The sequence below is a fragment of the Furipterus horrens genome, unplaced genomic scaffold (genome assembly GCF_987537825.1).
Source record: "Furipterus horrens unplaced genomic scaffold, mFurHor1.1.pri manual_scaffold_10, whole genome shotgun sequence".
Lineage (NCBI taxonomy): Eukaryota > Metazoa > Chordata > Mammalia > Chiroptera > Furipteridae > Furipterus > Furipterus horrens.
Window position 1 is genome coordinate 46,123,159 of NW_028327180.1, and position 131,434 is coordinate 46,254,592.

At 48.9% G+C, this 131,434-nt stretch overlaps 5 protein-coding genes across 22 annotated transcripts; all 5 read right to left on the reverse strand.

Moving 5' to 3' along the window:
* Positions 1-15,991: 15,991 nt before the first annotated feature.
* AKAP8 (A-kinase anchoring protein 8) lies at positions 15,992-33,591 on the reverse strand. 2 transcript variants are annotated; one of them, XM_090289820.1, is made up of 14 exons: positions 33,461-33,591; positions 31,017-31,055; positions 29,275-29,307; positions 28,519-28,792; positions 27,606-28,086; positions 27,011-27,140; positions 26,715-26,761; positions 25,063-25,096; positions 23,046-23,133; positions 21,231-21,372; positions 20,771-20,864; positions 20,205-20,335; positions 18,427-18,522; positions 15,992-16,711 (listed from the first exon to the last, which is right to left on the reverse strand). In XM_090289820.1, the coding sequence occupies exons 1-14, from the start codon at positions 33,477-33,479 to the stop codon at positions 16,268-16,270; spliced, it is 2,052 nt and encodes a 683-aa protein (XP_090145946.1). In that variant the 5' UTR covers positions 33,480-33,591; the 3' UTR covers positions 15,992-16,267. The 2 variants fall into 2 exon arrangements, with proteins under 2 accessions (XP_090145946.1, XP_090145945.1); XM_090289819.1 differs by lacking the exon at positions 33,461-33,591 and adding an exon at positions 32,806-33,047.
* Positions 33,592-33,841: 250 nt separating this feature from the next.
* On the reverse strand, positions 33,842-69,251 carry AKAP8L (A-kinase anchoring protein 8 like). Of its 3 annotated transcripts, none has more exons than XM_090289824.1 (14): positions 69,134-69,251; positions 61,508-61,582; positions 55,402-55,434; positions 55,084-55,141; positions 52,574-53,027; positions 52,382-52,478; positions 52,236-52,306; positions 51,844-51,907; positions 50,854-50,962; positions 49,272-49,413; positions 49,067-49,172; positions 48,740-48,870; positions 34,328-34,423; positions 33,842-34,225 (listed from the first exon to the last, which is right to left on the reverse strand). In XM_090289824.1, exons 1-14 carry the CDS (start codon positions 69,144-69,146, stop codon positions 33,917-33,919), a joined length of 1,758 nt encoding a protein of 585 aa, XP_090145950.1. In that variant the 5' UTR covers positions 69,147-69,251; the 3' UTR covers positions 33,842-33,916. The 3 variants fall into 3 exon arrangements, with proteins under 3 accessions (XP_090145950.1, XP_090145949.1, XP_090145951.1); XM_090289823.1 differs by having other exon boundaries at positions 54,901-55,141; XM_090289825.1 differs by lacking the exons at positions 55,402-55,434; positions 61,508-61,582; positions 69,134-69,251 and having other exon boundaries at positions 54,901-55,385.
* A 2,498-nt stretch (positions 69,252-71,749) lies between these two features.
* On the reverse strand, positions 71,750-94,797 carry WIZ (WIZ zinc finger). 14 transcript variants are annotated; one of them, XM_090289830.1, is made up of 12 exons: positions 94,578-94,797; positions 89,668-89,740; positions 85,922-88,050; positions 84,613-84,936; positions 80,530-80,700; positions 79,102-79,605; positions 77,680-78,075; positions 76,537-77,085; positions 74,972-75,499; positions 74,356-74,775; positions 73,868-74,063; positions 71,750-72,852 (listed from the first exon to the last, which is right to left on the reverse strand). In XM_090289830.1, exons 1-12 carry the CDS (start codon positions 94,780-94,782, stop codon positions 72,693-72,695), a joined length of 5,655 nt encoding a protein of 1,884 aa, XP_090145956.1. In that variant the 5' UTR covers positions 94,783-94,797; the 3' UTR covers positions 71,750-72,692. The 14 variants fall into 14 exon arrangements, with proteins under 14 accessions (XP_090145956.1, XP_090145952.1, XP_090145955.1 ...); XM_090289827.1 differs by having other exon boundaries at positions 72,785-72,852; positions 73,975-74,063; positions 94,578-94,782; XM_090289826.1 differs by lacking the exon at positions 80,530-80,700 and having other exon boundaries at positions 94,578-94,782.
* Positions 94,798-97,801: 3,004 nt separating this feature from the next.
* Positions 97,802-108,370, reverse strand: RASAL3 (RAS protein activator like 3). 2 transcript variants are annotated; one of them, XM_090289841.1, is made up of 18 exons: positions 108,304-108,370; positions 107,847-108,181; positions 105,956-106,086; positions 105,746-105,824; positions 105,574-105,635; positions 105,119-105,189; positions 104,371-104,497; positions 104,190-104,288; positions 103,211-103,753; positions 102,748-102,892; positions 102,332-102,476; positions 101,303-101,539; positions 101,015-101,216; positions 100,790-100,908; positions 99,495-99,885; positions 99,070-99,227; positions 98,478-98,541; positions 97,802-98,369 (listed from the first exon to the last, which is right to left on the reverse strand). In XM_090289841.1, exons 1-18 carry the CDS (start codon positions 108,312-108,314, stop codon positions 98,226-98,228), a joined length of 3,063 nt encoding a protein of 1,020 aa, XP_090145967.1. In that variant the 5' UTR covers positions 108,315-108,370; the 3' UTR covers positions 97,802-98,225. The 2 variants fall into 2 exon arrangements, with proteins under 2 accessions (XP_090145967.1, XP_090145966.1); XM_090289840.1 differs by lacking the exons at positions 97,802-98,369; positions 98,478-98,541; positions 99,070-99,227; ... (4 more) ...; positions 105,746-105,824; positions 105,956-106,086 and having other exon boundaries at positions 102,328-102,476.
* A 2,262-nt stretch (positions 108,371-110,632) lies between these two features.
* Positions 110,633-115,591, reverse strand: PGLYRP2 (peptidoglycan recognition protein 2). The gene is made up of 5 exons (XM_090289842.1): positions 115,423-115,591; positions 113,261-114,367; positions 112,290-112,500; positions 111,544-111,841; positions 110,633-110,740 (listed from the first exon to the last, which is right to left on the reverse strand). Exons 1-5 carry the CDS (start codon positions 115,511-115,513, stop codon positions 110,651-110,653), a joined length of 1,797 nt encoding a protein of 598 aa, XP_090145968.1. The 5' UTR covers positions 115,514-115,591; the 3' UTR covers positions 110,633-110,650.
* Between the last annotated feature and the right edge of the window lie 15,843 nt (positions 115,592-131,434).

Here is a 131,434-nt window from a genome sequence, read left to right on the forward strand (position 1 = left end):
TAGCACTGCCATTGCAGCACAAAAGCAGCCATAGTTAATATGTAGACAAATGGTGTGGCTGTATTCCAGTAAAACTTTATGGGTACTAAAGTTTAGATTTCATGTAAATTTCAGGAATCACAAAATACTATTCTTTTGATTTTTTTTCAAAAACCATTCTTAGCTGTACAAAAACAGACAGCAGTTCAGTCTGGGTAGTGGTTTGATGGTCCCTGCTCTAGACTCTGAAGTCTAGAGAAACGAAAATTTCTTTAACATTATACAGAAGCTATTCTTGCAGGGTTTTTTTTTTTTTAATTAATAGATTTTTAAAGCAGTTCTAAACATATTAAAATTGAGTAGAAAGTACAGTTTCCATATACCCCCTCACTTCCCCTCTCCAACTTGCCTCATCATTAACATCTTGTATAGTGTTACAGTTGATGAGCCAATGTTGATACGTTATTATTAACTAAGGTCCAGAGTGTGAGAAACGCTCACAATAAAACACTGGGACACAGGACTTCTGCAGCAAAGCGAGGCGTTTTTTCACAAGTTTGCAGAGTCGGGCACAGCCAGCCAGGGGCATGCACACTCGAGGTAGACAAAGAAAACTGATTTTATACTAACGCAAATAGCTCCCCTTCCCTAACGCCATTAGCTCCCCCTCCCCTCTCCTTCTCCCCTGTTTTCCCCATTACTGGTTAATCCCGGTTCACAATCTAACAAGATTAACTACTTAACTCAGGGTGTGATTAAATAAGGGTAATCTAGTTATAGGTCTATCTCCAAATTATTTGCAAAGTTATCTAGCTACATCTTCCCATTTCTCTGGTGATGACAATCTTCCTCCTTTTGATCCCACAGGTATGTGTGAGGAGCTAAGGAATGTCATTTCCTCGCTCCTTTTCCATTTTTCATCTGTTAATTATCTTCTACTGGCTTCTTTATCCCTTACAATAGTTTACTTTAGGGTTCATTCTTTGTGTTATATATATATTCTACAGTTAGAGCAACCCGTAGATGTTTCTCTCTCTCATCAATAAACATACCCTCAGGTGAGGTGTCTTCTTTTTTTTTTTTTTTTAATAGCATTGTTCCTAAGAGCCTACACTGAAAACAACCCGAATGTCCATTCATGGTAGAACGAATATATGAAAATGAAAATGAAGAAACCACAGCCACACACAATACAGATGAATCTAAAATCATAATGGGAAACCAGAGAAGCAAGATATACTATACATATGTGACCATCTCTTTTTTATTTAGATTTCTAAAACAGACAAAAATAGGATGAAGTTTTAAGAAAGTAAAACAAGAAAAACAAGCATGTAATTACACCACTGGTTACCTGCAGGCGATCAGGAAGGGAGGAGGAGATTTGGTGGAGTGGTCAGTTTCAGGTTCTGTGGGTTTTTTTAGTTTTTTTTTTTTTTTTTTTTTTTTTTAGAGAAAAGGGAAGGGAGGAAGAAAGAGGGAGAGAAACATTGAGGTGAGAGAGAAACATTCTTCAGCTGCCTTTCCTACACACTCCAACAGAGGACTGAACTCGCAATGTAGACATGTGCCCTGACTGGGAATAGAACCGCAACCTTTTGTTTTGCGGGATGATATCCAACCAACTGAGCCACATCAGCCAATGTTCAAATTTAGTTTTTTAGTTTTTTTGTTTTTCTTTGTTTGTTTTAAATCAATGTGTGGTTGCCTCTCACGCGGCCCCAACTGGGGACCTAGCCCGCAACCCAGGCATGTGTCCTGAATGGGAATCAAACTGGTGACCCTTTGGTTCCCAGGCCAGCGCTCAATCCACTGATCCACACCAGCCAGGGCTCAAAATTTAGTTTTTAAGTGTGCAGTATTGTTAACTATAAGCACATGTTGTACGGTACGTCTCTAAAACTTTATAATCTTACATGAGTGAAAAGTGTTCTGCTTCTTGACTAAGCATTAGCTTTGTAATTATTCACTCTACTATACATATTTTATGTATATTTTTGAAACATTTCAATTTTTAAGGAGAAGAAATGATTCTTACATGTAAGGAAAACTGTATCTAAGACAAGTGAATAGAAAAGCTTAGTGAAGAACTTGAAATGGACAAACTGCTGAATGTTTCAATATACGTACTAGGAAATGTGTGGCACTGCAAGATACCTTCTAGTTTAAGACTCACAGAAAAGACTGAATATTTGAAAGACTAGAGGTTACACATGAGAAGTGTTACTGGTAAAATTTTTATCATAAGCCACTGATCATTTCATAGTTCCAGGCCTTGTGGGATTATCAAGCATCAGAATGAGTGGCAGTTGGCCGAGTGAGGCTGCTCTGGCTGCTAAAAAGTTCTGTGGCATTGACTGAGTTGGGCAAGGGTTTCTTGCCTTGACAGATTTTTCATTATATTTGAAACAAGCCTATTTTGGGGAAGGATACCTGATAGAACTTATTTCAGCAAGGACTGATGAAGCAGGCTCTTGGCATTTATATCTAGATTTATACTAGCATTGTGTGGTAGGCACCTTTCAAAGATGGCCTCCAAAGATCCCCGCCTCATAGAATTTACACTTTTGTAATATGTCTTGAGTGTGGGCTAGACCTAGAGACTTGCTGCTAATAAAAAAAGTGATTAACACTTTCCTGATTGGGTTTAAATAGACTAACTTTAATCTAGCTGGACTCTTTCCTTTTCAGCTTGCACATTTTGATAAAGCAAGCTACCATATAGGAGAGAACCATATGACAAGGAACTTAGGGTGGCTTCTGGTCAATGCCAGCAAGGAGCTGAAGCCCTTAAAACAACACCTGCAAGGAAGTCCGTTCTGCCAAGAACCACCTGAGCAACATTAAAAGTAGATTCTTCCATAGTCATGCCTTCAGTTGAGACCACAGGCTGGGCCAACACTTTGATTATAGCCTTGCAATTCTAATTAAAGACCCAGCTAAGCTGCATCTGGATTCCTGACTCACAGAAATTGTGAAATAATGTTTTTATTTTAAGCCACTAACTTTTGGAGTAATTTGTTAAGCAGCAGTAGATAACTATTAACATACATGCTGGGACCAAATATTCCCTTTCTCTAGGTAAGACATATTTCAGCCTTGTTGAGGTGGGTGAATAGCAACAAGGAAGTTCTTTCCTCTCAGAGAATATTCCCTTAGCTTTTTTTGGTTTTGTCATTACCGAGCTAGACAAAATGTATTTCAAACACTGAGGGAAATTGTGATCTTAGTGCATTTGAGACCATCAGAATTGTCATTCTCACTGTCCTCCAATGGGAAGGAATGAGGGACTTACATCTCTCTAAGGAAGCTACAGTTTTCCTTATGGGAACCATTGTAGTAGACAATTTACACATTAAGTTACCTGAAATTAGTCATGGGCCCTTGGGGGTTATCTCTAAAGAGGAATTCTTTCAGAGAGAACTTTATGGCAGCAAATAAAGAAAATTTGTGATGCATTTGTGAGCTCTCTATCTTCACTCCTATTTAGAGAAATTTTCCCAAATTTTTAAAAGCATCTGAGAAGCCAAAAGCCCCAGGCATTTCCCATGGGGCAGGTTGAGGATTCATCCTGAGTGGGTATCTTTGGGCAGGTTACTAAGCAAAGATGTGATACTGCACCCACAGTGCCTGAGCCCTACAGGCACTAAATACCCAACTGTTGACCTGTGATTCATAAATTTGGGTTACAAAAGGAGGTTTTATCTACTTTATGTTCTTTGTCCATGGAATCCAGCTTAACTGGATTGGCTGGAATTAGAATATTTGCAAGAACATAGATAAATGGACTTCCACATAAAATTAATGGAATTTACAGTTAGGAGAAAGATTACTGAGAACATAAAGAACTTTAAAAAGAGATATTATGGAGGCAGGAGGCAATTCCTCTGGGCGCTTCTAGGTGACTGGGAGTCTCCACTCCCCCTTTCCCCCTTTCCCTTTTCCCCCTCCCTGCTTCTCTTTCCTCCCCTTCCCTTCCCCCCTCCTTTGTTCTCTTCTTCTTCCCTTGCTCCTATGGGCTCCTGATGTGGACCAAGAGTTTACCTCTAATCTCTAACCCTTTTCCCTCCTTTCCCTTAATAAAGAAAAACAAGAAAAGAAAAAAGGAACATCGTCTTATACATCAATTCCTGGTTAGGCAGGGCACATGCCTAGGTTTCAGGTTCGATCCCTGGTCAGGTATGTACAGGAGGCAACTAATCAATGTTTCTCTCTTTCTCCCTTCCTCTCTCCCTAAAAATCAATAAAAACATATCCTCAGGTGAGGATTTAAAAAAGAAAGAAAGAAATGTTACAAGAATGCCAGCATTGTACTGGAAGTTCTCGCCAGAGCAATCAGGCAAGAAAAAGATAATGAAAAACATCCATATAGGAAAGGAAAAAGTAAAACAATCACTATTCACAGATGACATGACCTGATATATGGTACAGTAGTCCCTCTCTATGTCATGGTTCACTTATCGCGGCCTCACTGTATCACAGGATTTTTAAAAATATTATATTTATTTATTGCGGATTTTTTGATATATCATGAGATTTTGTGGTACTGTTGTTAAAATTACGTAGGTTTAAGAGTGTAGAATAAATGTAAGGTTCCTACTTCACGGGGGCGGTGGTCTAGAACGTAATACCCGCCATAAGTGAGGGAATACTGTAAAAAATTTTTCTTTAAGGAAGGGAGGGAAAGGGGTTAGAGGTAAGAGAAAACTGCCAGACGAACTCAAGGGCCTGTAGGAGCAAGGGAAGGGGAAGGGGAAAGGGGAAAGGAAGAAGGGAGGGGGAGTGGAGATTCCTGGTCACTCACACAGGCCCACAGGAATCACCTGATATATGGTAAATCTTAAAGGACCCACTGAAAAACTATCAGAGCTATTTTTAAAAATTCAGCAAAGTCGCAGTATACAAGATCACACAAAAATCAGCTGTATTTCTATACACTAGTGTTAGGCATAAAAAAGCAAGCCAGTGACTCTCAAACCAGTAGGAGATAATTAACAGATGAATCATGGAAAAGGGATGAGGAAATGACATTTCGCAGCTCCTCACACATACCTGTGGGATCAAAAGAAGGAAGGTTGTTATCACCAAACACAGAGAAATGGGAAGATGTAGCTAGATAACTTTGCAAATAATTTGGAGATAGACCTATAACTAGATTACCCTTATTTAATCACACCCTGAGTTAAGTAGTTAATCTTGATAGATTGTGAACCCAGATTAACCGGTAATGGAGAAAGAGGGGAGGAGAGGGGAAGGGGAGCTAATCGCATTACTATAAAACCAGTTTTCTTTGTCTTCTTCATGTGTACATGCTCCTGACTGGGAGTGTGCCCGACTGCAGACTGGTGAGTAAACGCCTCACTTTGATGCTCAAGTCCTGTGTCCCGATGATTTATTCTGAGCGTTTCTCATAATATCCATTAAAATGGCCAAAATCACAAACACACACACACACACACACACACACACACAAAGGAAAATAGCCCTGACTGGTGTGGTTTAGTGGTTTGGGCATCGTCCCACAAATCAAATATCACTGGTTCAATACATGGTCAGGGCACATGCCTAGGTTGTGGGCCAGGTTCCCGGTTGGGTGCATGCGAGAGGCAACCAGTGGATGTTTCTATAGCACATGGATGTTTCTCTCCCTCTTTTTCCTTCCCTTCCTTTCTCTTTAAAAATAAATAAAATCTTATTAAAAAATGGATGTTGGGGATCCCCAGTCCACAGAGACCCCCTGGTGTGGTGGATGAAATGAAGACTTCCCAGGCAGCTTGTGCTAGGGGAGAGAAGGCTGGCAAATGTCTCAGAGACAAATGCCTCGATTGCCTTCCTCCAAGGTCTTTTATTGAGTGCAGTAAGCTTAAGGACATAGAGCAAGCACATAAAGCTCATCAATCAATGTTAAACAGTGCTGGTTACAGAAAACAGATATTGTTCAGGGATAACAATTGAAGGAACTTCAGACCTCCCTCAGGTCAGGGTGTGTTGGACACAAAGACTTCAGATGGCCATAAAATAGGGAGGGTAAGTTCATTTTGAGTTAAAAGTTAAAACCTCTGCTGCTGGTACAAAAAAGTGATCAAGCGAGATAAAAGAACAGGGCAAGCTTCAAAGGACATAAAGCATTTTCTCATGGCCCGATTCCTACCGGGGCCCACTGGCTATAGCATCGAGGCACATATGCACCCAGCTTTCCCGGTTTTCCGGTCAGGTCTTACAGGCTTTGTTTCTTTTGCGTGGCCTGTGCAGGGCTCAAAGTCTCGATACTTTCCCAGGAGGACCCTGACAAATGGAAAATAACTGTCAGTAAAGAAGTGGAGAAATTGGAACCCTTGTACATAGCTGATTGGAATGTAAAATGGACAGCTGTTGTGGAAAAGTTTAGTGGTTCCTCAAAAATTTAAACAAAATTACCATGTGACCCAATAATTCCACTCCTTAGTATATACCAAAAAGAACTGAAAAGTTACTCAGATACTTGTTCAAGAATGTTCCTAGTGGCACTGTTCATGACAGTCAAAAGGTGGAAACACAAATGTCCATTATTGGATGACTGGATAAATGAATGTAGTATATACCTACAATAAGATATTATTCAGCCATAAAAAGAAATGAAATACTGATACGGGATACAACATGGAGGAACCTCAAAAAACTATGCTTCGTGAACAAAGCCAGACTGAGAAGGTCATGTATTATATGGATCCCTTTATATAAAGTATCCACAATAAATCCAGGGACAGAAAGTAGATTAGTGGTTGTTAGGGGACAGGAGGAGGAGGATAGGGCATGACTACTGTGAGAACTGCTCACAATAAAAGCCAGGACACAAGCCCTGGCTGCTGTGGCTCAGTGGATTGAGCATCGGCCTGTGAGCCAAGGGTCACTGGTTCGATTCCCAGTCAGGGCACATGATTAGGTTGTACGTCAGGTCCCCAGTTAGGGGCGTGAGTGAGAGGCAACCACACAGTGATGTTTCTCTCCTTCTCTTTCTCCTTTCCCCTCTCTCTAAAAAATAAAATAAAACAAACAAATACTTAATTAAAAAAACAAAAAACAAAAAAAACCGGGACACAGGACTTGAGCAGCAAAGTGAGGCGTTTATTCACGAGTTTGCAGAGTCGGGCGCACCCTCAGCCAGGAGAATGTGCATGCAAAGTAGACAAAGAAAACTGGTTTTATACTAACACAATTAGCTCCCCCACCCTTCTCCTTCTCCCCATTTCTCCATTACTGGTTACTCCTGAGTTACAATCTAATGCAATTATCTAAATGTTCCTATTGTGAGTTGTAAATATGTTACTACTGTCAATTCCCTTCTCCCATTTTCCCTTTGTCTGGTGATGACTATCTTTCCCCCTTCAGGATGTCTCTTAAGACCCTCTAGTTACATTTGCCCTTTGTTACTAATGATTTTCTACTGGTTTGGGAGTCACCATGTCTTCATTTCTTACAATTCTCCCTGTCTTCTCTTGGGAAATGGACTACTCAAACCATTCTATTTATCCCTTCAAATCTAAGGAGGATTTCTCGACTTTCTTCCTCGTGGTTAGGATTCCCTTTGGCCTCTAGGAGGAGGAGATTATGAAAACTTGCTGGCATTTGTTTAGTTAATGCACTCTCAATTAGTCTCTGAACTACACCTCTGATGCATGGAATACAGCAACCTAAAGCTGTGAGGACGCCTGCTACCACTACGAGGGATACAAGAACTGATCAGATCATTCCTTTCCAGTTGCCAAACCAATTTTCTAACCATCCTTTTATGGAATTGTCAATACCTGAGTTTTCCGCTAGTTCATTTGCTAAGGTAGTTAGTCCCTGCAGGGCCTTAGTGATAGATCCATCAGGGGCTGTATTATTAGGGATAAAGGGGCAACACTGACCCTCGAGCATTGCACATACACCTCCCTTTTCTGCCAACATCATATCCAGTGCCATCCTGTTCTCCCAAGCCACTCAACTGGTGGCATCTAATTGTTGAGCAATTCCTTCTATAGCATTCCTAGTATAATTGATAAACCTCTGCTGGTTATAATAAATACAATTTATCCAATCAACATTTTTTTATTAATGGTCGACCACCAGAAGAGCATTGACTCAAACCCTGCTGCTATCTGATTTCTAGCTTTAAACTCATCTGGAACTCCTCTAGGGACCCCAACGGCGTCAATATAGATATGAGAATCGAAGAATCCACCAGGCGCCATTGACCTCTTTTTCGTAACAGGGGCAGTCTGGACCGGTTTGGGAAATGCTAAGGTAAATGGGATAGCCAATTGAACCAGGGCACAGGTTCCACTCCACCTGTCAGGTGGGATTTTCCAGAGACTCCTCTGCCCACAATACCACCAGACATCTGTTCTGGGGATTCGGGGGGGAATATTGTTGCCTGCCCCACTGTGAAGGTGGCTCGCGTTTCTGGTATGAGTGCATGTTAGGAGTTCTCCCACAGGGGTACCGGAATTCGCTTCCCACCTAGAAAGGCAAGAAGAGTAATTCATGGGCCCCACTGAGAATGAAGGGAGGGATTGAGTCCCATTACTCCTTATAGAGGGAAAGAGGAGAGACAAGCTTCTGCAAGTCTCATTTCCCCATGCATTCTCATCCTGGTAGACGGTGAGCATACAGGCCATTCCTGAGGGGTCAGAGTTCCAGCCTAGTGGAAATGGTACAACCTGTGCCTGGGGTCTTCCTGTGGTACAAGCATAACAGTTGCTTTTATTCATGGATTTAATGGTAAATTTGACCCGTTCTATCCAAGCATTTGTGTTCCCGTACCCAGTCTCTATCTCTTAAGGTCTGTCTGAGATTCAATACCTCAAAAACTTTTACCTTGGCTGTGTGAGAAACGCTCACAATAAAAACTGGAACACAGGACTTGAGCAGTAAAGCGAGGCCTTTATTCACGAGTCTGCAGAGCCAGGTGCACCCTCACAGCCAGGAGAATGTGCGCCCCAAGTAGACAAAGATGGCTGGTTTTATAGTCTTAGCTTCCCCACCCTAAAATTGCCCTGAAGTGATTAGCTTCCCCACCCTAAAGTGAGAGGATCAGCTCCCCCGCCCTAACGCAATTAGCTCCCCCTCCCCTCTCCTTCTTCCCCTTTTCTCCATTACTGGTTACTGAGAGTTACAATCTAACACGGTTATCTAAATGCCCCTACTGTGATTTGTAGATATGCCAGTGCTGTCAACTCCCCTCTCAGAGACCCTTTAATTACATTTGCCCTTTGTTATTGCTGATTTTGTACTGGTTTGGGAGGCACTATGTCCTTGTTTCCTACAGCTGGATTTCCGGGGTCTTTTCTGAGGTGTTTCTGAGGTCCGGCTGGGAGAAGTTAGATTTTCTAGGGAAAAAGGAGTTGTCACTAAGTGAAGACCTAGCCACCCTATTGGATCTATGCCAGATACATCAGCTCCTAGGCTATAAACTCTGGTAGCAAAATGGGGTTCCTGACTTAAGGCCTGTGGCTGGTTAAGTGTTAGAAGAAGAGGGTTGCACTGGAGAGGCTAGCAGTTTGGGGCAGAAGCTCCTTTGCTTAAAGTTATTTTAGGCAAAAAAAAAAAAAAAAAAAACCCCACCAGTTTCAAAGTGAGCCCACTGACCAACCCATACACCACCAACCCAACCACTTAGTTCAGCCAAACCATTGAGTCTCAGGAGGCAGCAATGCAGATGGGCTTCTTAAGTGAGGCCTATATGTACAGACAATCACTCAGGTAATGAGATTATAGGCTTATGTCCTATGAAAACAGGAAGAACACACATGTTAATTCACACAACACAATTCACAAACCAGTCTCTAAATTTGCAAGACTGTCTTATTGGGAAGATATCCAGTTGCAAGGCATTTGACATTCTTCTTGTCTGTAAATTAAGCATCTTTGATAATGCCACAGACCTGGTTTAACTTTCCAATGAAAACAAACTTTTAATTAAAATAAACTTTATAGACACAGTTAGCTCCACTAGTTTATAGTCTACCACTGAGCATTGTGATTTTCCTCAAATCATGATTTTTCTCCTTAAGGTTACCCTCCTTGTTATTAAAAGGACTGCATTAAGTCCAGCTTTAATTTAGCCTGTTCATTTGCATAAACACAATAAGAGCAGCAATTAATCGCATAAATCTTTTAAGTCTGCCTTGCTGGAACTCACACAAAGAACTTTCAGGTTGACCTTCAGTCTGACCTCTGGGCACATAAGCTGAGCCACACACCTGCCACCTGGCCTTGCCTGTAAAACCCATGCTTTTTACAAGTCCTTCAAGTTTTCCATTGTGCCTTAAGTTTCCTCCTAGCCATTTATCAGGGAAGTGACCATTGTTCCTTCCCTGGAAAGATTGCCATGAACCGCACAACCAACCAAGGTGTTAGGCCTTTTTCTCATGGGCTTTCATTAGCCTAGGCATGCCTCCTTCAGGCATGACATACCAGTTAAAGCCTCGGCTGAGAAAACCACCATTAGCAAGTGGTCTTATTAGTTTTATGCAAAGAAACCTAATGTCATTACTTACTCCTTCAAATAGCCAAATTCTGGAGGGATTAGGTAGGGAGAAAAATATACAGTGTGAAGGAAAATCCTTGTCCTTTTAATATTCACTAAAATTGCATTTCCATGTCTTATGCTTTCTTCTGTTCACTCTCTTACATGTGAAGTTTTAAATTTCCCCGGGAAACTTCAATTTTTTTCTTTCTTTCTTTCAGAGCATAAACAGAGCAATAATTCAAAACACAGATAGCTAGGCCCTCTGTCTCCAGTATGTCCACTGTCCTCCTAGAGAGACATGCCCTTGGCAGAGACATGCTCACTTGCCCAGGCTGGAGCACTCAGCAGCCCTGAATGACCCTTCCTGGATCCTGATTGGCAAAAGGAATTTTTGCCAACTGGTTTACAGACAACCTTTCCTAGGTCTTATTGGTCAAAAAACAGATACAGAGAATTCCACAGCAGAACAGACGAAGGTACGCTTTTATAAAATCGGAACACAAGCAGCTGAGGTTTCCTTTTCCCAGGTTTAAAACTTCTGTAACTTTCCCTTTTATTATTACAACTTTTCTTTCTTAGACCTTCTGCAACATTTACAAACTTTCTAAATACTCTTTACTTCTTTAGATTTAACCATAACATGTTTCCAATCCTTGTTCTTTTCCACACGGTGAAGGCCTAGATTTGCAGAGATATTCTGCAGCTTTTTGAAGTTCCTGCTTCTCCTCCTCTCTTCTAACGTACACTTTCTGAGCTTTCCTGAGGAGTTTTTCAATTGCTCTACCTATCTGGCCCATTCATCTACCTTCTGCAATGTCTTACAAATATCTGGTCAGTTTCTGTTACAACAGTGACTTTTAAGAGTCCCTGTCCTACTGCATTCTCTGGATTTAGACCAGAATACTTCCTCTTATGGTCCTTGAGCTTCTGTAGGAATCTGATGGAGCTGTATCTCAAATGCCTTGGAGACATTCTGTGCTTGGGGAACAGACTCCTTGATTCCCCTGATGACAAGGCTCCTAAGGTCTCTCATCTGAGCCCTATCCTCCAGCCTGTTATCCCATTCAGGGTGTACACTGGGAAGCCTTTGTTAGGCCGGGACAATTCCCTGACCAGGAGGATGTTCCACTTCCCATATCCTCATAGCAGCCTGTCTGATCACTCCCTTCTCTTCCCCACTGAAGATGTCTAGTATAGACATTAATTCCGTCCACATGTATATGCTGGGTCCAGGGAACTGATCTAATTGTTCTGTCAATCCAAAGGGGTCCTCTACCAAGCGCTTCATATTGTGCTTGAAGTTTCTAACTTCAGTGCTTGTTAAAGGAGCATTTGACATATCTAATATGTCCTGGACCCATGGAGACCTGCCTAAGGGGAAACATCAGCTGCTCTGAGAGAATGGGGAAGTTCTTTGGGTCTTGCTTACATTGTTCTAATTCCTTTCTTACTCTAGAATAAGTTCCCACCGGCGCCGTAGGTGTCATGGGGGCGGATACTGGTGGGGTATATGCTAGATGTTCCTGGCCTGTCCCATCTGTACCGTCTGTCCTGGTGCCTCTGCCCAGTTGGCCGCCAGCTAGCCAGGGCTATAAGGCAGTGGGAGACAGGACAGGGGGTCCCAGGCTTTATCTTCTTTTTCTTTTACAGGGAAGAGACCTGTGGATCTGCTGGTAGGTGGTGATCAGCAGAGAGCATATTCCCTCTCTTCCTTGAAAGCTGATGCCTGGCCCTGGCTGCTGTGGCCCAGTGGACTGAGCGTCAGCCTGGGAACCAAGTGTCGCTGGTTCGATTCCCAGTCAGGGCACACGACCAGGCTGCATGCCAGGTGCCCAACTGGGGGCACGAGAGGCAACCACACAGTGATGCTTCTCTCCCTTTCTCCCTTCCCCTCTCTCCAAAAAGAAACAAACAAACCAACAGTTAAAAAAAAAAGCTGATGCCTGACCACTCACACATAAGACCAGGGTTTGACAAACCCAACAATCATCAGACCCAAATTGAGGCCAGAAGACAGATTTCCCCTAAATGGGTTCCTTTGGCCAAAGGAGACAACAATATTTTACCATTGTCTGTTTTTCCTTACTTTTGGTCTGGGGATCCTCTCCCCAGTGCTCTAACTAATTCTCCCTAATGGACTATTGGGTGGAATGTTTGCGGGGCCTTCCTTGGCCCCACCCTTTTTAAATTCCCTAGGCCTAGAATTTCTATTTCCCATCCTCAGCTGATTCCTGTGGCTGAATCTGGTTGTGTTCTCAACCTCCTCTACCAGAGTTTTATTGAACACAGACCCCATAAGCTCAATCCCCCTATACTGGAGAATTTCTACCCACACCCTGTATACTCAACCTCCCTTACTGGAAGTTTCTTGTATACAGTCCTGTGTGCTCAACCCTCTTACAGAGACTTTGCACACAGCCCGAGACGCTTCGTCCATCTCCGGCCATTTCCCTCATGGGAGAACGGACCCAGTGGAGGGGCACTCCACACTCGCTTCATGTCTTGAGACACATCCTAGCCACACACACAATCAGCTTCCCGAGGAGGTCCAACCACCAAGGTAGTACTTAAGTCCAATTTTCTTCCCTTTGCCTGTGCACGAGGTTGCCTGGTTGCCGCGGTGTTTGCTTTTGTTTCCCCCCTGCGTCGATCTACTGCTGTCCCAACTAGAAGTCTCGGGTCCGTTTCCAGACACTGTGAGGTGGGTGGGCCCTGGGTCAAGGGAGCCACCCAAAAGTGGGCAGGACGTGTCTCCCCACCTTGGCTCAGAGCCCCTTCCCGCATACAGGCGGAAGATCCTGAGCAAGCCCCCAAATTGTGAGAAACGCTCACAATAAAAACCGGGACACAGGACTTGAGCAGCAAAGCGAGGCGTTTATTCACGAGTCTGCAGAGTCGGCGCACCCTCAGCCAGGATAATGTGAGCGCCAAGTAGACTAAGAAAACTGGTTTATAGTAATGCGATTAGCTCCTCCTCCCTAACGCGATTAGCTCCCCTTCCCCTCTCCTTCTCCGTTTCTCCATTACTGGTTACTCCGGAGTTACAACCTAACACGACTATCTAAATGCCCCTATTGTGAGTTGTAAATATGTTACTACTGTCAACTCCCTTCTCCCATTTTCCCTTTGTCTGGTGATGACTATCTTTCCCCCTTCAGGATGTCCCTTACGACCCTCTAATCACATTTGCCCTTTGTTACTAATGATTTTCTACTGGTTTGGGAGTTACTATGTTCTTGTTTCTTACACCCCCAAACTAAATTCTAATTTACCTGTATGAAGTATATGCTCACCAGATAGTGTTTTAGAGGAGGTATAGACTGTTTGACTGCAAGAAACCAATTATAGTACCTTGTTAGGCTTCAGTGTCCTTATGTAAGATGAAGGGAAAGTGGACCGATACTTTCTCAATTACCAGAGCTGTGTTAAATTAGTGCAAAGCGACACCCATGGTTTTCTTCTTCTCCCATACCTATCGAGCCCAAGGAAGCTCCTGTAAAAAATTAAAATGCTAAAAGGCTCTTTTACTCTACTTCCATTAATTCTAAAGTTCTACTTGAACCCTACAGTGCCAGAACTCTACTTCTGGTGAGCAGGGACCACTTTCAGCCAGGTTATCAGGCAGTGGAAATGATTTTTTTATAGCCCCCCAAAATCTAGTTTTGGAGTTAATACTAATGACATGTGCTCTTGAATGGGCACTTTGCTACTTACATTTAAAATATTTTATGTATTTATTTTCGAAGAGAGGGAGAAACATTCATTGGTTGACTCTCGCATGCCTCCAACAGGGGACCTGGCCCGCAACCCAGACATGTGCCCAGACTGGGAATCGAACGGTGACCTTTAGGTTCACAGGCCAGCCCTCAATCCACTGAGCCATGCTAGCCAGGGCTGCTCGTTATGTTTTCCCTTTAGTAACTGTATTAATTTCATAAAAACCAAATGAAATCACACAGGCCAGCAACATGATTAAATTGTAATTAGGCTGCCATTCCTAAAATATATTTTGCTTTGATAGCAGGGATTCCCATGTTCACTAAACCTGCTTTTAAATGAAGGTACTCTATGGAAAGTTCATGGCCATTGGTATTTCATAGATCTGTCCTAATTTGAGTATCCCCACATTGTCGATGTGTGATCCTAAAGTTCCTTAACTTCCACCTCAGGAGTCTGCAATTGGGAAACAAATTGATAAATATCAGTTCCCAATGAGGAAGCCTATTTGTCCTGGTCATCTCAGGAAATATAAGGGCATTCCTTTGTGCACCCAAGTAGTTATTCCCCATTTTGGGGAATGATGGCCTGGTTCAACCTATCTTTAGGAATAAAAGGATTGGCATCATTTCACACTGGGGGGTGGGGCAGGATGAAAGAACCTCACTGAAATTTAGATAGCTTTAATGACAACTCTCGGATTATTGTTACAAGAAAAACAAAACAAAGCAATTTCATCATTTTGTTATCACTTTTTAGACATCTTTATCTCAAGAAAATAAGCTTCAAAGGGCAGGTTGAACCTGCAACTAAGCCATGTCTATGCAGTTTTAAAGAATGATGAGCAGAAACAATTCAGAGGCACCATATTCTTACTTATTGAGTTTATTTTTTAGCTCTAATATTGAATTTTTTCATAAATATTCACATCTCCAATAAGGCTCCTTAAGAGCAGTGCCCATATCTTATTTTTATCATGAAGTAGCACCTGATATACAGTAGATGCTCATCAACTATTTTTACTACTTCTTTTAAAATAATTTCCTCCCAGCCAAATGCTTCCTTAAATGTGACAGTTCAAATTTACAGGAAAACAGCCCCAGAAATATCATTTCAAAAAGGTCTCTTCCATTTCTTCTGATTATATGAACATGTAACTGGTGCTAGCCAGACTTGAACACATGCTTTCCTTTCTCACAGACTCAGAAACCTCCAAAGAGTAGTTATCTAAAATAAAATGTTTATTCCATTATATTAACTTTTTACAGATAGCATCTTATCCGTAGCAACTTATATTGGTTTTCCCATTCATGGAAGTGACATCAAGTTTTTTAAAAAATATATATTTTAGAGAAAGTAATTCAATTTAAAGAAAAAAACCTGAAGTAACGCAGAGGTGGAACACATGAGAGAAGTTCTGAAGGTGCTCCACTAAGGTTTAAAGATTGGAAAACAACTCCCTAGGTAGTGTCTTCGTTCTTGGGGGACAACTGGGTTTCCAGTGGTGAAGTTGTGTCAGATTCACCAGGCCTTTGAGAGTTCACTGATGTGACAGAACCAGCATCACTTGTTAACAAGGTTCTGCTATATCTTGTGAGGATCACACCCTTCAGTGTACTACAAAAGCAGAAATCAAAAACTGATGCCAAAGCAAATTCTTGAAAGTTAAAAACAAACAAAAAACCACTTCATAAAGATATATCCTAGTAATGAGCTGCTCCTAGTTGTTGTCATCATCATCATCATCATTAAGGAAAGGCATTCAACCAGTGGCTGTATTTAACAAGCAAAGCATCATCAAAATCTAATTAACCAAATTTTATTATTCCAACTGCAGTGTAGAGAGGGCACAGCTGCTTGGGGGAATGTACAATACTTCTGCAACCTTCAAACCGAGGCAGAAAGCCACACAACTCTATAAAACAAGACTGTGAGGTACATTTTCTGAAGGAAATGGCTGGGTCTCTTCACCAAAACAAGTTTTCAGCATATTCCAGTACACACACCCTAGTACTGCTTATAAACCAAAGGGGAAAGAGAAATGCATCATATAACACATCCCCTGAAACCAGGAGAGGATCATTCTGTGGAAGTAACATCTTTGGCCTCTGCATCAGGTTGTTCCACTTCAGCTTCTGTGGCAGCTGGGGCAGGAACAGTGACTGCTCCAGTGCTTTTTGCCTCTGCTTCATCCTCAGCCTCAGCAGCCTGGGCAGCTTCCCCTCTGGCCTCTGCTTCAGCGTTCTCCTTCTCAGATGCCATTTCACAGTGTGTGTCTGCTTCCAGTGGCTGTTCGCTAATGGTTTCTGCCGTGTCCATGGGGCCTCCCACTCCAGCCAGCACTTCAATACTTTTTGGAGGGGGCACTCCTTCTCCCTCTACTGCACTCACTGCTGCTGTAATCACCTCAGCTAACACTTCTGCGGCCACCTCCTCAGGTGTCTCTTCCTTATCCTCACCTCCTAAATTGTCATCTCCTTCGATTTCTGGATCAACAGCTTCACTGGTGAAAGGGTCTTCACCCTGGCCAAGAAGAATCACAGGTCAGTGCAGTCTAAGGAATTGTTAAAATGAGACATGGAAGGAGGCCCAGGTTGCTGGGAACTTGTGTTTTCATGATGGGCAGAGTCAACAAGAAAAATATGTTAAACGATGCCAGGTGAGTTAATCCTACAGGTTCTCAGAGCCTACAGATTCAGAAAGGACATCTCTGAAAAGCTTCACCAGAACGATTTTGTACTTTCTATTCAAGTATACGCCATGTAGAAAAGGTCAAAAAGACCTAGGATCTAAACCAAATTAAAAAAATAATAATAAAATAAAAAATTCTCCTAACAGGAAGTTAAGACTATTAATTTTTAAAAAATCCTCACCCAATATTTTTTCATTACCTCTAGAGAGAGAGGAAGGAAGAGAAACACTGAAGTGAGAGAGGAACATCAACTGGATGCCTCCCACAGTGCCCTGACCGGGAATCGAACCCACCACCTTTTGGTTATGGGCAACGTTCCAACCAACTGAGTCACACTGACCAGGGCAAGACTATTTTAAATTTTAGTTTGTTTAGGGTCAGAGAACTGGCATGAGGATTATCCCCATTTTACCGATAAATGAAATGAGACTCAAAGATCAATAACTTGCCAGAGGTTACACAGCTATTAAACATCAGTCAGTAGTCAAATCCAAGTGTGACTCTCTCAGAAGTCAAACTTCTCACAAGCATATTGTCTCTAGTTTAGAATAAGGAAACTAAATTATTATTACTACCAGATCAAGAAATGTATTTTTAAAATATGGTGATTAGCAGCTTAAGTCTACACCTGACTCCAGAGACTACATCAGTTTAGGCCAAAGGTAAAACACTGACCAGCCAATGGTTATTAAATTGGTTACTCTTAAGTCCTCACTTAATGTAGTCAACAGGTTCGTGGACCTGTGGATAGACAATGTATAACTAAACCGAGTTTAACGTAGGCTAATTGATGTAAGCAAGAGTTAAGTTCCTGTAGTATCTCATCAACATTATAATGAAATAACACTGAACAAAGACATTATGTGAGGACTTGCTGTATTTAGATTCTGTGCCTTTAATGGACATAATGAATTGTCAAATGCTGAAGCACTTAATACATGAGCGGAAGGCAAAACGGTCCTACCTAGCCAGGCTATGCTGGAGCTTAGCTAACCAGGCTCAAATGTTATGTCGTGGGGCTGAGCATTTGGCAAAATGGGTTTCCCAAGGAGGAACTCAGGATTCTTCCAACTTCTGTCCTAAGCACCCCTTCGGGAGTTTTTTATTACTCTGCTCCTGTCACAATGGCTCAGTGATTGTGGCAACTCTGGCTCTTCCCTTTGCCTTGAACCTCCATTTCATTGTCAGTTGGATCCGTCAGCAAAACCTCTTTTCAGCTTCTTTCTGGGACAGTTACCTACCTTCGTTTTTTTTTTTAAAGCATCTCACCATCATTTGCTCAGTATTTTATGGATAGTCAAGGTTTCTCATGGTAAGAGTCAGCATTGTTGTACAGATTAACCAAGGAGAGTCACATCCCAGAGTTCCCAGGCAAGTACTGTGTCTCAGGAAATCCACAGTGGCGAAATTCCCAAGACTGATATCTTCCAGCATCCCTCATCTCTTCAAAAAACTCAGAATGCTAAATACTGCACTTGAGATACAGTTCCATACTCATAGTTCATTCTCCATTTCAAAAGCTTTTTCCACCCACTGGTCTCCTAACCTTGAGGTATTTTTCCAGCATCTTCACTATATGTCTGTTGTTCAAAACGCTCTTAGCCACATGGAGACTTGTTTTCTTGAACTGTTCAGCAGCCAACTGCAAAGAGAACCAAACATGGGCTTTTTAAAAAATGGCACACCAGCCAGGCTACTGTGAGTTGCCCTGGGATCAGCAAGCCATATGCAGAGACGACCAACATCTTTTCTCCCTGAGGCAAATCCCAAAGTGCCAGACTCCAACAGTGAGAGAAAGAAAGCACCAGAGACTTCAGAACTGACACCATGAAACTGTGGAAGTCTGATAATCTTAAAAGATAAAAGCAGGGACACAACTTTGATGTAAAGGTCGTCGTCGGCAGCCGTCCGTCTCGAGAGACGATGGTGTAGCTTCCTAAGAGTCTATCTGCACCGCCGAGAATGGCTGTGCAGTCCGACTCGGGAGTGACATCGTATCTGTCTCTTCCCGTGTTGAATCGACATCTTGCGATGACGCTGAAGCTACAGAGCCTGGGCAGGGTAATAATTTGGAGGGTCTGCTGTTGCCCATGCAGCAGACCCCCCCTCTCTTCGCAGCTGAAGGGTCCAAGGGAAAGACGGAGTCAATACAGCTTGGCTTCAGGTGCGCCGCAGGAGTTGCCGGTGTTGACTACAACGTCAAACCGCCTTAGGAACTCCGGCTCCGGATTTTCTGTCGGGGTTTACTCCCTTAGCCTTTCCCCTGAAGAGGTATGCCGCAAGGCAGTGGAGGTTTTTTGGAGTCAGAGTTTTCCTTCTCTGATTGATGTAAAGGTACCACGTGCATAAGCCAAGATGAAATGAGCATTTACAGATTAGAAGCTTTGTGAACTAAGTAGGGAAAGGAACGAACTTTTTCTTTTCAGTTTTGAGTTATATTAACTTTATAGTAAGTTTAATAGCAAAAGTATGAATGCTCCAAAACAGAGTTAGTCACAAGTAATCTCTTGTTTATACAGTGCTTTTGGATGCTCTTTAATAAAACTGGGAGATGGGCAGGTTGGTATCTATTTCTCCATTTCATAGGTGGGTAAACTAAGCACAGAGATGTCAGATCAAGGGTCAACACCAACTCCTTCACTTAGTATGTGTGGCTGCTTTTACCCACCAATGGCAGACTTGTTGGACAGAAACCCTATGGCCTGCAAAACTGAAAATATTTACAATTTGACCCTTTACAGACAAATTTGCTGACCCTGAACAAAACGTTCCGCCTCAGGTCCCAACAGCCAGTAAGGACGAAGTGAGTCCCCCAGGACACTGCTCTGAATGGTCCTTGGCCTTAAGTTTATAGAAAATCCAATTTTTCAGCAATTAGGGAAATTGATTTATGTGGTTTACAGGGAATATTCTCAAACCAGGACAATTTCAGCAACATATTTAACCCTTTGAGTGCCATGTGTAATTCGACATTTGGATCAACATGAGAAAAAGTTACATCAATATACAACCTGAGGTACAAAGAAAGAGAACAAAACATAAAATACAAATTATTCCATTGTTATGTGCATTTATAGCCATCAAAAAAAGTCAATGAGAGCGATGCTGGTACTCAAAGGGTTAATCAATTCTAAGCAACATATTTTCTCACATTTTAACAGAAATTGGAATGCATTGTAAAAGTAACTGATGAAGTGACAGACTTGATGGAATATAGCAAGAGCCCCTAAACATGTTAGCATTCCCCATAAGACACAGATGGTTCTGAACCCAGATGGCAGCCCCTGAAGGCTCGCCCTTAGTCAGCTTCTGGATGGGACTCACCCGGCGGTTATGATTGTGATCAGCAGAGTGCAGGTGCCGCTGGAGGAGCTGGTGCTGTGCAGGAATCAGCATGTCACAAGCCAGGCAGTGAGCAGCCTCAATCTTCTTGAAGAAGTGCTCCTGGCCAATCCCTGTTGATGAAATCCAAGTCATGTGGGATCTGGGACAGCCATGCATGTGATGCTTTCCTCCCAGTCTCCAAAACAAGGCCCACCTTTTCTCCCTGCAGCTCTCTCAGGAATTCAGTTAGGACAGAATCTGAGACAGGCGTCATTTGCCTCCCAGCAGAAGTACAGGGTCAGAACGACCAGCCTCTACACTGGGTCATTTATTATTTCCAACTCTTCTCATCCTTTGGTCCCAAAAGGAAATAACTGCAGAGTGCTATGCATCACTCTGATAAGTTGCTTGTGGAGCTGAGATCTATCTACTCAAGGGCCTTTTTCCGCTAAGTGCCCCTCCCATGGTCTTCATATCACATCCTCAGCAGCCCTGTGTTAGCTTTACACTGAGCCATATGCCTTAGTGCCGTGTGCAACAGCACGCCGCCCAGGATCACAACTCACCTTTGAAAGGATCTGGTTTTGGTTTCATGCTTTCCTTCTCCATCAGTTCCTGACGCCGCTTCTCAATCTTTTTATTCCTATTTACAATGTATTCCTAGAGGGGTTGGGAGATGGCACCAAATGACATCACGTGAGGGTACCACGTGTGGATATTTCTCAAATGCACCAGAGGCAGCTCACAATGGGTGGCTGCCAAGCCCCTATTGGATGACAACCTTGTCTCAGCTGCCCCAAGGGTGGGAAGATGGCTATCACAGCAGCTCTGTGGGCAGAACTAAAGGGAACTACAATGGCTGGAGTTCTCAGCTGTCCCTCTGACAAGGGGACTGGAACAGTTGTTATTCTGGAAACAGAAACCTTGACCAAGTTTAGACCTCTTATTTCCCTTCCCTTCCCCTGTGAGGCATCTGACACCTGTAGGGTCATTGGGAAACACTGGCGGAGGTCAAGTGTGCTTCACCTGGAGGAACTCCACAGTCTTGTCAGGCAGCTTGGTACTTATAAACTGCAGTGTCTCTTTGTGAAATTTGCTTTGCAGATGCTTTTGGATTTCTTCATCTTCAAAGCTACGAAACTTGCACACTGAACAGGCAAACTGAATCCTGGAAAAGGAAGACAAAAACAAGAGCAGTAATATAGGGATGAGCGCTGATATGAGGATAACCAGTTCATCTCCGGTTAGAACTAAGAAAAAACAGAAAAGCAATTTTTGAACCTACACTTCTGACTTCTAGCAGTTACCTGTTTCCTCATCCTTAGGATGGGAGTACAATTCACAAAATTATTTGGGATATGACTCATGTGGTAATTTACTACTGTAACAGTCTTTTTGGTGCAAAGACCCTTAAGGGAACACCTTAAGGTGGGGAGTATTCAGAAGTGTGGACTCCCTAAGCTTCCAACCCACTGCTCTGGGGACGCAGTATCTAACACCATAGCTTCTCAGATGTGGCTCTTTCTGCTGTCACAGGAATGATACAAGGCAACCCTATTTTTTATGTGGTGGAGGAATTCCCAAAGACCTTGCACAATTCAAAATTCACATGACCTAAGATAAATTCTCCAATAGGGACGACTCAATGTAAAGGCATGTTATGTCAAATTCATGGATAAAAACTGAGATTTCTCTGTCATGTGCTTCCAAAGTCTCACAAATGCAATTGTGCTGTAAGCTGAGGGGAGAGTGGCCGCAGACCTCCACATCCCCACAGCGGAGTGCTGCTTCTCTTGGCTCTGCCCAGGAGCCTGTGGATCTTTGGGAATAAGAGCACAGCCCTGTGGCACTCAGGACTGAGCTCTGCCGGTCTCCAGCACCTGGCTTTGGACCTCTAGATAAGCACCACCGCTTTTGTAGGTAACCCTGACGGAGGAGGGAAGAGGAAAAAGTCATCCAGGCCCTACGTGCAGAACTGTCAGAAAGAAATATGCTTCTTGGCTGCATCTTTACCTCCCCTGTGAGAATTGCTCCAAGAATTGGTAATTGCCTTGAGAACCCTCAGTCACTAGGGCATAATCTAAATATTCTTAAAAAAAAAAAAAAAATAAAAAAAAAAAAGTCATCTCAGTTCTCATGTGGCATGAAAATATCAAATCTAGCCATTGCTTATTCATCTGTTTAACAAGGGTTTTGATGAATTTTTTGAACACCTGCAAGCTCCCCTTTTTTGGTTCCTGGCTTCCCCATCTGTTAGTCCCTTTGAGAGCCTGTGCACAGAGAAGCAGCCATGTGTGCTTAAGGCCTCAGCAGCCAAGGGCTCCCATGGCTACCAGTGGATTACGTTTCTAGTCAGCAGCTACTTCAGTACTGAGCAGGGATAGAAGTGCATGGTTTAGTCACACCAACACCCTTTGGGATTTGCCCTTTTGTGCTTCTTTTTTCTATTCAAAGACAATCTTGAAGGTAACATCCAGATATGCAGAACTGCTAAGTCAAACTCCAGAGGCGGTCTGGATTTGGACAAGGCAACAGAGTACCTTCTTAGCAGCTCTGCTGAATGAAGATCACTTGTCTGAGATGACAGACACAAGCCAGGGGACAAGGTAATTCCCCACAGGTATGGAGGAGGGCAAAAGAGCCCTTTGCTGGCACAGGAGGGCCACAGGGAGCCCCTGGCAAGGATATGATTCCATACACGTTTCCCAAGTTTTGTCTCCCACCGTCTTGACTAGGATTTCCCCACAGACAGCACCCCCTCTGCCCCCATGTCACGAAGTGAAGACAAATGAGCTCAGCAGAGCGTCGACAGTGCCCAGGTCCAGCTGACCTCCCACTCACCTATCAGCTGCTCGGTCTCGCATCCTGTCTCTTCTCCTTTGCTTTTCCCTTCTCTTCTTCACTTCATCATCCTCGTCATCCTTCTCTCCTACAACAGAAAAATCCCTTCAAGACCCTCTGCTGAACCTGCAGAGGAGCTGAGCACAAGGGCCTTGATGGGGCTGCAGCTTGGTCACTGCACCCTGTGCCCTGCTGCTGCCTCCACACACGGCAGGGTCAGGACACCCTGAGGCACCAAGGGGCTGTCAAAGGCTCCCAACAAGGATGGGCTTTGATGAGAACCCTTGGGAGTTCCCAGGGGAGTCACTTCACTTCCCTCATAGCCTAGTAAGGCTGGAATGGGCCAGGGACATGGCCCACCTGCTCTGTTCTTCCCTATCTCTTTCCAATTCAGCACCCTACAAGTGGGTCTTCTCCCAACATCAGTTAAGAGAGAAGCAGTTCTAGGTAAAGAGGCAGCAGCTGGAAGGCCTCGGAAAATAAAGCAAGCTGTTCTACCTCCCTCCGCCCACCTCTCGGTGGACCATGACAACCGTCCCGTAGGCTTCCTCTGAACTAGGGCCTCAGCAGGTGTGTCAGTCCTTGCTGGCCCGAACTCTATCTTCCACTCACAAAAAACTGTCACTCTGGAGCTTTCTCACGGCTATGTGGAAAGCAATCCTAGAAAGAAAAGTGGGAAGAGACCTGTCGGTCCTCCATCCATCCCCTGGGGCCAGTGCAGGAGCTCCTTGGAGAGCTGTGCAGCCCAGCGTCCCAGCGTGAGGCGAGGCCAGGCCAGGCCAGGCCAGGCCAGGCCAGGCTACCATGGCTCAGGGCCAAGGCCAGACACTGAAAAAAGGTTGGATAAGCATCTGAACTGTAACCCCTACCCCTGATGCCAGTCACGAGACTGTCCCACGAAGATGGCGACCGGCGTGCGCTGCTCAGAAGCCTCTCAAAAGGGCGTGTGGGATTTTTGGCAAGAGGTCACTGCCTGAAACTATTACTGCTGTTTAATAGCAAAGTCATCCCGGGTAGGTAGCAGGACCTGTGCGCAATAAACATGTCACCTTTGCTTTAGCATTTTCCCCGCTGTATGAGCTGCTCAATGCTGTGTGGTCCCATGCTACAAACATAACTGCTTCTATAATCAGGGTGAGAGGACCTCAGAGAATTGACTAAGCCTGAACACTTAAGGGAAGGAGCATCTAAGCCAGGGCCCTTCAGAATTTATGGGAGCAGAGTTAGCCTGTGATTCATGGGGGAAATAGCTATGGACCATGGGAACAGGAAAAGTGGCTTTTGGGTAAGCTCAAGGCCACGATGTCTCAAAGACTGCTTCTCCACGCCCCACTAAGAGGTTTTACTAGTGCTGCTTTGGACTTTCCGATTTCTGGCACTGGAACTAATGGGACCTGCTGAGCAATGGCTGCCTCAGGAGTAACAGGACCTGGGTGTACCTGACAGGTGTCCCCCCCTGCCCTGAGCTGCCAATTAGGCAGGTACCCAAACTCTGGCCCATGCAGCAATGTGTACTGCAGTTGCCAGTGCTCCCACCATAAAGGCTGAGGGCACGGCCCTGGGCTGGCAACTGAGGGAAATTGTGGAAAGAATGAAACCCAGGAGAATACAGTACGAGGACCCGCATTGGTGAAGGGGAACTGAGAAGACAGGCTGCGGGGCGGCTTTTCTTTCTCTTTTCTGTTTCTGAGACTCCCTTCACTACCACCAAGAGCTGTTGCAGACACCCACAAATGAGTCCCCCCCGCCCCACTAATAGCCTGCATTGAGTGAGGCCAACACATCAGTTTGTAGCAAGTGCTGTTCTAAACAATGGAGCAAAGCCTTGGGGTGAGTGCCATAGCCAAGGCCCACCCAGCAACCACGGCCCCTCTTCTGCCCTGAGCTGTCAGCAAGCACTTCACGCAGGCCCCAGGCTTGCTTCTCAAGAGGCCTGGCTCAATTGGGAGATGGGCAGTGAGTGCGGGACAGCCCGGCAGACACAGGAAAGCTCAAAGGGACAATGGGTGATGCCTACCTCTCTGCCTCCCGGAGTAGAAGAATTCGTCCTCCTGAAAAAGGACACACACGAAGTCGGGCAGTGAGGTGGAATTTTCAGAACTCTCCACACCTGCCCAGTTCCCTGCCACCACCTGGTGGTAGCTGTGCCACCACGAACCCAGTCACAATGTGTTAGGAAAAGGCCCAGGGCCATGCAATAGAGCCACAGTGTCCTGTCACTGCAGATTATCTTCTGAGATTCTGTGATGACTAACTTGCTTTTCTATTAAAGACACGGATCTTCTTGCAGTTCTCTGCAAAGCTAAAGAATGGCCTCTGTCAATGTATACCTATACAACTCTGCACACAGGAATACCAGGAGCTCACTCATCAATTGTATGCCAAGGAACCTCAATTTGTAGGATGCTACTACAGGCACTCTTGACTGGAAATGGGCTTTACCAAGTTTCCCAGACATTTGTTTGTATTTACCAAAGCTTGTAAAAAAAATCAAGTGTAGAGAAAAATGATCACCTAGCTCTGGCCAAATGGCTCAGCTGGCTGGAGCATCGTCCCATACACCAACTTGCGGATTCAATTCCCTGTCAGAGCACATACCCAGGTTGCCTATTTGATCTCCATACGGGAGGCGACCGATCGACGTTTCTTTCTCACATTGGTGTTTCCTCTCACTCTTCCCCTTCCTCTCTCTCTCTCAAATCAACAAAAACATATCCTCAGGTGAGGATTTAAAAAAAAAAAAAAAGGAATGGGCTCCCTTTCCATTTAGGTTTTTCTTTTCTTTTTTTTTTTTTTCTCAATCTTCACTCGAGGATGTTTTTATTGATTTGAGAGAGAGGAAGGGTGAGAAAGGAAACACCAACGTGAGAAACATTGACTGGTTGCCTCCCACACACACCCCAACCAGAGATAGAATCCACGACCTTTTGGTATATGGGACAATGCTCCAACCAACTAACTTAGCCACCCAGCCAGGGCAGGGAAGTCCACTCCTTAGGCATTGAGCCAAAGATTAAATTACCAATCAGCTGGTTACAGAGATTCCTAGCCTTAAGACTGAAGCAAGATAGACAGGGGGCAAGCAAGACCGTCAGAAAAGCTGTAAATTTATTGTATCCCACCCCTCCCACCTACCCTCAACCCACCTGACCATTAGAAGCATCTGGACAAAGCCTTCATATACCCATCTCTGGGCCCTAGCCCAGACTTGGATCAGCATTTGCAGGGGGTGACAAAGCTTGCTCCCCAGGTCCTTGTGTGTGGTCCTGGCTAATAGTCAGTCATAAACATGTGTCAGCCATGACTGGTTGGAAGGACTGAATGACATGGATGCACCTCAGCACCAGCATGAAGCTGGCAGTCTTCAGCACATGTTTGGAAGTCTCAGCCTGCAGAGCCACTGCACTTACCACGTGTGCAGCTAGGCGCATCAATTCAAGGACACAGGAGCGGCTGGGGAGGGGCTATAAATTTTTTCCAGAATCAAAGGATTGTTACAAGTTGAATACTCTTAGAAAGCTAGCTGTAAGTCAGGGTATTAAATCCACTCATGAGATGGAGATGAGTCTACCACAGTGGCAGTTCCCGCCTCTGAGAGAAGAAGGCTAAAATAAAAGAAGAAATCCTGCACTAGAGACAAATGAGGCTGACCAGTGAAGATGGACTTACACCCCTGAATTCTTCATCTCCCGACCGGAAGTCACCAACTCCATCATCTACCGGACACAAAAGGAATAGGGAAAGTTAGCCCCTCAGCAGTTGGCCACTGTTTTCACCCTCCCAAGCTCACTGTCCAGTGACCGAGCTTATCCTTGCTACAGTGAAGGCTATGGGAGTTGAGTGACACATGGCACCCTTGAGTTCCTGTGTATCCACTGTACGAACAGGCAGGAAGAGCACTAAGCATGCCACTGTTTCCTCTTATACCAACTGAGAACTCACTGTATCCCACCCCCAGGGCATACCATTTTCAGAAAAATCTCCTTCGCTGTCAGCCCGGGCCTGTTTGGCATCTGGCTCATTGTAGATTTGCAACAGCTTCCGTTTCCTGCTCATGCCGTCTGGGCCACAGCGGTCAAACCCTCTCCACCTGGGCTACAGATACAAGCATATCCTGATGTACCGCTTACCTGGACCATTACGACACTCCAGAGAAACGAATGAAGAGGTTGTAAGAGCAGAGAACAGAAGTAGACATGGTCTTTTCAGAAAGCAAAGACAACATAGTTTATCCCTCCACAAAAAAGTTATGCTGAATGTGAGAAGCCAAACACAAAAGGACACAAAACTGTATTCATATGAAATGTTCAGAACAGGCAAATTCATAGGGACAGGAAGTACATTAGTGGTTGCCAGAGGCTGGGGAAGACAATAGGGAATGACTGATAAAGACATTAGTTTCTGGCCTGACAGAAATGCTCTAAAATTAGATGGTGGTGAAGGTTGCACAATTCTGCACATTTTTATTAAAGTCGTATTATACACTTAAAAATGAGTGGATCTTACAATCTATAAATTTTATCTCGATAAAGCTGTTTAAAAAGAAAAGCAAGGGCTTACCCGATCCTTTATCCGGGCCTGTGACTGGCCACATCGGTAGGGCACAGGGCTGTCATAACCTCCTGTCCCCTGCATGCCCATCACCCCGTAGCTGGGAGCCATGGACTGGGAGAAGAGGGAAGGTGGAGGCCTGCTGGGGGAGGGGCCTCCCAGACTCCGCCCACCCACATAATTCAGCTCAGTCCAGGGAGCAGACAGGGGATCAGAGGAAGCTGATGACATGAAGGGGTCACTGCGTATGAAGGTGCTGGGGTTGCTCCGGTCCTGGAAGCGGCCCTGGCTCCGGCTCCGTATGAAGCCATCAAGTGAGCCCCGCTCACGGGTGGGGTCCCTGCAGTCGCTGTACTGACCACCAAAGCCACCATTGCGGTCAGGCCCCAGGTCAAAATCATAGTTGTAGTTATAGCTGGGGCGGTAGGGATTGTGTTCAGGCAGACAAGGCCTGGAGTCGTAGGAATCGAAAGACTGGAAGCGGAAGGAACTGCAAAGAAAGCACAGCCATCACTATACATTCTGGGTGTGACCACAACACGTCCCGCAAAGCTGGCCTCCCTATACTCAGAACGGCAAAGCAAAGCAAACCAAACCACCATTCACCCCTCTTAAATGCTCAGAGGCAAAACAGAACACTGATGAATGAGGGTACAAGTCGTTGGCTCTGCTAAGCTTCTGGTCCAGAAATAAGAAGTCTGGCACAGTTTAGCCATAGTCATGCCCTAAACCCCACCACTCAGTAAACCCATAACAACAAGCAAATCCTATTACAATGTTTCTGTCCCAACAAAGGCCCAACTCCTCTACCCACACTCAGGAGGGTGCCAGGGAAGAGCCTTCCTAGAAGAGCGGTGCCCACTCCCTTCCCCACAAAGCCTAGTGTTTGGATCCCCCAGGAAGGGCTCAAGGCCATAATTACCTCTCCCGGTCTTGCATGCCCTCCCCACAGGTGCTGCTCCCACCCCTGCTTCCTTCTTTGGACAGCATGTCTAAACGCTGGTTGATCTTGGCAATGAGTGAGTCAGAATTGTCAGGGCAGGGCTCTGTGCCATAAGAAGCCAAATGCAAGGCAGGGCCCCCCGCCGCTAGGCCATCATTGGCCTTGGCCTCCCAGGAGGCTGGGCCATAGCTGTAGGTTGCTGCTGTGGTGACACTGGTGTTCTGGGCACCATAATAATTGTAGTTTTCATAACCTGCCAGAGGGAAGAAGAGCCAAGTCAGATCTCAGTAGCCACAACATCAGTCCCTGGTGACACATCTGGGGAGGAACACCCACAGCCCTAAAAGAAGGTCATAGGACCAAGTGTTGCTGGTATCACCCACAATGTCTTGGTATAGGAGGGCAGGGGCAAGACCTCAACTCTGAGCAGTGGATTTTCTGTGCCAGATCCCAAGACTTGCTTCCCATCAAAAGCCAGAGGTGGCTGTGAACCCAGGAGTGGAAGCTGGAGTTGCTGACAGATCCACCACGGAGATATTGCTCCCAGAACACAACCACAACCCCCTCAGCTCCTGCAAGTTCCCCTTGAGGCATCCTCAGCTCCTCAGGCCCAATCTCCCAAGTATTCATGAGAGTTGTGAGCACACAGCTGGGGTGGGGAGATGGGGGTCCCTGCATCCCAGCTCCTCTGGGTGGTTATTCAGAGGCCCCCTCACCCACCCCAGAAGGGCTTACCTTGCCAGCTCGCCACACCAGTTCCATAGGCACCTTGGAGGAAACAAGAACACAACCGGGGCTTTATTTGCAGAACAAAGGCACAGGAGACAACCCACCCCCAGATGTTGAAGGACAGCTGTTACCTCACTCCACTATCCAGAGCCAGGACTACAGGTGTCTGTGGCAGCACTCTGGGACGTACCCTTGCTTGCCTATTATGGCCAGGAAAGGCTGGGCCCACAAGCATTTAACACTCATTTCTTCCAGAGCACTCAGCTAAGCATAACCAGGGATTCCCTCTTAGGCAAGTCTGGTCTTCCCCATCAAAACCATGGAAAGGACACTGTAGCCTTCCCAGGAAGCTCATCCAATGTAGGCCACCAGCCAAGAGGCCAACAAGCCAGGTCCCCAGACAGAGCTCTTTTAAAGTGCCAGCACTCACCAAGAGCCAGAGCTCAGGCACCACCAAAAACATGGAGAATGCACCAATGGAAAATCATGTTCCCACCTCAACTGGGCAAGGGGACATTATATGTCTGAGTGACATGGAAGGCCTCCATGTGCCCTGATCAGGAACTGAATAGGCGACCTTTTGATTCATAGGCCAACACTCAATCCACTGAGCCACACTAGCCAGGGCAGGTTTTACATTTTTAAATGGTTGAGGAAGAAAAGAAAAATGAAAATATTTAATGACATCAAACACATCATTTATATACTTGTCAAAGCCCACAAAACTGTTGTATAATGCAGAGTAAATACATATATTTTTTAATCTTCATCCGAGCACATAGCTATTGATTTTTAATTTTTTTAGTATATTTTAGTGATTATATTGTTATAATAGTTCCAGTTTTTCCCCCTTTGCTCCCCTCTGCCCAGCACCTCCCCCCCCAAGCCCCCCCCCCGTCCATGCCCATGGGTCGTACATACAAGTTCTCTAGCTTCACACTTTCCTATATTATTCTCTCTCTCTTTTTTCATAGCTACTGATTCTTAGCAAGAGGGGAAGGGAGGAGAGAGAGTAACATTGATTGACTGCCTCGTGCATGTGCCCCAACTGGAGACCGAACCTATAACCCAGGCCTGTGCCCTAAGAATCGAACCCCGAGACCTTTCAGTTTACAAGACAACACCTCAACCAACTGAGCCACATTGGCCAGGGCCAGAGTAAATAACTATAGATTATAGTTAAAATCAGTGTATCGCCACTGGCTTGTTAATTGTAATAAGTATATCCTGCTAATGCAAGATATTAATAATAGAGAAAACTGTGTAGAGGTGAAAATAGAGCGAGTATATGGAACTCTATACACTATCTGCTCTATCTTCTAAGTCTATACCTACTAAGAAATAGTCTATTAATTTAAAAAGCTTTCGATTATATACTCAACTATTTACTTAGAATAACAGAAAGTGCTGAAATAAACTATTTTGTAACACATGAAAAATTATATGGCACACAAATGTCAGTGTCCTTTAGTAAACATTATTAGAATACAGCTATGTCTATTTGTTTATAAATTATCTATGGTGGTTTCTACACTACAAAAATCATGTAGCCTGCAAAGAAGAAAAATTTACTATCTGGCTCTTTACAGAAGGTTTCCTGGTCTCTGGGCTTCCCCCACCCCCACCCAATGCCTCACCAAGCTACATGCCACTGCCCCCCCACAACAGCTCCAGGATTGCTGTCAGTCCGATGCCTTGGGTCAGAGGTCCCGGGAGCCCATGCCTCCCTGTAAGCAGGTCCAACCTACCCTGGGTGTTGGTGGGTCCAGCACTCCATGCCCCATAGCCTGTGAAGAGAAGACCTGTGAGTTAGGATCCTGTGTGCCAGACTAGAGAACAGATGCCTTGGAGGTGCTCTGAAAAGCCTAAAGGGATATCCTCAGGAGCTCAGGGCCAGCATTACAAGAATGCAGCAGAACCACAATACTGCCTTCCTAAAGGTCATCCCAGTTAGTTGACTGCATCATCACATTCCACCTACCTGAGGTCAAAGCAGAAAAAAGAAGGGAGCGGAATGGGCCTTGATCTATCTCTGGTCATTTGCTGAGGATGACACAGGAGAGCCACCAGGTAGCCCAGCATAAGGACACAGTCCCATTCCTCACATTGCCTCACCAACTAAGTGGCCATAATGCCCCATAACTGTGAAGAAACTTTGGAATTTGGAGACAACTGTTCCTCTCTAGGCTTCGCTTTCGTGTGGCTCTGAACTCTCCAGTGCTTCTGTGGGCCCTCAAGTCCCAGGGCTTTGTCTGGCCCTAAGGCATGATGCTCTGTTGTGGCTTCCTTGCCCCTCCAGACCCCAATAACAGCATCTGTCTGTCCCCTCTTCACCTCTGTGACCCCTGATGTGGTACAGAGCTGGGCACAGGCAGCCATCCACACCTCAAATGACTTCACCTTAGTGAAGCAAGAACACATCTGGTCTCCCCTACTTGAACAATTCAAACCACCAGCTGACTGCCTACTGTGGGTGTATACGCAAGCACTGAGCACATGTTAGCCTGCGTCAGGGAGTACTGTTCAGAGACCAGGGAGCTAACGCTCAGCTTAGGGGACTTGATCCAAAGCTACACTTAAGTTTGCCCTCTGCCAGGTACACCCTCCCCGTGCCACACAGCTTCCCCATTTGCTGAGAAAGGCAGAGTGGCGGTTCTAATAGCAAGTGATCAACTGCAGGGTACTAAATGCTTCACCGTGGAACTTTGGTCTAACAAAATGGCATATGCTACTCACAGAATTTCACAATACCCCTTGAGACAGGTTACTATTTTTCCTGTTGTAAAACGCTTGAGAGGCTAAGTCATTTGCCCACCAATATGGAGCTGGGAAATATGCCAAGGAACAACTGTCAAGAATCAGCGAGTTCTAGGAAATAACTCCAGGTGGAAAAGCAACAAAAGGATTCAGGGAAGCTGCAGCCTCTAAGCTGAGTCTGAATGGTTTTCAGCAGCTAGGAAGTGTTGGGATAAACCTCCCCAAACTAAGGCCATGAATGAGGCAGGATTACTAGCTGAAAGATGTGGTGGGAAGGCAAGCAAATGATGAGACCCAGTCAGGATGCAGAAAAGACCAGGAGAACCAAGCTGAGCCACTCCATGACCCCGGACACACCCATGCACAGCAGAACCTCTGCTTTTGCAATTCCTGTGGCCTGAATCCTGCTAACGCTGGGGGCTACCTTTCAAAATAGACGCTTTCTCTAGCTGCTGCTTCCAAGATTACATCTCCTGCTTCTCAACCCTCATATATTCGGACAAGAATCTGCCCTGGTCAAGCCCAACTGTTCCCAATGGACAAACTCGGCTCCCAGCATAGAGAGCAAAGGATTCCCAGAAGCCTGATCCTAGAGACAAATTGTAGGTCCCTAGGAAGGTCCTATCTGCCGCAGGCCCTACAACCCGAGTGGCCAAAGGGCACATTTCCCTTTTACACAACCCTCTAGCACCTCCACGCCCTGAAAGAGCCATCAATCTGTCAGCACCCTGAGGCACATCACGTTTCCAACTTTGCACAAGTAAATACCCAGCATCTGACCCTCAAGGTCTTGTCCTAGGCCAGCACGAATCAGGTCCACGGCTGAGACCCGAGGCTGAGCCCCACAGAGGCTGCACCCGGCCCGGTCGCGCTGGTGGGGAGACTCCGATACCGCACTGCCCGGACGCATTCCAGAACGGGAACCCGGGAACCCCTCGCCACGTACGACACGCGGTCCCCACTGAGGTCCGCGGTTTCCAGTTCCGGGCACAGGCCCAGCCGCCCAGCGAAAAGACCCAGCGGCCCACGAGCTTCGACAATGGCTCCGCCCCCCCAGGGCCGCCATTTTGTGGCGCCTACCAAAGAAGGAGGCGGGCTTAAGCTACCGGCGCGTTTGGCAGGGAACTGAGCCCCGCCGGGGGTGAAGGGTAGAAACTGCCCAGATGGTACAAGGCGCCCCAGCAGCCCGCCGCAGCGTCGGGACGCCGAGTTCCGCCCGCCTCCTCAAGTGCCGCAGGCCAATCGCACGCAGCGCCGCCGGAGCGACGGCGCCGCAGTCCAATGAGCAGCACGCGCGCGCCCTGTCTGCCTCTCCGCACAGCCAGGCTGCGGTAACTGCATTCGGGCGTAGGCCTAGGCCCTTCGGCCCCCTGTGCAGTAGCGTATCCGGACAGAGTCTGACCAACCCATACTGCACCGGACTGACCGTACCAACCTCCGTAGCCCTGCTCCATATCTTAAGCTCGGTCTGCCGGCAGCCTCTTTTTCTAAGCTGCCACCAGACGACTGAGCTCAAAGCACCTCCCGCCGTCCGCTACTGGAAGACCAGGCGCATACGTAACTGCGCGTAGTACTATTGCTTGGCTTTCACGGTAGGCCCGCCTCCATCGCCCCAACTGGCCTTTTGGTTGGTCGGCTCGGCACTCATAGCATCATGGGAATTTGGGTTGGGCCACTGTGCCTCACTGTGCGCAGGCGCACTCCTGGTCCTACTCGCCCCCCCTTCCCCCAATCCCGCATGCAGGCGCCCCCAGCCCCTCAGCGAGGTTCCGACTTCCACCTGCCGCGGGGCCACCCACAGAAACAAGCCTGGAGATGGAATGGGAGTAACTTTATTTAAAGTTCGTCCTCCAGCCTCTATCGAGCACTCCCTCTCCGCCTCTGACCCTGGTCACGGGGCGCCCCCGCTGCCCTCTTCCTCGTCCTCGTCGTCCACGTCGAGTCCCGGGATGCCACGGATCTGGCGCTGCAGTGCTCCACCTAGCAAGGGAACGGCCTCCTCGTCTTCCTCGGGGGGCGGCGGCGGGGGGGACGCAGCACCAGGGGCCGGCACCGGGGGCACCGGGGGCTGCACCGGCGTGCATTCTGTACCCTCAGTGCCACCTGCCGTTTCGACCACTGCCCCTTCATCCAGGATGCTGCCCTCGGCCTCCTCCTGTTCCTTCTCTTCCTCAGGACTGTCGGTGAAAGGGTTCTCACCCTGTGGAAAGGGCATGGATGTTAAAGGGAGAAAGAACCCGCGGGACCAGGGACCAGGGGCTGGGGATGCACCCGGGGCCTGCGCCAGGCACCCGCACCTCACCTTCAGGTATTGCTCCAGCTTCTTGCTGATGAGCTTGTTGTTAAGAATGCTGCGGGCCACCATGAGCGAGGACTTCTTCGATTGCTCCATCATGAGCTATGGGTAGGGCAGGCAGGGAGGGGTTGGAGGCGCTGATTTGGGCGGCGAGAAACCCCCCTGTCAGATAGTGGGGTCCTCCCGTACCGCACTTCACCTCACTGGTCACCTCCAAGTGACTCCAACCAGATTTCCTAGGTTTGTAAGTGTACCTTGCTTGGGTACAAGCGTGCAGCAGGCCACCCTCCAAGCATGGAGCCACGACCTGATTGTATCATTGCTGAACTGTTCCGTTTTTCCACCCCATACATTGTATGTAACTGATTAAAGACATGTCTTTACAGCTGTATTGCAGAAATCTGATTTACTTACATAAAAAACTATAAGCCGTGAACATATTTAAAAACCTACTACTAAAAGCCAAATGTGCATCTGTAACCAAGAGCCGTCTGTTCTAATAAGCACGGAATTCTTTAGGATTCATAAAAACAAGAATGCAAAGCTCTAACAGTATATTTAAGTGGTACACATCCTTTTAATCAACAGGGTTCCCAGGATAAAGAATTATACCTTAATGGCAAGGCTGAAAAAAGGCAAGAGGCTCAACTGTTTACTTATATTCTCTAGAAAGCAGTTTGACAGAAAGTATCAAAAGTAAAAATTTTGAGTCCTATAATTCCTTCCCAGAATCTATCCTATCCTAAGAATAGGAATGATGCGTGCAGTGGTTGCAGTAGTGAGATACTAGAAAGCACCTAGATGTTCCTCAGTGGAGAAGTGGTTAAACAGAGCATACATTCAAAAGAGCACCATGCAGTCCTTTAAAATAGGACTCATCTCTCTCCCCCCAGCATGGTAATCAAGATCTGTGATGGACTGTGTATAGCTCTGTCAGAGCCTTTTGCCTGGGAGGATTTACACTAAACTGCTAGGTGATTTACTCAGTGGAAGATAACAGGCAAATTGCACTTCGATCATTACAAAGGTAATACATGTATAAAACCATAAGCAGAAAGGAACTGATAAAGCCATTTTTGTTGGGGGGGAACTCCACCGCCTGGACCCCTAATGGACCCCTAATGAAGCGCAGCCAACTCTACAACACATTTCACTTGCTGTTTCTACTCCCTTTACCTGCCTTTGCCTTTTTTTTTTTTTGTACACATTTTCTCTGCCACTTGGGGAAAACATTAACAGAATTCACGTATGCTCAAAATGAAAAAAGTGAGAGATGCCCAATTAGGATATAACAATAGACCAGTTTCTCCCCAACTTTCTCACATGCAAACACATTATCCTCCAGGACAATGTCTCCCAAATGAGGCACATCTACATTCTTTGCAGATTTCTGCTACAATAACCAAACACCACCAGAATAAATACTTCTATGCTGGTGCTTTCAATCCTACCAAAAAGGCTCACCGAAGGCAGGTACTTTGCAAAAAAGTTGTAAGCCACATTTTCTCCAGCTGCACTGAAACAATGTACTTGTCATCCCTGCCTCCCAGTCACCATCAGATGTTATTATCATTGGGATATTTTTGCTGCTTCCCATGGCATCTCCCTGTCCAACAGGGAATCTGAGTGCTCTGTGATACACACTTGGCCACCTGCCCAGCATTTTTATGTGGCCTGAGTTTCCTGACTTGCTCTAAAATATCAAAGTAAACAAATAATCTATGTTGTTCTCTTGTTTTTTACATTTAAGATTTCTGGAATTTAACTATATAGTATGAGGTAGGAGCCAACTTATCCTTCAAGAAATGTGTAAGATAAACCAGTTTCCTTGAAACCCAAAACTTGCCCCCTAAAACTCATTTGGTGGCAAAACATGAGCTGACATTATGTTTTTGTACCATTTTTATCCCACTTATACTGATGTAGCTGTTCTGAAATCCAAAACTTAATTCAAAAAGATCTGGTTCCAGGGTTTCAGGTAAGGAACCTAAATTGACTTTTACTAACACTAAGTTCTAAAACACACTGGGATCTTTCACAAGACCAATGCTATTCTGTTTCTAGTTTTATTACTGTGCCATTATCACTTTTTTCTTATGAATTGCAATGGCTTTGCAGTTAGTTGTATCTGCTTAAGCAAGGCCCTGAACTCACTACTACTTTCTGTAGAAACTAACCTCTACAAAAAAACCTTTAAAATATTTTCGGTCAGCCTCCCTCCCCAAACTTAGGAATTTTACTGTCTGTGTTAATGTGGGGAAAACTGGTTTTCCTTGTTTTTCTATTAAATCTTCCACTTAAGACCAGAGTCTGTTACTCCATGCATTGAGGTCTTGCTTGTCTAAAATTTAAGATTCCATAACTTTCTTCTTAAATCTACATTCCCAGTTATTGCACACATTTTGTGTAGACCGCCCCCATGCCTCATTTACATTTCTAACTGGTTATTTACAAGAGTGGAGAAAAACTAATACTTTTCATATGTTATCTTAAATCCTGACCCAGTTACCAAATTCAATGAATTAAGAATATTTTGTTGGAATTATTCAACTTTTCTGAGATTCATATTTATTTGCAAATTAAAGTTTTCATTTCCAGTATCTTTATCCTGATAATGTTGCTTATTTCTTACCGAAAGATCCTTTTTTTTAAGATTGTATTTATTTTTAGAGGGGAAAGGAGGGAGAAAGAGAGGCAGAGAAACATCAATGTGTGGTTGCCTCTTGCATGCCCCCACTGGGGACCTGGCCTACAACCCAGGCATGTGCCCTGACTGGGAATTGAACCTGTGACCCTTTGGTTCTCAGGCTGGCGGTCAATCCACTGAGGCACACCAGCCAGGGCTGAAACATTCTTGTATTCCAGAAATAAACTTACAGTGTATCACACATTTGGATCACTACTCAATTGATAATTACTAATACTTTATTTAGCACTTAAAAAAAAAAATCCTCACCTGATGATTAATTAATTGCCTTTAGCAAGAGAGGAAGGGAAGGAGAGAAGGGGCGGGGTGGGGAGAGGAGGGGGAAGGAGAGGGAAAGAGGGAGAGAGGGAGAGGGAGAGAGAAACGTCAATTGGTTGCCCTTCAATAGGTGCCCTGACTGGAAATCAGACCCACCACCATTTGATTTACAGGATGATGCTCCAACCAACTGTGTCACACCAGCCAGAGTACTTTATTCTTTAATAAAAAACTAATTTACCAAGTGTCGCTGGTTCGATTCCCAGTCAGGGCACATGACTAGGTTGCATGCCAGGTCCCCAATTAGGGGCGTGTGAGAGGCGATCGCACATTGATGCTTCTCTCCCTCTCTTTTCCTTTCCCCTCTCTCTAAAAACAGATAAATAAAATAAAGTAACCTTGTTAAAAAATTAATTAAAAAACAACTAATTTACAATTTCAACTTGGTATTACCTTTATTAAATTTTTGGAATTAAGGTTAAAAAGGGTTCCTAAAAATGAATTTGAGAGTAGACTTCCAGCATGGCAGCCTCAGAAGTTCTGCAGACCTGTTCTCTAGTGAAACTGATGAAATCTACTTAAAAAACAAAACAACAAATGGCTGGCTTTTTAAAGCCTCTGGAATTGGTCCTGAGTACATAGAGCTAATGAAGAAACATTTAGTGAGGAAAAGCTACTGAAACTCAGTAACAAAAATGAGTTGTGGTGGTTTATTTTTATTTATTTCTTAATTCTCACCTGAGGATATGCTTTACTGATTTTAGAGAACAGGGAAGGTAGGGAGAGAAACATCAATGTGAGAAAGAATCATCGATCAGGTGCTTCTTGCATGCACTCTGACAGGGGACCAAACCCACAACATAGACATGTACCCTGACCGGGAATTGAACCTGTGACCTTTCAGTTTACGGGGCAACACTCCAACGGACAGAACCACACTGGCCAAGGCAAGTTGTGGTGGTTTAAAATAAACATGACCTGTAGCTTCCCTGCCTCACAGCTCAGCTTGATAGAAACTCCAGTATAGGTGGCGCCACCAAGAACACAGGCCTTTTCTACCCAGCTCATTACAGTTAAGGGCTATATCTTCCTGGGAGGGATAGGATGTCAATATCTACCTACCTGCTGCTGAGGCTAAGTTCTGGGCAAGTTCAGTGGAGAGATGGGGGCTCCCTTCTATCCAGCCCTCCATGGAATGGAGGCTTGACCTTGGTTGGACATGGCATGCTAAGAACACTGACTTGTTCATAAAAGCAGAGGTCTCATGCTGAGAGGCAAGCCAAACCAAGAAGACCAGAAGCTACACCTGCCCCCACCCCCACCAAATCTTTTCTAAAGTAGCAGAGTCACCCAAAGAGAAGCGCTTCACTGTTCCCAACCCCAGCTCTGGAGTCTAGACTCAATGATTTTGCCCAGGGAGAAAGGAAGGCCTTAGAACAACCGCTCTCAAATCTATTCCCAAAGGAACTTATTTCATTTGCAGGAGTGTGGGGAAGTGCAAGACTAAGAGTACTCTCAAAACAATGGAGTGTGTGGAGAAAAGTAACTAAAGGAGACAGGTATATTTGATGGCAATATAAACTCAACCACTGGCTGGCTTGGTTACCAGAGAGAACAAGTAAAACAGACAGCTAAGAAGAACTTCCCTGGGTTCAGAATAAAGCTCAAATAATGACCTTAAAAAAATCCTTGTAAAGTAGCCCAAATTTAATTAGATCAGATTGGGGAGTAATTTAATAACTGAAGGCTTTGCTGGAAACAATAGAGAAATCAGCCAACAATTTGTGGAACTTAACACTAAGGGTAGTCTGGGTAAGAAACAGTCAAAGAGAGCCCTGTCAAATCCATTGTTATCCCCAGGTGGCTGTACACTTGCCTATGGCTTCCTCCTCCAAGGCACAATTAGAGGCTTCACTGAAATAACTTGACTAGGAAATTTAACAAATAGACAAGCAAACACAGTAACAAGACTTCGGGAGACAGGAAGAAGGTAAAGGCATGATGACACTGTCTCATCAAATATGTATCAATAAAAAGATATTAAAAATAAATAAATATAAATCTTGGAGCTGAAAAATACAACAATGGAAATGAAAAATTCCCTAGAGGGGCTCAACAGATTCAAACTGGCAAAAGAATTAGCGAATGTGTAGATAGGTATAGATCATACAATCTGAAAAAGAGAAAAAAGAATAAAAGTGAATAGTCAGTTTCAGACAACCTCTGATACCATGAAGTGACCCAATTATGCATAATGGGAGCACCAGCAGAAAAGGGAAAGGAGAAGAATAATTATCTGAATAATGGCTAAGAACTTCACAAATCTGATGAAAAACTTTACACATCCAAGAAGCTCAACAAAACTCCAAACAGAAAAACACAAAGAGACCCACAAAGACACATCATAATAAAAATGTTGAAAGGCAAAAAGACAAGGGTAAAATCTTGAAAGCAGCAAGAGAAAAATGAATCATCACTTTTTAAAAAGGGAACCCCAATAAGGTGACTTCTCATCAGAAATGGGACCAGAAGGCAGTGGAATAACATCTAAAATGGTAGAGAAAAAAATTGTCAACCAACAACCCTATGCTCGACCAAGCTTTGTCAAAAATGAAGGTGAAACAGACATTCTGTAATAAAGAACTGAGAGAATTTCCTGCTAGTAGACTGTACAAAGAAATACCAAATGAACTTCTTCAAGCTGAAAGAAAGTGATCCAGAGGAATGTGAAGTCACATGAAAAAACAACAAAGGTAATTATATAACCATAAAAGACAATATAAATGTATATTTCTCACCCTGGCTGGTGTGGATCAGTGGATTGAGTGCCAACCTGTGGATCAAAGGGTTGCCAGTTTGATTCCCAGTCAGGACACATGCCTGGGTTGCAGGCCAGGTCCCCAGTTGGGGTCATGCAAAAAGAAAAAGAGGCAACCACACACTGATTTTTCTCTCCCTCTCTTCCTTCCTTCCTTCTCCTCTTTCTAATAATAGATAAACAAAATAAAATAAACAACAAATAAATAAATGTATAGTTCTTTTCCAGTCTTCTCAACTTATTTAAAAAGCTTCAGGGGGACACAACAATTAAAGATGCATCTAAGAAAGCACTACAATACATAAAATAAAAATTGATAGAAATGAAGGGAGAAACAGACAATTCAACAATAATAGTTGGGAGAGGCTAATAAGTGTAACAGATCTGCAAACATTCCATCCAAGAACAGAATATACACTTTTCCTCAGGTGCACAAGAAACATTCGCCAGGATAGACCATATGCTAGGACATAAAACAAGACTCAGTATATTAAAAGACTGAACTAACATTTTCTGATCACATAGAATAAAATTAGAAATCACTAGTAGAAAGAAATTTGGGGAATTCACAAATATGTGGAAATTAAATGACACACTCAAACAATCAATGGGTCTAAAAAGAAATCAGAGGGAAATTAGAAAGTAACTTGAAGTGAATGAAAATGAGGATATGACATACCAAAAATTATGGGATGTAGTGAAAAAAATAGTCAGAGACCTAACTTTCCACCTTAAGAAACTAGTAAAATAAACAACACACTAAAGCCAAAAGGCAAGAAGGAAGAAAATAATAAAGATTAGGGTGAAAATTAATGAAGTCAAGAAGAGAAAAACGTGCAGGTGGGAGGAATCAATGAAACCAAAAATGTGTATTTTTAAAGATCAACAAAATTATCAAAGCTTTAGCACTTAATCAAGACTGACCAAGGAAAAAAGAAGACACAAATTACTAGAATCAGAAATGAAAGAAGGGGACCACTGTACCTTACAGATATAGAAAGGTTTATAAAGGAATACTATAAACAAATGTACACTAATAAATTAGGTAAGTTAAGATAAAATGGACACACTGCTAGAAAAACGAAAACTACTAAAACTGAGTAAAAAATAAAAAATATAAAGAGACCAGTTACAAGTAATTGAATTAGTAATATTGGGTTGGTCAAAATCCAATTATTAGTTTTCTTCTGTACAATGACTCTAGTGATCTTTTAACTTCATTTGAAACAACCCTGTTAGATTGTATTGTGACTGTGACAGCTGTGATATCAGTGTGCATTAAAAAACACTTAACAAAATTACTGAATTTTTTTAAAAAAAGTTTTTAATATTTTATTTATTCTTTTAAGAAAGCCCTAGGGGAAGGGAGGGAGAAAGGGAGAGAAACATCATTGATAGCACGTGTCTCTCGTGCACTTCCAACCGGGTACCTGGTCTGCAACCCAGGCATGTGCCCTGACCAGGAATCAAACCAGTGACCTTTTGGTTCACAGGCCATTTTAATATTGAACATGGAAGAAAATACACATTTTTGGCTTATTATGCTTTATTATTTCAAGAAAGGTAAAAATGCAATTGAAACACAAAAATACCATTTGTGCAGTATATGGAGAAGTTGCTGCGACTGATCAAATGTGTCAAAGGTGGTTTGCGAAGTTTCGTGGTACTAGTGACATTTTGTCCAAATAAAACTTTGCTGTGGGGCATCTTACACATTGGAAGATGTTTAGTAGCACCCCTGGCCTCTACCCATGAGAGGCCAATAGCGGCAGACAGCTGATGTACTCAAAATAACCAAATCAATAAAGTTATTGGTAAAAAAGAAAAACGTGTCTTTATTTCACGGACAAAACTAAACGGACTTTTTGGCCAACCCAACAGAAAGACTACTCACAAAGAAAAGCTCAGGTCCAGATGGCTTCACAGGCAAATTCTACCAAACTCTTAAAGAATTAATACCAATTCATGGAATTGCTTTTTGATCTAGTGATTCTACTGCTGGGATTATACTCTAAGAATCCTGAAACACCAATTCAAAAGAACCTATGCACTCCTCTGTTCATAGCAGCATTATTTACATAGCCAAGTGTTGGAAACAGCCTAAGTGCCCATCAGTAAATGAGCGGATCAAAATACTATGGTACATTTACACAATGGAATACTATGCAGTAGAAAGAAAGAAGGAACTCATACCTTTCGCAACAGCATGGATGCAACTAGAGTATTATGCTAAGAGAAATAAGCCAAGCAGAGAAAGACAAATATCATATGATCTCACCTATAAGAGGAACCTAATGAACAAAACAAATGAGCAAAATAGAAACAGAGGCATGGAAACAAGGACTAAGACTGACAGTGACTGGAGGGGAGAGGTGAGGCAGACAAGGGAGAAAATTAGGGGGGAAAGGGGAAGGGCCTCGTCAAGGAACATGTATAAATGACCCATGGACTTGGACAACAGAGTGGGGATTGACTGTGGGGTGGGGGTGGGGGGGGCAGTGGATAGCAAGGGGAAAAATTGAGACAACAGTAATAGAACAACAATAAAAAAATAAATTAAAAAAGAATTTTCAATATCTTAGGACACTGCCACAAAATATATAATTAATTTCAAAGATTAATAATAGTACTTTGTACAATCTGAATTTGGGGAAAACATACATAAAAAATTAACTGGTTTAAAATTTGAAAAAAAAAAAAAAGATAAAAATTAATACCAATCCTTCACAAACTCTTCTAAAAACAGAAGAGGGATGACTTTCCAATTCATTATTTGAGGCCAGTATAGCCTTCATACCAAAACCAAAGACATCAACACAAACCACAGAGCAGTACCTCTTATGAATACTGATGCAAAAATTCTCAAACAAAATACTAGCAAATCCAATCCAACAACATATAAAAAGAATTATATACTATGACCAATAGCCCTGGCTGGTTTGGCTCAGTGGATTGAGCGTCGGCCTGCGAGCTACGTGTCGCTGGTTCGATCTTCCAGTCAGGGCACATCAGAGAAGGAAAACTCTGACTCCAAAAAACCTCCGCTGCCTTGCGGCATACCTCTTCAGGGGAAAGGCTAAGGGAGTAAACCCCGACAGAAAATCCGGAGCCGGAGTCCCTAAGGCGGTTTGACGTTGTAGTCAACACCGGCAACTCCTGCGGCGCACCTGAAGCCAAGCTGTATTGACTCCGTCTTTCCCTTGGACCCTTCAGCTGTGAAGAGAGGGGGGGTCTGCTGCATGGGCAGCAGACCCTCCATATCACCCTGCCCAGGCTCTGTAGATTCAGCTTCACTGGAGAGGACACTCCAGCGTCATCGCAAGATGTCGATTCAACACGGGAGGAGACAGATACCGTGTCACTCCCGAGTCGGACTGCACAGCCATTCTCGGCGGTGCAGATAGACTCTTAAGAAGCTACACCATCGTCTCTCGAGACGGACGGCTGCTGACGACGACTATGACCAAGCAGGATTTATCCCAAGTATGCAAGGGTGGTTTAATACCCAAAATAAATTAATTGTAATATACCATTACAACAGAATAAAAAACAAAATCACATAATCATCTCAACAAGATGCAGAAAAAAAAATTTGGCAAAATCCAACACGCTTTCAGAATAAAAACACTCAACAAAATAGAAACAGAAGGGAATTCATCAACCAGATAAAGAGAACCTCTGAAAAATCCGTAACATACTTAATGGTAAAACTGGTGCTTTACCCTCCTCCAAATCAGGACCAAGACAAGGATGTGCACTCTCACGTCTTTTTCAACATTGTGCTGGATGGTCTAGCCAGAGCAATTAGGCAAAAAAAGAAAAAGGCATCCAGATCGGAAAGGCAATAAACTATCTCTATTTGCAGATCACTGATCATGTACACAAAAAAGTCCTATGAAATCCACTAAAAACTATTAGAATTAATGAAAAGTTCAGTAAGGTTATGGAATATGAAATAAATATACAAAAATAAATTGTCCTTTAAAAAAAAAAACTTATCTATCTTTAGAGAAAGGGGAAATGCGGGAGAAAGAGAGGGGCAGAAACATCAATGGGATACCTCTCATACTTGCCCCAACAGGGGACAGAACTGTAATCCAGGCATGTGCCCTGACTGGGAACTGAACCAGCAACCTTTCACTAGGCGGGACGATGCCCAACCAACTGAATCACACCGGTCAGGGCAATCAATATAGTTCTTTTTAAAAAAATGTATTTATTAATTAGAAAGACAGAGGCAGAGAAACACTGACTTATTGTTCCACATAGTCATGCATTCATTGGTTGCTGTTTGTATGTGCCCTGATTGGAGATCAAACCTGCAATCTTGGAATATGGGGACGGAGCTCTAAGCAACTGAGATACCTGGCCAGGACTCAAGTGCATTTTAAAATTTTTTAAATTTTATCTTAGAGAGAAAGCAAAGGAGGGAGAAATAGAGGGAAAGAAACACTGATGTGAGAGAGAAATACTGACTGGCTGCCTTCCATAGGCGCCCTGACTGGGAACCAAACTTGCAACCCAGGCATGTGCCCTGATCAGGAATCGAACCAGCAACCTTTCAGTTTATAGGACAATGCCCAACTGAGCCACACCAAAGCTCAATTGTATTTTTTTTTCTTTTCTTTTTTTAGAAAGGGGGGAGGGGAGGAAGAGAGGGAGAGAAACAGGTATCAGTTGCCTCTCATACACCCCCAAACCACGCATGTGCCTCAATCGGGAATCGAACCGACAACCTGTTAGTCTGCAGGACAGTGCTCAATCCACTGAGTCATAGGGCTCAACTGTATTTTTATACACATGCAAAGAACCTGAAAACAATTAAAGAAAACAATTCCATTTACAATGGTATCAAAAGAATAAAGTACTTAGGAATAAATTTAACAACAACAAAAGAAAGTGCAAAACTTACACTTTGAAAACTATGGATCTAAATACATGGAAAGACATCCCTTATTTATGGATTAAGACAATACTGCCCTAGCTGGTGTGGCTCAGTGGATTGAGCACCGGCCTGTGAACCAAAGGGTCCCCAGTTCAATTACCAGTCAGGGCATATGCCTGGGTTACGGGCCAGGTCCCCAGTTGGGGGCGCACAAAAGGCAACCACATATTGATGTTTCTCCCTCCCTTCCCCTCTCTCTAAAAGTAAAATCTTAAAAAAAAAAAAAAAAAAAGACAATAATGCTGAGATGGCAATACTCCCCAACTTGATCTGGAAATGGAACACAATCTTATCACAATACCAAGCTGACTTCTTTGTAGAAACTGACAAGTTCATCCTAAAACTCATGGGATCTCAAGGATCTAGCCAAAATAATCTTAATAAAGAGGAACAAATTTGGAGGATTCACACTTCCTGATTCCAAATCATCTTACTACATTGTAGCTACAATGTAGTACTAGCATAACAACAGATATATAGAACAATAGAATAGAAATGAGGGTCCAGGAAGCCCATGTATCATGGTCAACTGACTTTTGTTGACAAAGGTGCACAACCATTCACAATGGGTAAAGAACAGTTTCTTCAACAAATGGTGCTGGAGCAACTGGATCTCCACCTGTAACAGAATGAAACTGGACTCTTACCTCACACCATGTACATAAATTAACTCAAATGGATATAAGATTGAAATTATAGGAGCTAAAACTGTAAAGCCCATGTAAGTCTTTGTGACCTTGGATTCAGCAATGGATTCTTAGATATGATACCCAAGCACAAGCAGCAAAAGAAAAAGATACATTGAATTTGTCAAAATTAAACTTTTGTGCTGCAAGATACATCAAGAAGGTGAAAAAATAACCTGCAGAATAGGAGAATATATCTGCAAATCCTATGTCTGATACGAGATTTTTATCTAGAATATAATGAAAACTTAATTCAAAAGGATCACATAATTAAAAAATGAACAAAGGATCTGAACAAATATTTCCAACTCCAAGAAGACAGACAAATGGCTAAAATTTAAAAAGCCTATGAAAAGATTCTCAATATCATTAGTTATCAGGGAAACGCAAATAGAAAAACACAACAGACATCACTTCCTACCCACTAGCATAGCTATAATCAAAAAGTCAAATAACAAGTGTTGATGAGATATGTGTAACTCAGAATCTTCAAACATTGCTGATGGAAATATGAAGTGATACAGCCATTTAAAAAAACAGTCCAGCAGTTCCTCAAGGTGTTAAAGAGTATTTGACCTGAACTCTCCACTTTGAGATACGTACCCCAAAGAAATAAAAACATATGTCCACACAAAAACTTGCACACAAATTAGCAATATTCGCTATTATTTATAACAGCCCCAAAAGGCTGGAACAACCCAAATGCCCAAACTCATGAATGAATAAACCAAATGCGGTATATCCATACAAGAGAGTATTTTTAGGCTATACAAAGGAATGACATTCAGATACATGCTCCAATGTGGATGAACGCTGAAAACATGCTAAGTAGAAGAAGGTAACCACATAAGACAATATGTACATTATGTAACTTCAATTATATGAAATGTCCAGACTAAGCGAATATACATAGACAGACAATAGATTAGTGGTTGCCTAACGTGGGGGAGCACTGAGGGTTGGGGAGTAATGGAAAAAGGGTCTGGGTCTCTTCATGAGGTGATAAAAATGCTCTATGATTGATTGTGGTGATAAGTGCACAACTGTAAATATATTAAAAACTACTGAATTGTAAGGGATTTAAAAAATAAAAATTGGTATTTGCAAAGTAGTCATGGGAATATAAAGTAGAGATAGAAAATTAAAGTCAATAATATTGTAGTAGCTACATATATAGTACGTATGAGTACTGGAAATATCAGGGTGAATATCTTGTAAAGTATGTGATTATCTAACCACTATATTGTTTACCTAAAAGTAGTATTTACAAAATAATATTCAATGTGAACTGTAATTGGGGAAAAAAATTATTGAACTGTACACAGTAAATGGCTGAACTGTATGGTATGTGAATTACAACTCAATAAAGCTGGTATCAAAAATAATAATTAGAAACTTTCCCATTTATTTCTACAGTCTGGAATTTAAAAATATAGAGCATTTATTTATTTTTAGGAGAGGGGGAAGGGAGGGAGAAAGAGAGAGAGTGAAACATTGACATGAGAGACATTGATCAGCCTAGGAGCGCGTTCCCTGACCGGAAACTGAACAGGCAAACCTTTCACTTTGAGGGACGATGCCCAATCAAGCCACACAGGTCAGGACAAAAATATACAGTATTTAAATTGCATTAATTTCTCTCTGTAAACCAACTACTTCTGGTACCTTGTTAAGTTTCTTTTTATCACCCTTCCAAACCCCTCTATGGTTTCTAGTTGTTAAGGCCATTTTTCTTTTTTCTTTACCTTTCTCAACTTCTTAGGGTTGATTTTGAGTTTATATTTTGCTAGCTATCACTTACTTCACCTAGATTTTCCAGAAGCTAATGCCATGAACCGTCCATACTCTGCAATCTGCTCTGTTCTCTTTCTACCTCTTATTAACTCCCAACCCAAGAATCTGACCTTGGCAGGATCCCTACAGCTTCTCTGTTGCCAAAGCCAACAGGCATTTTCCCTATCTTTCCAGCTAAATGCCCAGCCTGAATCTCCTCAACCACCCAAGCCCGACCCTTAATCCCATCTCACTGTGGAGAATCACTGCACCGAGAAAGACCAGAGATGAATTTAATGGGCATGAAAAAGGCTGATAAATGCTATGTCCTATGCTTCCCTTGACTCCTAACGCCTGCTCATACATCTCTTTGGCCTCTTTCAGAGTGATGGCAGCCAAGCCTCTCTCTATCCAGACCCAGTCCTCTCAGTTCTCTCCCTACTGTATAGCCTCCTCCAATCCCACCCAATCTCTAATGTCTTTCTCCAACCCAGTATGTCACCACCCATTAAACAAACAAACAAACAAAAAAACAAAACAGCTCTGGCTTCTGCACTAGGCACTGAGGATCCACCGAAAAAATAAGACTGAATTTGTTCAATTTTTTGCCAAGCTTGTTCCATTACCTGTACCACACACTGCCCTCCCATCATGGCAGCACCATTGTCCACTAGGCACTCAGACCAGAAACCTGAGACATTCCAGACTCCTGGTTACTTCCTCATGTTGACCTCCTGTTTGCTCCTGTAAAAATCTCTTATACCCTGCTCTTCTTTTCATCCCCAAGGTATAAGCAAACCTCTGTGTAGCAGCCCGTCATTGGCTCCAGCTTCCCTCCCACACTAGGTGCCCAAAGGCTTCATTAGTTCAACACCAACTCTAATCCGGTTAGTCCCTCACTGACAAACTTTGCTGCCTATAGGAACTAGCCCAGACCCTGCAGCCCACCCATCGTGAACCTTTTGAGTCCAACCCCTCCTCCAGCAACTCCTGTATGTTTGGCTTCTGAACCTAATCTGGCCATTGGTCCTTATGCACGTGGAGTTCCCCGTATCTGATAGTCTACTTGCTCCTTAAGATCCAGCTCTGATGCCACCTTCTCTGGCAGAGTCCCCATTTCCCACCCTTGTCTGTGACTGCACTGGGCCACAAATGTCCGTATCTACCTGTCCTCTGCATTCCCTCACTGGAAGGAGGGACCCCAGCCCCTCCCCACAGGATGGCCACTAACCCTGCGATTCCGGTTGTGATCCATGGTCTTGAGGTGCTTCTGAATGATCCCAAACTGCATGGGAATGAAGAGGTCACAGGCTGCACAGTGGGCTGCCTCTACCTTCTTCACAAAATGCTCCATGGCAATTTCTGTAACGGAAAACGGAGAGTCGCCACTGGTACCGGGTGCCTAAGATAGATCCAGGATTTTGGGAAAAACACCACACTAGCTCCTCACTTCATCCTGCAAGTTTCATGCAAGACAGAGGCTGTTCTCCCAAACCCTCTCTGAGGAAGAGGGGAGTGATGACCAGAGGGCAACTGGCATGGGACAGAACCTTCTCACCTTGAGTCAGATCCTGGTCTCTGTAAATCTGCTGGATTAGACCGTCAAGATCCTCTACAGTTTTTCGGAGCTCCTCCGTCTTCTTGGTCTTATTGGTGACGTACTCCTGCCAGAGACACCAAGGAGAGACCACGGTTTGTGTAGGCAGCTCTATGTCCCAAGGAGACTACGTCCTGAGGAGTAGCTGTGCTGCTTCAAGGCTCACCTGCAGAAAGTCAGCCGTCTGCTTGGGGAGCTTGGTGCCTACGTACTTAAAGTGCTCCTTGTGGAACTTGCTGTCGAGGTGGCTGGCCATCTCATCCTCATAGAAGGTTCGGTACTTGCAGAGAGAACACACAAACTGGATCCTGCCACAGGAGGAAAATGAGGGGCTGAGGCCTTGAGGGTCCCATGAACAGTGCTGTCACCTCACCCAACCCAGCTGTGAGCCCTGAACAGGCTCTGCTCATGGGCGTCTGAAGTGCAGTCCCAGCAGGGGGACAGGCTAGGACCAGTGGGGTCGGGAGTAAAAAGGGACAGAAAGTCTATAGGCTGCAGTTACTGCAATGGAGGGGACAGGGGAGGAGCTCTTCCTTCCCATAGGCAGGAGGCTGAAGCCTGAGGCAGCAGCTGCTGCAACAGGCAAGGAGTTGCTGGAAGGTAGCCAGAGGGCTTCTCTACCAAGGTTGGGCACTTGGCCCACCTGGGGACCAGAAAAAAGGATGCCCTGGCATGAGCCAGGTGGCCCTGAGGTGCAGAGTGGAGTACGCAGTCCCGCAGCAGGGCCCGAAAAGGTGCCGCATCTTCCTCCTGGGGCCTGGGGGACTGAAAGGCCCAGCCCATCCTCTGCTCAGAGTGCTTGGGGGTGATGTCAGGAGGGATGGGAGGCAAGCAGGCCTGGGCACCTGCTGCCTCATCTTCCTCTTCCAAGAAGAGACCAGTCTGAGCTAGAAGGAGGACGCCTGCCCAGCCTGCCAGAGGGCAGCCTGGAGTCACCTGAGCGAGGTGCTCTGTCTGGGCCTGGTGTCCACAGCAGAAGCCTGGGGTCTGGGGCCTGGGCTGGAGCAGGCCGCCGTGGCAAGGGGCAGAGGAGGCCAGCCGCCACCGAGGCCTCGGGGCAGGTCCCTACCTCTGCCGGACGTCCTTATCTGGGCCACAGGGTCAGCTTTTTCTGGAGAGCCCAGGGGGCCGGGCGCCGGCGAGGCTGAGGAAGGTCCAGCAAGAGCAAGAGTCTGAGGCGGAGGAGGAGGAGGCAAGCGCCAGTACGGGAGCCCTGAGGGCAGACAGACCCGACCAAGGGGCGTGAAGGGCTCAGCCGCAGATAGGCCCGGCCTGATGGGGCCGGCGGACAGGGCAGAGGGCAGGCCCGAGGCTGCCACAGCCCACAGGTGCTGCCATCTCTCCTGGGCACAGTGGTGGCCTCCTGGCAGCTAGCTGGGGTGGCACAGGCGCCTTGGACCTCGAGTCTCTGATGAGCTGGCCCCCTCCCGCAGGGGCATCAGGCCCCCAGTGCACCTCAGGACTCCTGCGCCAAGTGATTGAGCGCTGGAGCTTCTGGGCAACAGTGCTGAGCAGCGTCGGGTCCCAGGCCAAAGACACCAGTGGTCGCCAGGCGGCCACAGAGAAACAGGGGTGAGCCAGGCCGTGGAAGCTGGGCCAGGTGGGAAGCAGGGTCCATGCACGGCCGAGCGGGTGGCAGCTCCCAAGGGAGGCCAAAGGGCGATCAAGCGGCAGAGCTATGGCCCTGCTCTCCTGGCAGCAGCCCCACTGTGAGGCAGAGGCAAAGGGGTAGAGGGGTGACTGGTTACCTCTCCACCATGCGGTCTCGCTGTCGCTTCTTCTGCTTGTCTTGGCTTTTCTTGCCTGCCTGTAACTTGTGCTTGGTCTGGTCATTCTCATCCCGGGTGCTCAAGGACCCTATGGGAACAAAGGGGCACAGCTATCAGCTTGGCTCCAACAGATCAGGACAGGCCCTGTGGCCTCTGGCTGCATCACCTGCCGTCTGCTCCAAAGGGTCCATTCTGAGAGCAGCTGTTTGAGCAAGGCCTCTGGCCTCAAGCAGGTGGGTACCCTGGGCTGGACAGGGAGCAGTTTCAGCCTAGGTCTTGACCTTAAAAGGGGAGGATACACACTGACCCCACCACTTTTCAGGACATCCACACTTTGCAGAGTGGGCCACAGGGAGGCTGGAAAGCAAAGAGAGGCTGCCTTAGTGGGGAGGGCCTAAGAAGTGGGATGCAGTGAGGCTGCGGTTGGTGCCTGTGCAGCCCCCGGGAGCAAAGACCCCAAAGATTACATGGCCCTGCCCACTGCCCACTGGACACCGCGGCAGTTAATGGTCTGAGGCTGGATTTCTTGTTATGTACTTGCTGGCACTCATCACTCGACTGGGGGGACACGGACTGGAGAGACACTAATGGAGAGGACATGCAAACCAGAGCCGTAAAAACTGCACCAAAGGTCCCAGCTCAGACACCAGCCACTGAGGACTTGGATTTCACATTACTGAGGAACTGAGGGCACGGGGTATGCCTGGGGTTCACCCATACTTTTGCTTGCTGACCCCACCTGAAGTCAAAACCAACGTGCTAGGCCAGAGCCATCACCATCCATAGTCTCTGTCTGAGAAGATCGGGGAGAGTGGAAAGGGGTCAGAGGAAGAGGAGCCTCCTGCCAGCCCAACAGGGGAAGGCCCAAGCTGGGCATGTTTCTGCCACAACCCTGCCCTCAGCTGGAAGTCTCCTACCACGAGCGCCCGGAAGAGCCACCCCAACACACAGACTACTCAGGAGACTCACCCTTGTCTGTATCCTCTTTGCCGTCTTCCTTCCCCTCCTCTTTTCCCTCTTCATCTTCTCCTTCCTAGGACACAATTTCAAAAATCCAGTGTCAAGCACGTGCAGTTGTTTACAATGGCTCTAAAGGACAAGGCCCTGCTATGTGCCAGGCACTGGGCTGGGTGCCTCATATCATCCCCAAAGATCTTGCAATGAGGGCTCATTTCATCCCTGGCTGGGTAGCCTCCCTACAGCCTGCTCCCTCTACCAGGGCTCCCTGCCTCCCTCTGCTGATCATGCACGGGTGCAGAGCTGCCTGAGGCTGGCCTGCAAAAGCCCTACTCCAGGGCTCAGGCAGCCCACTCTTCACTGGCACCCCTGCAGAGAGAGCGCACAGGGCCAGAGCCACTTACCGCTCTGGAGCCCCTTTCCACAGCGTCCGCACCTTCAGTGCCATCTGCAGCTTCCCCTTCAGTGCCCTCATCTGGAAGAGGCGACACGCTCAGCCCAGGAGCCCCAGAAGCACAGGGTAGGGGCAGCAGCCAGTGCCCTGGCTCACCATTGTCAGAGTCGCTGTTGTCTGAGCAGTCGGTCCGGGAGGCTTTGCCGTCTGGCTCATCGGGGCTGCCGCTCTGCTTCCTCTTCTTCTTCTTGGTCTAGGTCGGAAAGGGGGAGCTGGGTCACGGCAGGTGGCTCTGAGTTCCTTGCTCCGCCCAGTTAGAAACCAGGAAGGAAGGCCTCCTCCACTCACCCGGAAGTCAGCTGTGGTCCAGGTCTTCCAAGTCCGCCTCATCTGCTTCATGCCATTGCCAAACCCGAAGCCAAAGCGAGAGCTGCCTGGAAAGGCGCTCCCACCACGCATGCCCTGGAACATGCCATACTCCGGGATGATGTTCTGGGAGAAGAGGGAGGGCAGCCTGGAGGCACCAGGCATGCACTGGCCCCGAGCCCCCATGGGGTCTTCCCACATGCGCCCATAGCCTGAGGCCATTGGCCGGCTATTCCGGGAGTCCCGGGCCCAGCCCTGAGCCCGTGGGCCAAAGGTGTCGTTGCCACGCATGCGAAACTGGTCTCGGTAGGCATCATACTGGCCCTCGTAGGCCATTTCCATCTCAGGGTCAAGTTCGCCATAGTCGTAGCCCGACCGGTAAAGGTCACGCTCACTCAGGACAGTCCTTGAGTCACAGGCCTCGTAGGAATCATATCTGCAGAGGCAGGTGGCAAGCATCAGGGTGGGCCTCAGGTCCTGTTGCCTTTGCTTTCCCCCAAGCCCCCTACCCTGGGGACAGGAAGCACTGCTCCAGTCCCACTCACCCTACTGGAGTGGCTTAATGTTCAGAAATGCCAGGTAAAAGGCCTCTCAGGAACAGAGTTCTAATAGTAGGACAGGCCCCCTTAGCTGATGTCCCCAAGCCTGCGTGTGGACAATCACCAGCCTGGGGACCCCAAGAAGGACTGAGGACTGGGGTGGAGTAGGCCTCAGGGGCAGAGACACCCCATAGCCCTTAACCCTTTGGAAGGACACGAACTTATCTGTGGTAGCCACTACACCCAAGGTTGCTCCTTTGCAGTGCAGGGACAGAGCTGAGTACCCCAACATCCTCCAGCACATGAAATGCCTGTCCAATGGGTTGGTAATGTCCATGCACAACCTATGCTGATCTCATCCCTCATGGCTAGGGGAACCTCCAAACTCTCCAAAGCCCCTCATTACCCAAAAGAAGGGGAACAAAAATAGGAAATGTTTCCCAGGAAAAACACTTTGAGCTTGCTCAAGGACTAGAAAAAATGCTCCATTACATCAACCTGGAGGCCTGGGGGGGAGGGGAGGAGGAGGAAGGCACTGAACCCTACATAGCAATGAGGAAGGTAGGCCAAACCTCCCATGGCGGGAGACAGGGCACTACAGAGAGCCATTTTAACCACTGCTGTAGCCTAGACTCCACTTGTCTCATAGGCACAGTAAGTGACCAGTGCTACCCAGTTGCCACTTCATTCCTCACCCCTGCTCTCTGGCTCCAGGCTGTGGCAAGGTGGTACACAAGGAGCAACACAGGGGCCACATGCCCACCAAGACAAGAGCCAAGCCCCTCCCTGCTTTTGTCAGCCTCAGTTCCAAGCACTGTGACTGCCAGGCATGAGGGCAGGGAGTGTGTTTGGGGTTTCCCCCACATTTTTTGCTTGCTACAAAACTCATGCAAACAAGTCCCTCTGCCTCCCAGTGGCCCTGAGGTTGGGGGGGGGGGGTGTCCTCACTTGACCTCATCAGTACACAGCCAGGCCCCTCTTTACTTTCTGTCCTCTCCATCTGTCAGCTGGAGCCACTGGACCACTCCACTCCACCTTATGCTAGAAATCTGTGTGTCCCCCTCACTGCAGCTTCCTGCTAGAACACAAGAACTCCTGGGTCAGCACCAGACAGTTCAGACAGCGACAAATGCCCACAGTGAGGCTGTGGAGTAGGACAGGTCTGGGTGCCAGGCCCAGCTTCACCATTTACTCCTGGGTGCCTTGGGGCACAGGTGTGACATGCCTGTGCCTCATGTTGCCCATTTGCAGAATGAGGACGGGACAGTTCTTCACAGGGTATTTATGAGGCTCAAGAGGCCCACATCTGTCAGGCACTGAAGGGCAGCCAGGAAGTGTTCACATCTGCCCTGCCCCTTATGTAAGGATGGCTCAGCTCACTCTTCAATCCAACCTTATCTGTCTTGCCCTGACAGCGAGAGGATGCAAAGTCCTATGTGAACTCCAAATGGCTGTCTCCAGAGGGAAGGGCTACTTAACACTCTGCTCCTAAGAGCCATTCATTCAGAGGGTACAGTAAAACCAGCCTGGTCTGAAGTTGTTCTTTCACCTACAAGCTCAGGGAGAGGCTGGCCACCAGGCAGTGGGGCTGGGGGCCGGAGGCCCAGAGAAGGACAGTGTACTGGACCCCGGCAGAGTCTCTGGGAGCCCCAGCAAGAGAGCAAGGAGGGAGGAGGCAGACACATAGGTGGCTGAGAGAGGGGGAAGCCAGAGGGAGCAGGCAGGAGGCGCCCCTGCAGAGCCTCAGCCCTTAGGCAGGTGCCCACTCACCTTTCTCCACCTGAGCCGTACATGCCTCCTTGTATCATGTCTGTCTCCAAGTGTGGCACCATATCTAAGCGCTGGTTAACTCTGGACAAAACGGAATCGGCACTGGCGCTACCCACAGCACTAGAGTTTGCATTTGTGTCAGAGCTAGGCATTTCCCAAGAGTTTGAAGTGCCCATACCGTACCCATAGTTGGTGGTGTTATCCTGGCCATAGCCATAGCCATAGCCATAATTCTCATAACCTGCAATGAGGGAGACAGAAAGAGATGGCGGCGGCAGGGAGAAGAGAGGCAGAGACAGAGTAACGAACACAGACACAAGGACATTTTCTGTTAGAGACAATTTGGGGACCCTAGCCACCTGAGGGGTCCTCCTGTGAAGGAGTAGCTAGCCCAGAGCCCCCAAAGGCACTCATCACACCTGGCTAAGCTGGGCAATGGCAGAAATACAAAAGTAGTTCAAGCCTAAGGGAAAGGAAAGCAAACATGGAAATGATACTTGCCTCTGTTTGTCCCAGAGTTCCAAGTTCCATATCCTACAAAAGTAAAAGGGTAGTTACATCTTACAATGCAATGACAATTTAATTCAGAAACAAAGGAAGACAATGACACCTACTATCTGGCTGTGAGAGACTGAACCTGCCCTTAATTGAGAAGCCTGAAGCTTGAGAGCACCACATAAATGATCCAGGTCACTTGCTGCCCTGGTGCTCCACTTCCTATGGCTCTGTCCATCTGCTACTCAAGGAGCCGCCCTTCAAAACACTCTCAGCTACAGAATTTGGCACCTATACTCTCTTAAGGACCCAAAATTAGAAGATTACACCCACTCCTGGCTAAGCACCAATAAGAGGAAAAAGGGAGTGGTTCCCAATGCCTCACATAGACTCTGCTGTACAAGAAGCTAAGCACTGAGTCCACATCCACTCTGAAGTCACTGTCACTCAAATTGTCCAACAAAGTCATGTGAAGTAGAGAAACTGACCACCCTAGTCCCTTCAAATGTCTGCCTTAACAAGAAGGGCCACCAAGCAACCAAAGCATGTGAGTGGAACACATCAACAGAGGGGAAGACAAGACACAACTCCAATGCTGGTTTATAAGTTAAATATGCTCTGTCGTTTATCACAGCACATGAGAAAAATTCATTCCTTCAAGAACATAAAGCCACTCAGAACTGACAAAGTATGAAGCCAAGTGGGAACTCTGAGTCCAGCAGACATGCTTCTTCCCCAGGGAAATCCAAGAGAACAGGCAAACACCTTCCTAGTGCCTGGTGAGAGCCCAGAGTCATCTCTTATTCCTGGTTCCCTTTGCCCTGCAGAGGTCATGCTCACTCCAGGGCAGGACCAAAGTTCAGCGAGACGGCAGCACAATGGGTGGCAGAATCCAGCCACAGCAGAGCAGGAACACACATGCAGAAAAGAAGAACTACAGAGAACATGGAACAGGTCAAGATCCTCCTTAATCCAATGTACAAATAGAATGGGGAGGTGTCAAAAACCAGCAAGGGACTTGAAATGACCACTACATTTAATGAATGTAAGTACAAAAGAGCCCACAAAACAAAAAAGCTCTTTGGAGAAACCAAAGCAGAAGCTTCTCATTCATTCGTTCATTCGACTATCATCCTGAGCATACAAAGCGGAGTCTGGCATCTGGGCCCTGCTCAGGCCCGGAGGACTGCATGTTAAAGGAGAGGATACAACACAGGAGACTTTCGGCCAAGATGGAGGCCTAGACTGACATGCTCCGTCTTCCTCCACAACTAAGAAGGAATACAACTACCGCAAAGCTAGAAATAACCAGAAGTTCCAGAAAATAAATGGAAGCCCAACGTATGAAGTTATAAAGAAGTGGTGCTTGTCGGATGGGTAGAGGGGAGAAGCCAGGGCAGAGAGGTCAAGCTGTACTGGCGGCGGCAGCAGCAGCGGTAATGATGGTGGGACGGTGGTAAGCACAGACACCTGTATTTAAGGGGAGGCAAGACGCGCCTGGGGAGCACTCCCAGCTGCAGACCAGACCCATAAGCTTGTGATTCCTATGGCAGGCAAGGCAGACCCCCCATTGCCTTGGACTGTGAGGGCCGGAGGGGGTGGGGATGGAGGAGAAGGCTCCCAGTCTCTCAGCAGAGAGTGAACGGCTGGAATCCACCTTGGACCCCCACCCCCACAGAAAATGCCATGGCGTGGTGAGAAGGGTCACCTGGAAGTGACGAGGGCACGGGGCTCCACACCCTATAGCGTAGGAGGTGTGACAGCCCCGCTCAGGAAGCAAAGATAAACACAAAACTGTCAGGATGGCACAGATCATGATAGAGATCCGGGTGACGCAGCTGACCAGACAGCAAGTATCTAATCTAACGAAGCAGCAGATAGGAAATCTTTCTGAGGCACAGTTCAGAGCTTTGGTTATACGAATGCTTACAGACCTAACAGTAGATCTTAAACAAGATGGGAAAGGAATGAAGGCTAGTCCTGCTGAAATTAATGAAAACACATACAAAACTAGTGGTGAGGGAAAGGAAATCACGGATCAGATCAACAAACTGTAACACGGGGAGTCAACCAGTGCAGAAAGAAGAAACGAAAAGAGAGGAAAATGAGGAGAGGCTCAGAAACCTATGGGACAGCTATAAGCAGGTCAACATCCGAATCACAGGGTTGCCAGAAGGTGAAGAAGAACTAGAAATTGAAAAATTATATGGAGAAATAATGAAGCAGAACTTCCCTAACTTGGGGAAGGAAACAGACTTATAGGTCCAGGAAGCACAGAGTTCCAAAAAAACTGGACCCAGGGAGAATCACACCAAGACACATTATAATCAAAATGTCAAAAATTAAAGATAAAGAGAGAATCTTAAAAGCAGCAAGAGAGAAGAGAATTATGTACAAAGGGGTCCCAATAAGACTATCAGCTGATTTCTCAAAAGAAAATCTGCAGGCAAGAAATATTCAAAGTAATGAAAAGCAAAAACCTACAACCACGATTACTCTTTCCAGTGAAGCTGTCATTCAGAATAGAAGGGCAGAGAAAGTGCTTCCAGGACAAAGTAAAACTGAAGGAGTTTATCAGATCCAAACCACTGTTTATGAGATGTTAAAGGGACATGTTTAGGAGAAAGAGGATCAAAACTATGAACATTAAAATGAAAACTGTATCACAACCAACAACAGAAGCTAGAGAACCGAAACAAAGGCAAACTAAGTAGGCAACGAGAGTGAGAAAAGAATTATAGGTATGGGGAACATTATGTGGGGAGGTCAGCAGGGAGGGGGAAGGGGGGAAAGGGAGGGAGATGGTACAGGAATTAAGAAGCATAGTAGGAGGGAGTGGATAAGAAAGGAAGATGTTGAGAAGAACTATATACACAACCAATGGGCATGGACTAAGGAGGGGAACAACTGGAGGGAGGGGGTCACTGGGTGGAGGGGAACAAAGGGAAAAGAAATTGGGACAACTGTAACAGCATAATCAATAAAGCATATTTAAAAATTAATAAAAAAAATAAAGAAGATCATTTGTAAAAATAAAATAATTAAAATAAAGGAGAGGACGCTACTAACCAATGAGTAGCAATAGATATCCAGGAGTGGGAAATCACATAATGAGTGAAAGGCAAAGAGAGAGGCTGGCAGAGCTGCACAAGGAATAATGTACTTAGCCCTGGCAGCTACAAGAGCCTGGCTATGTGGCTGTTTGCACGAAGGACAGTGACCCTAACTATTCAAAAGGAAGCAGGACTGGGAAGCAAGGCAGACCCATTGAAGCTGTTAGTGAGGCTGCTGAGGACTCACCAGAACAGTGAGGAAGCCCAAGGGAAAGAAGCAGGAGTGGGCACTGACTCTGTGAACACAGCACACGCTGCCAGCTGCTATGATGGGCTCAAGCAGTCCTGATGTACTCTTTGCTGTGCCAGAAGCAACCCAGACTCCTTGATGGGCTCCCCAGCTGGGTCCTTTCAGGCAGAAACCTTTGTCTACACAACCTCCACCCCACCCCAAACTTGCCCCTTCCAAAAGAATATCCAAATTCACTTCCATTCCCAGAAAGGTAAGACCATTGTAAACAAAGGGAACTTTAGGACATTAAAAAAAATTATTATTTTAAATCTTCATTTGAGGACATTGATTTTAGAGAAAGGAGAAGGGAGAGAGAAATGTGAGAGAGAAACGTTAACCAGTTGTCTTTCATACAAGCCCTGACTGGAGACCGAACCGGCAACCTAAGCAAGTGCCCCAAACCTGTGACCCTTTGGTTTGCAGGATGATGCCCAACCAACGGAGCCACACCAGCCAGAGTTGGGACATACATATATATACATGCATATATATATAGTTTTTTTAACAAATTAAGAAAAAAGAAAAGGAGATGGTTATAGTAAGCAGTACTTATAAAGCAAAAATAAATACTCAGTGAAATATCTCATGTAGGCATCAAAAAAGAATCTATTAAGCTTTATTTAGCACAAGAAAATTTGCTATAGTAAGGAAATAAAGCAAGATACACAATTCTAGCCACCTATAAATTATTCAATTACCTAAGATAGGTATGCTGACACAAGTTAAATATTAAAATAGTGGGATCTTGATGGACTATTTTTCAAAATGTTATTTAAATGTTGTTACATTATTTTTGCAATTTAAGCCAAAAGGGGAAAGATAAAACTGTTGCTATACTTTCACATGACCATCTACATTAAAACAAAACAAAAAACAAAAAAAACTCAAGCAATCTACAAAAGTTACTAGAATAAGTGAGTTTAGCAAGGTTTATTACAAAGTCAATATACAAAAATCAACCCAATTTCTACATATTAGCAACGAACAATTAAAAACTAACATTTTTAAAACTACCATTTACCTTAGCATTAAAAAATATACTTAAGTGTAAATATAACAAAATATGTGAAGGATCTGTGTGTTGGGAACTACAAAAGACTGAAAAAAGAAATCTAAGATCTAAATAAATGGAGTATTATGAACTGGAAGACTTAATATTGTTAAGACGTTAATTCTCCCAAACTAATCCATAGATTCAAGGCCATCCCACTCAAAATCTCATCAGGAAATTTTGTAGAAATGGACAAACTGATTCTAAAATTTATATGCAAAATCAAAGGAACTAGAATACCCAAGTCAATTCTGGAAAAACAAACAAACTTGGATGACTCACATGAACTTATTTCAAGGCTTACTATAAAGTAATCAACACAGTGTAGTACTGGAGGAAATGTAAACACATAAACCAATGGAACAGAATTAGAGTACAGGTGCAGATCCAGACATATATGTTCAATTGAGTTTCAAAAAGGTAAAAAAGAATCTTGTCCTATACTGCATACTTTGTAGAAATATTAACTCAAAATGGATCACAAAATAAATGTAAAACATAAAACTATGAAGCACCTAAAAGAAAACTTAGAAGAAAATCTTTGTGACCTTGGGTTAGGCATAAATTTCTTAGCTACAACTCCCAAATCGCAATCTATTAAAGACTGATCAATTGAACTTCATCAAAATGAAAAATTTGTCTTGTTCAAAAGACACTGATGAGAATAAAGAGACAAGCCACAGGGAGAAAATATCTGCAAATGGCACATCTGATAAAATGCTTACATCTAGAATATGTAAACCAGAGGAAAAAACAATTCAAAAAAGATGTGCAATTTGGTACTGTTTGATTAAAAGGGGTGAGGCCAGGTGGGCAAGAGATGGAAGCCATGAAAACCAAATTTCTTCTCATTTATGAAATGCCTGATAACTCCTTACTCAATTTCAAAGCATTTTAAGTCTCCCTCTCCTGCAGGTACTAGCTGCTGATATTTCAGGTAGCTTACTTATGTCCACTTATTCAGTGAAGGAATGTCACCACAGGAGGCTCAGTCTCTCCCCAGACCTTGGTAGTAAACAAACTACCCATCTCAGCAACCAAGGCATTATCCTTATTAATTTCAAAGAAGACTCCTTGTCAACGGACACCAAGGGTCACAGACCATGGGAAGACCAGGTTTATCAGCAGTTACGGCTGCCGAAGCATGCTGACAGAATGTCTATGGGCCCTGTTGGTGGTCAGTTTTGAATTAGATTTAGTATGTCTATCTACACTTGAGAAATCAATCAGATTTTCCCCCGACCCTACATGCCAGGAGCTGCCTGGCACCTCTAAGAGCTCACCAGATTCAGACAGGCAGCCCCTCCGGCACAGAGACCCTATACACTACTCTGGAGCTAAGTTAACGGCTTGTTTTCTGCTCACAGCAATCCTTTGGATTTTCATACCAAGACCCTCAAGATTTTCTGAAGCTAGACCTTTGTCACAGTCTTCTAACAAAATGTTAAAGGGTCCAAGGAATCAATTTCCAGCCCCCAAATCTCCAGCTTGTTCATTAACACAGACATCTCTCCCATAATTGCCTTCAAGGTGGGAGCGCCAGCTACTGTAACAGCCCACCACACCATTGTATACAAGTTTAGATTTAGAAAAGTGAGACAGGGTGACAGCAAGGCCAAAGGCAACTAACAAAGACATCAGACTGCTCTGGCACTGCTCTGGCACTAGAAGGCAGAGCACTCACCCAACCTCTGGTTCCCAGGGGCCCACACTTACCATAATCACAGGTCGGCTGAGCACTTGTGTCTGAGTATGTTGACTGCAAAGTGGTTTCAGATCCCTGGACAAAGCCTAAACATATGCACAGTGTGGTTAATTTCCCCAAACAAGCCATCTGTCAATGACCTAAGACTACCCTTTAGTAGAGACTGCCCCTCACTGGAAAGCCACCCAAAACTCTAGCTTCTGAACACTTTAATTACACCTCCAGAACATTTTAACCAATGGAAAGGCAGGCTATGTTTAACTTGCTGCATTACAATTGGATAAAAATTTTCAAATACTTGAAACCAGAAACCCATTTTGATAAATGAGTACCCAAATTATCATTCACTTAAACAAGGAAAATATTTGTATCAAACCACTGATTATTGGAGGTGAGCTGCCTTCAATTCACACAGGATGGGGATTATTTCTGAACAATGTTAAGACAAATAAGATCCTCTGTCCCCCAAACCTGAAACCAAACTACTTTGTATTTTTAGTTTTCCTATAAAAATGTACGTATTACAGCCTTGGCTGGTGTTGACTCAGTGGATTGAGAGCCAGCTTGTGAACCAAAGGGTTGCCAGTTCAATTCCCAGTCAAGGCACATGCTTGGGTTGCAGGCCAGGTCCCCTATTGGGGGGGGTGCATGAGATGCAACCACACATTGATGTTCTCTTCCTCTCTTTCTCCCTCCTTTCCCCTCTCTCTAAAAATAAATAAATTCTTTTTTTTAAAGTACATACTACAATTACCTTTTGAATGTAATTACTTGGATTAGCATGTTTATATGGAATAAATATTACATATATCATATCCTATTTTCTCAACTTTCAAACTATTTCACAGCTTAGAAAAATTACTACCAAGCAAGGAAAACTTGAACATCTTCCAGACACTACTGCTCTTAAATGGTTATTGTAATAGACTATGATAAATCCTAGCACCATCCTTAAAACTACATTAAAGGGGGGTGAGCAGGACAGGGGCGAGTAACGGGGGTGGGGGGGCGGGGGAATGGGACAACTGTAATAGAACAACAACAAAAAAAACTAACAAACAAAAAAACTACATTAAGGCTCTGGCCAGGTAACTCAATTGGTTAGAGCCTTGTCCCCTTAAGACAAGGTTGCAGGGTTTATCTTCCTCAGGGAAAATGCAACAATCAACCAATGAATGCATAACTAGAACAACAAATTGATGTTTCTCCACTCTCTCTCTAAAATGAATTAAAATAACAAAAAACTACATTAGCCCTCACCCTGGCTGGTTTGGCTCAGTGGATTGAGCATCGGCCTGCGAGCTAAGTGTCGCTGGTTCGATCTTCCAGTCAGGGCACATCAGAGAAGGAAAACTCTGACTCCAAAAAACCTCCGCTGCCTTGCGGCATACCTCTTCAGGGGAAAGGCTAAGGGAGTAAACCCCGACAGAAAATCCGGAGCCGGAGTCCCTAAGGCGGTTTGACGTAGTCAACACCGGCAACTCCTGCGGCGCACCTGAAGCCAAGCTGTATTGACTCCGTCTTTCCCTTGGACCCTTCAGCTGTGAAGAGAGGGGGGGTCTGCTGCATGGGCAACAGCAGACCCTCCATATCACCCTGCCCAGGCTCTGTAGCTTCAGCTTCACTGGAGAGGACACTCCAGCGTCATCGTAAGATGTCGATTCAACACGGGAGGAGACAGATACCGTGTCACTCCCGAGTCGGACTGCAGAGCCATTCTCGGCGGTGCAGATAGACTCTTAAGAAGCTACACCATCGTCTCTCGAGACGGACGGCTGCTGACGACGAACATCAGTCGGTTGGAGCGTTATCCCATACACCACAAGGTTGTTGCAGGTTCGATTCCTAGTTAGGATACACATCTAGGTTGCTGGTTCGATTCCCTGTCAGGGCTCATGCCTGGGTTGCAGGCCAGGTCCCCAGGTGGGGGCATGTGAGAGGCAATTGATTAATTTATGTTTCTCTCCCTCTTTCTCCCTCTCTTCCACTCTCTCTAAAAATAAATAAATAACAGCTTAACAAAAATAAATACATAAAGAGGGTACATTCAGCCGTGGCTAGGTAGTTGGGTTGCTCAGTTGATTAGAGCATCGTCCTGATACACCAAGGTTGCAGGTTTGATCCCTGGTCAGAGCACATACAAGAATCATCCAAAGAATCCATAAATAAAGTGGAACAACAAATCAATGTTTCTTTCGCTCTCATGCCCCCCGCCCCCCCTAAAATCAATTAAAAAAATTAAAGAGGTCACATTCAAATGGATTCCCTCCAGGGACCCAGAAGCTTCCTGAGATACTTAAATTCTAAACATTGATGAAACAGATCAAGAAACAGTGAAAGCATTTTTCATATGGCTCACCTGTGGGGAAGCTTCACAGTGTAAAAAACCACACTATATCTGCTTTCTCCACTGTTTGCTCAAATAGCTTCTGGAAACCTTTTTGTTCAGCAGTCAGGCCACCAGCAAAACAGCACCAGGTGGTTTGTAAGTACTGCAGCTACAACTGGGACCTACCACATGCTGACAGGCATACATACTGGACCGCAGTAGGAAAGCTGCAGAGCAAAAGCTCTACGTCTACTCACGGGCAACAGTCCAGGTTCTTTCTTCCCTGGGAAAAAGGGAAGACACTCTCTCCAACCCAAGAGCTCAGTGGCAACCTCTGTTCTAGTTCTGTCCTGCCCACATTAATGTTCTGTTCCACAATACTATCCCCAGGTCAGGACTTTCCGTAGCCAGTTATACTCTGTGAGTAAATTCTTTCTTGTCTGATTCATAAATCATTCTCTTCTTGGTTTGATGAACCAGTTTGACCAACTCTCGGTGAAAAAATAAAATAAGCAAGTTTTTGGTCCCATAAAGCTAAGGATAAGACCATGGATTTATGGTAACTATGCACCACAGCTGCCTCCTCTTGGCCAGCCTCTCTGACATCTTTTTCATACAAAAATAAACAAAGCTTCTCAGTTTAATTTTCTCCTTCTTCCTTTTTTTTTTTTTTAATGCATTTATTAAAACTGTGGACAGTGAAACAAAGGGTTTTGGATAGAAAAAGCAACAGGACACAGCCTAGGCAGGGCTGCTTCAGCTCTCTGGAGACATCACAGGTAAGGAGTGAGCCAAGGCGGGGCTGCTGTTGGCTTACTGTGAAGTCAGAGAAAAGGGGGCCTTAGAAAGAGGTGCAGGGGGTTAGCCTGGGATAAGCTGCCACTGCTCACTGCTCCCTTGGTTGCCAGTCTCATGGGGTCCCTTAGACTTTAGGAGAAACTAAAGATGCACACCTGAGAGGGAAGAAAGGTGTGGGTGTGCTCCTGAGAAGGAAAGCAAGCCTCCAAGATGGCCTCTAATGATTCTTGCCTTCTGCCATTATATTGTTCCTTTTCAAATTGAAAGAGGTAGCCAGTGTAGCCAATAAGATTGCAAAAATGACTGAGTATGACTTTGAAGGCTTTCACCTGTGTTCTCTTAGATCACTCATGAAAAAACTAGCCACCAGGCTGTGATGTCCCTTCAGTAGGACTGTGGAGATGCCCACATGGTGAGGAACCACCAGCCAGCATCAAACTATCAGCCATGTTAGACTAAGTCACCTTGGAGGGGTGGTCCTTCAGCACCAGTCAAGCTTTCAGATGACTACAGTGCAGATGTAACCTCGCCCTGGTGTGGGGAACAAATAAAAGTGATACTCAAACAGGTAAGAAATTATTAGCAGCAAAAGAGAAATCTGATAAGCAGGTTAAGAAAACTTTCAAGAGGGGCTAGAGACACTGATAGTCAGAGTTAAGGAATATTTATCACCTGAGAAACAGTCAAGAGTTAACTGAGTGTGAGGGGCACCCATCATGGAATATTTATCACCTGGGAACTATGCATGGTCAGCAAAATAAAGACACTTATTCATGAGTTAATTACTACCCTTAGTCGTTTCAATCACCTTAGATTGTAACTCCGGAGTAGTACATATCCAGTAGGGAAAAACGGAGAGGAAGGGGAGGGGAAGTAAAGAGGGTGGTTTACTCTCATTAGGATAAAAGCGGCCTGCTTTGAGCTTCCGCGCGTGCCCTTTGGTAGGCTGCGCCCAGACTTGCAAATCCATGAATAAACAAATTCCTCGTTTACTGCTTAAGTCCTGTGTCCTGGTGTTTTCTTGCGTGCGTTTCTCACTGGCCACTGTGGCTCAGTTGGTTGGCACATCATCCTGTACACCAAAAAGTTGTGGGTTTGATTCCCAGTCAGGGAACGTACCTAGACTGCAGATTTGATCCCCAGTTGGGGAGCCTACAAGAGGCAACCAATAGATGGTTCTCTGTTAAGACTGATGTTTATCTCTCTCCCCACCCCTCTCTAAAAGCAATGAAAAAATGCCCTTGGGTGAGGATTAAAAAAATAATAACCTTATGAGAGATCCCAAGCCAGAACCACTCAGCTAAACCACTTGTGTGTTCGTACACACAGTAACTGTGAGATAATAAATGTTCCTATAAAAAGACTGGTAGCCCTGGCTGGTGTGGCTCAGTAGATATGAGTGCTGGAATACGGACCAAAGGGTCTTGGTTCTGTTCTTGATTGGGGCACATGCTTGGGTTACAGGCCGGAACCCCGGTTGGGGGTGTGTGAGAGGCAACCACACATTGATGTTTCTCTCTTCCCCTTCCCTTCTCTCTAAAAATAAATAAATAAAATCTAAAAAAAAAAAAAAAGACCAGTAGGGTTTTAGACCTTGGTTTGAAGGCCTGCTTCTGGGTTTTTCTGTCCTGTGTTTCCACTGCTCTCATCTTTCCCCTCAGTGCCAGACATGGAGACTCCTTTCCCAAGCACACATAAACTAAGTTCAAAAGCTGGACAAGTTATTGGAAAGATAATTTATTTTAATCACATTCTATTAGTAATAGTAATTGTAACATTGTCTTTGAGACCTCCAGAGCTTCTTAAAGGCAAAATAGTTGTCTGAGATATGATTAAAATGCCTTTGACTTTAGTGGTCTACTTTTTAAAAGTGAAAAACATTATAAAGCTACTGTGGTTTTCAGCTGATCAAGATCAAGGAAAAACTCCTGGCTGCTGTGGCTCAGTGGATTGAGCGTCGGCCTGAGAACCAAGTGTTGCTGGTTTGATTCCCAGTCAGAGCACATGACTAGGTTGCACGTCAGGTCCCCAGCTGGGGGTGCAAGTGAAAAGCAACCACACAGTGATGTTTCTCTCCCTCCCTTTCTCCTTTCCCCTCTCTCTAAAAATAAATAAATAAACAAACAAATAAATGATAAAAAAAAAAAAATCAAGGAAAAACTAATCATAACCTCACTAGCTTCGTTAACTCAGTACCCACTCACACCCAGAACTACAGCCCACAAGATCTGAAGTTGAAATTCAGACTTGGCCATTAGTGACCTGTCTAACTCATTTTCATTGTCCACAAATATAAATGCTCCATTTTTAAGTTACCCCACAGTACCTAACCATTCATGTTGTGGTTTCTTCAGCAGTCTTGCCCCTAAACACAGAACTGTCTCCCAGTTCTTGGTAAGACCTGGTGAAAAAAATTACATCTTAATTACTAAGATGTCAGTAACAACCCCACTGACTTTCCTACTGAATCAGGAAACCTACAGAAATGCTGGGGCAGGGTTGCCCAATCTTGGTATTACTGATTTCCAAGCCAGATGATTCTTCTTTTTTTTTTTTAAATTTATTTGTTTTATTTATTTATTTACTTTTAGAAAGGGAGAAAAGGAGAGAGGGAGAGAAACATCATTATGTGGTTGCCTCTCACTCGCATCCCCAACTGGGGACCTGACATGCAACCTAGTTATGTGCCCTGACTGGGAATTGAACCAGCGACACTTGGTTTGCAGGCTGACGCTCAACCACTGAGCCACACCAGCCAGGTGCTGATTCTTTTTTTAAAATATTTTATTTATTTATTTTTAGAGAGAGGGAAAGTGAGGGAGAGAGGTAAACATTGATGTGCGAGAGAATCATCGACCAGTTGCCTCTAGTATGAGCCCCAACTGGGGATCGGCCCATGACCCAGGCACATGCCCTGACAGGGAATCAAACCAGCAACCTTTCGCTTTGTGAGAGGATGCCCAACCAACTGAGCCACACTGGTCAGGGCAAGCCAGATAATTCTTTGTGGTGGGGGCCCATCTTGTACATTGTAAGATGTTTGGCAGCATTCCTGGTCTCTTATCCACTGGATGACAGGAGCACCCCTCCTCCCAGACATGACAACTGAAAATGTCTCTAAACATTGCCAAATGTCCCCTAGGGGGTAGAATCACCCCTGGTTGAGAACCACTGGGCTAAGGGTTGATTGCTTCTGACCGGAGGCCTGGCACCACCTTCTTGCCTAGGCCATTGCACAGCAGCCAGACTTCAGAGAAGCCCCAGAGGCTTAGGTTCCATTCTCAGTTCCCAACATTCCAGAGTAGAATCCTGGTTACCCAGCAACCACAAGTGCTCAGCCTAATACCCCCATCAGCGGGGAGGGAGGGCTGTCTGTGGCTCCTGTTTGAGCCCTCACTGGTTACTACCAAGACAAACCCAGCAGTCCAATTCATCCTGGGATGATTTACATAGATTTACATTCGCCCAAGCCTATTACTGCTTCCCCACCCCCATCTCATCATCCATCCACCCTTCCCTTTGCTCAAGTCCCACTGACTTCCCTGAAAGATCTTCTAAAAGGCCAGGCAGCTCCTGGACGGCCCCGCCCCCGGCAGAATGGGGGTTTTATGTCAAGGGCTCCCTGGGCCAGATATTCTTAATTCCCTTACTCTATTACGGTCTATGCTTGAACGTCACGTCTTTAGAGGAGTCCAACCACCTCATATAATACAACCCCCGTGGAATACTGACCACCCCATAATATATTCCATATTCATATATCCCACGTAATACAACAACCCCCTCGGAGTACTGACCACTCCAGAATATATCTCATATTCATTTGTTGGCTTGCTTTGGTCTGCCTGGGTCTATAAGCTGCTTGAGGTATTCTTGCCAGTATTTCAGTGCCGATTCAGCACCTGACACGATGAATCTGACAGTTGGTGAATGAATTACCATGGAAACCAGTCATTCCTCTCAAGGCTCAGGCTCAACTCCGCAAGGCGTAAAGAACCCCGCTAGTCCAAAACCTCCAAATATTTACTCCCCGGAGCCTGCTCCCTCTCCCAGCCAGGGGTCGAAAAGGGGCGGGGTAGCTGCGGCATCTTGCCGGGACACTGCGCGGGGTAGGGTGCGGCAATAGCGAAGGCAGCCGAGCGCGTTGACCCAAAGGGGTGAGACCTGAGAAGGGGAGACCTGTGGCCGCGGAGTCCGAAAAGGCCAGGCCAAGAGCAGAGGTAGTGAAAGAAAAGACCTCAGGCCCAGAGGCCGGAGCCCGCAGACACGGGCGGCAGAAGCCAAGACCTCGGGCGGCCGGGAGCCGGGACGCGAAGATACAAGCACAAAGAACTGTGGAGCCGAGGGTTGAGGGATGCGAATCCTAGGCGACCGGTCTGCGGCGCCATTTTGTGACCGCAGAGAGGGCAGTATCCAGTCTCCGGGGTAGGAGCGAGCGAGTTTGGTGCGGCCTTGGCACGTCCCCGTCCTTTCCCACCTGAAGCCCGACCCCTAACCCTGCCAGGCTCACCTGTGTAGCTCATGGCAGCGACGAACACTGCACTTGAAGCCTCGGGCAAATGACCCGCACATCGGACGCCGAAATACACGCGACAATCTCACGGGTCCTTTCTGCACACAACCGAACCCCGCCTCCCAACTTAATTGGCTGGTTCGCGGCTCTGGCTTCACGTTTATTAGGCTACTATGCTGTCCATCGTGAAGTATCCTCATACCAATGGCGAAAGGTATTGCCAATCTCAAGAAAGCCCCACCCTACTCCCGCCTTCCGTTATCTCAAGCCCGCGGCGATTGGCTAAGATAAGCAACTCTAGGGGTGGAATCCTGTAGCGTTCGAAGGGGCGGAGATATGCACTACGGAAAAGCCTTAGGCTCAAGTGCGGCCGTATGGGAGGAAGCATGTGTGTCCTGGAGGCCCACCAGAGGGAGACGGGTCTAGAACGCAGGGCACCGCTCCAATCCTGGCTCTGCCAGCAGGGTGCTGTGCCTACCTGGGCTGTTTCTAACATCTCTGGCCTTCAGCTCCAAAACGAACACGGTAAAGCCATGTTGGAATGAAAATAACAACTAAGCGCCAAACAAGATGCTTGGGCACAGGTTCGGGCATATGAGATACTATATGTAAAACAATCAGTCTAGTGCCGGTGCACTAAATAATTATGTCATAATGGCTGCATAACAATAGCAAATGTATTTATATAGCATGTTTATATTATGTTATAAATGTTTGATTACCATTTCAAATGCTTCCTCATACCTATGAGGACATTTAAAAATTCTCATTTAAAAGAAAACTGAGACTTGGAATTCATGACTTGCTCAAGGTCCTTCACACTGAAGTGTAAAAGCTGGAAAGACCCCTCTAAAACCTTAGTCGTTCTGGACTTTAGAGGTCCTGCAGTGGCCCAGCCAGGCTCCAGCCCTGTCCTCACCACCCTCACTGGATATGTGTCATCCAGTGTCAGAGAAATATAGTAACTTCTATTACTCAATAGAGCTGCAGACATTGAAAATGTCACTTGTGTGTAAAAATTCATCAAGCTAATGATTATGGCTTTTACACTTTTCTGTCATAATTCAGGTGGGGAAGAGGGAGGTGGAGGTGGAGAGTTAACAGCTAAAGAGATTGGTCATGAGTTAATAATCCATGTGTAGATGAGGGTTCATTGTACTACTCTACTTTTGTAGGATTGGAATTCTCCATTAAAATTTTAGTAATCCTCCCCCACCCCCAAACACACACAAATGGGGCTTCTGCAGAACTTGCTGCCACACGGGACAAGGTTTATGATACAATAAGAAACTTCCTACAGTGAAGCACCTATCACCTTCAGGGATACCTGCCTGCCTGTCCTCCAAAGCAGTCTCCTGGATACTTCTGGGGTTTCCTTTATAGCACATACCAGAGCCATCATTTTGCTCTCATTTGATTATTTTGTTAACTTCCAACCCTCTGCCTCAAAGAGTCAGAATGACTTGAAAAGTGGTGTACTCAGTTTAGGAAAAGATCCCTCAGTTCTAAGAACTCTATGTGACCCTTTCAAGGACTCACACAGCTATCACTACACAATTGTGGGTGAGGAAGGGCTTCCCATGTTACTTTATAAGTTCTTGCATCATTTGAAATTTTAAAAAATTCCACTTACATCATTTTTATACTTTTTAAACTAATTTTTAAAAAGCTAAAATAAGTGCCTTTAGGTCAGCTCTCATCTAAGGGATATCTATCCGCCCTGCTTTCCAAGTCTCAGACACACCCACCCACAGCATGGGATGGACAGCAGTGGTGGAAGCCTTCCGCCACTGGGCAAGATATGTGTCCTGACCTCCCACAAGCAGAAAAGCCAAGTGTTCAGGCCAAGGCCATTCCTATGGGCATGTCGTCACAGTTCTTAGCTCCTCCTTCCCAGCCTGGTACATGGTGGGAGCTAGGGTAAATGAGTTGAGGGCTGAGGAGGCCTCTCCTGTCTACACCCCATGTGGTCATTCCCACTTTCTAGCCCTTGGCTATTTTAAGTGAAAACAATGAGCTGAAAAACCACATGCAATAAACAAGAAGGAGCAGCCAACAAAATCTCTTAAGATCTCAGAAATGTTCAATAAACCTTTGCAGAGCAAGAAAATAAATAAATTACAGAGCAGCCAGCAGCTTTCTTTCTCTTTGTTACTGGGGTTCAGGGTGCATGCGTCTCCTGGCAGGTTATGTGTCTTAAGGGCAAGCCAGCCCCAGCTCTCTAAGGACTGTTGGCAGCGGTGTACTCTTCCCTTACCCAGTGTCCCCACACTCTCACTGGTCAGCTCCTGCCTCCTAGAGCCCTTGGGCCTCCATCACTTCTTCATCCTGGCTCCCTTCCTGGACCAGCTGCTCAGAGCCTTGTTTCCTCCGCTCTGCACAGAGGAGCCGCCTCATAAGCCGGCCACAGCCCCACTGGCCATGCCACGGGAGGGCCAACAGGCTGGAAACTTGAACTCATCCCCAGCTGGGTCTGGCTGGCTTGGTGGCCAATGGGAAAACCCAGGGCCTCTGAGGGCTTTGGGTGGAGGCGGCTTGATCCCAACATCGGGGCCCAGCTGATGCCAGCCTCTCAACTCGACAGAAACACACACACTGCCCACCTGCCCCAGGGTGTTTCCAGAAGAGAAATTTAATCTAATTTACATACTTCTAGGTACATCAATAACCAAAATGTGGCCACTGAAAAAAGTTAAAAGATCAATCAGCTCCTGGTGTGTAGCTGGCCCAGGATTGCAAAATAAAAAGATCCACGTTCCTTATTCTCTACACAAAACGCGTTTTTAAAAAAGTGAAAGGTCTAGGGAGCTATACATAGAAAGGAACAGGGAAAAGAGGGAGGGGAATAGAGGTGAGGGAGGAGAGTCCCACCCCACCCCCTCCAGGGCCCAGAGCCCCAGAGGCTCTGGGAGGCCTGGACATGGCAGGAGGCAGCTGTCAGCTCTGGGCTCTTCCCAGCTGGGAAGGCCATTCTGGGTTGGGGGTGGGGGGCAACAAGGATTTCCGTGGCATTGTGGGCTCAGTGAGGGCTCCCAGGCCCCAGTGGGCCCACAGAGGGAGTGTGCCTTCCCCTGAGCAAGCACCTTGGCATGACGTGGTCGTTTGACTCGGGAACTGGGGGGCTGGGGCAGATCCCGGGTCTCACGAGGTGCGTGCGTACATGCGTGCATGTAAGAGGCTATTCATGGGGCAAGAGGGAATAAGGACAGGGGGTCTTTGGGGTCTTTGCGAATGGCCACAGATGGCAAACAGAGCCCCGCCTGCTGCTACACATTGGGGGAGCACTGGCCTTTTTCCTGTGACCAGATCACCTGCCACGAGGGACCTGGCCACTGCCCTGGCTGGATTGGGTGGGTGTGGCCTGAAGGAAGACGCCCTGGGTTTGGCCCCAGAGTCCTTGAACTAGGGGAGGGGCGCCCCAGCTGTAGTGTGCCCGGCTCCCAAGGGTGCCGGTTTGAGGTTTTGGCTTGCTCCTTTGGGAACAGAAAAGAAAGAGAGAGGAGGAGAGAGAGGAGGAGACAGAGGTGGCACAAGAGAGATCTGGAATGCTTTTGTGTTAGGGCGCCTCCGCCGCTGCTGTCTGTGTTGGCGGGGCCTGGGGCTCCTCGGGCTGGGGGTCTGCTTTGGAGAAATTCATCTCCAGGATGTGCCGCTGTAAGTGCCGCACCCACTCCTCCTGGATGGAGAGAGGTCCCTGGAATTCCACCTCACAGAACCTGCATGGGAGACAGAGAAAGGGAGGAGTGGCCAGTGCCCTGGCTACACCCTGAGTGTCCAGCAAACTTGCTGCTACTCAGTGTGGACAAAGCAAACCCAGGATTTGAGGGAAGAGTGCCCAGAAGCCAGATGTTTCCAGGTGGATAGCTATCTCTCCCCACCACAGGATATTGGCAGGTCCCCTGAAGTCCCCATCTCTATGCTTAGAGCAGTCTGCTGGCTCAAGTGCTGGGTACAGGGCCTTCTGGCTTTCTAAGCACCTCTACTATCTGACTGTAAGCATGTGCTCTGACTGGAGAGAGCAGAGAAACAGGTCCTGCCCCATCAGTTTCCAGGACAGAAGGATGAAGCTGGGGAAAGGAGGGTCAGGCACTAACAGGCACCCATTCTGCTCATGTACCCAACTCACCAGCTCCCAGGCCTCATGGCCCTAAGGAATGTCTCAGAGCACAGGCACCCCAAACCCAAGCTCGTGCATGCCTACAGAGACTTGAGTTCAAATCCTATTTCTGACTTGGCCTGTGTGGCCAGAGGTGGTCCTCTCACATCCCACACTCCCAGTTTCCTGGCCTCTGATGTTCATCTAGACTTTGGTAAAATTGAACTAAGACCATTTTTTCTTAATTGGGCAGACACTTGTGAAGAGCTGTGGTCCAGACACAGTTTGCCTACTTTATGAACATTCAACTCTTCTAATCCTCATAACAAATCAATCAGGTAGGTCTGCTATCAACCCCTTTTGTATAGATAAAAATATTGAGGCACGAAGCAGAAAGTCCTTCGCCAAGGTCACTAAGCTACTACTAAGCGTCAAGGTCTCCTTGGCTACAAAACTCAGGGTCCCAGCCTAATGCTCTGAGGGGGCTTTGTCTGTGTGGAGCCCTTAGCCCGGGCCTACCCCAACCCAGGGCATCGTTGAGGCTCCCTCTCCCAACCCTGAGCAGCCCCTGTCCTGCCTGAACAGAGGCTCTGGGTAGCCTCCGTCCTTCCCTCCCTCTCCCAGGGGACTCATACCTGCACTTGAGGGTATAGATATTGCCGACGAACTTAACCAGTGACGTCTGGGGGGGACGGGGCACCAGGGAAGGGACTGGCCGGACCCGGGGCGGGGGTTGCCGCACCTCTTCCAGCTTCTGCTGCAGGTCATTGGCCTCCTCGCCCCCCCTGGCTGCAGAGGTATCTGCAGGACGGGCTTGTCGGCGCTCAAATTCTGAGGTGGGAGGGGGGAGAGGGACGGGAGATAAGCTGGAGGGCAAGGCCCCTGGGGAGATTCCTGCTTTCAGCAAGTAATGGGCAATTACTGTGGGGATTTGTAAGACAGGCTAGCTGTGTCTGGATGCTGTCTGGCCCTGGTGATAGGTGGGATGGTGGATTGATAAGCGAATGGCTTAGCAATTGAGGAAGTGACCCCAGGGCTGATGCACAGCAGAAAACCTGGGGGTACAGTGGGTGGACCCTGCAAGTGTCCATTGCCCTCATGACCCTCTGTTCCCAACACTTACTGTTGATGTTCTGCCGCTGGTGCTCCTCAGCTTTCACAGTGCCTGGTGGGCTAGCTGCCAAAGGCCGCTCACCACTGTCAGCTGCCCGGCCAGCCTCTGGCCCTGGCTCACCCCCAGCACCACGGCCCACCATGGACAGGCCCCCAGGTGCCAGCCCCAGGGGCAGCCTCTTGTCACCCTCTCGGCCGTGGCCAGCGCTGCGGAACTTCTTGGTGAAGGGGCGGCCACCCTGGATGTAGCTGCGGTAGGCCCCCACCTTCTGGGGCCGGTGCTTGATCCACTCGCTCAGTGTCTCGATGGGTGAACCGTTCACACACCATTCAGTCACGCCGAACTGCCGCAGGTGTGCCCGAGCATGGCTGGCCAGGGCCTTGCGGTTTTCGAAGTAAAGGCCACACAGCTCACAGCAGGCCTCGGTGGCTGCAGGCAGAGGGGGCGCTGCTGAGCCCCAGTCCCAAGGGAACAAGGGTACCCAGAAGTCACTGCCCAGGTCGGGAGCCAGTCCCGCCTCCCACTGGGGCCTTGACCCCTGCTGGGGGAGGGCATGCATGAGGCAGTGCCCGGCCCTGCAGGCCCCAGCAGATGCCCCCCCAAGACCCTGCCACCCACTGCTTACAGGAGTGGGAGGTCTTCTCGTGGAGGGTCTTTGCCTTGAAGGGCAGTTCAGTCTGGATGTAGGTCTTGGCCTTAACCTCTGCAGGGAGGAGGCGGTCCTCCTGCAGGGGCCGCTTGGCTGCCACTGAGCCCAGGTAGCTAGTGGCTGAGGGCTTGGCACCAGTGATGGGTGCCAGACTGAGCTCCCGGGGTACCTGAGCCAGCCCAGCTCCTGGTTTGCCTGGCCGGCCAGCCATGGGCACCAGCGGCAGGAGGGTCTGCATGGGCCCAGGAGCTGCTGTGGGGGACCCATCCTCAGCCAAGGCAGGGGCCAGGTCTCCAGCTGGGGGCTCCTTCTTGATGAGGCACGGCTTGGACTTCTTCTTAAGGATCTCCCGAAGAGTGTCGATGGGTGAGCCATTGACAGACCACTCAGTCACACCCATCTGTCGCAGGTGTGAGCGTGCATGGCTGGACAGGCCCTTGCGGTTCTCAAAGAACTCACCACAGAACTCACAGCGGATGTCACGCACTGGCTCTGCCCGAGATGCTGTAAAGGGTTGGGAAGAGGGGAAAAGAGGAAAGTAGCTACTGGCAGGAAGCCTCCAAGCTCGAGGCCAGTGTTAACTGCCCCACTGACCCATCCATGCAGCCCCAGACCTAAATGATCTGCTCCTTCATCTGCCTCCAGGGGCCCTAGTGTACATGTAGTCCTTCTACTTGTTCTGTCACCTCAAATTCTAGCTGGCTTCCAGATGACTCCCTGTGACATGGTGATGTGTTAAGGAGCAAGCGCTCCCTTGATCCTGGGCTTTCCTCCTGCAAAACGGAGATGAAAACTTCCACCTCCCAGTGTTACTAGGATGGCCTAAAGTGGAAGCGGTTCAGAGCGCATGGCACCAAGCAGCATGAAAACACACAAGCACTAAGGCCTAGGGCTGGGCCATCCTCAACTGTTGGGCATGCAGGAAGAGCTCAGCCAACCTGACAGTGCAAGAGGGAAGTGAGTTACAGCGACATTACAACTACTGCACACACAGCTTTTAAAGAAAATCTGGCACCATGCTAAGCGTTTTATATCACATCAGAAAACCATACAGGGTGGGACCATGCTGATTTCCATCTTCCAAAAGAGGAAATTTTCCCAAGATCATATATTGCTAGACTGTGGGGCAGCTGACCCTAACTTAAACCTGATTCCAAATGTCAAGCACTTAGTGATGACAAATTTCAGGAAAATAGTTTATAGACACTGACTTCTGGTGGGTCTCTATTCCTGCCCAAGGCACATATCACTAGTTGATCCCTGTAATCTCTCTCTAGAAATATAGTTGGTAGCCACTAACCAACTGAATGAAGATGATACGAGAAATAGAATCTTTCTGCCCTCACTGAATGTATGAAGGAGGTTTAAGAAGCAGTTCAGTTGGGGGTCAGTGTAGGACTGTACAACCAGCCCTTAGTCCTCTGGACCTGTGTATCCTCCTTTCCATTTCAACCCTGGGCCCTCTGGGTATCCCAAGGAGGAGGGGGAGGTAATCCCCAACCTAACCTGTTCTCCATGCCTTGCCCCAGGGCCACACTTACACAGGTTCAAGGGGGCCATGTCTTCCCGTTGTGCCACCCAGGGACCCTCAGACGGGTGTAGCTCCCCATGAAGGGCCCCTGGCAACATCTCACGCTTGATCTCCACACGCATTTGTTCAGGCTTCAGTTTCTTGGTCAGGGAGGGTGTGGCCAGGCCCGAGAACATCTTTCGGGCCGTGGGAGGAGAGGCAGTTGGTGAGTGGCCCAGGGGGCTGCCTGGTGGCGGTGGCAACTTCTTGGCCAGGGGCGAGAGGTGAAGGTCTGTAGGGCTACGGGCTTCCAGTGAGCTGCCAGGACCTCCGCTGCCCACCACCTTGGCCAGAGCTTTTGGGGTGGGTCCCGGTGGGTTGGGGGGTCCGCCGGGCCTGGATTGGGTCCGTCTTTTGAGGATCTCTCGTAGTGTATCGATGGGTGAGCCGTTGACATACCACTCAGTTACACCCATCTGCCGCAGGTGTGAGCGCGCGTGGCTAGACAGACCTTTTCGGTTCTCGAAGAACTCACCGCAGAATTCGCAGCGAATGTCACGAGCTGGTTCTGGGCCTGAGGCTGCAGCAGGAGGAGAAAGGGGCAATTAGCAACATGGGCACCATCAGCACTGTCACCTGCAGGTCTCCTGGTCAGCTGGGCATGGGCAGCAGCATGCCCACAGGCTGGGGTGGTGGTGAAGGGCAGGAGCAGGTCAGGGAACTGAGGATTGGGGTGGGGGCCAGATACCCAGCAGGAGCGAGGGGAAGCTCCAGAGGGCCATGGGCCCTTGGTCCTGGCGGAGAAGGACAGAACCAAAATTCCACAGCTCTGCAGGTCCCAACAATGACTGGGACAGGAGGACAGAAAGTGGCAGTCTAAATGCCATGTGCCATCCGGACCAGGGAAAACCATGGGCACCTTTCACACCAATAAGGCAGCACCCCACCCTTGGCCTTCATTCTCAGAGAAAGTCACAGTCATGGAGGTCAAAGGCCAAGAGGGAGGGCCTAACAGCCAACTGCCAACAAGATCTCTGGACAGACCCGGCCCACTGCCAAGGGTCCCTGTCTACTCCCTGCCCCAGCAGGGAGGGAGTAGGGAGGGGGCTGCAACCCCCCCGGGAGGGGCTCCAGGGCCCGCAGGGAGGAGGGGGCAGCTGAAGCGAGAACCTACAGAGGTTGAGAGGAGACGGCTCCACATCAGAGGCCCAGAAAATGCCGGCGGCTGCGGCGGCCGAGAGGTCCTGCTTCCCCCAGGGGCTGGCCATACCCGCAGCCTTCAGCTTGGCCTTCTTGGCCGGCGGTGGGGGGGGGAGCAAGGAGAGGGCTGTGGAGGCAGGAGGCCGCCCCAGCTGGGCCAGCACGCCGCGCCCGGGTGGGAGGCGATTCTGGACGCCGACCCTCCTGATGAGCCCGTGGAGCACGTCTATGGGGGATCCCTTGGCGTCCGGGTCGCTGACGCCCAGGTGGCGCAGGTGGGCACGGGCGTGGCTGGACAGGCCCTTGCGGGTCTCAAACCAGGCACCGCACAGCTGGCAGTCCAGCTCTCTGCCCCCGTCACTATCTAAAGCTGCGGAGACAAAACACAGGGGGGGGTTCACGGCCGCCACCTTGGCTGGCCCTGGGGGACTGAGGCAGAAGGACTTGGTGTGATTCTCGGCTACTCAGGCCATGTGGGGTCCGAGACTTGTGCCGCAGAGTTTTAAGAAATTCTGGGAAGTGGGAAGTCCTGCTTTCTGTCTCGCTCTTTGGCATCAAGGTGAATGTGGAGAGCTCAAGGATGAGAGGCAGTAGCCCAATTCTAGCGGTCTAATCTGATGCTCCCAGGCCTTATTCCCTGGGACCCCAACTATGGGTGCTACGCAGGATAAGCAGTGGGTACAAAGCAGGGCCCTGTCTGGCTGCCCAGCATCATGCAGCTGAGGGAACACCTGCTTAGGGCCCTGCACCTGGAAGCACAGCAGACCGTAGAAATAGCTTCATTGGAACCTGAGGTGCCAACTGGGGTGCTCATCTCTAGGTTCTAGGGGCCACCAATGTGTGGGAAGGCCTGCCTTCCTAAGGGCCGCCCAAGTTAAACCTGCTCAGAGTCTGAGGTAGTTTCTTCCCACACTCTATCTAGCCAGATCCACAGACAGACTGGTACCGGCACAATCAGAGGTGCTTCTGCACAGGACTGATGGCCCAGAGCATGTGAAGACAGGGCCAACCACAGGACCTCCTGTCAGGTAGACCACTTGTCTACCTGCAGACCCAAGATGCCCCATGGGAACCCTGGTTCCCTTCACTGACCCAAACCTCAGGCCCAGATAAGGCCAAAAGCTGCCCCTAAGTGGCAAGGATGACCCTGACTGGCTTAGCAGCCACAACCAAGCCTCAAGGGAAAGAACAGCAAAGTAAAGTGGGAGACAGGTGAGAATGTGCAACGCAGCCAACACAACAGGAGACGCAGCACTGTGACCAACACTCTGACCCAGGTGACCAAGGACACAGGAGCTGCAATCTCTATTGCCCCTACCCTGGACCCTATAGCCCAACCTGAGGCCCTTACCCCCCCAGTGCTGCACCTCCCTTGGCTCCCAGGACCCACACTCACTGAGGTTCAGGGGCCCCTCGTCCTCAGACTGAGGCCACTGTGCCTTTGGGGAGGCCGGTCGGGGGCTCAGGGACAGCTGGGGGCTCTTGTCCTCAGGATTCTTGGGGGTAGGGGAGCCTGTCAGGGCCAGTGGTGCCTTCTTGAGGAGTGGGGAGCTGGGTGGGTGAGCCAGGCCCTTGGCTGAGAAGCCAGGAGGTGACTTGATGGCTTTGTTGACAGCAGGGGCATCCGGGGGCTTGGCCAGGGTGAGCAGGCTCTGTCGGGGGGCCCCAGCGACCACCTCCTTCGGCGAACTGGACTTCTTAGTCAGGCCCGGGGGCAGCCCGAGGGGTGTGTCGGGCAGGCCCTTCTGCTTCACGAGCTCGTAGAGGAGGTCGATGGGGGCACCGCTGCTCTCAGACTCGGCCACACCTAGCTGTCGCAGGTGGGAGCGCGCGTGGCTGGACAGGCCCTTGCGTGTCTCAAAGCAGGCACCGCAGACCTCGCAGGTGGTCAGGCTCTGGGCTGGAGGGCAAGACAGAGGCCAGGAGAGCTAGTTGTGAGCCCCATAGGCCCTGTTCTTCCCCCAGGGCCCCATGCACCCAGGCCCCTTTCAAGGGTTTTGCTATAGTCAAGCCCCCGTAATTCTTAAAATGACCCTAATGAGGCGGGAATTGGCCTGTTCAGTTTGCAAATAAGGAAACTGAGTCTCAGAGAGTGGAAGAGTTGTGCCCAAGGGCACACAGCTGAAGACAGATCCCTACTGTGGTCCAGCCACTGAAATGCCTTTCAGATCTCCAATGTACCAGTGTCCTGGCAACAGTTTTCACGCACCTGCTGACCTGCCAGCTCACTCTTCATAGAGCTAAGTCCTGGCCACCTTATGCCACACAACTCATGCCCCAAACACTGGGCTGGAGGCCCCAGCCATGGTCCCTGTGGTGCCCTGCACCCTCTTCTGCAGAGCCCTTATCCCTGACTGTTTTCTGCTTCTTTGCCTCCCTGCTCCCCAACTTCATTACCCCAAGGACAAGGGCCAGGTCTGTTTTACATCTCTCACATCCCTGGAGTCCAGCACAGTGTTTGTCATTACTCAATGACCTGAGAATCAACGCACACACAAGGCAACGTCACAAGGACAATCACAAAGCTAACAAGGGTCAAAGTCAGCCAACGAACTGGGTCTGAGTGTGAACCCTTGATACAACCATGCCCACTGCTTCTCCAGGGACCCCTCGCTTGCCCAGTGAGGGTGAAGATCAAGGCCATGCATACTTTGGGCAGAAGTAGCTCAAAAAAGAAGACAGTTGGTGTCTCCTTGCTGTCTTGGGGTGGCTTAGAGAAGGCTGTGGCCAACTTGGGGCCCCACATTAATTCCCAGGCCCAAGAGTTCCCAGTGAGTGTGATCAGACTGACCAGCAACCCCACCTTGCCACCTGGGCCACTCACCCTTGAGGTCTGGCAGCTCTTGCTTGCTGCCATGAGGAACCTCTGCAGCCACTTTGCTGCTCAGCCGATTGGCTACCTGCTCCAGGGGCCCGGGAACAGGTAGGCTCTTCTTGGGGAGCGAGGGGGAGCCCAAGTCCATGGCCACCATGGTGTTTTCCTCAGAACCCAGGCCTGTGAGGTTGGGAAGACAGGCTTAGCCCAGGTAAGGCATGTGCCGTCTACCCCCACACAGACTGAGAGCAAGGACATGGTGGTGGGGGTAGCCTTCTTCCTCATCCTTGGTCCATGTTCTTACTCTTGGAGGCAGCTCACCCCATGGAAGTTGAGGCTCCATCCATAACCCCCAGAGCCAGTATGATGCAGGAATGTCAAGGGTGTCCGCTGATAGCAGAGTCTGGGACTATCTTCCACCCCAGTCTCTGAACACAGACAGGTCAGGGGATGCAATGCTAGATGAGCCAAGACTCCCATCATGGAACATCTCAGAGAACATCTTTCCCTGGGCAGAACTTGTGGAGGGGAGCATCTTCAGTCTTGTGGGCAGGTGGGGGATGGATGGTCAGAATGGGAATTTGGTAAGAAAAGACCAGGGTCAGAGGCAGAGAGGCAATGCAGAGGTGGGGAGCCAAGGACAGCTTGTGGGGAATCTCCAACCAGGCAAGAGAGTTGGGGCTAGAGCTGCAGACAAGAGGGGGACTTCAGGCTGGCCTACTTATCACAAACTGAGCCCTAAGTGGGGTAAAGTGAGAACGAGATGATTGGAGACAGGAGGGGAACTACAGAACTTATGTAATTTTGTGAAGCATCATCCATCAGGTCAATAAGCTTCCCTGGGTTAGATGTGTATGAGGACAGGGAGTCAAAAGTGCATTTTTGTGGTCCAATTTTTCAGAGAAAGGGGCCTGAGAGGCCTGTTGAGCCCCGGGTTCAGTGCTTAGAGAACGGACAGAGCTCTGAGGATGAAGGACCCGTGTGTCAGATGAGGCCTTGTTGGCAGTGCTATGATGGGGAGTTGGCAGGTCCCCTGCTCAGCTGAGTCCTACGGAAGCATGGAGAAGGCAGGCAGAGAGAGGGGCCAGTGGGGCCGGGACACCGAGAACTTTGTCAAAGTCTCCGGGTAAAGTGAAGTGGGTGCGTCTGTCAGATGGAACGGGCTGTGTCAGGGCTGAAGTGACTTGGAGTTGGTTTCCACGCGGGAGGGATCGGAACCCTGGCGAGGGACGCTCCCAGGACTCTCTCAGACCCGGCGAGGGGTGGCGGTGAAGTGTTTCTGAAGCCTGGGGCCCTGCGAGGGGCTACAGCAGGCCCTAGACCCGCGGGACTGGAGAGCCTTGGGGGGAGGGGCAGTCCTGGAGACTGGACGGTGGGCGTTGAGGGCAACAGGGGGCGGGCGAGATGCCGACTTTGCCCTCCCTTAACCCTCCTCGGGTCGGGCTCTTACCCGGCGCGGGCGCAGGCCCGGGCCCCGGCTCGGACTCGGCCTTGGGCCCGTCCCGCGGCGGCGGCGGCGGCGGCGGCGGCGGCGGCGGCGGCGGTGGTGGGGGTGGGGTCGGCGGCGGCGGCGGCGGCGGCGCGGGGAGGGCCGCCGGGCCCGGGCTCGGGGGTCCGGGCGGCAGCGCCCCCGCGGGCGCGCGCTCCCGGACGCCCCCCGCGCGCGGCCCCGCCGCCGCCTTGCTCTCCGCTTTTGTCACTCTGCACTGGGCGGTGGAGGCGGCCATCTTGGCTCCGGCGCACGCGGGGCGGCCGCCCCAGGCGGGAGCAGCCGAACGCCGAGCGCCGCCGCCGAACCCCTTCCGCTTCGCCCCGCCCCTCGGTTCGCGCCCAGGGCGGCCAGTAGAACGCCGAGCGCCACGAGTGAAACGTTCGTCCCGGCCCTGCTACCACTGGGGCTCGAGGATGCACGCAAGCTGTGCTCCAGGAAGCCGCCAACGGCCGCCCCAGCCCGGGCAGCCCTAAGGCTAGGATGGGAATCCTCCGGCCACACGCATCGCCTTAACAGCCAGCAGGGTCCCAGATCCCCGACGAACGGAGCTAGGACCTACCCTAGGACCCTGCTCCATTCCCTTCCCTGAAGTCTCTCCTCCGAGTCGGGGATCCCGGAAGGTCCCTGATTCCCAGCCACAAGAATCCCCCCAATATTATCCTGACTGCACTGTTCCGCAATCCTACAGAACTCCCCACACGGCTGGCACCACATTTTAAGGAAACCCCGATTGTTCCCAGCTGTTCCTTGACAGCTGTTCCCAGCTGTTCCTTGACAGCTGGGTGGGGCCAGAATCTGACCGTTGCCCCGCCTCCAACTTGGCACCCGCCCCATAAAAGGCCCACTTAGGGAGGGGTGGGAGAAGCTTTTAAGGACAGCTTTGCAGAGCCAGTGCCCAAACCTAGCCCTAATCTTGGGCATCCTCCCTCAAGGCAAGATTCCCAGGATCTTCTCAACCATTCCTTAAATGCCACCCACTCCCCCTCCTCCCAATGAAAGACTGATCACCACCACCCTTCACAGGGACAAGGCTAGGGCAGTGCTGGGCTGCTTCCTAAGTTGGAAGCTGACACATTGGTCTTCTGGTGGAAACAGCTTAGCCAGAGCTCAGCCTAGCTGCTGGGTAGTGTAAGGGGTGTGAGCCTGACAGTCAGGGGCAGGGCTAGAGCCTACGAACTGCCAGCTGTGCCTCCAAGCCACTCCTGAGACATCACAAACCTAACCAGGTATGTGAGCTGAATGTCCAGGGGGCAGTCTCCAACCGAAGCAAGAAGCCTGAGGTCATGTACCCACTCTGCGTATCCCCCAAAATGTAACCTCAACCTGCCACACTATCCTCTCTCTGTGCCTCAGTCACCTCTTGGTCCAAGGAGGAGAGGGGACTTTGATAGCCCTCCTCTCCCCTTTGCAGACTCTCAAGTGCCCTTCACTGCTAAAGGGGCTTGCAGATGGAACCAGCCTCTCCCAGAGTACAGGTCAAGGTAGGACCCTGGAAGCTCTCGACAGGAGAAACAAAGAAGGAAGCCTAAGCACCGCTGAGTCCTCGAACACCCCCCCCAACCCCGTTCAGGTACCTTCTACATTCCCCAAAGCCCACCTACTCCTCACTGTCAAGTTCTCTGTCTCGACGTTCAATAAAGTCTTCCACAATGTTAGGCTTTGCAAGGCTCGGTCCCTCCATGGTGCCCAGCTCCAGACCTCTTTACCAGAATATTATTTCTGCATTTCCCAAGCCCTCTCACTAGAGACCATTGAAAGTGATATTCAGAAGTCTAGCTCTGCTGATCTGTGGCCATGGCAAATTAGATGATCCAGTTTCCTTACCCATAAAACAGGAACACAACAATTCTTAGCCCCATGAAATTGCTTTGTGGCATACATGAGATGAAACCTTAGTACACGGCAAGCACTACATTATCACAGCTGCTGGACAAATTAGGCACCATTGAAAATCTAGAGTTTAGATTCTAGATCCACACTGTCCAATAGATTGGATTAACCCTGCACATTTCAAGTGCTCAATAGCCATATGTGATCAGTGGTGACTTTGCAGGGCAGCACACATTTCCATCATCTCAGAAAGTTCTATCAAATGGTACTGCTCTAGATAGAAGATGTCATTAAGAACAAGGATCTGGAGCCTGACCCACCTGGGGTTTCAAGTCCCAGCTCCACCACTTCTGGCTGTGTGACCTTGGACAAGGTAATTAAGCCCTCTGTGCCTCAGTTTCCCCATCTGTAAAATGAGGCTCATCATACCACCTTTATAGGGCTGTTATGAGGATGTACATGAGTTCATGTTTGTAAGGTGCTTCAAACAGTATCTGGCTCCTCGTAAGAGCCTAGTAAGCATATGTTAAAATCACTGTCAGGCAAGGCAGTGTGGAACTGGATCTAGGAGGAGCCCTGGGCCAGCCTGAGTAAAACAGAAGTGACCTGTAAGTGGGAGGGTGGTTGTGAGGATAGTTGTCAATGTACTTTGTAGAGTAACTTGAAACATTTTCAGGAAAGAGGAGTGGCTGCCCCCTCCCATCCCTTCATCCCTCTGGGCTCCTGGGAAGGATCAGGGCTCCACACCTGCCCACCTTCTCTCCCCTTACCATCTCCGTAGGCTGGCCCCAGGTCCTCAGCCCAGGTGGGTGGGAAGGGCACTGTGAGAGGTAATCGAGGCCTTCGGGAAATCAGATAGCCACCAGGCATCCCCTCAGGCTCACGGCCAAGGGGGCTTGGAGGCCTCTCGGTGGCGGAGGTAGCCAGAAGCTCCTGTAGGATATTGATGGGTGAGACGGTGAGCTCCCAGTTAGTGATGCCAAAGTCACGCAGGTGGGCCCGGGCATGGCTGGAAAGCCCAGCCCTCGTGTCGAAGCCGGCCCCACAGAAGTCACAGCGCATCAGGCTGAAGGTGCCAGGGTCGAAGTTAGCCACTGTGGAGAGAAAGAGGCCATGGACTGCCTGAGAGGGAAAGGGGTGGGTGACCCTCCAGCCCCAGCCCTCCCGTCTCCCGGGACTGCTCACCCTCTGAGGATCACACATTTGGTGCTGTTCCTCGCCTGGAAGCCTCCCTTCCCCTTTGCCCATCATGCTCCTGCTTGTGTCAGCTCCTAAGTCTCCCCCCAACTCCAAGAAGCCTTCTCTCCTGACCTCCCAGGTTCCCCCCTCAACAGCTCAAAGCATCTGGGACCCCACCTTCAAACACTTCTCCAGTAGTGGATTTGCAATCATTTGGGTGAGTGATTGATTAAGACCTCCTCGTGTCTAGGCCTCATGTTCCCAGAGCTTCTCCCCCAACGCAGCCCTGGTCACTCACCGTCACATAGCTGCCTGGTTTTGTGGCTGCCTGTCCATGTCCCTCACCCCCAGCACACATGCACAAACACACTCAAACACCATACCAGCCCTTCCTCAAGTGGTCTCCATGTCTGCCAACATCAGAACCACCCAGGGCACTCATGCTGGAGAAAGACCCCTGGAATCAGAACCTTGGTGCCTGGAACCCTGCATACCTCGCAGGCAGCCCCAGGGGTTCTGAAGCCAGCCAGGGTGCCACCACTGCTATGACTGGGCCGCGAAGTCCAGGAGAGCAGGGACTGCTGTTTCCTTCACTGCTGTGGCCCCAACGCCCAGAACAGAGGGGCCCTCGCTCAGTAAATATTTGTTGAATGAAGAAACCAATGAAATCCCCTGCCTGGAGCTGACTCCTCTGCCTATACTCCTTCCTTCAGCTGCTGGAAGGGCTAGGGCTGCCTTTGCTGTGGCTCCCAGGTCTTCCCAGAGGGGAGGCCCCAACTTCACCCAGCTTGGCACTATGGGAGGATTTAGAGTGAGGGTTGGTTGGTTCAGACTCAGCTGCTCAGCTGTGTGTCTTGGGGGCCTCGGAGGGAGGTAAGTGCTGGAGCGAAGCCCCCCTACCTTTTTTCTTCTTCTTCTGGAAGGAGAACCTGCGCTCGATGGCCTTCACCTCCTCAGCGGAGATGAAATGCCTCACATTGTAGCTGACGCCCACACGGTTTAGGTGGCCCCGCACATGGTTGGCCAGGCCGATGCCATTGTGGAAGCGATCTGGGCAGTATGGGCACTTCCGCTCCTCATGCTTCAGCACCACTGCTGGGTCCCCATCCAGGATTGCATCCAGACCCAGCGGGCTGCCCAGCGGTGCATCCAGGAGCAAAAAGTCCAGAGGATGGGTGCCCCCCAGCCCCAGCTCCCCGGGCTGCAGCCTCCGTGGGGCCTTGGCTGCCGCAGCCAGGACCTGGGACCTCAGCTTGGCCACCAGCACGACCGGCACCATCCCAAGGAGCTGCTGCCGTTGTGCTGGTGAGGCCTTGGCTGCCCATAGGGCTTCTCGGAAAGTCCGCTTCAGTTCCAGAGCTGGCTCTGGGATGAAGCCAGGGACGGCTAGGGGTGGAAAGACCCCATTTTCAGGGAAAAAGTCCATTTCTGATGCCAGCTGTGTGTCTTCCTCCTCCTCTTCACTCCAGGAGTGCCTCTGGTCCCCCAGTTGGGCTGTGAGTCCCTGCAGATGGACAGCAGTTTTGCTTTTACTGGGCTGTAAGGAATAGGGGGTAGATGCTAGTGGTGAGGGAAAGGCTGGCCTTCCCAGGGGCCTCGGGCCCATGCTATGCGGTAGTGGCTTCGACAATGGGAAATCCCTTGTGCTCAGCTGCTGGCAGCCTGGGCCAAAGGTCAGGCTGGGGTCGTATCCAGCAGGGTTCTCCCGCCACGAAGGGGCCAAAACTGGCTCAGTGTTGCCAAAGTAGTCCTCAGCAGCTTCAGGGAAGTGGGTGTACACACTCTGGCTGGTGCCAGGCTGGCTGGCAGGGTCCTCCTCGAAAGCCTCACCATCCTCCTCCCAGTGGGGACGGGCATGCATAAGCCTCACATGCTCCCTGAGCAGGCTCTTACTGGGCGCTGGGAAGCCACAGAAAACGCAGGCATTGAGGCTCGAGGAGGCTCCATAGGGCTGATAGCCAAGAGCAGTGGCGTCAGGGCCTGGGCTGCCACCCCCAAAGTGCTCCTTGGCAGCCTGGCCCGTAGACTCACGCACGTGCAGCTTGGCATGCTGCACAAAGGCTTTGGAGGAACTGGTGCCAAAGATGCACTTGGGGCACTGCAGCCGTGCCTCCCGGCCCTCATCACTTGGAATCCGCTTCAGCTTCTGAATCTCTTCAAGGATCTTCTCCCTGGAGGCCTGGTGCTGTTGCCGGTGCTGCTCCAGGGCACAGGGGTCAGCAAAGGTCCAGCCACATTCACCACAGGTCACTGGGACCAAGTCAGCTGGAGGCTCCTGGCCTGGGGCTCTGCGGTGTTGGCTCATGTGCTCCAGAAGGTGCTCCTTCTGCTTGAAGTAGATGCTGCATTCCACACATGGGAAAACAGCTGGGTCCTCATCCTCATCCTCATCTGGGCTGGCCACCCCCTCAGCCACCTCCTGCAGCAGCTCACACATGTAGGGACCGGTCCAGACCGGGGGCAGCAGCGGCTGCAGTCGCTCCACAGATGCCTCCGAGTTCACCATCCAGGTCTGAGTGGCCACTTCTGTGGCTGACCTAGGCAGGCACCACTCTGCAGTTGGCTGGGCCAGATCCTCCAGGTCCGTCAAGTGCTCTCTGGTGCCCACCACTGCCATATCCAAGGTCTTCATGGTGTCTTCTTCAGGCACCAGCACTGTCCTGAAGGAGGTGAGAGGTGGTGGTGGAGGCGGCAGGTCCAGGGGCAGCCCTGCATCCTGGGGTGGGGACTGTTCATCTGTGTCTTGGAGCCAGTTGAACCTTGGGTGGCCCTGGGGGGACTTCTCCAAGAGTTTCGGTTCACCCTGGTGGTACAAGAACCTTCTAGAGCCCTCAGGCTCAGCATGGGGCTTCACAGTTCTTACAATGACTGAGTCCTTGAACCTCTGCTCAGATGGGATGCCCTCCCTGGCTTCCTGGACCAGGGGATGCTCCCAGGGCCCCGGGCCATCAGGGAGGCCAGGGAAGTGGCCCAGGAGATGGGATGGTGGGGAGCCCGGCCGGAAGTCCAGGCTGCCTCCATCCCAGCAGCTGCAAGGAAGTGCCAATGGGGACAGGTTAGCCATGGGCCTCAGATTCCCTTCACTGAGCAGGGGAGAGTGGTCGTCCCAGGCAGTCTGAGACAGACACCAGAGACCCAGCTGAAGGGCAACCTCTTAGTGGCTGGGAACATGAGTGTGAGGATGGGGAGGTGAGGCAAGTACATGTGGACCCTTCTAGAGCTGTTAGGCCAAAAGCCAGATTTGGACCCCAGGATGTACCTGTGCACATAGCCTAGCCCTGCTGCATTGTATGGGAGTGTGTAGAGACCACACTGGGATCACAAGGTATGTCCCCAAGTCTGTTGGCACAGTCAACTCTCATCTGTCCCTGGGGAAGGCCAAGGCTTTGACCCGTGCTCCAGGCTGCTTTTGTGCTAGTCCTCCCCAAACTGGGGTGATTTTGTTTACTTAGTTTCACTTTTCCAACAAATTTGCTGAAACTGTGGCATAAACAGCTCGAGGGACATAGCTCCCGCTGCCAATCTATCCCCCCGACCCCCGCCCTGCATCTCCCTTCTTGGAAGAGCAGAATCAGGAGAGGTGCAAAGTTCCCATTAAGCCTTTGGCCCCAGTGACCCTGACCTCCTTTGGGGGATGAGGGAGGTGAAGCCACCTCACTGAGCCTCAGTTTTCCAATCCTAAAAATGGGACAAGTCCCAAGACCCAGGAAATTCCATGCCATTACACACCATCTAAGAAGCTCTGTCACATCCATTACTTAAGAGAACTGAACACATGATGGGTGGTTATTTAAATGATCCCAACCACAGCCCTTCAACAGGGGACTTTGGCCACATGAAGTGTAGGGTGAAAATGACACAACTCAGTGCTGGGGAAATGCTTCACTTGGCCCGAAGCCTGGCTCCTGATCAGCCCATGACTAATGTGGGTTCTTACTATGACTCTTCCTGATCCATCTCCCTTCATTTCCAAAGTCCTGTCTCTACAAGGGGGCTGTTGGCCATACTAAAAGTTCAGCTAGAAATCATGGGGTCACCTCTTTAAGCCCCATCAGTGACATGATATACTAACAAGACCATTCCTGCAGAGCTATGAAAAAAGTTCAGTGGGGTAAACCTGTGCCAAGAGCCCAGCACACAGTGAGTGCTCAATGACAGAGAGCTATTATTAATCCTGATATGACTATTACTACATATTGGCATCTGCCAAGCCTTTTGATAAAGGGTCACTGACATCAGCATTGCTGTTGATTCCTGTTCCTATTCAACATCCCTTGGATCCTCAAGACAAGTTCGTGAGATGCATCTTAGGGACTTTATAGATGAGGAAACTGAGTCTCAGAGAGGCCTGGCATCATTCTAAGGGTCACCTGGCAGAGACAGGACTCCAAGGATCCAACCTCCAGGTTCCTACCCCTCTGGCTCTGCTCCTGGCAGGGATAATGAGAGTTGACCGTCTGTGTTCATCCCAATCCTCCCCCAGCCCCTGCATAGGCCCAGGGGCTTGCCTGCTGGGAGCCACCTCCTCCTGCCTGGCCTCCTGATTCCCTCTGGTCCCCTTCTCACTCCATGGGCTTTTCTCAGGCCTGGGCACATCCTGCTTGCCCCCCTGCCCTCCCTGAGGTCAAGGCCAGCGTGGCACTCACCAGCTGCTGATCCGATGAGTGGCGGAGGTGGCACAGGGGAGGGCTTCGCTGAGGCCAGGATGGGGCTGACCGTCTGCAACAGAGAGGGGAGACCCTGAGGGGCTGGTGTCCCCCTGGCCGAGGCCCTTCGTACCCCAGCTCTGGGAGCCCTACTGGGCACCTTGCGAGGGCCCGGCTCCCCAACCCTCTCCCCTGAGAGGCCTTTGGCCTCTACATTCCTGAGCCTTGAAAGGGATTTCCTTGGAGAAGTGCCCTCAGCTCTCCTGGGGGACACCAGGGGCTTGCTGCTTTCAACCATCCTCTTTGTCCCTGCTGGGCAGCCAGGGTGATTTTTTAAAAGTCACACACTGGGAAAAACTCACCTGACTTCTCATACCTACAATAAAAGCCAGACCCCAGCCAACACCTATGAGGGCCTAGGAGGTCTCTGCAGGTCTCTCCTACCTCACCTCTCTCTCTTCACCCCTCACTCACTCCACCCCAGCTGCTCCTGAAGCCTCAAGACCACCTAATTCTTTCTGGCCATAGGGTCTTTGCATTGGCTATTCCCTCTACCCCAAAGAACCCTTCCCTAGCCACCTGCTAAAGTGAGCTCCTATGATTTTCTCTTTCATCACCTATTTCATTTCCTTCTTAGCACTCTATGAACTGCCTAGTTCCTTCTCTGGATGACTGCATGCTTGTATCCCCTGCAAGCATGTAAGCACCCCCTGAAGGCAGGGGGGCCTTTTCAGCCTCATTCACTACAGCATCCAGTATCTGGAACGCAACAAGTGCTCAAACAATACTGGCCAGATAGAGGGAGGAGCCCTCTGGCCTGAGGTGGGGAGGTTCCATCCCTGCCTTCCAGACGCCCTTCCAAGCCTACATCCTAGAATCAAATCTCCTCCTGGGACCCACACAGAGATAGAGCCAACTCTCCATTATCCGCCTGTGGAGCCAACGCCTAGAGCAACCACAGGGATCCTGGCCTGTGCCGCCTCTGCCCGCCACCCCTGCCTGACAAAGCGAGTGTGCCAATTGGGGCTCCTGCCAACGGCCTGGGCCAAGGTTAACACACTGGGGAACTTGTACCCTGTCCAGAGCCTGACAGATGCAATTGCTGGATTAGTATCAATTTGAAAAAGGGCCAGAAAGGACTAGTGCTGGGGCTCATTCTTTTTCCAATCCCCCACTATCAAATTTGCCCAGGACAGTGAGAGCTGACTGTCAGGAGCCAAGGAATTTAAAGTATGGGTGGGAATAGGTAGAAAGGTCAGGAATTCCTGGTCACTGCCTGACAGTATTTCTGCTAAGCCTGAGAGAAGGGCTGTGGCTATTGTGTGGCCTCTGGAAGGTGAGGATGCTCATGGAAGGATAGAAATTCATTGCCTAGGGAAGTTTACCACCCTTGGTGCTATTCATATTTGGGGCTAGTTATTCTTTGGTGGGGGCTGCCCTATGCATTGTAGGATGTTGAACATCGTCCCTGGTCTCTGCCCACTAGATGCCAGTAATCCCTGCCCCCACCTCTGCAGTTATGACAACCACAAATATCTCCAGATATGGCCAAAGTGTCCCCTGGGGGCAGAATTGCCCCTTGTTTGAGAACCCCTGGAGTAGACAGAGAGGGAGCAGAGCAGAGGGGTATGCTTGGATGCAAGCGCCAGTGTCAGGGTAGGAGGGTGGGGTGGGTGGAGCGTTGGAGAGTGTGTGATGGTTGGGAAAGCCAAGGGAGCAAGGCCACAGCATCAGAGGCGTGGGCTTCTCAGGACGGGGCAACCAGTTCACTGGCAACAGGCTTCAGCACAACCCAGGTCTCAGGGTCCAGGCGTCTTGCTTCTGAGATTCTGGGCATCCCAGATTTGATGATTTTCTGATTGCCATTGTCTAAGAATGCCATGAGCCATAAGGCTCCCTTGGCCTCTTTGAGCAGCCCTACTGAGGCTCCTATTTTTAGTGACAGTGACTTTGAAGGAAGCGGGTCAAGCAGAGCCCCATATCCGAGACACCTGGGGGCCAGGAGCTCACCCAGCTGGCAGGGATTCAGAAGTCCCTATGGGTCAGATGAGGTGCCCAGGACACAGGCCTCAGCAATGGCCATGCCAAGGGGCCCTCATGGACTCCTGCTTTCTGGGATCCCCTAGACGTTTGAAAATGAGGGAATATAAGAAGGGTGTCTGTGAGCAGCTTGAACCCCAAGACAGGCAGCATGGCAGAGTGGCTAAGAATCTAGACTTTGGAGTCAGACAGATCCTAGTTTAAGACCCAGCGGTGACAGGAAGGGCATGCCTTTCCCATTCCGAGCCTCAGTTTCCTCCTCTGTATAGTGGGAATAGCCACCGACCCAGTCCCACATGACAGGTGACTAATGCCAAGAAGATCACAATAAATGTTCCATCCGCAAAGACAGCAGAAGTGGGGAAACAATGAGGCAGGAGTGCCTAGGGGTCAGGCATAGCTCCAAGACATCCCAGGTTGGAAGCTGGAGGCTGGCCCCAGAGCCTCAGGCCCCTGCTCATTCCATGCTCTGATTTCTTCTCCAGCCTGAGACTTCACAAGGGCAGATGTGTTGTTCATCCCCTGATCCCCTGGTCCCAAAGCCAGCACACACTGAACTCTTTATCAATCCGTGTGGACCATCATAGCCCCCAAACCTTGGCTGTACCTGGGATGCCAACCAGAGAGGGAAAATATTGGTGGGTGGTTGCAGGGAAGTTGTGGGGGCTCTGGGACAAAAGCCATCCTAGAGGACAGAGGCAGTAGTGGACACATCCATGTCCAGGCGGAGAAGTTTGGAGATAGCCATTCCAGGGGTGTCCTTGGGGGATACCGAGGGCTGTGTGGGGCTGACAGAGGGCCCAGACTTCGGGATGGAACAGCAGCCCAAGAAACTATGCCTATTTATAGACATCACAAGACTCCTAGGGCAGGTGCCCGAGCCAGGGAAGTGGGGTGGACAGGCCGAGAGGGCAACAGGGATAGGGGAAACGTCATGTCCAAATCCCAGGCCCTCCTCTAACCTCCAGGCCAAGACCTCACTTCAAGCCATCCCCACCCCATGACCCATTTGCTCAGGGACACCACTAAGGGTTGGCCTGGCCCCCCTCAGCAGCCGTATTCCCCTCCTCCCCAGGCACATGCATTGGACCCTGGATGATTTGCTTGGGATACTGAGGAGACCTACCTATCTACCTATCTACCTGGGGCATTTGCCAGTTAAGAGAAGCACCCAGCTCTTCAGAATCAGCCCCCAGGACCTAGAGTCCACTCCCTGGGGCTCCCATAGTCAAGGCCCTGGGACTGCTCTGCAGGGAAGTTGTGGGGGCAGTGTGACCTGGGACAAGGTCTGGCCTCTCTCTCAGCCTTGGTTACTAAGGTTTGGAAAGGGGGATTGCTAAGGCCTCTGAGCTCTGATACACTTTAGGTGTCACCCTGCCATCCTCCTGCATAACACCTTCAGGTGCCACCAGTCACCTCCATGCCATTGCATATATGGAGCCTGCTGCCTAACTCTCTGTTCCTCTTGATTCCTGGATGCCTCCCAAGCTGGGCCGGACTGGGCTTCCCCCATTGCAGCCTCAGTGACTATATCATAACACATGGTGGCTGGTCTGTCACCCTAATCCCAGATGGCAGGGTCCATGAGGACAGGGATGGTGTGTGTACATGGTTACAGGATGTGCCCCAGTGCCCAGCCTGAGAAAGTGCTCTGTAAATATCAGCATTATGAGCATTTCAAGTGTGGATGGGGCAGGTCAAGGATGCCTTGATGGAGCATGATGGTTAAGGATGAGGGCTGTCAAGCGAGGTTACTGACTAGCTTTATTACCTTGGCAACTTAAACCCTCAGGGTCTGTTTCCCCATCTCTAACATGGGATAATAATAACCAAGGCTACACCACAGGGTTCTTTTGAGGATGACATAAGATGATCACATAAAGAGCTTGGAGGAACCCCCCAATGGGGTGCTTGCAGATTCCTGGCCTTAAGGGCAGGCCAAAGAGATGAAGGGAGATGTGTCTGGTGCATCAGCCTGCACTGCCCCCACCACTCTCCAGCCATGCCAGGATCCTCCTTACCACAGGGCCTTTGCACCAGCCATCATCTCCACCTGGTTTTCCCTTCCCACCATTCATTCCATGCTCCACTCAAATTCCACCCTTCAGAACAGCCATCGCAGGTCCCCCAGGCACCGACATGGTACTCCATTGAATATACTTTCACAGCATCTGTTACTACCTGCCCTAATTTATTTGGTTGCTTGTTGTCTATCTCCCTAACTAGAATGTTAGGCCCCTGAGGGCAGGGACTTGTGCCTCTTTTGTTTATGGCTGTGTTCCCAGTCTAGAACAAAAACTGGCACATAGTAGGTACTGAGGCTTTAATAAATAATAAATCTTGAGGTGGGAACAGTGTGAGATCCCCTTTTGCTGGGTAAACTGAGGTACAAAGCAGTGGTTGGCATCCCTGACTACCCAATCTCTCCCCAGCCACTAGGGGGCACAAGCTGTTTTGGCTCATGGCTCGGGGAGGACTCACCAAGACAGTGCAGCAAGAGAGAGCCTGGATACACTACGGAGGCAGGGTAACCCTGGAGAATAAGTGGGCCTGAGGCACGGAGTTTGGGGTTCTAAGCTGGGCACCTGAACCCAATTAGTGTGCTCAGAAGAGGGAGCAAGGCAGATCTGAGTTCAAGTCCTAGCTCCTTTGTCAGCCACTGTGGGGCCTTGGTCAGGGCATTGGCTTGCAAGGCCTCTGTTTTAACAACTGTAAAATGGAAAACTAAGCAGAGTGCAAAGAGAAGACTCTGGATCCAAGCAGAATCTGAATCCCAACTCAGCCCCTGATGGGCTGGGTGATCTGGCCCTGTCTGAGCCTTGGGAACCAGGCTGGATGCTCCCCCAGGGCCACAAGGCCCACTCTCTTACCAGAAATGCCACCTCTGTCATCCAGAATGTCTCGAGGGCCCTCCTTGGTGACAGGCAGGTAATGGGTGGACCGGAAGATGCCACCATCCCCCTCAGCAGCCTCAGCTCCACCTTCGATGTCCTCCCTTGGTGCTGGGCCTGGCAGTCTCTCAGGGCCCCGAGGACGGTCTGGGGCAGCCAGGCCGCCTGCCAGGGGTCCATCCATGGATGCTCTCTGCTTGGCTCCACTGAGCTGCTGGGCTGGTCAGTGAGGCATTGTAGATCTGGGGACAGAGAGACAGCTGCTTAGGAGAGGTAGGAAAGGAACTCTGCCTTAGTTTCTCCTTCCTTGAAGCCCCAGTCCTCAACCTTGCAGCCCAGTGCCTCAGTTTACCTTCAGGCCAGGTGAGCTAAATAAAAATGGTGCTGGGGTCCTATCCAGGTATATAGAGAACCCCTCTCTTTACATAGATCCTGTGCCTCTTCAGTTTACCCATTTTTACACACGCACACTCAGCCACCTGTTTTCTTCCAGCATTAATCTTATCACTTCTTGCAGATGCCTCCTGTTTGCACTTTTCCCAATTGTGCCCTTGCCTCCATGTACATGTATACCCTATGCCCATGCCTTGACACACATGCTGGCCACTTTGACACTCAGATCTCATACCCTGTCTCAAGTCCCTCCCATCATTACCCCTGCACTTTTCCGACACTTCAGCCTTCCCCCCCTAATCTCAGGGTTCTCCAGCATTAATGCCTTCACCCTCACAACAACCTCAAGTGACCCCAGATTAACATCTTCGTTTTTCCCCCAATATTAACCCTCATGCACACCCAGCCTGTGTTCCTCCATTCGACCCTCCCAAGATCTCTCTAGTCTGTAGGCAATAGGGATGGGGCTCCTGGTCCAGAAATGAGGACCCTGAGGAGGCCGTGAGGGTGGGGGCTGTTCTCTACACCTATAAATACCTTCAAGGTAACGGCGGAAAGTGAAGGGCAGGAATGAGGCGCCCTCCCTGGGGAGATGGTGGGGAGGCCGAGCCCAGGCAACCGGGGCGGGGCCGGGGCTCCAGGCCTGGCTGCAGGCGTTGCCCTGGGGGCCTGGGGGCTCCCAGGGGCCCCGTCCCAGGACTGGCAGTCGTGGCGGGGGTCCCTGCCCAGGCCTGAAAGAAGCACCTGCGGGTGCCCACCGGGTGGGCAATGCCGGCGGGGAACCGGTGGGATCGCAACTTCGGAGCACTTTGGCAGCTTGAGGAAGGGGGCTCCTGCCTGGACGCCCCCCGGGAGTCGCAGGGGGTGGGAGTGGCGCCGCGTCAACGCACCCCTCGGGGGACCAAGGTCCAGGAGCTGCGCCCTCCGCCCGTGCATCTCGGGGCGGGAGACCCCGCGGGACGCGCGGAGGTTGGGGGGGGACACCTGCCCCAAGACCCCCGCCCCTCCCCCCACCTGCGCGGCCCCGCCCCCGACCAGGCCCCGCCCCTGCAGGCCCCGCCCCCACCCCCCGCCCCGGGGGGTCCCGCCTGGCCCGGCCCGACCGGGCCTCCCCTTCTCCGCCTCGGCTCCGCCCCGCCCGCGGGCTCCCCGGGCCAGACCGGGCCTCACCGGGGAGGCAGCGCCGCCGGCCAGGCACCGGGGCTCAGAGCTCCCCTCTTTGGTACAGCAGTCGCTGCCGCTACCGCCGCTGCCGCTACCGGTGCCGGTGCCGCGGCCTCCGCAGCCGCCGCTGCCTCCACCACTCGGGGGACATTGTCCCTTTAAATCGCTCCCCCCGCCGCCCCGCCCCCCCGGCGCGCCGCCGTGACCTAAGCGCGACAGCCCCGCCGCGCCGCCATGATGGGGAGGTCCGGGCAGCAGCCCACCCCCCCCCGCCCCTGCCCCCCCCTCCCCAGCGGCGCCCCGGGACGGGGAGCGGTCAGCGCGCGCGCGCCATGTTGGGAGTGGCCAGGCGGGTCACCCTTAAAAGGGCCCCGTGGCCTGGGAGTTCAAGGAGAGGCTCTATTACCATGACAGCACTCTTGTACTCCTGCCCCCATGGCTTCTCATCACCCCACTAGTTCTTCCAATGCTGTGCTCGCTAATAGCACCAGAAGAGTGGGGAGGGGGCAGAGAACTTCCCCTATGGGTCACTCAGATCATTAAGGACTCTACCCTGTCATTCCTTAGCCTTCAGGCCCCAATCAGCTACCTTCCAACTACACGATCACTCCCTCCTTCCTCATTACCCACGATGGACTTAAGCAGCTCCATGCCCCTAGAGCCTGCCCTAGGTTCCCACTGCTCAGGTCTCCTTCTCCACCCAACCTCCAGTATTGCACCCTCCTATTATCCACACATAATAGGCCTGTTGCCTTCTCCCAGCCACCACCCAACCACATGTCCAACCATCCATCTCTCCACCCATTCATCCACACAACTCAGTTGATCAACCACACATCTGCCCATCCAGTAAACTAGCCACTTATCCATCCACCTCTCCAACGCCTACCCATCCATCCATCCAAACACCCACTCAATCATCCATCTACTACTCAACAAATGCCTGACCCCATTAGCCAGCTAGCCACTCTTCCAAATCCATCCACCCATCTGAACATCCATTCAACTCACCCATCCATGTCTCATCATCTACCTGTCCATCTATCCAATGCCCAAGTGAATACCTACCTATCCATACAACTCCACCCTTCCCTACACAGAACTTTTCACCCATCTACCCAAATATCCATCCATCCATCTGTCCATTGCCTATTTACTTGTCTCTACTACTAGAGTGCAAATTCCTTGAGGTCAGGAGTCCTGTCTGTCTTAATTCATTACTGTTTCTCCACTGCCAGCTCAAGAATGTCAGGACACTTGAACAAATGTTCATACAACATATATAACCACATACTCAATTAATTCAAATATTTATTTCTTAGTATGATATGGCCTTTTTCTAGGCAGATGTACCCATCCAAGCTAACCACCTACTTAACTACTCACCTACCAGTGCAAACATCTAGCAAATGCCAACCTATTCATTTGCCTATGTCCCATCTGCTCTACCCCTCACCCATAATTCAAATGTTCACTCATTTACCCAACCAACAGCCACAGAACTCAACTATCTCTACACTTATCCACCTATTTCTTCATCTGCTTCCCAGACCCATGCTCTCTGTGCCATAAAGGAGCTTGTGTGGGATTTAGGGACCCTGGAAGATACTCTCAAATGGGGCCTGGGGATTGGTGGACGTGGGATCTGGGCTTCATTGAGAAGTAGGTATTGGGCCTAACAAATGATGAATACCTTTTTGAATACTTTAAACAACGGGTCTTTTACTTTGTAAGGACCTTTAGATCCAACTTGCAGATGAGGACATTGAGGCTCTGGGAGAGTGAAGGCCTGAAGTCACACAGCTAGTGAGAATCTCTCAACATCTCCCCCTTCATGAGCCCTCCAATTAGGGGAGAATTTAGGAGAGGGGTTGCTTTCTGATTGGCAACACTTAGGGACAAAGAAACCATCGATTTTACCGAAATCAAGATTTTACTGGGCAACCTCACAGTGCTAGACTGGGTGGCACCTGCAGCTCCACTCCACACTGCAGGCCATGTAGGGCTGGGGCAGGTCCCCTAAAACGTATATCTCTTTGCTAACAGACTACGTGGGGCGGAGTGGGCAGCTCAGGTGGTGTCTCCGTTGACACAGGGTGCTTTGAGGGGCAGAGGCTGGCTCCTGGTCCCCGGCATCCATGGAAGGAACTGCAGGCTCTGCATGGCATCCCTCAGCTGGGCTTGAGAACTCTCCATCTCATCCAGGCGATGCTCCTGGAGAGGCAGCAGCAGTGGGCTCAGAGCCAAGGGAAAGTTGCACCCCAACCCTCATTTCCTCACCGCCCAGATCTGCCCCAGGATTCGGGGGGGGGGGTGTCTCACCAGACTCTTCAGCCAGTGGGCTTCTCTGTTTAGAGGGTCCTGCTCTGGATCCAAATTCGAGGTCCTGTGGGAATCAAGGGCAACGGGGAAGCTCAGAGGCTGGGGAACTCCCTTCCAGGGCCTGATTGGAGACCTAGGGATTCGGGGGACGGGTTTGAAGTTAGAGGCGGAGTCTATCCAGATTAGGAGGAGAGGCCTAGGTAAACTTGAAGGGGCTGAATCAGAGCCTGGAATACTGTACCTAGGATGAAAGGACAAGAGAAACCTTTGGAGGGGGGGCTTGACTCATCTCTCTGGTGGGGTGGCAACCGGGATGGGGGCGTTCCCATACTGAGAGGGCTTGGCCCAACCTATTTAGGAGGGCCTGATGAAGGTATGAGACCTGACAAGGCGACTAGCTAGGGACCTGGCGTCGGGTTCACCTGGGGGCGGGCGAAGCTGACGAAGATGTGGGTCTTAAGACAGGTACGTTGGGCGTGAAGGTGCCTGGCGGGATTTGAGGGGCAGGGCCTAAAAGAAAGTACCTCTGGGCGATCTGATTAAGTACAGCAGGTCCACCTGGGGGCGGAGCTAATGGAGAGGCAGGGCTCACCTTCCACGGAGCCTGGAATCCAGGTCCTCCAGCTGGCCGCGAAGCTGCTGCTGTTGCTCAGTCAAGGCCCGGATGTGGGTGCTCAGCGACTCCACGAGGCCGGACAGCACCTTCTGCTCCTCGCGCAGGGCGGCCACCTCGCACTGCAGCTCCGCCAGCTGTAGGGGAGGGAGCCATTGTAACCTGACCCGCAGTCCCGCCTCTCCTTCTTCAGGAAGACTGACCTCCCTGCTCCTGGCGTGTGGCTCCTCACTACCCAGCCTCTTGGGGGACATTGCTCTTTTATACAGAGAATGAAACTGAGGCTCGGAGACAGTTGGGCCTGGCCCGGGGTAACACCGCTCAGGGAGCTCATATTTGAACCCAGACCTGCCTGGCTTCCAAGTCTCTCTCCCTTTGGTGCGCAGACCAGGGCTGGACCTTACCTTGCCCACCGGTCGGTGCGTGCCTAGCACCTGATCTCTGTTTCGTGGCTGGTCCAGGTGACGCTGCCAGGGTACTGATGGCTTCCGAGGAAGCGAGGCTGAGGCCCCCGTGCAGGGCCAGCCGCGGGGCGCTGGGCCTGTGCAAAGGGAGCCTTTGGGTCGCGGCCGGGGTCCTGCAGACTGGCGGCGGCGAGCGGGGCGGCCAGCCGGTACACTCTGAGTGCGCTGCACAGGCCGGGGAAGCCGTGGGGGCTGCTCCTGGTCTGGCCGCGGCCGGGCCCAAAATCCTGAGCCGTGAACGCTGCGAAGGGACTGGCTCTTGGAGATGAGCGGGGTGTGCTTGGGGAGATCCCGAGGGGGCAGGAAACCGGGCTTCTCCCCTGCTGAAAAGCTAGGGGTGGGACAGAAGAGCTCAGACCCTTGACTGGCCCCTGAGCTGATCCCACCCCTACCTCTGATCTGAAACGACCACACCCATGATCTTTTTACTTCTGTGTAACTGGGTCGCTGATGGGATCACATTTTGACCTTGGACTCTGTCCTGGACTTCTGACAGTACTGATTTTTCTATGACCCTTGACACCAGCCCCAATCTAAACTTTGACTCTTCTCTACACTTGTCCTGAACTCTGACACAGTATGACCCTTGACTTTATCCTCTCTGTAACTTCAATTTCAGTTGACCTGGGGCTCGACCTCTGCTCACAAGGGTATCCTCTTCCTTCCTAAATGATCCGCTTGTACCCCCAAACTCTGACATTAGACTGACCTGTCTCTGCTCCCTGTAAGACAATGGTCTCCAACCTCTGACTGCAAACACGACTCTGCTCATAACCTTGACCCATCTGACCCTGACCTCGTGCCTACAATATTAACTTGTCCATAACCCTTGATGGTGTATCTTAATGCCTTACCCTTGATTTAACCCCCATTGACAACCTCTCACTGAAACCTGACCTTCATTGCTGACCACAATGTCACTTTCTCGCTGTGACCCCAGATGTGACATCTCCCTGATCTCTGAAATGACCAATTTCCATCTTGGACTTCAATCTGATCCTGTGCCTGCCACCTGACCACACTGTGAGCCTCTTCCAGACCACTTGGATGATCCCGTCTCTAGCCTCTGACCTCCATCCAACACTTTCTGACACTGACCCCAGTGTGATCCCATCCCTGACCCCTGACATAATCCTGCCTTCACCTCTGATCCCCGTCTGTCCCTGTGCTTGCTTTTGGCCCTGATCCTTCTCCCAGGCATCAGAACTGAACCAGAGTGGAGGCAGGCAGGTTACCTGGAGTGGACCTGGGCTGGGGGTGGCGAAAGATGCATTGGCACAGACACAGGTACAGGTCGGCCTTCCTCAATGGCTTGCAGGATAGTGGGCAGGGGTTCCAGGCTGTCACGGGTTGCCTGGTGAGGGATGTAGAGAGGATGCTGAGAAAGCTCTCTGGGGTCAGAACTTCCCTGCCCTCTTGACTCTCTATGCCATGTCCTGGGCTCTGGGCTCAGGTCACACCTGGTCAAGTTCAGCAAAGATGGTACAGAGCTGGGCATGCAGGACTGCCAGCGGGAGGGCCAGGTCACTGCTGCCCTGGTAACCACTGGGTGCTGCATCCATGTCCACCATGGCCACTTGGTCCAGGAAGCATTGCATGGCAGGTCCATGATTCTCCAGAAAGCTATTCATAAAGTCCATGTAGGCCTCCTTCTCACCAAACCTGGGTCAGGGTCCAATTGGGTGGGTCAGGTCAGGCATCTGCCACCCACACAGCCCCACCATGACCCCCAGCCTTCCAGCACCTACGGGGCATGATTGGCGAGGTTCTGGATGACCTTGGCAATCAGTGTGAGGGTGCGGGCTGGGCTGGGTGCTGGGTGCTCTGGTGCCAGGCCAAAGAGACTGGGTGCCAGGATGGCAGGACACAGGAACCGCAGGAAGAGAGAGGCACACACCAGCCGGGGACCCAGTGCCTCAGAGCCACGTGCCTTGCATGCTTCTCGCCAGCCTGAGAAAACGATGCCCAGCTCTGCTGGGAACCAGCTGGGGCACAACAGACAATGGTGAAATGGGGAGTATATGGGCATAAAGTTCATGGATGATCAAACTCCTAAGCAGTCACCTACGTTCTGAGTTCCAAGATTGGCGACATCAGGGAAAATGATGCTTGAGGTTAGAATTTATGGTGACTTCTGGAGCTGGTAATCTTGGAGTTGGGGGTACAGGTTCACATGGGGACAGAGGCCATGAGCTTAGGATCTAGCTATAACATGAAATTATGGTGCCAGATGGAGTACATGATATGAAATAGAATGGGCTCACAGGGTCACCTAAGTTTAGAAATCATGGTATTGATATCCCAAGTGACATGGGATAAGGCCTACAGGTCAGAGATCAAGAAGTTGGAATCCCAGATTTCCTGTGATCAGTTGCATGGGATTTGGGGTAGAGGGCCACTTAAGGCCAAGGGTCATGGAATTGAAGGCATGACATCACCTGAAATCAGAGGTCAAAGGATTGAGGTCCTATGTTAACTGGGGTCAGGTGACATAAAATTAGGGTATGTGGTCACCTATGTTTAGATGACAAAGAATTGCATCCAGGTTACATGGGTTTATCTGGCATAACATTGGAAATAAGTTGCCAGAGTTAGCAAATACAACTTTGAAATAACAGTTAAACTTGATTTCAGATAAAATAAATAAATAATTTTTTAATATAAGTATGTACCAAATATTGCATCACATTTAACTGGGCACCCTGTATTTTATCTGGCAACTAGCACAGTGGCTGGGAAGCAGGGGCAGGTTCAGGTGCTGGAGCCCTGATTCTTACTCATAGGAGTGGATGATGTTCTGGAAGACCTCCTCACAGTTGTTTTGCAGCCTGGCTTGGTGCTGGGGCAGCTCTGAGGCTGGGCACTTGCTCGGGTCCACTTCACAGTCCTCAGTGGAGGCACAGAGACGCCGTACAATCTCCCCTACAGTCCAGCACAGCCAGACAGGGACCAGAGTCATGACCACCAAGATCCACCACACCATACCTCCAACTCTATCTCCAACTTATTTCCGAGGCACCTAACATCTCAAGGAGTCCCCAGTTCCCTCCAGGATCCCAGCACCCCCAAGGCATCATTCTACTACCAGAATCCAGTTTACCCAGGGACTCCCAGATCTCCCTTGGGATCCCCTAGTCCTCCCAGCAGGCTTATGTTAGACACCCCCCCACCCCCCGGCCCCTGCACTGCTCACCCAGCGTCTCTTGGAGATAGTCCTGTGCCACTAGCTTCATGTACTCATCGATGGCCTTAGTGGCCAATGTGTTTTCACGGAACAGCAGCACCTCACGGCCACCACTGCGTGCCAGCTCCGCGGTGCCCAGGTCTGTCACCAGTGCCTGAGCATAGTGGGGGGTGGGTATGTTTCCTGGGCACAGACTGAGCCAGGGGGAATCCCTGCCCTTGGGGAGTCCTTCCCACCTGGGCACAGGCCCCGCCCCCCATAGTTACAGGTCAGGCCCGGCCCTTATTGCTGGGGTACGTAACAGGCCGGAACCTGCACTTCTCACAACAGAAAATTAAGCCTTTTGGCGCTGAAGCTCAGCTCAAGCCCAGTCCTTCGCAGCTGAAGCTCAGACCCCACCACTCAGGGAGCAGCTCCCCTCACAGGTGTCATTTAGTCTGGTCACCAGGTCAGCCCAGTCGCCCCGCCGCACCTGCGCTCGGCCGGTGGCCCGCAGCACGCGCACCATGGCAGCCGCCAACTCCTCCTTGGCCTGAGCGGACAGCTCGGGTTCCAGTGCCTCGCAGAGGCGCGCGTAGTGGAAAGTCAGGAACTCAGCCAGTTCCTTGTAGCGCTCGGACGGCAGCACGCGCAGGCGCCGCGCCCGGATGCGCGCGCGAAGCGCAGCGCCGGCCGGGGCCCCGAGCAGCGGGAACCAGCGCTCCAGGCCCGCGGTGGGCGCGCGGGGGGCGCCCAGCTCCTCCAGTGCCAGTGTCGCGCGACCCAGCGCTGAGCTGCCTGGGCCCGCTCCACGCAGCCGCAACGACACACGATGCGCCGGCGGCAGCGCTTCGAAGTGGAAGCGCTCTGCCCAGAAGAGCGGGCCCGGACCAGACCGCGGCGCCGTGCGCGCCAGCAGCGCGCCGTCCAACCACAGCTCGACGCGCACTCCTGGCGTCCCCGCCGCCGACCGTGGCAGCCCCTTTGCTTCGTGCACCCACACGCTCAGCCATGTCTCTTCTCGTTCCACGTTGTCCTGAGGACCAGAGTGGTAGATGCAGGAGTGGGGTGCTCGGTGTTGGGCATCAGAGGTGAAACACAGGGCCCATGTTCCTAGGGAGGTGGCTGGGCCCCCGGGGGAAGAGAGTGGGGCCACAGAAGCACCAAGGTGGCCACGCAGAAGACCGCTAGCTGTTCCAAGATCTCCCGGATAGATTGGGGTAAAGGGTACTGCGAAACACCCGCGGGGTGAGGACTTGACGACTACATGGCTAGGCGGGGTTTTAGGTATATATAGGACCCAGATTGAAAAGAAGGGACGGGAGCCGTTGTGCAGTGGGGTCTTGGAGTGGTTGTACATGTGTGCGCCCGCAGGAGTGTCTAAGGGGCTGGGCTGTGCGAATGTTGGTGAAAGGGATGGAGCTCCAGGTGTGGCTCGGGCCTCCATGTCCCTGACTCTCCGCAGTACTGACCTGGCTGGGCTGGAAGTGGCGACGAAGGTCCTCGATCCAGCGGTCTCTTTCAGCAGCTGAGCGACAGGAGAAGCAGCGGCTCCCGCCTGTCCACGTTACCTGTTGGGGAGGGAGATTCCGGTTCGCGGTTGAGACCAGGGGTGGAGCCAAAGGGTCGGGAGCCAAAGTTGTCTGCTTTTACCTGGAAGCAGTGGGGCTCCTCCAGAAGGCTGGGGTGCAGTGGCCAGACCCGCACATTCCGCTCAGCACCCAGGTCCAGCTCAGAAAGTGTGGCCAGTGATTCCCGAGAGCCCAGAGCACTAGAGGCTCTGGGGAGGGGACGAGGAACAAGCGTCATTTCTCCCTTCTCCTCCCACCACCCCAAACAGCCTGAAGGGTGGGGAGAGGCCCAGGATGGATTTAAACCTAACGTGGATTTGAACCCATCACTTTTCGGATCAGCCCAGCTTCTCGTGGTGGCCTGCATGACCTTGTATAATATAGCTCTTGTTATCTTTTAATCTCATTTCTCTTCACTTACTCCCTCACTGTCTGAACTCCAGTCACATTGGCCTTGTTTTTGTGTCTTCATCTGACCTCTTGCCCTTTGCACATGCTGTTCCCTCTGCCTGGAATGCTGTCCCTGTCCTTCTTGGTCTAGTTAATTCTCACCAATCCTTCAGATTTCAGTTTAGTTCCCTTCCCGGACACTCACAGACCAGGATGTTGACTTAACTCCTGTTTTAGAGTTGTGTCAGACTCTTGCTCTCGCTTTTCCCTGGGGAACTGGCTCCATGATAGGAGTCTTTCAGTGACCCTAGCGTGGCCCAACACAAGGCAGGGCATAGTGGGGGAAATAGAGTATGTGTTGAAGGCCAGAATGATAGGCAGGATGAGGGGAAGGGGACAGTGTTGAATCCCAGCCCCTATAGCCCCTCAGAGACTCTTACCCATCCTGGGAGGCATTGGCTCCCAGCTCTGACCTGGATTTTTTCTTTTCTTTCAACCGCTTGAGCAACCCCTGTGGGGAGAGGAATGTCCGCTGGGCATAACCCTATGCTCCTTCCTCAGCTCCTTTTCCCTCAGGTGTCCTGGAGGGTCTGCTAGTCTTGGGGGACCACAAGCTTAGGCAACCACAAGCTCAGGCTCTATTAGTAGGAATAATAAAGGCAACCAATCGCTTCCATTTCTAAAGCACCAATCATATGCCTTCCTGCATTCTCTATTGATTTCTCATAAACAGCCAAGAGAGGGAGGTTCTCCCATTAGCTCTATTTGACAGATGGAGACACTGAGTCCCAGAGAGGTTCAGTGACCTGCTCAGAATAACCCAGTAAGAGTCCCCTTTCACCTCTGAAGGTCTGGAAGCCTTTGCTCTCCCCTCCACCCCCACTGGATGTCTCACCCGAACATTGTGGACCTGTTGGGGGCCAGCAGCCTCTGGTTCGGTCTTTCCAGGGATCCGGTCTGTGGGTGGTCAGGGGTGGAATGTTGGGGGATGGAATCATCTTGGATTCTGCCCCACCATGACAGGCTCCCAAATACCCCTGCCCTCTCCACTTCTCACGCTTACTTACCCGGCTCCCTGAGGTTCCCCATGGCCACTTGAATGCTGCCCTCAGAGCTAGCACTCCCCACCCGGGACAGGCGAGGACCCTGTTCCTCCACAGGAGTAGATAGTCAGAAAGGGGAGGCAGGCAGGTAGACCAAGGGAGAGGCAAACACCTTTCCATTGTCCCCACTCCCTTCCCTTCCTTCCTTCCCCTTGCCCACAGGCTCTCTCTCACCTCCTCCTCACCCCCAAGCAGTACCAGCCTCCCATCGAGCAGAGTGAAGGCCCCAATATTCCAGATGGGCACATCGGGTGTGGGAGCCTCAGGGATCTGAGGGGTAGAGGGCTCCGGTTCTGGCTCCGGCTCTGGGTAGAGGAGGAGATGCTGGGGACCTGGGAGTTCTCCCTGAACCTCCAACCACCCTTTTCATTCACCGAGGCTCACCGGGAGTTCCTTCCTAAGTGCCTCCTCTTTCCTTCACCCTTAGCCCCCAAGCAGCCATGTCAAGTAGTTGTTGAGCAAGGTCCCTCTCTGGGCCTTGTCCCCCCACTGGCCATGGGTAGTGGACAGCCCACCTACTCTGTGACCTGTTCTGTGTTTACTGCTCCACGTGCTTTCTCTAATCTAATCTTTCAATGCCATTGAAAGGGCTATTATAACCCCCATTTTACCAAGGAGGAAACTGAAACCCAGAGAGACTGAGTGACTCTCCCACGATCACACAGCTTGTGAGTGATTGAGCTGGGCCTCAGACACAAACATTCTCTCTTAACCAAGTCAGTGGGAAGGTCCAAGAAGTTAAACAACAGGACAGAGCCTTGGTTTCTTACATAAATAACTAGTCTGAGGTGGAATATATTCAAAGTTCGAGAAAGGAGCAGAAAAAAGTCAGGGTAGGAGGTGGTGGTAGTGCAGCAGGTGATGGTAGTGCAGCAGGTGAGGGAAGGCCTCGCAGAGACAGTAAGTTTGTGCTAGGCTGTGATGGCAGCAACAGCTTGATCAAAGGCTGAGACATGGCAAGGCCCAGGGAAATAAAGGGAAGGACAAAAGGGGTGGGGGGCTCACAGGCTAGAGGAGAAGAAGGTCCAGGAAGAGAGTGGGGCAGGACCTTGGGTGCCAGTCAGAGGGGGGTTTTTCCTAGGGGTTGTGAGGAGCTGTGGGAGGTATTTGAGCATATGAAGATCAAGTCTGCTTGTTAGAGAGCTCTCTATGGATTCTATGGAGTGGGAAATATCTGATACCTGGAGGATTTGAAGGGATGCTTTTGCAAAATGGGACTATGAATGATGAGAATTAAATGAGCTTCCAGGAATAGGAAGGCTGAACCAACCCTCCAAGATCACCTGTCTGTCATATTGTTTCACCACTAGGGGAAGAAATGATAACTCCCACTGTTAATGGTCTACTTAAAATACACTGGGCCCTGGGCCAGTGCTTCATGCACGAGCTCCAGTCCTCCTGATACCCTTGTAGATCCCTCTGTGCAACACTTAGCCGCATCTGTCATTTTCTCATTTATACTTGTTCACTGTCTTTCATGCCCACTACACTGTGAGCTTCACGGGGTAGCCAGCAACATCTGTTTTGTTCACTGCATTGTCCTCAGTAGCTAAATCAGGGCCTGACACATAGTAAATGCTAAACAGACCTCTGCTTGAATGTGTGAATAAATGAATGAATGAATGAAATCATATACCCTTTGAAGGATATGATTCCCATTTAACTGATTTCCATGTAACTGATGGGGAAGCTGAGGCCCAAGGAAATGAAAGAACTAAGTAAGACATGGAAGCTGGAGAGCAGAGGAGGCTGAGATGGATATCCAGGCAGGAGAAGATGGGACCCGGTCCTTGGATATGGGAAAAGACCAGTTGAGGCCAAGAGCCTAGTCCCTGTCTTTTCCTCAGTAGACCCCCTGGCCCACAAGCTCTTGGCCACACCCCACACCCCACACCCCCAGGCCTTGGGTAAGGGGGAAAGAGGGAAGAGGGCATCTGGGTCCCAGCCACTTCCTGTAGGGCTTTTGCACTCCCCACAACTTCCTTTGTCTGTAAGGCTGATGATGCTCTGGAGGCAGACAAAACCCAAGCATCCGGCCCAAGCTCTGGGTGGGGGAGCCATGTACCTGAAGTTTCTGGTCCTGGTTCTGGCTCCAGTGGTGTGCTCTTATGCCTCCCCCAGAAGCTCTTGGATATTCGGGGGCAGCTTGGGCGTGATTCCTTGGGGGGCGCAGAGAGGACACGACGAAACAGCGAGCGACGAGCCGGTTGGCTGCTGACCACGGGCTCCTGGTGGCTCAGTGCTCTCCCCCAGCTCGCAAGGCGGCCCCAGTGAAACCCTCCAGCCCCCTTCACTCCCGCACTCCCCGTGTGCCAGCGATAGGAGGTTAGCGGGGACAGGGCTGCTGGCTGGGCTTCAGAGGACTGGTTTGTTGATGGTGGGTCCATGGTGGGGATTCTCCTGGGAGACGAGAGGGAGACCTTTTTGCTCTGTGTCTGCCCACATGCTGCCCGCAGCCCCCTCCCCATTTTCAGCTCTGCTCCCAGGACCCCCTCGGGGGCCACATACATTCCCTCCCTTACCTTGATTTCATGACCAGCCTCAGAAACAGCAGTCGTCTGCACACTGCCTGGCTTCCTCTTGCTGAACACTACTCCACGTGACCCTGTCTGTCCCACCCCACCCCACAGCCAGGCTGGGAGGGCACAGTGGGGGCAGGATGCAGGGGGAGAGGAGGTGACAGAACAGGAACGAGAATCTCCCACTGGCCAGGAGGCAGCACATACCCCTTTCTGAGCCTCAGTTGCCTTCTCTGCAAAATGGGCACATGCTGGTGAGAACATGGAGCCCCTGGAACTCTCATCTACTGCTGGTTAGAGTGTAGACTGATTCACCCAAGTTGGAAAACTGTTTGGTTTAATTGACAAATATTGACCATATACCTCTCCTATGACTCAGCAGTTCACACAATAGACCTGCCCACTGAAGTTATTCACAATAGCCTCAAACCAGCAACAACCTAGTGTCCACATACTGTAGAATGGGTAAATTGTACTTTCTTCCCACAGTGGAATACCATGCAGCAATGAAGACGAACAAACTACTGAATGATTGAACTCAGATGAATCACAAACAATGCTAAGAGAAAAAAAGACTGTACATTGTATTGTTCCATATATATTAAGTTTCAAAGCAGACAAAACTATGTGCAAAAAGTCTGGATGTCAGTGTCCTTTGGAGAGGCTGGTAGGGGGGACATGAGGGAGGCTTCTGGGAGCTCCTCATGATTTTTGTTTCTGCTTTTGAAATTGAGGTGAAAGCCCTCGCTGGGTGGCTCAGTTGGTTGAGTGTTGTCCCGTACACCAAAAAGGTGCAGGTTCCGTTCTGGGTTGGGGTGCATACGGGAGGCAACTGATACAAGTTCCTCACGTTGATCTCCCCCCGCCCGCCCCCCACCCCCACCCCCGTCTATTTCTCTAAAGATTCAATGAACATGTCTCCTCAGGTAAGGGTGTATTAGGTTGTGAAAAATTCATTGATGTGCTTTCCTAATAAACGTTTTCTTGAAAAAGAGGTGGGCAAATACTGTTCTGAGAAATAAGTGAGTCAACATGAGAGTCACTAGAATCCTGGCCCATGAGTGGGTTCCAGTGCCAGCTGGTCCTCTTGCTGTGTGACCTCAGGCAAGTCATTTCCTCTCTCTGAGCCTCAACTTCCATATTTGTACAACACAATAATAACAGCAGTTTCAGAAGGTTTATAATAGGAGCCCTCTTTTATAAAAAAATGTTTCCTGAGTGTCTACCATGTGCTAGGTGCCAGAGAACCCATGGGGAACTAAACAAACATGATTCCTGCCCTATCGGAGCTCACAGTTTAGTGAGGGAAACAGATCCTGAACACAAATGTAGGACAATTCTACCTGGTGAGGAGGACTGGAGTAGAGAGGCTAAGCAGAGGTGATGTTCTTTGAGCTGGAAAAATCCAGGAAGGTCTCCCAAAAGACGTGCATTTTCAACCTAGAGCATGAGAAGGAGCTGGCTGTGGGAAGAGCGTGTTACCTAGAAGAAATGGTTTGTGCAAAGGCAAGAGTGACCAGAATTCACAGGGTCGGGTGGGTAGAATCACCTTGAGGGACATGTGGCCTGTGCAGTCACTCAGGGCCCCACACTCAGAAGGGCTCCACCCTACATTTGATTTAATGCTCTGCTATGGCTATCTTGAGGTTCTTGCTTTTTGAACAAGGCACCCTGCAATTTCATTTGTACTTGGCCTTACAAGTTCTATAACTCATCCTGAGGAGGAGGGTGTTCAGTGAGGGCCCAAGACTGCTCTGGAGCTGGGCATGTTCAGGCAGATGCACATGCCTTAGATATGCCCATCTTCTTCATACTGCATCAGACCACTCACTACACACATACGTGGAGCCTTCCTGTGTTCCACCATGTCTCTGAGCATTTACCACCTCACAGCATACTGGCTCTACTCGCTGCATTTTTGCTGGAGGACTTTCTCTGACAGATGGAGCCCATGCAACAAACAGCCCCAAAGTGACAGAGAATCAACACCTCCCTGAGAGAAGTCCTCAGCCAATGGCTATGGGAGTTGGAGGATCAATACTCCAGTTTCCTCACTCACTCTTCAGGTGGGATGACTTCAGGGTGTGTCCTATGCTGTCTCCCAGAGGTCCCCAGTGGGACTGAGCTCCATGTGCCCCCAGTGCCAACTTGCTTGATAAAGCACTCTTTCTGGGCTGCTTTCCCTTCCCTAGCTCTCTTCCTTGTTCCCCAAATGATGTGTCCTGGGATCACCTCCCAAACTCCTTGCACTGGGATTTTTGTCTCAGGGTCTGATTCTGGGCCTCCAAAATAAGACAATGTGTGCAAAAACAGATAATGCATAGACACAGGCTTTCTTTCCACAGTTTCTTTATTGGAGGTCTGTGTCTGGCAGGGTCACGGTAGGTAGCTCCCTCTTGGATCTCCTGGAGGCTCTTCTGGCAGTTCTTGGCTTCACATTCTAGAAAAGACAAGAGAGTGTGAGACTTGGCAGGGGGTCGGGGTGAGGGGTGAGGGGTGGTGGTGAGTCTGGTTACCTCTCCTCATGGTATGAGGAAAAAGACAAAGTGATGGGGCGGAGACAACCCTAACTGCAGGCCAGCTTAATGAAATAGAGTGGTAGTATGCAGGTAGTACGAGATTGGGCAGGTGTGTGAGTAGATGTGTTTTGATGATTGAGGTCTGGGTCTGTGGCCAAGGTTGTGCTGGCTGAGCCTAGATTGCTGCAGCCTAAGAATTGCCATCAAGGGTCATTGAGGCTGGGGCTGAGCAAGCACCCACAGGGCAGAAGACTGAAACATACAGTAAGGAACTGGGCAGAGGATGTGCAGGCCAAGGGGTTTTCTGTAGAGAGGCACTGGCTACGTTACTGTTGTGTATACAGAGTCCTCTGGGTACAAGCATTTTGATTTGGGTATAGGTGATGCAGGCCAGACTGGAGTTGTGAGGGCAGAGGAGCTGCTGGAGGAGTCAGGGTCCATGACCTGGCTGGGAGGGCAGAGGTAAAAGAAGCTGGGCAGACAGCAAGCTGGCTGGGTCAGGAGCTAGGCTGAGGTTGTGCAGGCAGAGGACAGTGGGTAGGAAATGTTATGATCAGAACAATTTAAAGGCTGCAAGGGAGATCAGAGACCTGACTGAGGCTGTGTGGGCATGAGTTACAGGAAAGAGAGGGGCCTAATGAGGTTGAACAGCAGGCAGGGGTCAGGGGCTCAGCCCATGTCAGATGGATCGCAGGCCCAGTAGTGCAGGCTGCCGCGGACTCACTGCGTCGAAGTGCGTCCAGGTGCTCAGCAGGTGGAAGAGCGCCTCGCCAGGGCAGTCAGTGCGCACCAGCTGGCGGTGGCCAAGCACTGCATAGTCCGGCCGCAGAAGGCCAGCGCGCACCGCACACCTGGGAAGCACGTCGCGCACCGTGCGCAGCGCGGCCTCTGCAGGCAGCTCCGCGGTGTAGTTGCCCACGAAGGCCACACCGAAACCGCGGGAGTTGTGGCCTAGTGTATGCGCGCCCACCCAGTGCCAGCCGCGGCCCTCGTACACGTAGCCGTCTGAGCCCACCACGAAACTGCGGAGGAGAGGGGGGCAGCCAACGCCCGGCGTCAGGGGCACCCTACCCCATATCTGTGCTAAGTCCTGCCTGGTCTCACTGTTTCTGCCTTGCCCTGCCTCGTCCCACTCCTTCACCAAAGGCCACTCCGGTAACCCTCCTGTTTCTCCGACATTGGATAGACAGCTTTATGTCCCGCCTCTCCACATTGTCTCAAGTTCAGCTCCTGCCCAATTCACAGCCCTTTTCTGTCTTTGGCTCAACCCCATCTCTGCCCCGCCCCAGCCCTAGAGGGTCCAACGCTCGTCTAAGCCAAGCCCCTTTCCACCTTGGCCCCACCCATCCTTCTTGTAGTCGTTTGTTTTTCTAGGCTTGTTGTGGTTCAAACCCACCTTCTGCGTTAGGCTCCGCACACCAGGGCTCTGCTCGGAGGGGGGTACTCTCTCCGCTTGTAGGCCCTGCTTACCTATAGCCGAGGTCGTCCCAGCCGCGCGTGTCTTGGTGGAAGCGTTGCATGGAGCGCATGTTGGCCGCGCAGTGCGCGAAGGCGGTGCAGGGGGATGCCGGCAAGTATGTGTGATGCACGTACAAGAACCCTAGGGGCAGCCGCAGCGGCTTCGGGCGGCCCCGGTACGGCGCTGCACCCCAGCGGCAACGGGGGTGGATGGCTGGACACCCTATGGGGAAGGGCATATAGGGCTGGGGTCAGCCAGCGTTTCTCTTCCTGCCGCCTGTACCCGCATTAGAGCGCATTTGTGGGCCATTCCCCCAGCTTCCTTCCAGATTTGGGGACAGTTCAGTCTCACACACGCTGGTCTCCCTTGGGATCTAACTTGACTAATTCTTACAGCATCCCAGTACTATTGGAATATTGGGTATGATTCCCACCCCCTTCAGGAAACCTCCCAAGAATTGTAGTTCAGACTTCAAGTCTCTTTGCAACCCAGGACGCAATACTCTGCAGCTGGCCCTGCCCTGAGCCCTAGGAGAGACAGCCACATCGAGAAAGAGGAATCTTGGACTAAATTTATTATGCTTTAGTTGTGTGCTATTTGTTTGCTTTCTCAAACCATCCAGCAAATCCAAGAGGTAGCAGATTAACCCCACTTCACTGAAGAAAGTGAGATTCAGAGAGGTGAAGCAACTCACCTAAAGATGCACAGGAGTAACTGGCTGAACTTTCATTCCAGTCTCTGTGCCTTTGCCAATTGCTGAGCCCTCCTGCTGCAATGCCTTCTTCCTCACTTTTGTTTTTTTGTCAGATGAACTCCTAAAGACCTTCATCCTTCAAGACCTGAATCTAGCCTTTGCTTACCTGTGCAGCTGCCCTGACCCCTCAGCTAGAGCCCTATGTCCCACTCTGGAATTCCTAGTCCCGGATCCCCCTTACCACATGGGACTGAGAGGGAGGGTCACGGGGGTGGGGGCCCTTCTCACCCAGGAAGGCCTCAGTGAACTGCTTGGTGGCAAGGGTGGCCACCTGTGCCAGCTGTTCTTGACTCATGCCCTGAAGCTGAGGGTGTGCTGGCTCCAGTCTCTGTAGCAGGATGAGGGCACCCCAAACCTGCTGAGTCAGGGCAGGGGCCGAAGTCAGAGTAGCTCCTTTCTGCCTTCGGAAATTGCTGCGAAGTCCTGGGTCACCAGCCACCCCAGCTCCATAGTACTGGCTCAGGAGGTGGCTGAGGGGTGGCCGGGGCTCAGGGGCCCGGCTCAGGTAGTCTCCAAGGATGGCCCCATCCAGAGCACCATTAAGGAAGGCCGTGGTAAGCAGTGATGCCCCAGGGTCCAGGAGCGTGAAGTTCCTGGGGGTAGAAATCTGGTCCCAGCAGCCCTCAGCTCCCAGGCCTGGGTGGCTCTGGGACTGGGGGCCCTGGAGGAAGGTCAGGCCCAGGTCTCTGGCCAAGGTGACCACCAGGAGGCTGTCCACGGTAGTCGGGGACTTTGCTTTGGCATCTGGTGAGGAGTTTTGGTCATCTGGAGAGGGGGCTTGTACATCTGGAAAGATGGCTCCCGCATTGAGATCTGTGGCCCTAACATTTAGAGACATAGCTCCAACATCTGCAGAGCTAACATCTGAAGAGGCATCCCTGAGTCCTGGGGAGGTGGCTCTTACATCAGGAACCACAACTCCAATGTCTGGAAAGATGGCTCTGGCACCCAGAGGGGTGGCTGTGCTGTCCAAGGGCAAGTTTATGACCCTGTGCCTCTGCAGCCCTGCTTCCAGCCCAGCCAGAAGAGGCTCTACAGCCACCGTGGAGCCATCGGGTGCCAGAACCACCCCATATTCCTGCCCGCCCTGTACATCATGTTGAGCCACCTCCTCAGTCAGGCCTCGCAGCTCTGGACTCAGTGCAAGGGGATCCAACTTGGTGGCTTTGAGGCTCCATCCTTCTAGCAGGAAGTGATGGAGGGGATCACGAAGACGAGAGTCCTGGGCTGATAGCTGCCACAGAGAGGCAGTGTGGCTGGCCTCGGTGACTGGCACCTTCTGCTCAAGCTCAGCCAGAGCCTGGATGACAGAGTCCATGAGGAGGGGCAGGGATGCTGCAGGAGGAGGAGGGATGGCATTAGCCCAGTGGCCCAGCTTCACCTGTCCCTGAGCTTCCTCTGCTGCTTCCACATCTTCTCAATGCTCTCCATCTGACAGCCCTGTGACTCTTAGCACCATTCTCTTGTAAATTAGGAAACTGAGGCACAGACAACAGGTTAAGGAGCTTAGACTACTTGTGAGCACTGGGGAGCTATGGCATATTCATGAAGAGGAGTGTTCTAAGATTGCTCCTTTGTCTATGGAGAATGAATTTTTAGGAGGCTAGAGTAGAGCAAGGGAAACAATGTGGGGGTGAGCAATAAAGATTGCCAAAGCTAGGGTGGTGGCAGTGTGATGGACAAAGTGGGCAGAGTCCCCAGGTATTCTGAGGGAACGATGGACAGTTGTTGGTGATGGATTGGAGTTTGGGGAATTTTAAAGGGCAAGATGTCTGGACAATGTTCAGGGGTGGAGAGGGTGGGCTGGTGCCTTGTAGAGTAAATGTCAGCAGCTGAACCTGGAACCTAGAAGTGCTGGCCTCAGAGCTGGGTTGTTGAATAATAGCTAACATTTATTAAACATTTACTATGTGTCAGGTGACTTAGATAACTTAACAAATTTAATATTCACAATGACCCTATGAACTCAGAGAGATTAAATGACCTGCTTTAGGTTACACAGATAGGAAGTGTCAGAAGCATGATTATGAACCCAGAAATTTGGGTGGACAGTCCACACTGAAATTCCTCTGTTTTTCTCTCTGCCTAAAATGCTCTTTCCTGTTTTTCTCCAAGTAAAATTCTTCTCCTTTCTGTCCTAGATCCATGCCCCTTCCTCTAGGAAGCCTTCCTGATTTTTGCTCTTCTGTCCCCAGGTCTTTCCCCCACCCCTTCCTTGCCTTGACCTGTGGGGCTGGAAGCATCTGTGTCTCCTGACTGGAGGTTCCTTGAGACTGGGGTCTCCTGGGGTCTCCAGTCTTACCCTGTAAGAGGGCTGGACACAGAGGGGACAGCAGTACACTTTTGTAGAATTGATTGTCCTTGCCGCAGGCCTCTGCCTTCTTACCTACCTGTCCCTGGCTCCGGCCACAGCGACAATCCAAGCAGGATCCAGATGACACCCTGGACTACTGTTGTGGGATTCCAGCTTCTGGTGGGCATATCTGTTTGACTTCAGCAGAGACCTCAGCAGAGCTGGAAGGAGACAGGCATGGAGAACTGAGTGGTGTCTTTGGCCACTGTCAAAGTCCAAGGGTGAATGATACAGCTGCCCCTTGCAGAGCTGTGGGCGGGAGGCAGTGGGGGCATGGGAACAGAGTACCCCGGGTCAAGGTCATATGATTCTCAGGGCTCCCCCATCCCATCCTGTACAGGCTGAGGTCAAGGGTCAGTAAGTCAAGTCTAACCCAGAAGGATCCCAGAGGCCAGGTGCTTTAGATTCCAACAAACTATGCCCATTCCCAAGAGAGGCAGACTGAGGCCAATCCAGCAAGCCCTACGTCTTTACTGATCATTTGGTAGCTGCTGCTGGCCACCACAGGGGACTCTCAGGTGCCAGCCCAACTGGTAAGACTGGATGTGCTGGGGGAGGGGAGAGGAAGACATGCCTGAAGTTGGCACTGCCTCCTGCCTTTGCTGCCGGCGCTTCAGGCTCAGGCAGAGAATGGGTGCAGGGGCTGGAGATTATGTTTGTGGAAGCCCGCTATGAGCCCAGGGGACCAGGAGATGTCTTTTCTTGTTCAGTTCCAGTTCCTGATCCAAAGCCACCAGATGTAGCTGAGAGCAGGGACAGGGCCCAAGGCCTCCTGAACCCTGACTCTCTTCCAGGAGCTGGTTTCTTGGCTCACCTGGGTTGATAGTGAAGGGTCCTCCCTTTTCCCCCAGGCTGTGGCTGAGTCCTGCAGAAGTGAGCCTGCCTCCCCTTTATCTGAGTGTCAGGTGGGATGGGCTCAGCGTGACTGGGGTGCTGTGTAAATTGCTTCACTGTGGGCCTCCTATCCTGAAACCAGCCTGGGGAGTTTCCGGGGAACCCACTAAGCTGGGCACTTAGCAAAGGGCAGGCCCTGGGCTGGCCTGGGAATGCCCAGGCTGAGCCAGACTTGGGATTTCCCAGCGGGACCTGCTCGGATATCCTGTTTATTCCTTCTGAGGACTCAGCAACAACTAGCACAAAGCTGGGGACACAGTGGAGGCTCAGGGAGTAGGGTCCTAGGGGAGGGAGTGAATGGGGACTACTCCCCAGGGGAATCGAGGCAATTTCCTTCTCTGAGTTCCAGTTTCCAAGGCGTGTAGGGCTCTGCCTGGTTGAACAGCATGCAGGAAGAGGTAGGTCTGTGTGTCCATGTGGGCAGGGACTAGAATGAGGAGAGTGAAGCATCCTCCTCTGGCATAAACTTTAAGATGATGCCAAAAATTTCAGTCAACAAGTTAACTAATATTTTAATAGACCAAAGTGAATGCAAAAAGTCCACAATGAGCAAAATATCAACATTTTATAATGGAGACAGGATCAAGAACAGTGCTGTGCAGAGACTACTAGAGCCAGAGGAAAAGGAAACATCAGGAATTCTGATCCTGTCTTTGTGCCTCACTCACCTCACCTTAGTCCTGGTGGCCCTGTGTAGACCAGAGGGGAGCCCTGGGATGCTGTGGGGGTGGCTGTCCAAGAGATTCCCACCTGATGTCCACCTGGTCTGGGAATAACCTCGATTCAGCATTATAAATCTTGAGTTTGTCCTTCTGATTATCCCACTGATTGCGCCTGGGTGGGACCTTGTGGTTTTATTTAACCATCTTATGCCCATTTTACCCAGCAGGAGGTAAGCTCAGAGAGGTTAAGTAGGTTGCCCAAGGTCATACAGCTAGAAACTCAGGAGGGCTCCAAGTCCAGTGCATGTTTTCACTATCCTGTGGCTGGGTCAGGATCAATGTAATTATGACCCTTCACCCTAGGGAAGTGTTTGCAGACTGGCTGCAGAGCAACTTCACCCAGGAATTCATGAGCCAGACAGAGAGGCTGATTTCCCTTTTAAAGCTTGGAGATTGTGGCAGAGGCTGGGTCAAGTTCCAACCAGGGGAATGTCATGGCGGACCAGCATTTCCCTTAGGGTCTGTCTGGGATTTGTGACCTTCTAGGGTAGGACTCCTTTTCCAGGAAGCCGTCCTGCTTTCATTTCCTGGCTCCCTAGCCTAGGCTCCTCCCTTCAACCCAGACCTGTCCATTCAGGGTTGGGAGTTGCTCTGTCCAGTTGTGTCTCCCTGAGACTAGGAGATGCTGAGTCCTCTTAGGTTGCCCAGAAGTGCCCAGCACAGGCCAGGGACCAAGTAGGTGGCAGGGAGGGATTGCTGAGTACACAAAAGGCTTGACTGAGGATGTGGGGTCAGTTTGAGTTTGGTCTGTGAAACACACATGCACACATACACAAACACACAGGCACCCACACTCCAAGGCACCTGGTCTGGGCAGGCCTAGGAAGAAGCAGAAAGGCTAAGGTTCCAAGGATGAATCACCTCCACCCCTACTTTTCTCCCACCTTGTGAGGCCCACCTGCCAGGGTAGGTCAAGGCCCCTCCAGGTTGCAGATGAACCAGGGGTCTTGTGAGAGTAGCCACTGTGTAGGGCCTGGGGACAGCTCTAATGGAAGTAGCATTGGCACAGACAGGCAGAGCCCTGGGCCCTGGATCTGAAGTAAGGCTGGGATCAGGGCCAGAGGCCAGAGGAAAAGGAACTTGGAGAAGGGTTGGACTTGGAGCCAAGGTCAGATTTAATAATATTCAATTTGGCAGTATTAAGTTAATAATAATGAAGTCCCTGATAATTAATAATAATAATAATAATAATAGCTGTGTGCAGGACTTGGAGCTAAGATTTTAGAAATTATTTTATTTTACTTTTTAAAGATTTTGTTTATTTATTTTTAGAGAGAGGGGAAGAGAGGGAGAAAGAGAGAGAGAAACATTGATGTGGGAGAGATGCATTGACCAGTGCCTCTCTCACACCCCCAACCAGGGACCTGGCCCGCAACCTAGGCATGTGCCGTGACTGGGAATCAAACTGGTGACCTTTCTGTTTGCAGGCCTGCGCTCAATCCACTGAGTCACACCAGCCAAGGCTATTTTAATTTTTTTAAGCCTCACCTGAGGACTTTTTTTTTTTTCCATTGCTTTTAGAGAGAGAGGAAGAGAGAGAGAGAAACTCTGATGCGAGAGTTGCCTCCAGTTGCCTCTGTTATGTGCCTAGACTGGGGATCAAACCCAAAACCTAGTCATGTACCCTGACCAGGAACTGAGCCCGCAACCTTTTGGCTACAGAATGAAGCTCTAACCAACTGAGGCACACAGCCAGTGCCTGTGTGGCCTTATTTCACTGAGCATAATGTTTTGAGTTTTATTCACATTGTAGTATGAATCGGTGCTTTTTAAAAAAGTCTTGTGTTGATCTTTTTTATGGCTGAATAATATTCCATTGTATGGATATATTACAATTCATTTATGTAAAATGAAAGTTTATTGGAATATATCTCTTCCCATTTGTTTATTTATTGTTTATGACTGTTTTCATACTATAACAGCAGAATTCGGTTTATTTAACAGACTGGCCTGCAAAGCTGAAAATATTTATTACTGTGTGACTTCTCCCTTTCCCCCAGCTTTATGGATATAACTGACGGATAACATTGTGTAAGTTTAAGATGTACAGTGAGTTGATTTGATATATGAACATATTGCAAAATGCTTACCACAATAAAATTGGTTAACACATTTATCGCTTCACAGTTACCTTTTTTGTATGTGTGGTGAGAACTTTTAATATCAACTCTTTTAGCAACTTTTAAGCATATAACACAGTGTTGTTAACTATAGTCACCAAGATGTACATTAGATTCTCAGAACTTATTTAACTTGTAACTAGAAGTTTGTACCCTGTGACCAGCATCTCCCAGGCCCTGACAACCACCATTCTACTCTCTGTATGTATGAGTTGATTTTGTTTTTAGATTTCACATGTAAATGAGATCATACAGTATTTGTCTTTTTCTGTCTGGCTTATTTCACTCAGCATAATGCCCTCAACCTCCATTCATATTGTCACAAATGGCAGGATTTCCTTTTCGTCTTATGGCAGAATAATATTCATATTAATATATAATCTTTATTCATTCATCTATCAGTGGACACTTAGGCTGTGAATAATATATCAGTGAACATGGGGGTGCAGATATCTGTTCATAATAGTGATTTTATTTAGTTTGGATTCATGTGGCCTTTAAATGTTTTTTCAAAATAGGTTTTAATCAAGCTTTATATACAAATTGTTGTACAATTATTTTTATGTGGCCTCTTAATAAAGTTTGCTGACCCATGCTCAGCTAGCCCACTCAGATTCAAATTCTCAGTCTGTTGCTTACTAGCTGGACCAAGTGGCTTAATCTCTATCCTTCATTTTGTCTATCTCTAAAATAGGACAATAGTACCAGCCTCCTAGGGTTACTGTGAGAGTTAAAGTAGCTAAAACTGTGCTAGCACGTGGAAAGCATTTGGTGAGTAAGGAGTCATTTCTGCCAATCTACCCACCTGCTCCAGCCTTCCCAGCAGAGGTCCAGCCCACAGGATAATCTGTTATGACCAGACTCCCACATTCTGGTCATTTCTGCAGCTAGGGCATTTGTCCAACCTCAGGCTTCCCTGCTGGCCCTGGCCCCTAAGCAGCCAGCTGGGCCTTAGGGCTGGGCCTTAAGCTAGTCTGGAACCCCAGCCAAGTCACTGAAGCCAGGGTAGACCAGCTTCAGAACTGGTCGAACCCAATTTGCCAAAGGGAAAAAGCAAGTCATGGTGTGAGCAGTCAATCCCACAGCCTCCAGTCTTCGGTGGGTAGAAGTTGACTTAAGTTGTATCTTTCTGGGAGAGTAGAGGTAAGATTTAATCTCCAGGACACCTGGTCCTGGAACAGGAGAGGAGGGAGTTTTGTAACTGAGGACACTGGATAGTATAGCGAAATCACGAGTTCAGCCCCCGGCAGTATGCTAGAGGCCAAGAACAAGTGCGGGGTAAATGGGGCCATATGTTGGCACTCCCTGGGAAATATTTACCCAGCACCTGCAGACTCCTAGCTGTCATCACCCTGTTTCAATACAATGGCACAAGGCAAAGGACTTTAAACATTTTTCTTTAAATAGAAAATTTCAAACATATTCAAAATATTGTATAATGAACCCCCACGTATATCCATCATCCAGTTGGCATGTGTCACCTCCTGAGCCATCTTATATCTTCTATAACCTCCACCCACTGTTTCTCTTCTGCAATTTTATCTCACGTTGATGATAGTTGCCTAGATCTATTAATTCATTAGAAGCTACCACAAAGTGATATTAAAATGATATTATTTCTTCTTCATTTATTAGCTAGAATACCTCTGGAAAGAGCAACATGGTCTCATTTACCACTTGGTTACCTAATGGTACAATTCACATGGGAAAGGCAAGGTAAATGTTTGATTCTTCTTTTCCCCCTAATTTTCAAAATAACTATTGGGCTCCTTTCCATTTTCCAAAGGTAAAGAATGAGAGTCCTTTCCTATAGATGTATTTATGAACCCATGAATTTACTAAACTGGGTCACTGTGTAATTTAAAAACGTCTCAGATAACAGAATTAATATTGCTTTAATTGTTATTATCAAGCTTTTATTATGATCAACAAATTAACCTCATTATTCCTTTTCCCCCCTCCATTTAAAAATATCTCTGATATATTGTACTATAATAAATACAGTTGAGAGTAACAGTCATTCAAGTGAGGTAATAGCACATTACTTTTTCTTTTATTGCAGTAAAATATACATAACATAAAATTTACCATTTTAACCATTTTTAAGTGTTCATTTTACTGGCATTAAGTGCAATGCTCATTATTGATCAACTATCCACCATCCATCTCCAGAACTTTTTCATTGTCCAAATTCAAACTCTGTTTCCATTAAATACTAACTTCCCATTCCCCCTCCCTCAGCCCCTGGCACCCACCATCTACTTTCCATTTCTATATATTTGACTCCTCTAGGGACCTCATGTAAGTGGAATCATGTTTGTCTTTTGTTACTGGCTTCTTTCACTTAACAAAATGTCTTCAAGTTTCATCCATGTTGCAGCATGTGTCAGAATTTCCTACCTTTGTAAGAATAAATAATATTTCACTATAGGATGGACCGTATTTTGTTTATTCATTCATCTGTTGATGGACATTTGGGTTGTTTCTACTCTGGGCTATTGTGAATAGTGCTGCTGTGAACATGGGTGTGCAAATACGTTTGAGTTCCTGCTCTCATTTATTTTTAGTGTATATTCAGAAGTGGAATTGATGGATAATATGGTAATTGTATGCTTAAATTTTCAGGGAACCTCCACACAGTTTTGCGCAGCTGTGCACCATTCCACATTCCCACCAGCAGTGCACAAAGGTTTTAGTGTATCAACCTTCTCACCAACACTTGTTAGCTTCTCTTTTATAATTGCCATCCTAGTGGGTGTGAACTGAGGGGGTTGTTTTTAAAATATAATATTATTTTAGAATTATGTAAGATATTTACATGGTTTCAAAGTTAACTCTACAAAACAAAGAGTACAGAGACATCTAACTTCTATTCCTGTGCCTTCCTTCATGTTTTCTACCTTTTCCTCAGGCCACCATTTATAATTTTTTATGGTCTAGCTTTCAATTTAAATAAACATATATATGGATCCAACTTGCCGGTTTTCCACTTAACACTGTTTCTAGTGTACAGAGATCTTTCTTTTCCTTTTTACAGCTGCATAGTACTCCATAGTGTGGCTGTGCCATGGTTTATTCACCCTTCCCCTATTGATGGACATACAGGCTACTTGCAGTCTTTTGATATTTTAAATAGTGTCGCTGTGAAAAGCCTTGTTCATTCATCTTTCCTTGTTTCTGCAAAAAAACAAAACAAAACAAAAACCATTGGGGTATAGTCTTCTAACTGTATAAATTCATATATGATTTTGCCAGACATCACCGATTTTTCTCTCCACTAGTACTCAAGTGTGTAAAGAATTAACAAGCCTTTTCTTACATCACTTTGCATTTCCACTAGTAAAGTGTGCGAGTATGTAAAATACTCACAAGCCTTTTCATTTGATCTGGTGGACTTATATTTATTCTTTAAAACCCACCTCCTATGTTCCCCTTTCCAGGAGGCCTTCCCTTCTCTGGCTTTCTCCTCCTGGCTTTTCCAGCTCCAGGCTCCTTTGGCTCAGTACTGACACTGAGAGGTTGGGAGGGTCTATGTTCAATTTCATTCCCTCCAGATTGGGGGTTCCTTGAGTGCTGGCTCCAGAGCTGAGTCTTCTTGGGGTATCAGCACAAGACTTAGCGCAGAAAAGTGACGATAACAGATGATTTTCTCTCTAAACCTGGGAGAGTCCCTTAGCTCTGGGCCTCCCTGGCTGGGTTGTGCTGGGCCAGGGGGAAAGAACCAGGTCAATCTGGCCAATATCCTGGATACTGCTATCTGCCCTCTTGCTGAGTCACCTGTGACCAAGGGTGGTGACTTCACTGTGAGTGCGTGGCTCTCAGGCAGAGGAGTGAAACCTGCTTGAAGTCAGGGGGATCCCACATCCAATTCAGGCTTCTAGAACATTTTCATCACCTCAGATGGGAACCCACTACTGATTAAGTAATCACTCCCCATTCCCTCCTCCCCTCTGCCACTGACAACCACCAGTCTGCTGTCTGTCTTTAAGAATTACCTGCTCTGGACATTTCATATAAAAGGGATCATACAATGTGTGTCCTTCTCTGTGTAGCTTGTGTCACTCAGTGTAGTTTTCGAAGTCCATCCATGTTGTAGTGTAAGTGCTTCATTCCTTTCTATGGCTTCCTTCCTATTTATCACTGGATGATGGACCATTTGGGTTGTTTCTGCTTTGGGCTAATGGGACTAGTGCTGCTATGCACATGTGTGAACATGTTGTTGTTTGAGTGTCATTTTCAATTCTTTTGGGTCTATGTCTTGGAGTGAAATTGCTGGGTCATGTGATAATTCTACATTTAACTTTTTGAGGAACTGCCAAATCTCCACCACTTATATTTATACACTTTCTATCTCTGATGTCTCCAAAGCCAGTGAGGAGAGAATTCTAAGTGGGGGATTCTAAGTCCCCATTTTGCAGCCAAGAAAACGGAGGTTGAGAGAGGCGAGGTGGTCCCACGCCATCCTAAGGCTGATGACCACAAGAATAGCTCCCATCTGCTTAGTGACCACTGGGTGCCAGACACTTGCTATAGAGGATCTTAGGCTTGGGTCCCCGAAAGTCTCACCATTGCTGGAATCCAACAGATCTGGGTTTAGCTCCCAACTTGGGCAAGTAAGTGCCTTCCTCCGAGCCACTATCTCTCTCTTTATAAATGATCATGATCAGAGTCTGCTTTATTGTGGAGATTGACCATGGTAATGTAGGCAGAGGATGGTGCCTTTGCTTTACAGGTGAATCAAACAAACAAAACAGTGGCGACTGAGGTTCAGAGGGGTGAAGTAACTTGCCAAAAGTCACACAGCAATTGGTGACCGAATCCAGCTTGCAAGAATTTTTGAAAAGTTTCCTGAAGCTTAACCCCTCTGGAAGCTAGTGAGAAGAAGAGATTCCCAAGGCAGGTCCTCTGCTTTGTTTGCTGCCTGTTGTTTGCTCTTTGGGGAGCTGACCTCTGACAACACAGGATCTTGCTGAATCAGCCTGAGGTGGCCTGTGGTCATAAACCACAACAACTGGTTGCCTGGTGGAAGTCACTTTTGCCCCAACCCACTCACTCCTTTTCTTTGCTGTACAGTTTATATCAGCACAGCCGGAGGCAGGGTGACTTCCTGTGTCCCAAACAGGCCTTGGCCAGGTACTTCCTTGCCTCCACGTGTTGGCTCCCACTGGTCCCTCTGCTCTAGGACACCCTCCCCCCTTTCCTCTCATTTCTGCCTTGTATACACTAGAACCATCATAATCTGATTTTCACCAATACCTATGATCACCTCTCCTAGCAGATTCCCCACTCCAGCCCACTGGCCTATTGCTCCTTGAGGATGCCACCCTCATCAGCCCCAGGGTCTTTGCATTTGAGGCTTTATTTGCTTGCAATGCTCCCATTCATGTCTTCCTATGTGATTCAGGGATTACTTAAACATTACTTCCTCCTAGAATCCTTGATCCGACCCCCTTATCCAAATTAGTTTCCCAGTCCCTCCCTGTGAACTCATCCTACTTGCTACTCCCAGCCAGTTTAGACTTTGCCTGTCTGTCCTCCAGAATGATCTGACCATGAGGATTTCCGGCCCAGGAGCAGGAGGAGTCACTTCCCAGGTGGAGGGCGAGGTCCTTGTGCCTTGGTCCTCCAATTTCCCTACCCATCCCCAGCAGCACCCCCACTTGCCACACTTTCTAGGGCAACACCTCTCCATCTCTCTCCTCAGTTTCTGAGGACCAGGGCCTCTCCTCCTAGCGTCTTCCTCCTCCTTCAGGAATTCTCTCCTTTTCATACATTCCTCCACCCCATCCACTCTTTGCTCTGCACCTATCCCATTTACTAACTTTCTTTTTAACCCCTTTTTCTTTAAAAAATAAAATATGTTTATTGATGAGAGAGAGAGAGAGAGAGAGAAACGTTAATGATTGGTGCCTCTCATACATGGCCCTGACCAGGGATCGAACCTGCAACCTAGGTAATGTGCCCTAACTGGGAATCGAACACCCAGATGTTTGGTGTATGGGACAATACTTCAACCACCTGAGCCACACTGGCCAGGGTTCTATCTCCTTTTTCCTTTTCTCTTGTTCTCCATTGAAAACTCCAGCCTAAATGTGACCCAGGCCAAAAACTTTGCAGTCACTTGTGACTTTTCTTCTCTCTGCATATATATATATGTATCTAAATGGAGCCACTTTAAAACAGAGCCAGAGCTGCCATTCCAGAGGAACTGCCCTGTACATCTTATACCTCAGACATTTGGAATGTTGAAAGGGCAAAATAAGTTTTGGACTGTGCCTAAAGCAGCATTTTGCCCCAAAGAACTGTTTACAAAGATTCCAAGAAAGCAGATATGATGACTACTGGCCTGATGACTACTGGACTTAACATTAAAAACATTGTTTAGAATTAACATCACTGTGTTATGTTATCTGCGCCAATAGAAATGCCTTCCTTCTATTGATGTAATTGTTCTCCTTTCCTTTCTCATAAACATCCCTGAATTAATGATTCCCAAATAGCTACAGTAGTCCCTCTCTATATAGCAGTTCACTTATCGCGGCCTCACTGTATCGCAGGATTTTTTAAAAATATTATATTTAATTATTTATTGCAGATTGTTTGCTATGTCATGGGATTTTGCAGTACTGTATATGTATGTTGTTAAAGTTACGTAGGTTTAAGACTGTAGAATATGTTTAAGAACATAAGTAGTGTTTGTAAAAGTGTGGAAAAGGTTAATAAGGGAGTGGGAAAGGTTAATAAGGGACTGGGAACAGTTTATAAGTGTGTGGGAAGGATTTATAAATACTAAAATAAGTGTAAGGTTCCTACTTCGCAGATTTTCACCTGTTGCGGCGGGGGGGGGGGGGGGCGTGTCTAGAACGTAATACCTGCGATAAGTGAGGGAATACTGTATTCTTATTGATCTTGAACAAACGTTTGTTGCCTCTCATGTTGAAAGGCCATTTTATTTTTAGATTAACATCTCACAACACATCCAGTCTGTCAGCATATTCCATCAGCTCCACCTTTAAAATAAATTCCAAATTCTACCACCTTCCACAACTCTCATCTCAGCACTTCCATTGCTGCTGTGCAGGTCCAAGGCTGCAGCCACCTCCTGCTGCTCTTGTGCCCCCTTCAGTTGGTTCACAATATTGCAGGTAGAGGGAGTCTTAAAACCCAAGTCAGGCCCTATCCCTCCCCGCTCCGACTCTCTGTGGCTCCCCCTTCTCACAGAGGCCTGTGTCCGAAAGATGGAGGTTGGACTGCTGAAGGTGGAAGGCCAGTCAGACTTTAGCCATCTTTGATGTCCAAAGCCCTAGGTCCTCCCAGGGGTCCTTCAGGCCCTGCACAATCTGTTCTGTCACCTCCCCACCCCTGTCTCCTCCTACTCTCCCCCTTGCTTACTCTGCTCAGCCTCCCTGGTCTCTGTGCCCCTTGCCCTGAATGCTCCTCCTCCGGATATCCTCCTCCTTTTTGGCCTCTGCTCAAATATCACCTTCTCTTCTCGGAGAGCCCTTCCTTATTTCCTTATCTTGCTGGACTTCCCTTCATAGTACATATCACATAGAATACCCTCTTTTGTTATGCGTTTTCTAGTTGTGCTTTATGTAACTTCCAGAGAGCAGGAATGTGACCCCTTTTGTTCAGTGTGGAACAGCACCTGGTACACTCTATGAACCCGCTGTTTGTTGAAGCAGTATGTGTTCTCTGCCTGCTGAGGCTGGGTGAAAAACAGGGTATGAGAAAGACCCTGTCTACCTGCATGGAACTCATAGACCCATCCAGGTAGACGGTTGCTAAACAAATCATCCCAAGGCAATTTTGCTGAGACTAAGGATGCACAGGAGATGCGGCTGCATCAAGTATGGGCTTGAACTCAGCCAGCCCAGGGAGTGGGGAGCCCTCAGAGAAAATGGCTTTTGAGCTGAGACACGCAGGATAAGTAGGAGTTAGCTGGGCAGGTGAGAGGAAAAAGAGTTCTAAGCAGAGGGAACAGTATATTCAAAGGCGGCAGAGATGGCCTTGGTGGGTTTAGGAAAAATGGCCACAAGTGGTTGGTGTGTGGCCCTTGAGCAAGAGAGTGGTGAGTAATGAGTTGGAAGGGGCAGTCTGCTCCCACATTCACCCCATGCTTCTGAACTGCTGTTGCCTTTGCTTCAAATCTCTGATATTCCTTGTCTTGTCTCTACCCGTCTGCTCTATATTTTACGTTCTGAGAGGATGACTTGTATGGGCCACTCAACAGGTTTCTTTGCCTTGTGCCTTCTGGTTGGGTTCAGTCAAAGGGGAGCCACAGCAGGTATTAGAGGGAGGGAGGACAATGAGGTCATGGTGTCAATACCTTATCTCCTTTCCTTTATGGTCCATGAAGGTGGCTATGTCCCTAGAATGAAGGTCCACAGCTCCTGCCAGGCAGTCTTCCCCACAAAGCCCTATCTGGTCCAGGTTCCAGTAACTGGTAATACTTTGGCCTCTTGGGACCAGGCCTGAGCCCCAAGGTGTGATGGCTCCTGGCTGTTCCTCACTCCTGTGAGGCTGCACTATCACTTTGAAAATAGTGCTTTTTATCAAACTCTATTCAAATTACCAGAACTCCCTGTTTTCTACCAGAACTCCCTCTTTTTATTTTTTATTGAAGTGAAATTCACATGATATAAGGTTAACCATTTTAAAGTGTACAATTCAGTGGTATTTAGTACATTCATGATGTTGGGCAACCATCACTTCTATCTAGTTCCAATTTTTCTCATCACCTAAAAAGGAGACCTCATACGCCTTTCCCCTGGATTTGGGCTTCACTCCTCATTTCTCCTTCCAGCGAGCCCCTGGCAACCACTAGTCTGCTTTCTGTCTCTATGGACTTTCTGTTCTGGGCATTTCATGTCAATGGAATCACACAATGTGTTTTTTTTGTTCAGCTTCCTCACTCAGCATGTTTTTGAGGTTGATCCAAATTGTAGTGTGTGTCGGTGCTTCATTCCTTTTTATGGCTGAATAATATTCCATTGTGCGGATGGACCACATTTGTTCATTATTTCACCTGTTGGTGGACACTTGGCTGGTTCCACATTCTGGTGACTGTGAACAGTACTGCTATGAACACCGTGTATGTGTATCTGTCTGAGTCCCTGTTTTCAGTTCTTTTGGGTATATACTAGAAGTGGAATTGCTGGGTCATATGGTAATGGTATGTTTCAGTTTTTGAGGAACAGCAGCTGCACCATTTTACATCCCCATCAACAGTGTATGGTGGGATCTCTCTCTCTCTCTCACCAACCCCCTCTTTATCTCTATCCCTAAAAGTCTGCCATGATCTTCTGGTGCCCAAGAAAAGCCCTTCCCTCACCCCAGCCATGCGCCACCTTTTTCCACTTCCAGATCTCTTTCTGGGGTGCCATCTTCCTAATCTAGCCATGCCTCCACTTCTTATCTTCACACTCTGATCTTAGTCCATTGGGCACAGGGGATGGTACCTATCACCACTCTTTCTTAACCTTCTGGATGTGGCTATCTCCACCTTCAATGACAGGCCTCTGCCTGTCCTCTCCCTAAATACAGCTTCTGTCTCCCCACCCTCTTTTATGTCCCCCTCCCTTCCCAAGTGACCTTACTGACTCACTCTAGGGTATCCATTGTCTTCCCAATCAGGTGACTCAGAGACACACTTTCCAGGATGGGCTCAGCTGCCTCCTAGGTGTTTCCCTGAATGACCCACAGGCCTTTTAGACTCAAGGTAACCCAGAGTGTCCCAACCTCGGCACTGTTCACATTTGAGGCCAGATCATTCTGGGGTGCGGGTGTCTTATGCACTGTAGAGTGTTGAGCAGCATCCCTGGCTTCTACCAACAAGATGTCAGTAGCACTTCTTCCTCCACAATGTGACAACCAAATTAACTCCAGATGTCCCCTGGGTGAGAACCTCTAAAATAGCCCACATCAAATGGCAAATTTGAAGTGCTGAAGTTTGTCCAGACTAAGCTGTGTGCCAATCACGAGACTGAGCACCCTGTAACCACCACCTCATCTTGTGATCAGCTCCTCTATTTTATCTGTATGAGATGGTGATTCACAGTGATCATGTGACTTGACCAAAGTCAAACGGACAGGAAGCCTACCTTCAGTGACTCCTCATCCCCAGGCCCTTTAATTTGTTTCCGCTTCCATCTTTGAGGGCAGAGAAACTGGGCTGATACCCTCTTCTCTCTTCCTCTGCTCCGTGGAACCTCCCATCCAGTCAGACACCAATGAGGACGTCCCCCACATCCCTAAAACAATTTGCACCCTTAAAAAATTCAGTAATCACTAATGTATTTTAAGACAAATCAGTCAAAAAGTGGCTCCTCCCATGCTCAAGCACCATCTGTGGCTCCCCATTGCCCACCAGATCAACCCTTAGCCACTGGGATTGGCCTTCAAGACCCTTCACATCCACCCCTGCACCCCTCCAGCCTCCTTGACTCTCACACCCCCAGGCCAGGGAAAGCCATCTGCCCAGCCACACCCTCGGGTTTGTCTGTGTCTGAGCTCCACCCCCTCTCCCACACCTGTTGAAATCCAACCTCTCCCTGAAGTACCAGCTCAGATGTCACATCCTTCACGTAGCCTTTCCTGGCCTCCCTTCTGCCTCCTCCAAACAGCAAAGCTTCAATTATTTGTATCATCTCTTCTTCACCTGGAAACACTGCCCGCTCCCAATCTGGCCAAGGGACACCACCAAGTGAGGGGACATTACTGAAATGAAGAGTCCAAGTTTACCACCTGCTAAGGAAACAGGGCATCTCACCCTTGTTTTCAGATTCTCTCTTTAAGGTGTGAGCCCTTTGCTTCTTGTTTTCTAGAATTTGGGAAAGATTGGTGCCCTAATATTTCAAAACTCAGATTTAGAGATCTTGAGCTCTTCTTCCATCTTTGTTAACTCAGACAGATGGTGTCTGTTTCTGAAATTTCAACCATTCACAGTCCTCTGTCATCATGTTTGTCTTATCTGTTGATGATGTTTCTATTACTAAACAGTTTCATTTCAGTGGTCTTCCTGTTAAGCCTTATTTATTTAAAACATTTATATCATTGTTATAGGATCAAGAATGTGTTCTTTACTCAACAAACTAAGTCTCATTTAACATAAATACATAAAATAGGAAATGTTCCTCTATGTGCTGTCTAAAATTACCAGGCTTAACAGCTGAGGATACTTGTATTAGACTATGGGAACCAGCCACAGTATTTTCTGGGAGGTTCAGACTTGTGAAAATTCATTTTATTTCATTCACTCATTCATTCATTCATTCATTCATTCAACATTTATTCTCCCCCTCCAACTTCACTGAGGTACAGTTAGTTGACAAATAAAAATTATATATTTAACGTGTACAATATGATTCAATATTCATTCTCACTATTCAGGTTTCAACAAGGAAGAGACATGATACCCCACCTCAGATAGCAGCATTCCCTTGACCCCATCACAAAACCCTGTGCTAGGTCCCTCTAAACTGATGGACATTTTCTGAGAGATATGTTTCCTTATTTTCTGTTTTCCCCACCTAAGTCTCCATTCCATGAAGACAGGGATTTGGTTTTTCTTTATTCTCTGCTATATATTCTCATGCTTGGAGTGCAGTGGCCACTGGTATAAATTTATTATGAGCTGAGCACTGCCCAGGCTCATACCAGCTGATCTGGGGTTCCACCTTCATGGTGGCCCTAGTCTCAGGGGGAGAGAGAGCCAGGCTAACACAAGACTTGCCTGACCAAAGGTTGCACGTGGATAGGCTGGAAGGCCACTGCTTTCTCTGAACTGAGGAGGCAGAGCACGGAATTAGCAATCGGGATTTGCTGGTGAGGGGAAGCCTGGAAACTCCATTAGGTAGTCAGCACTTACCTTGTGCCTACTGTGTGCTAACATACAAAAGTGCTTCTTACACCTTGAAGTGGGGTTTGTCCACCTTGACACTGTTGACATCTGGGACAGGATTACAATCTGTTGTGAGAGGCTGTCCTGTGTGTTGTAGGGTGTTTAGCAGCATCCCTGGCCTCTACCCACTAGAGCCCCATAACACCCCCACTCCCAGATGTGATGACTTAACCTGTCTCCAGACATTGCCCAATGTCCCCTGGCGGGGGGCGGAGGAGGGGGACGACAATTGCTTTAAGTGAGAAATGCTGTACTAAAGTGTTACAACAACCTTCTGAGGTTCACAGTGAGTATGTGATGGAGCTATTTGAACCCTCTGCTTCCAGAGTCCATGCTCTAACCACTGTGTGACATGGCTTTGCTTTTGGACTTGGCTCCCAGGCTCTGGGCTGAGAGTTCAGCACTGCTCTG

Coding starts and splice junctions, on each gene's coding strand:
- AKAP8 (XM_090289819.1), bottom strand. CDS start 32,935: ATGCGTCCGGGCAGTGCGGTATCGGAGTCTCCCCACCAGCGCGACCGG. Junction 31,056..32,805: donor CCTAGGACAAGACCTTGAGG/GTCAGATGCTGG, acceptor TTCTCTTCACAG/GCTATGGGGCATGGAGTGCT. Junction 25,097..26,714: donor GAGATGAAGAATTCAGGGGT/GTAAGTCCATCT, acceptor GTCCTTTTTCAG/GAGGACGAATTCTTCTACTC.
- AKAP8L (XM_090289823.1), bottom strand. Junction 52,479..52,573: donor GGACCACAGCTGACTTCCGG/GTGAGTGGAGGA, acceptor TTTCCGACCTAG/ACCAAGAAGAAGAAGAGGAA. Junction 49,414..50,853: donor CGAGACCGCATGGTGGAGAG/GTAACCAGTCAC, acceptor CTCCTGTGGCAG/GATCCAGTTTGTGTGTTCTC.
- WIZ (XM_090289830.1), bottom strand. CDS start 94,782: ATGGATGGACCCCTGGCAGGCGGCCTGGCTGCCCCAGACCGTCCTCGG. Junction 75,500..76,536: donor CATGGCCCCCTTGAACCTGT/GTAAGTGTGGCC, acceptor AACCCTTTACAG/CATCTCGGGCAGAGCCAGTG. Junction 74,064..74,355: donor CCAGCGGCAGAACATCAACA/GTAAGTGTTGGG, acceptor CTCCCACCTCAG/AATTTGAGCGCCGACAAGCC.
- RASAL3 (XM_090289841.1), bottom strand. Junction 105,636..105,745: donor GGGGAACCTCAGGGAGCCGG/GTAAGTAAGCGT, acceptor GACCACCCACAG/ACCGGATCCCTGGAAAGACC. Junction 99,886..100,789: donor CCAGCCCAGGTCCACTCCAG/GTAACCTGCCTG, acceptor TCCCACCCCTAG/CTTTTCAGCAGGGGAGAAGC.
- PGLYRP2 (XM_090289842.1), bottom strand. CDS start 115,513: ATGCCCACCAGAAGCTGGAATCCCACAACAGTAGTCCAGGGTGTCATC. Junction 112,501..113,260: donor GTTCACTGAGGCCTTCCTGG/GTGAGAAGGGCC, acceptor CCTTCCCCATAG/GGTGTCCAGCCATCCACCCC. Junction 110,741..111,543: donor CCTGGACGCACTTCGACGCA/GTGAGTCCGCGG, acceptor TGTCTTTTCTAG/AATGTGAAGCCAAGAACTGC.